Source organism: Filicampus tigris, chromosome 16, assembly GCF_054856515.1.
Source record: "Filicampus tigris isolate MCC_2025a chromosome 16, RoL_Ftig_1.0, whole genome shotgun sequence".
Classification (NCBI taxonomy): domain Eukaryota; kingdom Metazoa; phylum Chordata; class Actinopteri; order Syngnathiformes; family Syngnathidae; genus Filicampus; species Filicampus tigris.
In genome coordinates, this window is record NC_141232.1 from 14982646 (window position 1) to 15126824 (window position 144179).

Below are 144179 nucleotides of genomic sequence, written 5' to 3' on the forward strand. Positions count from 1 at the left end.
TCTGTTTTGACAGCAATCAGAAGTTGCGCCTGGCAAATTGTTGACAAGGAACATGCACAATATGATCTGACTTCGGAATTCTTTACTATGCTTATTGACATGAACTATTAATCCTTGTCTCTATATATCCTATCACCAGTAGCTACGGTATGTATCCACAATATTATGATTTTACTTGAATACTTTATTTCTTTATGCAGGACATTCACTTGTCAAAGTACTATTTTATTTTTTTTGCACATCCTGTTTCCTGAGCTACTGGATGTGATGAGCCTCAGTGGGGCCTGCTGCTTCTTGGCTCCTGACCTTTCGATTGAAGATCCAGTTAGTGCATGCAGAGGCGTGTACTGTGTTAAAGAGGGCAGCTCTTTCCGCTCTGCAACCTACATGCAGCTAAAGAGGCTTAGCCATTGTGCTGCCCTCATTTGGGACCAGACAACTAGGTAAAAAAAAATAAAAAACGTCATTAATACTACCTAGCTATCGAACATCATAGTTGCCCTAATAGACCAGTTGTCTATGACCATTGAAAGCATGAATTGTATGTCCAAATTTAGTAAATGTGTCACACACATTTCTTTGAACAGCAATGCTCTGCTTCTCTTCTTACTTATTGACGTGGCTGCAGATAATACAGGGTGTGTTACTAATTCCTTTTACTATTTGTCAAATTGTCCATTCTAGGTATAAATATTGACATTTTACTTTTAAACAATTTATTCGAGTGTTCACACAAAACCGAAATGAACTTCTCTTCTTGCATTAATGACAGACATTGTTATTTAACAATACTATAGTTGCTAAATCGTGTTTGTTGTATTATTAACATTTAGCCACATGAGAGTCAAAATATCAGAAACACCACCTCAAACTATGGAAAGCTGCAACCAAAATGATAGGTAAAACTATTATTTAGAAAATTAACAATTTGTCTATTTCAAACAAATACTTTACTTATTAATATATAATTATGTCACATTTAGCTCATTTGTGTTTTTAGATATATGTTGTTGTCATCAACAGCTCTCTAACAGTGTCGATCAAAACCGAGCATTATTATCATTGTAAAGAGTCTTTGATCCAGCTCTTGCATTCGATCAGCACTAAATGATGTTCCAGTTTAAGTCATTTTCTCAAGAGTTATTAGTTTTGCACAAATTTTGTACAAATTCATAAAATATTGATGAGGTTTTTTTTTTTTTAAATATTCCCATTGACTGGATATACTGTATACCATATGAACACATGAATATACATGATTATAGCTTACAACTAACGAAACTACAAAATTCTACACTACAATATGACAAAATTATTTTACTTATGTACATTGTAAGTGACCTGCTGACAAGAATTTAGTGTTTTAATGAATCTGTATAATATAACACATACCGGTATTTACAGTCTGGTGAGGTTGTGTGTGATTTAAATTGTACATAACATAATAAAAGGCAGCGTTTTGATACAGCTCCTCTTTGAATCTCATTAGATTATTGTTACTGTTGTTGTCTTTTGAGTGTAAGACAAAAACATTTCTTCTTATGTAGAAGGTGAGAAAACTGCCTGTGGTGACATTAGTGAACAACAAGAAGCACATGGTAGCTGAGCCGAGCACATGGACCAGAAACGCGACCAGAAGCCTCTCCTCCTACTCTCTGCAAATCTCACGTCAGGCGAACTGAGGTTTTAGAGGGATAAACCTGATCAAATCCTTACAGATTGACCTCTGACTTTGGTTCACACAGCGAGGCCTGAGGGAGTGCTGCAGGAGTTTAGATGACCTTTGGTGACCACGTGACTGGAAAGAGGTGTCTGAAGGGATTAGAGATGAAGATATAAAAGCACGGCGTGGACAGCAAATGGCACAGACAGAAGGAGGAGGAGGACGAGCGATCAGTGGCGGCCTTTTGGGAGATCTCCAACAGGTGAGAATTAACAATGGCATGCGCTATTGCAGTGCTTTTGAATTTGCTGCTCAACCCAGATACTATTACTTACTATTACTAGTTACTATTTGTCTTCATTCGTAGCAGAGGACACAAACGTTGAATCCAATATGACACTCATGATGCAGGTGGTTTTCGATTAATCATTGCGAGCAATGAAAAGCTGTGACACAGGACACACATGAGTCTTAACGGCATTAAAAAAAAGGAATGAGTTGAAGTAAAAAAAACAAACAAAGAATAGGTTGTGACAGGTGTAAAGAGGATTGACCTGAGCGTGAGTTGTCGTGGCAACAGATGGCTCTTAAATCACTCCATCTTATCTAGATACGGATCTCAGGCAGCAACTCTGTGTGTGCTACGTTACCTAACCAGTAAGAGGCTATTTAACATTAGCATGTGTCAGATATGACATGATAGTGGGATAAGAGTTCAAATAAGGTCAGTTAGGTTTTTGACTGCGTCTCCATGCATTGAACCCAACTGAAAATCATATAGAGTGTGCAGGACTGTTTCCAATTAATCCAGTGGTATAGCATCACTCAGTTATCAAAATATATCTGTATGACGCTCTATCGTTCCATACCACGGATACTATACTACAATAATAAATGAATGAATGAAATTCATCTTTATGATCTATTAAAGTGTCATTTTTGCATGGGATCTCTGTAGATTGTGCATGCAGGCGTACATAACGTAGCGGATGGTCGGCATCCTTGTTGTCGAGGAAGGGCAATTAGTTCTCAGTGGATCAAAGAGGGATTAGAGCTAATCTGGTTGTTTAAACCCATCTGCATAATCTGCGCGGATTAGCGCAGAGATGCTAACAGCATTATTAACAGGGCATGGCGCAGAAAGAGAAGCCATGAAAAGTTGTTGTGATCTTTGAGTGTTTGAATTTCTTTTTTTTTTTTTAGAGAGAACAATGAACGCCAGCCCACCGGCAGGAAGTGCCCTGGCGCCTGGTGGCAACACCGGCCCAACTACACCCAAGAAGGGCCCACCCAAATTCAAGCAGAGGCAGACTCGCACATTCAAGAGCAAGGCCCCCAAACCAGGCCAGAAAGGGTAAAAAAAAAAAAAAAAAAAAATCCCAAAATAGATTAGTTGTCCTCAAGCTTTTTACAATAAGTACCAAGACAACAATACGCAAAGTACTACCATTGAAACATTGTGCAGTTTCAACGTTAATGTTGTGCTTGAATATTGGAAAATACTGTACTTTCGTCATGATTCATAATGAATTGCACATAAAATGTAAAGACGATTGAAATAAACTAAATTCTATTTGAAAGCATTAAATTGCAAATGTATAAAGTTAAATACAACAGAATTGTACTTAACAAATGTACAGTACTGGATTGGGGAAAAAAGATGAAGACACTGTAACACTATACCAAATTTGAACATTGAATTCAGAGATTGTTTTGCAAACTTTGAGAACCATGTAGACGTAAGGCATTCCTAAACCGGGAGCATTCCCTCCAACGCGATTGTGTCTCTCATTTGCAGCTTTGGTGACGACATCCCCGGCATGGAGGGTCTTGGCACAGACATCACAGTCGTGTGCCCATGGGAAGCCTTCGGCGACATGGAGCTCAGCGACTTGGCCAAGTACGGCATCATTTAAAGCTGCTCTCCTCTCTCCATCCCTGCTCGGCTCGTCGGGATAAGGCGACCGGCGCCCCCTTAATGCCCCTCTCGTCATCTACCTCCAGCCTCGCTCTACTAAGTAGAGGGAGCGCTTAATCACGCTCTTATTTTTTATATTATTATACATATCATACTGTTATATACAGTATATAACGCAGTTGAAAGATCGACGAGAAAACTTCACGCCCCCTTTCCTACCTAATCCTCCATCTATTAGAGTGCCACCACCCCAACCCACGCCAAAGGACGCGAGAAAAACTGGTCGAAACTAGTTTGATTTGCTTCTAGCTGTTGATCAGAGTGTAAATACTTTGTACCTTATTTCCTGTTGCACCCTTTTGTATTCCTATCTCGTTATGCTGCATTGTATTACTTCACAAGGTCACCGTAAAGATCATGGGGTGCAAGGAATACGAGTATGCGGGACGCTGTACTGGTGAACATTGCAATGCACTTTCAGCCCCTTTAAGATGCTCTCTTCTCCTTCCTTAGAGACGATCGATACTGCAAATGTGTATGTGTTGCAAGCACAAACAGAGCAAACGTACTGTGAACTGACGTGTCCTAATAGTTGCAGTAAATGGTTTTGTTTTAAGAACTCACTGTGTCTCTTTCTTGTTCGAAGACTTATACAGTATATTGTGTGTCCGTGTATTCTAGGTGTATTTAAGAAACTGCTACATCACAGCTGTCTGTTGAAGGTTATAAGGCAAATATTTCAGGATTTTGGGGTGGTCAGGTGCCCTGTATCCCACTAAAATAGATCTGCCCCGCCCTGCACTCAACAGCGGGTGAATCCTATCTCAACATGCAAAACCAAAACAGGAATAAATTGTAGTAAGAAGCCATTTTTATAGCAGTTACTCGAGGATCATTCGTGTGACGTGTTCACAAATTAATGACCTAGCTTTTAAACACAAATTAGCTTTGTTTTGATGAATTAGTTAATTTATGAAAAGAGATCAAAGAAAACAAATATTTATCTGACTCTTTGCATATCCAGAAATGCTCCACAGAATATAAAACCAATTTCCGAGTAGTTTTAGTAGTTTCTTCAGCATGGGATTTATAATCAATATACATTGTTTTGGGGGCCAATTTGTAAGTGAATATACAGTGTACAGGGTTCTTTTCTTTGCTTTATTTTTGGAGTCTCTAAACAAACCTGATGTGACTTGTCCAAAAAGCTCCCTTTTTGTCTCATCTAACCAAATGAGCTTTTTGTCTTGTCGGTATATAATTAGGTCAATTCTAGTCTTGGCAGTTTCAAGTTATTTTAGTGACCATTGTGGCTTTTTGTTTCTTAAACAGAAAGGCATCAACAATGTATTCCTTGGGTGCGCAGGATAAATATACTGTATAAACAGTATAAAAATATATCCATGTACACAACCATACAGCACTTAGTGGAATGTGATTTTTGTGTCGCACACATTTGCCTAAGAAACCATTATACTTTATAGACGCACAGTATACCATACGTTATGTAAATTGAACAGGATGGCATTCAGATGCCCACTAATGAAGTGACTCCAAAACCAGCATCATAAGGATTACGAAACAAGCTATACACTACATGTTATTTTTTGCAATTGCATCACTGCTGTGTAATCTAAATAAATATAAACATAAACCATAAATGCCCCCAAACCCCAAAGCCTCAGTCTGCGTCATGTCTTCTTTTCAAGGTCTCTGGGATTAACTGTAATTAATCACTAAAACAACATCACAACTTCTGTCCAAATGAGTAATCATCACCAAAGTTTCCCACACTTGGGTTGCTATGGTTGCTTTTGCTTTTCAAAATAAAGCTCTGCCATCTGCATCAATGAACTCAATGTTGGAAGACTTCACAAGGACAGCAACACAATGAAGGATCATAAAAATAGAAGTCGTAAATTGTTTGTTCTGCTTTTAGTATTTCAAAACATCCCCAAAAGATATTTACAGCATTACGCAGAACAACTATACGCTTGTTCTGTATATGATTTAAACTGCTCCAACAAGTTTGGTTGAATTTAGAGCTGGGATTGAAGCAAACACGGTAACATCCCGACTTGTCCTGGCATGAGTTAAAGGCTTACGTATGGGCTTGCTTAAGAGAACAGCTCTCTCATTTATTGACACAACATACCCTGAGGCGAATTTCATCAACTGTCAGCTATTGTTACTGTCATGACCGGGTAACCGTGGCGACGGTTGCGTACCCCGGCTCAGACCCCTGTCCCCGCTCTCAGGGCAGGTTCAGAGCGGATCATGCTTGTGGAATTCCACTTTCTCCAGGTAGAGGGCCCGGTTATCGGGAAGCATGGTTCAAATTCCTGTGGGGAATTAGGAAAACCGGGGAGGAGTGAACTCTTCCTTTGTGTGTGTGTTTCCTTCAGGTGTGTGAGCCCCACCTATAGACAGGGGGAGACAGGAGGAGGGAGAAAGGAAAGTATGAGAAGGGATGCGGGTTTCTCGTAGTCCTGCCCAACCTGCGGATTCCAGGTGTGAACACTCCACTCCCAGTGGCTCCGCAGCGTCCACACCTCACGTTTTTCCGATTATCTTGGAGCGGGCAGTGCTACGTGCACATGCTCCGAATAAGAGACGTCCACATGACTACACACTGAGTAGACATCAGTGCACCAACACGTTGTGTGTTGCAACAAAATCGAGACTGTATAGGATAGTGGCAGACAATAACGGTAAGTGTCACTTCTTTTTACCGATTACGTATAATGCTCGTTTACTTATTTCTGCATAACCTAGTGAGATTCGCTGCATGCAAACCTGCCTTTACAAATAGTTGGCTTTGATCAACACATCATAAAGGTGTTCATGTTTATTATTGTGGTTGTAGTTTACAGTGTCGAATTCCACTATTTTACTGTATAATGAGAATAAGGAGACACGTATTTGAAACCTTCATTGTGATCAAGTTTGATACCACCCATTATCTTTTTAAAGGCTGCTTTAATTGCATGCAGCTCTTTTTTTGGGGGGATCTTATAAGATTATACACAAGTGACTAATGTGTCCGAGACGAGACGTCACCGATTATTGTCTCTAAACAGAATGAAGGGTAATTATGCTTTCCCTTTTACAATAATTTTTTTCATTGGCGGAAAGTGCAGTGTGATAGTGGTTAGCACATCTCCCTCAATCAAGAGGTCCCAGGATTGAATGTCAGCTCAGGCCTTCCTGTGTAGTATTTGCATCTTCTCACCATGCTTCCTCACTTATTCCCAAAACATGCATGTTAGTAAAGACCCATGTGAATGGTTGTCCTGTGATCGACTGGTGGCCATTTTAGAGTATACACTCAACCAGACAGCTGAGATCGTCTTCAGCTCACCAGTGGCCTAAATGAGGTCAAGCGCTGAGGAAAATGGATGGATGGATGGATTTTTCATTCACTGCAAAAAAAAAACAAAAAAAAAAAAAACAGCACATTGGCCTGGACAACCTGGGTCATATCAATGCACTTATGCAAATAAAGACCATATTTCAATATGCCAATGAAACAAAGGCTGTCTGTCTTATGAGCCAGCAGGAAGTGATACTACTCTACTATCAGGAGTTTCACAGCCTCTTCAAACTGCACCGCAAAACAAATCTAATTGACTCACCCTGCTGTCTGAATCCTCATTTTGAGCTGAGTCATTCGCCGACACAGAGCAGTTCATTTTCCATCCTCACACGCAACGGGCATAATCTCGTTTTGTGGCCCTCGCTCAAACCTCTTTTCCTTGTTCTAACATGTTTATGTCATTATTGTCTGCCTGTTGCCGTTTCTCTCACTGTCAACTCGTCTACTGCGTCTAACGCTAGACTGAGACACACCTCTTCAAAAATAAATCAATTGGACAGGTTCTATGTGTATTGTGAGTGTGGTTGTTTGTCTCTGTGTGCCCTGCGATTGGCTGGCAACCAATTCAGGGTGTCCCCCGCCTACTGCCCGAAGACAGCTGGGATAGGCTCCAGCATGCCCCGCGACCCTTGTGAGAAGAAGCGGTATAGATAATGGATGGATGGAGGTTCTATGTATATACTGTAGTATGTCCATAGAACAGTCAAGTCACACTACATTAAGCACAACATAAACAAAGAGTACACGCAAGTCCATCCGTATGCCTTGTTCAAAAACTGATATGTCGTTGACATATCGCTGGCGTCGGGCCAAATCCTTGTATCTCCGCAACAGACACTTTTCAGAAGACCCCAAAAATGCCACATTTGTTCAATCATTAGCATTATATCGTGAAAGAGAGCAAGCCATTTTCAACACTTTACATTGGTCAGTAATGTAAAGGTCACACCCACACATGCGGACTGACCAATAGTATCGATTTTTTAAAAAAATATGAAATCGGCAGTGATATGTCGTTTTACGATTTTATATGATGTAAGGAACGAATGTCAAGTGGAAGAATCAGCAGTGTAAACATGGACACTTCACATGACACGGTCCTGTCCTCCACCGCTGTTGTTGTAGTTATAACTTAGTTGTCTCATGTCACATCTTAGCTGGAGTCTATCCCAGCTGACTTTGGGGTAGGATACACCCTGAACAGGTAGTCAGTCTCTCAATCACAAAGCACAAACAATCATTTACATTCATTCTCACACCTACAGAATTTAATCCTTACAGAAGAAGTCAACCCAAATATATATTTTTTTCAAGAATATATTCTATGCAAGCCCACTAGTTGAAACAAGGCATTCTGATAAATATTGCGTTTGTGGAATAAGAGTTAACCCACCCGTTTTTAGCCATCTCTGGGGACGGCCATTTTGTCACTTCTGTCGACTGAAAATGACATCACAATTGCTCAGGGCTCAGGTAACGACCAATCACGGCTGACATGTTTTCTGAAGCTGTGCCGTGATTGGTCGTTACCTGAGCCCTGAGCAGTTGTGATGTCATTTTCAGTCAACAGAAGTGACAAAATGGCCGCCCCCTGAGATGGCTAAAAAGGGGTGCATTTCGCTGCTTAACTCATATTCCGCAAACGCAATATTAATCAGAATCCCATGTTTCAACTACTGCACCTGCTGGGAACATACAGTATTCTTAATGTAAAATATAAAATATGTTTGGGTTGATTTCCCTCTTTAATTAACCTAACATGCATGTGGCAATGTAAGAGGAAGTCATAGTACTTGGACAAAACAAAATGTATCCACAGGGGGAGAATGCAAATTCCACACAGGAGGACCAAACCTTCAGGACAGTTGCGCTGAAGCAGCTTTTGTTTTCCAGTTTGACCGTGGCTCATTGCGCAAAGGAAGGTCAATGACATCATGCTTTAATGACTTTGATGTGGGAGAAGCCCATCAAACACCTTTGGTATGAGTAAGGAGGAGATTGTAATCCAGGCTCTCTCTCAGGTTCAACATCAATGACATCCAAATTCCCCTCAGACATGCTCCAAAATCTTGTTGAAAGTCTTCCAACATGAGAAGAAACAGCTTGTGCCTACTCCCTCATCACTGTACAGCATTACCTTGACTTACAAGTGTCCCAATCTTGAGTTTTTTGAGTTACAAGCTGTTACTTGGTCAATTCTTTGCGTTGTGTTGTGAATTTGAGTTACGGTACGTGAGACTTTCAGATATGGTTAGGAAGTGCTTGGTCCCTCTCTGTGTGGTCACTCCCAGTAGCGCTGAAGAAAGATTCTGGGTCCCCCCCCCCCCCGCTACATCATTTAAGTTTCCCATCCCTGCTGTTAAAGCGGAAGTCAACCCAAATAAATTCTTTATGTTCTATGCAACCCCACGAGCCAGAACATGGCATTCTGATTAACATTGCGTTCGTGGGCGGCCATTTTGTCACTTGCTGTCAACCGAAAATGACATCACAGTTGCTCAGTGCTCAGATAACAACCAATCATGGCTCAGCTTCGGAACACGTGAGCCGTGATTGGCAACTGTGATGTCATTTTCAGGCGACAGCAAGTGTTGCTTAACTCATATTCCACAAATGCAATATTAAACAGAATGCCATGTTACGACCAGTGGGGGTGCATAGAACATATTATTGTAAAGAAAATGTTGTAGTTGACTTCCCCAAAGTGTATTTTAACAAATTAATACAAATTCTGCATTTTATGTCCATCCCTGTGATGTGTTGCTGTACTTGTGTTATCTTAAATATATTCCAGGGCCAAAACTCTGATAGCTCCTTCTGCTCCCTGTGTCCTTTTTATATACATGAGTGCAGTGTATCATGGGAGATACTACTTTTCAAGACACATTGTAGGATACTATGCATACAAGTGCAGTTGTTTAACCTATACTCACATCACATCTTTATCTTTGAACAGCACAAAATGGCAACTCATTATATACACTAGTGGAAAGGAAGTGTTTCCATACACAGCCCAGGTGTCCCTTTGCTGTTGTCCTAATGGTGTCTGCCATTTTGTCTTTACAAAAGTGTTGCGTTTGTTTCAGGAGGGAGAATATCCAAGGACACATAAGGAGGGACCAGAATCCTGGTGTGCATTTCCAAAATGAGTCCAGCCTTTTCACCAGAAGATCACAAGTTGCCTTTTGCACTCCTCGTCCTCCTCCACGTCCCCTTCACATGTTTATCTCAGTCGGCATCAACAAGCAATATCAGTAATGGGACTTCAAGCACCTCCTCCTCAAACTCCACCTCCCATAATGCTGTTCCGGGCTGCCGGCCAGGACTAGATCCTCTCTATAGGTACCTGTGTGACCGCAGAGCCATGTGGGGCATCATCCTGGAGACCCTGGCCTCCTCCGGGTTCCTCTTCAGTATGTTCCTCCTGCTCGGCCTCCTTGTCTGGTCCCTGTGGATTTGTGTCTCCTTACGGCAGCAGCGCAGCAACATAGGAGGCACTGTGGCCTGCATGTCCATGTTCTTATTGGCCACGGGTGGCATCTTCGCCATCACCTTCTCCTTTATCATCCAACTCAGCCCTCAGACGTGCCCCACCAGGCTCTTCCTGTTCGGAGTCTTCTTCGCCTTGGCCTTCTCCTGCTTGCTGGCTCACTGCCTCGCTTTGCTGGGCTTCGCCGCTGCCCGAGGCTGGGGCGAGCCCGCCATGGCTTTGGGGCTTTTCACCGTGCAGGTGATCATCTCCACGGAGTGGCTCATACTGGTCTTGGTGCGGGATAAGAAGCCGTGCGAGTACAGCCAAGACGAGTTTGTCATGCTACAGATCTACGTCATGTGCCTGCTGGCCATCAGTTTGATACTGTCCATGCAGTTCCTGTGTCACTCCTGCTTCACGTATAGCTACAGCTACGCGGGGGCCACCCACCAGCAGAGTCGGCAACAGGCCGTGCTCCTCTTCCTCACGCTGTTGCTCTCCGCCGGCATCTGGGTGGCGTGGATTTCAATGCTCAGCAGAGGGAACGCTAAGTTCGGCCGTCGGCCGCAGTGGGACGACCCGACGCTCGCCATGGTATTGGTCGCCAACGGCTGGGTGCTGCTGATGGGACATGGCTTGTCGCAAGTTGCCTTCCTGTGCAGGGGGGAGGCCAAATCCAAGGAGGTCCCTCTCAGCTTTGCCGGCTGGACCAGCCCCAGTGCTGACATCCCAGGATTGAACAGTCCCAAGGCAGGAACAGAGAACGGAAGCTTTGAGAATGACCCAGATAACAGAAGAGGTGAGAAGTTTTCACCAGTCCCACTTAGCGTCTTGACCACAATGGAATTAAACACAGAAGGGCGAGTATCGATACCAGGTAACGGTATCGGGCAAATACTGGCCTTACTTTAAGGTATCGGATAACATCACCGATACATAAGGCGAAACAATCTGACATGGAGTCCTCACCACTAGCTGGCGCTACAATGTGGCAGTTAGACACATTGGCGAATCATTATGTGCGTCAGAAAGAAAGAAGGAAAGGTCTTAGGCCAGAATTGTAAATTAAGCAGCAAACTCCACCTGTTTTTATCCATCTCAGGGGGCATCCATTTTGTCACGTGCCGTCGACTGAAAATGACATCACAGTTGCTCAGGACTCAGGTAACAACCAATCACGGTTCAGCTTCAGAATACAGGTGAGCCATGATTGGTTGGTACCTAAGCCCTGAGTAACTGTGATGTCATTTTCAGTCGACAGCAAGTGACAAAATGGCTGCCCCCTGAGATGGATATGAATGGGTGGATTTTGCTTCCTAACTCATATTCCTCAAATGCAATTTTAATCAGAATGTCATGTTTAGACTAGCGGGGGCGCAGACAGCATATTGTCAACTTACTTTTTTTCACATTTTCTAAGGTTTTGAATGCACATGCCCAATAGTCAATCTTTCAGAATTTTTTGGGGGGCGGGGGAGGGTTGGGGGTTACATTCACAACAGATGTACATATATGATTTTTTTTTTTTTTTAATGCTTTTAAATTTGATGATTATAACTTACAGCTAATGAAAAATTCTCTCAAATTCACCTCAAGAAATAAGAACATTACAAAAGAAATAGTCAAAAATTATCTTTACTGGAGAAATTAGGTAGGGATTGGCCTACTGAAAAGTATTGTACTGTTTATGTGTTTAATGCATTGAAATATGAGTACATTAGTTCTGGAATAAATGTGTATGCTATCCTATAAATAATTATTTATTTCGGCCCCCGCCCCCTTTATTCTTTTGTAAATTCTGTTTTATCTGTCTGATTGATGTACAGTTTGTCTTGAAAGGTGCTTACAAATAAAATGTATAATTCATTTCCTTTTATTGACTAAAAGGCACAAAACCGAAAGTCAAACATTAATTAAAATATGCAATACAGTATTTCTATGTTCTCTGTTGTCAAAACGAGTAAAGAATGTATTATAGTATGTGCTAATGTGTGACATTTCTCCCTTCAGGCAGGCGATCTGATCCAACACTGCGGTCGCCCTATGAGTCCGGATTCTCTATGACCGTAAGTAATAAACTGTCAGAATTAACCATCTCGTGCGTAATTGCAGACTGTGACCTTTCCCTTGTTAAGTCCCACTGTATGCTTCATGACAGCACAGTTTATCAAGAGTGTTACCGTAATTGCACTGATGTTTCCTGTGTGTGTGTGTGTGTGTGTGTGTGTGTGTGTTGCAGGAAATTGACCCCAATAAAGATTATACCATTCCTCGCCCTCAGACCACCAACTACAGAGAACCATATGATGAATATTATGGACGATTTTAAAATCTCCCTCTTGCACGTACAAGTACAAAAAACTGTCCATGTATTGCTTAATTGTAAATACTGTGTGATTGAAAGAAAACACTGAAATATGTACAATGTACTAATTAGGGCTGGTTTTTGGAGGTATGCTAGTCTACTTCAGGAGTAACCATAAACCCTAATTGGGTAAACGCCACATGCCTCACAAGAACAATCTTGTAATTTGAACCTGTTAGCACACAAAGAAAAATAATAATACAAACATGTAATAAAATAAAATTATACAGACTGGAAGGATACTAAACCAAAACTCAAACTTCAAGGAGTGTACTACCAGTTGACTGTTGACATCTCACCTCTCGCTTGCATGCAGTGCTGTACAAAACCAAGTGTGCGTTGGTTCTGTGTAATGCATGCAACACGAATAGAGCAGTGCGTAAAGCGGAATTCTGCTCTGAGTAGAAAACCCCAAGTAAGAATATGTATAATACTGTATATAATACTGTGAATAATCCTATCGTCTCAATGGTTCTTGTCATAATTCAAGATGCTGTTGCTGAGTGTTGGATCTAGATGAAAACCTCTAAAGCCACATCACAAAAGCATGGTGCACACTTTATTCTAAGCAAGATATAAAGAGCAGCCCTGAGGTGACAGTAAAGGTGGCAAACTGGCAGTCAGCATACACGATCAAAAGGAAGGAAGGGCAGGCGAGGACAAGATTAGATTTCTCAAGACCCGTTCATGGATCAACATCGTCAAAGTTACAGTACAGTTGCTGGCCGCTGTGGGTGCGGTGTCAATGTATATTTAAAGAAATGTTGCTGTAGTCAATAAAGGTTTCTTAATATACATAGAGCTTGATCGGTGCTTTCTTTTCGTTAAACCTTACTCCCCCAAACGAACTGCGCAAACAGCCAACTGTTTTCTTCACAGAACAAGAACCACCATGCCTGTCACATAAAGCAGAATGGTAATGCAGCAGTCACACCACGAGGGGGCAATGTACGCACACCAACAAAGACTCCGAGTTGATGACAGTCACAATATCAGAAGGCTGTGATCAAACGTCCCAATGGTGGGGGAAAAAAAAACAGAAAAAGAGCTACACCATAAACTACCGGGACATTCCACGGCTTGTATTTGACCTATTTTACATAAGATAAATCTCACGGTACCACCAGACAAAAATAATAATGATCTTGTATGACTTGGTGTGAAAAGTGAGCCTAATTGAACTCAAAACTGATACACTTGCAGGAATCTGTGAATATTCTGGATAACGGTTTATTGTTCCGTATGCCATCTAACGGACGATTATGTAATTGCTCTGCCTGTCATTATGCGCCACTGTCATACAGTAGATAGATGAACAAAGATATATTTGTATTGGATGAAAAACATTTTCGTACAAATTATGTGAAAATGGATAATTCCCCACAGCACCCCTGATATAGTGTGCTACGGTATCTTGATCTGGAATCACTATCGAGGGACTGTAGTCTATTCACAAAACTCTAGCTTCCTCCTGCATTCCAAACATATGCATTAGGTTCAATGAGGAAGTTTTCCATAGGTATGAATGCAAGTGTGAATGGTTGTCTGTCTATATGTGTCCTGTGATTGACTGGTGAGCATATTAGACTTCACACAGATCTATTCGGCTGTATCGGATCGGCCGATATTTTGCATTTTCGGGGGGATAATCCTTAATGCCTTTAATTATCCGGTGCTCAGTGACATCATTGATCTGCAAAATAAAACATTACAGCTATAGTTTATCCTACATACACATTTATATATGAAGGCCACAAATGACTTTTGGCCGCTACTAAAAGATTTTGGCACTACCTGTCCATATGTAACTGTTGTAATTAACTCATCGCTGCATAGAAAGCTGCTCTGCTGCTTGGGTGGGCCTTGAGTGAGTCTGCTAAATTGATAACAGTATTAATTTCCTTTGTGGTACGATACTGCAAAACCAGTAACTCAAATATCAATGTTTAAAGTTTGGGAATCGATCTTAGTGTTATCAGCTCGAACAGTATTGATCCTCCCTCGCTTAACCAGCAAGCATAATGGCCGGCTCATCACTTTGACAGCACACTCTGTGCTCCTTTTGTTGTCTTAGAGTGTATTTTGGCTTGAAAACACCACTGCACGGATACTCATCAGGGGCTTCTGAATTTTGGACTACTCTGCGAACCCACCCCTAATTTTCAAAGAGTGTAACTCCTTTAACGGATAAATTTGACAAAAGCTCAGAGGGAACATCACGACAAAGCACGTCTTGCGTTTTAAACAATAGTCCGGTAGGCTCAACAATGTCGCATATGCCTATAGACGACGCAATGCATATTCCCTTTGGCCACAATTATAATAAAGTTGTTACAAAATATTTTCTTCATCCTGCCATGCAGGAGTTACGACTCATAAAACCACAAGTTACAATTTTCATTTAAATAATGTTGAAAAGTTTCCAACTTAAGTATTTAGTTGTGCTTTTTTCTATTGCAACTACTTTGTTACTAAAAATCAAGTTCCGCTCATTTGTTAATGAATAAATGCTTTTATATTCAAACCGCACTGGTACTTTTCTTCCTTGGGGCATTGCAGTTTGTTAAACATTGCCAAAAAAACTTGAGAATACCCATGTTGATGCTCAGTAAACAGTACACAAATTAACTTAAAGGGACGGTGGGGCTGGGATAGCCACGTTTTCACTCACAAGTTCATTTTATATACTTTTTGATCAGGAAAATGAAAAAAGTTGTCATTTTCTATTTTATCAAAAAATTTGGGAGAAATTAGGAAATAAGTGACTCTATGAATAACGCCCCTTATTAATGAGCAGAATGGCCGCACCCCCTACCGTTCTATCCTTGTTCGGCCGGAGTCACGTAAGGGACTGATTCCAAACTCTCCATTGGAAATAATTGTACTTTCATTGCTTAGAACGTCCAAAAACGGCGATCAAATGGCACTTGTACTAACTAATTCTACTAATGCCCACTTCAACATAAAAGGATTAACGTCTCCGTGGCTGTTTTATATGAGAATGAGGAAATGTGGAAGTCAGCAGAGCTACATAGGCTGGAACCAGCGCACACTGCTTCTTTGCTTGAAAAAAAAAAAAAAAACTGCTTCTTTGCTGATCACGGTTGGGATGGGCAAGGCATTAAACACCAGTCAGGATATTTACAGAGACTGAAGTGGAAATGAGATGTCCACATTTATTTGGATGAGGAGTGCCCCAGATTTTCGGCTTACAACGCGCCGTACAATTTGGAAGGTAACAGCCGAAATGGCACGTTCCAATGCGGCCACACTCTCGGCTGTGCAGTCAGCCTCGCGGGAACTTTTCGTTCGCTGTTCGATGAGGGCTTTTGTCACTCTCAAGCCGCTTCACTCGGGCAAAAGGGGGCTGCAAGAAAAAAGCAGAGACACCGCGCACGACTGCTTGCGAGGCAAAATGAAGACATGAAGGAGCTAATGTTGTTGTGCTAACATCTTTTGTTTTAACGGCCTGAAGCTAGTTGGTAAACTTCCGCTGTCCCAATCCTACCTTTAACCGAGGAGGGAAGTGGGGGGCTTCCAATCTGCCTGCTGCTGCAAGCCGCATCTCTCTCCCTCCTGAGACATGAGTTTAGCGTCGCTAAATGTCCGAAATATAACCAGTTCGGGTTTGTGTGCGCATTCATGCTCTTGTCCGCTTCAGCTTGTGAAAGTGGAGGAGGAATCGCCACGGTATTTTTGATTTTGTGGAGGTGATCATGATAAGATCACGTTTTATGTAAAAAAATCCAAACTATTGTGCAGAACACTTTTATATTTTCACAGTTTGAAGTGGACAAGAGTAGTAATGTGCATTTGCATTTTGGTGGGGATCGGTCACAGTTTTAGACAACAGAACTGACAAAGCGAGCAATATTACCAAGCATGCCTTCCTCGCGTGACGTAGACCGCTGAGACCGAAAACATAACATAAGCCACGAACCTCTATGGGGCGTGGAAATTTGTCGTAAACCTAATCACAAAAAAAGACCTTAAATCACTACAGAGGCTTTTGAGGTGGGTATTTTAGTACTAATGTCATTTTTACATGCAAACCTATGATATAAGTGCTAATGTTAAGCTCACCCAAGTGTCCCTTTAAATGTTACAACCTGCCGAGGGACAACATATAATAAGCACAGCTCCAGGATTTTTTTTTCCTCTCCTGGGGCTAAAGGGAGACTTAACCAATACATAAGGGGCGGGAAAATAATTTAGAGATACATTTGAGAACATCAAATTAAATGCTGAAGGGACTTAACTGAGGCTCCGTAGATTTCTGCTATAGCACCCCCTAGCCCCGGTGTTGTGTCATCCCTGATAGACAGATACTAGCTAACAGCTATAATCTGGAATATTTAGCCTTGATCCATTTTGTGATAGTATCGGCGATCGGTTATCGTGTTATTGTACTGGCTGATCGACGATCGGACCCAAAAATCCTGATCGTGTAAGGCTTACAGGATATAACCAGATTCTCGCTCAGTGAAGTCAGTTGAGAAAAGCTTCAGCTCAACGGTGACCCTGAACAGGATAAGCAGCAGAAAATGAATGGATGGAAGACTGATGACAATCTCGTCTTCATTTCTTCCTGGAATGCGCAAAGGTCAATTCATTGCTTCACAAATCCCCTCCTATCAGACACATTCAGTCATCCCTTCCTATCAGTCAGGAAGAATTCCCATCAAACTGGCAATTGTCCCCTTGCGCATCAGTGCAATTAGCAGGCATACAAGACTTGCCGCCACAGCCGACCCATTTACAGCCATTAGCAGCACATTTACAATTAAAGATGCTTTCCAGATTGCGCCCCCATACACACACATACTCTCTGCCTTAGCAGAAATTAGAAAGGATGAGATGGAGGAAGAGCTGATGGGCGCAGTAGATTTGGTGCAGAGCGAAAGTCAAGCAGCAGCATTAATGGTGCACAATGGTTGCCTCCATCTATCATCCGAGTCACATGAGCTAATGTGCTGCGAAGAACGCGATTCACGTGTGTAATCAGAAGACTGCGGCATTCCTCTTTTCTCTCACAGCAGTGAATAGAAACGGCCTCCCTTTCTCTTTTGTGTGATGCCAAATAGCCTCTCTCCCAATTGGATAACGCCATTCAAGCGAAGCTAATAAAAATAGCATGAGTGAGCGACATATCGGAAAACGCGTTCATCATCTCCAAGTAAAATAGATCAACACACCCTGACCCAGGGGAATAAAGAGCAGGAAGCAATCACTCATATCCACAAAGCAGTATAAAAACCAAACAGTTTATTATATACATTCAATAATAATGGAGAATAAACGGAAGGCAGATACAAGGGTGGCAAAATAAAACATTGTGAGAAAATACATAGTGAAATGAAAAGTCACTTTGTCAACTGCAACTTTAAACAGCATGTGATACAGAAAAGAGGCCACATGCAATTCACACGCATTTCCTTCATCCCTGGCCACAATGTTCCAACATCGAGTTTGATGTGAGCACAGTGCAAGGACTCAGGGGTCAGAGTTGAGGACCAGCTGTGTGTATAGTTGGCTTCCGTCATTCAAATTGTAAAATTCCCCCCTCCCCACAGCTGTTCAAATAACATCCCCAACCAAAGAAAAAGCACTGAATACTTTGTGCACCCAACATCTATTTTTCTTTTTTCTTTTTTTTTCACTGACAGGCAACATTTTGAAGTGCCCCACAGTGGGCCTGCCTCAGCACTGTTATCACTTATCACAAAAGGAAACCCACAAGGGGGAATGCAGGGGCGGTGGACATCCCAAATTAAACTTTCAACATATCTGATATGACTGCTGATTACCGTGACGACCTCAGAGGCATTTGGCCGAGATCAGACGGATTATTAAAGCAGACTGAAATCGGCTTTGGGCTCGGATACTTTTACCTTTTCTTACTTTCCTCGCTCAACTTCTATCATAGAACACCCCAAAGTTGTTCCCTCGTGGCCTCGTCCCTCTACGTCATAAAATAAACACATCGCTCGCGCATCTCCACCTTGTCATCCTCCAGCACTAAGATTTGAATTCATGCACAAAGCAAAAAAGTTCTCTGTCCTCTCCCAGGAAAGCATGCATAGCAACACTTGTGGTAATACTTGTAAGGAGTAATAAGACAAAAAATAAAAAATAAAATACAAAATAAGAGTGCACCAAAAATACTCACTACAGCACACAGTGTCACAATCATACAAAACATCCTCACAGGGTTCTGCTCCACGAGCAACTCCGAAATGAAAAAAGGTGTCCTGTCAGCTATAGATTAATGATCTCCACCTCAATATTACTCCGTTTACCATCCACACAATGTTCCATTGCTCGAAAGTGGAAACACAGTCCTGTCCCTTTGCCTCTAGTTTTGGCAATTCCAAACACACCATCATCTCCCAAATGTCCCTCATGACTCCAACCTCTATCATTTTTGGATTTGCAGCAAAACTGTTTGAATGTAGAGGAGACAAAAAAAAAAAAAGTCGATTAACATCATGTGTAGAAATATTCCGTGACTGGTATTAATTGCAGGTTCCCAAAAGTGCTGCAATTCTTTGAAATGTGTCTTGCGGAAAGCACTGGACTGTTTCAAACTTGAAAAACATATCTTAAACCCAGAGATTAAAAATATATATAATAGTCAAGTACAAGCAAAACAACCACAAAAAAAGAGAAATATATCAAGTCTAAAAATGTGCTTTTTTCAACAACAAAAAATCTTTGGAACCAAAAAAGGCAAATAATAACAATAACATAGTGCGAGTATATGGAGGTGGATTACATGGAGCAAACTTGGCCAGGCATCCTACAAAAATTAGAGACAGGATGATGGGAGTAAACTGAAAAAAGAATCCAGCCAAAATCATTATTTGTTGAGTCCAGAAATGGACAAAAACATCAAAATTGCTTCTTTCATGAGACCAGCAGCATGAGGAGGGACTCACTTTATAGGCCAAAATGCATGTGTTTGTTTTCCGTAGGTCTTTTCTATTAATTGTCATAAGGTGGTGGTGGGAGGAGGGGGCGGGGGGGTTCTCTTCCTCTTCATGCGTCTGCTGGTTCAGTCACTGTATTACTGCTGGAGCTACAAAATCTGACAACGGGGAAATGAAAGGAGTCCTTTTGGGGAGGATGCGGAAGAGCTGGCTTCCTCCTCCAGGTGTTGGTAGTTCAACACTCAAACGATTTTAACTGGCTCATTTTCTTAATGAAATGATGTGGGAACCAGAAATAAAGGCATGTTAAATAAGTATGGCAGCAAAACTCGTGAGATCAAATATTGAGGTAACACAGACAAAGAAAAAACGTTTTTCTTTTCTTTTTTTTTTCTCCCAACATTATTGTAACCCTGGGTGAATTGAGATTTTAGGGGATTCCGGCCCAATTTTTTTTTAAGCCATGTTCCTGATGGTTTGGGCGTTTTTTGGACAGTAGTGATTCCTGTCAGTCAGACGCTCCCGTGCTCGTCGCGCTCGACGAATGCGCCACAGTGCCAAGGCAGAGGGATGTCACTTTTCTTCAACGTAGTGTTTCAGTGTCTGTTTTACAGGTACTAGCAATGCGGTTCTTGTGGCAGCTCAATCACTGAAGGACACTGTGGGAGTGGGTGCGTAGAGACTTGAGAGTGGGCTTTTAAAGAGGATTTTGAGAAAACGGTGTAGTGTTGTGTGGCGGATCAAGCAGGAGCAGTCTCTTTCCAACAGATCCAATAGTGTTTTTAAAAAGTTAGCGGTCATAAATTGTGCCAAGAGCTTTTTCATTAGATCCTTGTCAGACAGACAGAAAAGAGAATTGATGATGTGGCAACGACCTCTCTTGCCAATAGAAAAAAAAGGGATGGAAAAAAAGGGGGGTGTCACTCTAGTCCACCAGCATAAAGTTGGAAGGGTGCGTCTGCCAAACAAAGAGCTTAAAAAAAGGCTTCTGGAGAGACAAGAAATTCCTTGGGTGTAATTTGTGGCTTTAGTAAGGAGCGAACCTACTGTATCCCGCCCTGTATAAACTGGCCTGAAACACACAAGAGAGACAACAGTCACGTTGCAGCTATTATTATATATTATCGTTGCTGTGGACTCACAGAAATTCAGTAGATAACTGCACTTTGAGTTCATCATAGTACTGTATAGTGGAAGGTTGAACACTAAACGCCCGTAAGCTAGTACAATTCAGATAATTGTGTGGGCAAAATGTACACAAGTAAAGAGGTCAAATTGCTGTCATGGATAAATATAAATAACATCAAGAAGTCCTGATGAATTAAGAGATTAATAATGGATCTGTCTGAAGTAATCAGACTCACATTCAAAGCAGCAAAACAACCTTTTGTTTTTATGTTTTACATTTGTGCTCAAAGTAAAAATGTTAAAACATACATTACGGTGAAGACCAATCACCATAAAAGCCATGTTATTTTTACACTGTATGATAACTAATGTTACTTATAAATGTATTGAATTTTCATTTAAAATTGTTCACCCATCTATTGTTTTCATGTTGTTTACAGTTGTTTGGTATTTATTTTGTGTGGCTACAACAACACTGGTTTCCTGTCAGTCAGTTGTATTCAGAAAACATGTATTGCTTATACATATCTTTAAAGTAACCCCAAAACAATTGAGTTTTCTACTAGATGTGCAAAATCCAGGGATAAGTTCTGACATAACTGGTTCATATTTAATTATCCACAATACAGCAAATACAGTATAAACACAAAAAAAACCCATTCACACTTTATTTTTTTCCCTACAAAATAGAGTAAATGATATTTAGTGTAACCTGCCAGAAAATGCATCAGCATAAATCAAAATGCAGATTGTGTTTGCATGGGTTCTCTCACCATGGCTCCCACTCCGTAGGCAGCAGCAGCAGGGGCTAAAGCGTGGTATGGATCTGTCGTGTAAACGCGGCCGTAACTAGAAGCACAAACACATCAATTGTGAGTTGGGCAATTGTAGAAGAAACCCACCAAACATATGCTCTGTTGTGTTTTTAATTCCTGTAATTAGACCAGGCAGTTCTCCTTCCCCATTACCAAATTCTTTGAGCATTCGTAACCTCAGTACTAGAACGACCCGATGTCCCGCGACCGTGTGAAAGGGCTGCATCTCAAGCGCCTCTGCAGTACAGTGAGCTGTGTGTTTGCTGGTGTTTGTCCTCACCTGTCACTATATGCGGCAGCTGCTGCGGTTGCTCCGGTTACAGCCGCGGGCTGAGTGTAGCGATAAGCAGCAGCGGCGGCGGCGGCGGCAGCAGGATAGCCTCCCTGGAGACACAAGTAAAACACAACTGACTAAGGGGACTCCCAGAAGAAGGACTATTGGGCTATGGTGGGTAAAATACTGTACATAACAGAGTATATTTTGTTATATGTCCAGTACTGTGCCAAGGTCATTAGCCACCATGAGATGTGTTGTTTTTAAGAATGTGCCAATAGCCATTATTTCTCAATTTTCACAATTTAGACAATAAAATGACTACATAACACAAATCCTAATTAAGTTGCGACTTTATGTAAAATGTAAATACAATACAATACAATTTTGACAGTTGAATACTGTGATCTGCAAATCATTTTCAACCTATATTCTACGACTATACTACAAAGACAAAATATTGAATATTCAAACTGATGAACAGTATAGTTTTTAAAAATGTTTTCCAAATATTTACTCATTTTGAATTTGATGCCTGCAACACACTCCAAAAAGCTGCGACCAGGGCAGCAAATGACTGGGAAAGTGGAAGAATATTCAAAAAAATACCTTTGGAACATTCAACGGGTGAACCAGTTAATCGGACACAGGCGAGTGTCATGATTGGGTGTAAAAGGAGCATGCCCAAAAGACTGAATTGTTCACAAGCAAGAATGGGGTGAGATTCACCACTTTGGGAACAACTGTGTGAGCAAATAGTCCAACAGTTTAAGAGCAACGTTTCTCAACGTACAATTGCAAAGCATTGAGGGATTTCATCATCTACTGTCTATAATATCGTCAAAACGCTCAAAGAATCTGGAGTAATCTCTACCCATTGGCGGCAAGGCCAAAAACCCACATTGAGTGCTCGTGACCTTTGATCCCTCTGGCAGCACTGCATTAAAAACCAGCATCGTTGTGAAAAGGATATTGCCATGTGGGCTCAGGGACACTTCTTTGTCAGAAAATCATCGTCAGTTAGCACAGCTCGTCACTACATCTACAAATGCAAGTTAAAACTCAACCATGCAAAGCAAGCGCTGTATTTCAACCACCCGCAGAAACGCTGGGCCCGACCGAGCTCATCTGAGATGGACTGGCTCGAAAGTGTGTTTTGGTCTGACGAGCCCACATTTCAAATAATTGTTTTTGGAAATCATGGACAGCGTGTCCTCCAGGCCAAAGAGGAAAAGGACCATCCGGATTGTTATCAGGGCAAGGTTGAACTTTGACAGCATTTGTGATGGTATGGGGGTTTGGTTGTGCCCTTGGTGTGGGTCACTTGCACATCTGTGAAGGCACAATTAATATTGAAAAGGTACATACAGGAGCAACATGTGCTGCCATCCAAAGAATGTCTTTTACAGGGACATTCCTTTCTTATTTCAGCAAAACAATGCCAAAGCCACATTCTGCACGTGCTACAACAGTGTGGCTTCGTCCTAAAAGAATGCGAGTGCTAGATTGCCGCGGTAGCAGTCCACACCTGTATCCCATTGAAACTGTTCAGCAATTTAAGTTGTATATCACAAGAATGGGAAAGAATTCCAGCTACAAAGCTTCAACAATTAGCGTCCTTAGTTCCCAAACACTTACTGAGCATTGTTAAAAGGGAAGGTGATGTAACACAGAGGGAAACATGCCTCTGTCCCAGCTTTTTTGGAACACAAACAGGCATCACAGTTCAAATGAGTGAATAGGCCTATTTGCAAAAAAAATAAAAATAAAAAAGTTTAGCATCTTGTCTTTGTTGTGTATTCCCTATTGTTTTTGTTCCATCCAACATAGGTTTTGCCAATTCTTACAGACGTCCATAACATGTAACACTGAATCCCAGCTACTGTGCAGTTCATGCCCCCGCTAAACTGCAGATTTGTTTGTTATGAGTTTATAGTAGAGTACGCCAGGCAGCACTGAGGTCTACTGGAAGAGATGAAGTGTAATTAAGAAAAAGTTGAGGAGGACCCCCTTCATGGTAATCCAGTACCACAGTCTGCTGTTTTATTTGTTGTTCCCGTACTGTGGAGAGACAATGTGCCTGTGAGCATTGTTGTATGCTGGTTGGATGTGTTTCTGCTTCGTGTGTGTTGAAATAGCAGTTGTTTGAAGGTGCATATTAACTGTAAAATCGATGCTCATTTCCATAAGCCCTTATATGGTGTTTCAGATATGTGAGCGTTAAACCAGCGGACCTTTGCAAAGTGAAATTACATGGTTTGGGTGAACTTTTGGTATTAATTCTAACTTATGTGTCACTTTTACAGTAAACATCAACTAGGAATGTCAAACAGCTTCAAGCAAACATTCTTGGGAACTTATTTTGAGAACAGCCACTAAGGAATACTTTCAGAAGTACTTAAAGTGTGTTTTAATACATCCAAATGTGTTTAATTAAAGCACATGGCAGGGGTAAACCAATTTTTAAGTAATTTTCACCAATTGTGAGTAGTTTTTCACAATATACTGGATTCACTGTATTAATATGACACACACATATGACACACAAAACGGTCTCCACTGCGCGAGGCGACAAATGAGGAAAACACAGCAGGTCGCATAAAAGTCAGAGTGTCTGCTCCAAAAGGCACATGATGCAAATAATGAACAGTTTTTGTATGGAGAGTATGAATAATAACTCTTTCAATCTTTTCAAATGTGTACCATTTCCATGTGGATTCAGTGGACAGGGCAAAGAAAACAGAGTGGTAAACTTGGAAAAAGGATCTCACACACACACTCGCAGACAAATCCACTTACACAAGCCTATGTTGAACATGAAAATCATCTAACACTGACCGCACGTGTGACCAAAATTCCGATTCCAACCGAAATGAAACACACAACACACTCCTGTGTGACCTGATCAGAGTACAGCACAGCAAAGTAGAAAAAGCACCCCTCTGCAACACAACACACTCAACACTGAGGCGAGGTGTACGGATGAGGGGTGGAGAAGATTTGGGGTTATTCATGAGAAAGCAAGGCCTTGTGGGTAAGTGCAAGAGTGAAGGTTGTTAGCAGAAACACAGCTCGTCTGCATGCGGCGCACATGCTTGAATAACCATCAGGAAGAGACCATGTTCTCCATTTTAACTTGAGGTCATCAGAGCGTCTCACCGCAGGCCACCACACCTTGCTGTGAATGGAACCTCTAATTTCAAAGGGAGGACATTGCAACTTAAAGTTTATCTTCAAACCATCTTGGTGTCATTATTTCTTTTTACATTTTGTACTCAGAAGAAATAAGAGTGGTAGTCAATTCCTCAAAAACTAGTCAACCAGATGAGATCAGGCTCTCTACTGAAATTGGAAATACATTTTTTTTAGTGTTTTAGTAAGGACCCCACAACCCCAAAAGTGCACATTTCAGTGAGTTAGTAAAAACAAAACAAAAAACTAAGCACAATTTAAAGCAGTAGAACATCTACTAAAAGACAATGTGTTCCAGACCAGATCAGAAGATGACTGTAAGGTCAGAGTAGGGAGTACAGAAAGCAATGCACACTGTGGGATTGGTGTTCAGTTGACCCTACCTGAGGCAATCTGGGACTAAGGACTGAGTCCTGAAACACTAGTCTATAGAGAAAACAGAAACAACCGTTGTCAACCTGGATACACACCACTTTGTCCATACACCTGCAATGCCGCTTCATCCACCCACAGAGCAGCTTGTAGTGGTATGCGGACACTCCGATTCTTTTATTACATTCTCAAATTAGTTCAGTTATGTTTGACCTGAGCCAGACTCAAATTTCAGGATTTGCCCCTGCTAACGAAAATATAAACAGTCAATTCCAAAAGAGTTTGGAGTGTGAGCGCGCTGGGCTTAGCACAAGTTCACCATAGCCTTGTCCACCGGGTAAGCTGGCAGCTCTGTGTTGCGAATGACAGGACGGACATGCTGAATCGCACCCAGAGGAGGAGAGCAGGACCAAGCTGTGAGAAGAGGGGAACGAGCCTGTGCTGGTGGGCGGTGAGTTTACTTACGTATAAGTCTGCAGCGCCGTAAAACCCATCCTGATACACCACGCTAAGAGAGAGAGAGAAAGCGAGAGAGAGAGAGAGGAAGAGCACGAAGAGACAGAGAGGAGGCATGTGGAGAAAGGCGGAGAGGCAGTAGGTGGAGTGGGGCCAGGAGTGCAAAAACAGAATGGTGCACAGTCCCAAAAACCATGGTGGGTGAGAGCGAGAGCAAAGGAGAGAGAGAGAGAGAGAGGGAGAGGGAGAGAGAGAGAGAGGAAGAGACAGAGAGAGAGAGAGAGAGAGGGAGAGAAAAAGAGAGAGAGAAAGAGAAAGAGAGAATTATTTCACACCCATGCAGCATGCTGAAGAAATAAAACTCCATTTCACTCGAAAAACAACAATCTGTAAACAACCTGAACAAGCCGTTTAATACACCACATCAAAAGTGCGACGGGAACGTAACGAACTTCATCTAATCGGTCTGAAAATTATTTACTCATTAAAGCTTTGTTTATCCATCTATGGCAGCAACCTATAGTGACAGGCAGAACAATTGAAATGCTCTTCCACTAGATGGCAGAAGTTAAGTCTTGGCTTCAGCATTAAACAGGCCCACATTTAACATTAAGTAATTTTGTGAGTAATTTCAGATGACATCATGTATATTTCAGTATGCAGTATATGCTTTTTATAACCCTTTTGTTTTGTTCCACTGGATTATTCTAAAATTAAATGTGTATATAAATTTAAATACTGTTCTAATGCTCACTTGCACTGCACAAAATTTGAGCAGCGACTGAATCATAGAATTGTGGATACAAGCGCCGAACATAACATTTCCTGTTGCCTAATGGGCATGCTCATGCAGAAAACTATAGACATGTCAACAGCATCAAAATATTTGTGCTTCAGTGATTTGAGGTGAAGCGATGTTGTTGTGCGGCAGATGGCTAGCTTGTTCAGATGCTTACAAATTGTCCTGAGAAGCTCCAACCAAAACATTCAACACTACAATGCATGACTACTTATTGAACTCAGTGACTCATAGGTGATGTTTACCAACTAGAAATGATTTTTTTTTGGTACATTTTATAGTAATTTTATTGTTGAAGGAAAAACAGAACTCTCAAGAGAATTTTTGGATGAAAGCTGGTGATACAAACACGGATAGGGTATTTTCATCTCGTTTTCTGAACGAGATCTTAAGCGGCCACAATGACATGAAGATGACAGTTGTGCTTTGATTGGAATATTTGAGCAGTCGCATGCCCACAGCACAGCAACATGCAGTGTCTATAACTCTGGGGACGAGTTAAATGTGAATAATTAGTAGCAAATTGGTGTGCAAGGTGTCTGCTTAAGCATAATTAGTGCAGGTGGATGGTTTGTGTTTGTGCAAATCCACTGATGGCTGCTTCTGAATTAATGCAAATCCCTAGATGGCTGTATCTGTGTTTATTCAAATCAGCCTTCAGTGCTGCAGTCCAAATGGTTGACGAGTTGCTGTCCAATTGACCCAGATTTCTGAGTGGAGTGTGAATATTGTTTGAGCTTCTGCATGAGCACAGCTGTGTTAAACAACCACCTGCTCAAACAGTGGGGAAAATGAATCTCAAAATAAAAAAGACAAGATGTTCCTCGATAGGTGTAACTGATGTTGAGTAACCCCCCAAAATGTTCTCAAATTTAGCGCCATTTCTCCCCTGTTTTTCGTGGAAAGCACTTATTGACTGTTTATTAGCGTTTTCAAAGAATTACTTGGGTTTAACAAATTTATTTTTTCTCCAATGCATTTCAATGGGTGTCAATCATTCACATATTTTCGCTATTCGTAGTCCCAACAGTCTATTGCCATTTCATAGCATTTCTCTTGGCTGCACTGCTTCCAGCACTGTATGTAGATGTTAAAAAAAGTTTTTGCCCAATCACATTTCAGTTTCTCTGTTACAATGTCAATATAATGTGGACAACGCTTTCAGAATCAGCAATAATAATCAGTTGAGCTAGCCAATGTAAATTAACTACCGTTATATTAGCAATGGAACATTTTCTTGAGCCAATCAGATTTTAAATTTGTCATCCAAAGGCCACCAAGCTGGCCCATGAAGCCTTTTTCAGTCCTCTGATTAGTCAGTCGGAGCAAGCCAAGTTGCACTCTAGTGATCTGCACACATTACTACATTAAATAATCAGCACTTCTGAATAGGATGCATTTCTAAATTTAATTTTTGTCATAGTAGATCTATATTTTACACCGGAACTTCTCCAGATGACTTTTGGGGCACAGTTGCATGCAGTCATATTGTATTTTTTGCATCAACTTTAATATTGATGGTTTCTATAATTAGATCGTGGTGGTGAGTTAAGACAAATAAGTCCCCACTGAAGGCTCAGGCACCAAATGCACCGCCCGCCACTATGCATATCATGTGATGTCTGCAACTCTTGCATCTACTGTAAGGGTTATTAGATTCTTACCCGGGGTATGCGGGGATAGCAGGCTGAGGCACAGCTGCCCGCACCGCACTGTAGACAGGCCGCCCCCTTCCACGAAGGTGAGCGCCACGGAATGCAGCTGCTGCGGCTGCTGTCGTGGCTGCCGCGGCTGCTGAAGGGTAGGGGAACCCTGGGACTGGAGAGGGTGGAGGACATGGGAACAGAAGAGGAAGATTTAAAGGTACTTTACAGGGGTGTGGGGTGTATATATTGCACAGAGAGGAATCAAATTAAACATGTTGGAAGCCCGGGGTGAAGAAAGCAATGGAACAAAGCAAACAGAGAAGGGAAGAGTTATACTATAGCCTTCGGGGTTTGATTTTAATAAGAGGCGGCAGGGACAAGTGCTAAGCAAGCAGTGCATTAATACAGAGTAAAGACAAGAAGGTGGGTATGAATGTGAATAAGGAATGAGGAAGGAAGTCTTCAGTAGGTCTTACCTGCATAGAGCTCTGGTCCGTACACAGCCCCGACCATTGGGCTCAATTTCCACCCTGCTGAAAGTCATAACGGAGAAGCGTTGGGCAAAAGATGAGAAGTTGCAGTTTATGAAGAGCATAGACACAAAAAGACCAAATCTTTGAGGATTTTTGTAACGCCGACCAACTAATTTGTTTGGATTATCGTGCTAACTCGGCGCCTCATCGTTAGTGGGTCAGTGTGGTTGTTACCGTAAGGCAGCGTGCTCAGAGCCTCTCCATTAGGGTAAGGGCTGACCATTTTCTTGTTAGTCATCACCCTGGCAGTAGCGTTATTCACCTGGCAATGGAAGGACACACAGTCAAAGCCACAAAGACAACAACTGGACAGAGGAAACTCAAGTAGACGTCAATGTGGATTACTTCATTATAAGGCCAGTGCGATGCTGTGTAGTATTTTGAGAGAATAGTTACACTGGTATGCCTGTGATTATGTGCTGCAAGTATGCGTGCCTAGTCAATCTTTGTGCATCCGTGAAATGAATGCTATTGCAGCGTTAGTTGCAACGCACTCTTGATCATGACTGCGTACAAAAGTGGGCGGGAACAGTTGTGGTTATTTCGAGTCATCATGCAATCAAGAGCGAGATGTCTGGTAAAGATCTGATGGTGCATTGTGTGATACGACGGCTGCCACAGGCTAAACTGGTTATATTGCTGCAGAGACTCCATACAGAGGAGGACATTTTTGGCATGGCCAAATGCATGGTGGTAGATTTTTCAGTCTAATAAGGAGGCTGTCCAATCCAAGATGGCTGATTATGAGTCCTCGTCTCGGCGCTTCAAACGATCACGCCACGCTTCCATAATTTATCCTCATCTGTCTTTGATGAGCTTTAAGAAAAAAAGAGATTCTAGCCCTCTGCCCAAGCTCCTAAATCTGGCTGTGCCGCAATCCTAGGATTTATGACCTTTACGCAAGATGAGGGGAGAGTGTGTGCCTGACAAAGAAGGAGCAAGACTGAGGAATGAGAGTATTTGTGTGCTCATAGACGCTGTGCTCCCATTTAGAGACCATTAATGGCTAAGACCGCCATCCATATTGCCTCGCTAACTGAGTCATGTTCTTTATCTGCTCAGCTTCATTCACATGGAAATGAGGTTTGCCTTCTTTTCCCCTCATTGCAAAAGACAAGGTCAGTGGCCAATGATTCAATTAGCTTAGCTTGGCTAGATGTCTAATGCAAGTGCCGTAGGCGTCTGAGCGAAGTAAATACATTAATGTGAAACATTCGTATCAAAGCAAACCTGCATACATGTTGTGAGATGTTTATCGTTGGCTAATTTATGGGAATAATGGCTGTAATACTCATTGCGTGTTCAATATGTAGCTGTATTTGTGTAATGTGCGATCAATGGAATAGCGTAACCTGACAGGAAGACATGCAAATCAACAGAGACGCAAATGGAAGGTAAATCTGAAAATGTTAAAAGGTTAATAAAACACTCACACGTTCCTGTCCCTTATGCCCACCCAGTCCATTCTGGCCAACAGACCCAGACAAAATAAAATCACATTTCCATATGAAACCAAATCTGTGGGGTTTACACACCTAAAAACAAATACAAACAATACGAGGGAGAGTAAAAGGGGGTGCAAAAACATTTGTTTTACAAAATCAATAATCATATCACACAGAAATTACAGGCAGCCAAATATGGGCGCATCACATGAGCAAGAGTGAGTTAAGAAACCAAAAAACGAGAAAGAAAAATCAGCCAATCAGCAAGCGTCAGATGCAGCATAGAGACCAATCAAAACAATCTCAGCACTCCCACATCAAACACATGAGACAAAAATGGCAAAAACAGGTGTGTTAAGAGGAAAGGATGCAGGTGGTAAGTACAGAGACAGAGCCAGTCCATATACAAAAATAAAGACAAAATAAGAAACAAGGGATCATATTTACATGAATAACACAAAAACATCTAAATCCAAAAATATATACATAAGTATATGAAGGTGCATCATTCAATTAGATCTGGTGACCATTCTCCTGAAGATCTCATGTGGTGGGTTGAGAAACAGAGGACCAAAGGATGGATGGAACCGAGAGGGAGAGATGGTAGAACAAGAGAGAGAGAGAGAGAATTAGAGGAGAGAGGGAGAAAGAGAGAGAGAGAGCAATTCTCATTCCCAAAAAGGAGAGAAATAAAATGGACATGAGACACTGTGCCAGGCAGAGAACTGTGTGTCACAAACTAAGACCAGAACACTATGACTATCACTACAACTACTAATACACAGACAATCCACTACAAGAATACCAAACCAAAAGAACAAAACAAAACGGCAGCAAAATAGAGCCCCAAAAAATAGCAAAGGTAAACCCCGCAACGGTTTAGAGATGCATATGGTTACAACACTGTCTGATTAGTGAGCTGGAAGATCATGGCTTCTTATGTGATTTGTAACAAAACAGGAGTAAACCGTTTTAGAGAGAGGGAGAGAAAAAAAAAAGCGAGTCGTTTTGGTCTTATTTTTATATTTGTATTATAAAGGGGGAAGTTAACCCAAACATTCTTTTTCAAGAATGTGTTAGTATGCAGGCTCACTAGTTGAAACAAGGCATTCTGATCGATATTGCGTATGTGGAATATGAGTTAAGCAGCAAAATCTAGCCATCATAAGGGGCAGCCATTTTGTCACTTCTGCCGACTGAAAATGACATCACAGTTGCTCAGGGCTCAGAAAATGACCAATCATGGCTCAGCTTCAGAAAACAGGTGAGCTGTGATTGGTCGCTACCTGAGCCCTGAGCAACTGGATGTCATTTTCAGTCGACAGAAGTGAAAAAATGGCCGCCCCACGAGATGGCTAAAAACGGGTGGATTTTGCTGCTTAAGTCATATTCCACAAACACATTATTAATCAGAATGCCTTGTTTACTAGTTACTAGTGGGCCTGCATGGAACATGTTCTTGAGAACAACTATCTTTGAATTGACTTCCAGTTTAATAATCAATAAAAAAATAATAATAAAAGATTGGTTGCTTATAAACATATACTCATTCCTAATTTTGGAAAAAATAACCAAAAGATTGTAAATGTCGGGGGGTTGTTAAGGAGTTCCGTATTTTTACGTCTATGGTGTTCAAGTTGCTTTAAGAGACTCCCAAAATAGTGTTGGAATCTGGGAACCAATTATTGTGCTATAAGGAATTCCCTCATGAATATAAATGCTCTAAATGTATTATATAGCCAATGTCAACATTTTAAACGTGCCAAACCTACTAGAATGTAAAATGCTGGCAGGTCAAAAAGAAGAAATTAGCGTTCTGCATTCACTGAAAGAAAATTGTTTTATTTTTATTAATCAATAGGATGAATACTTCATACACTGATGGATAAGCGGAAAGACTGTGGAAAGCTGTGTCATTGCATAGAGGAGGGTGATTACATTCGATCATTCCCAGTGAGGTGTTAATGGCATGGTGCGGGGGGGATGGGTGCAGAAAGTATTACTGTTACACAATCCAGACTATTGCATACTCTGTGTGTGCCATGTTGTGACTGTAAAATGATATGTACAACAGCTGTCTAGCTTGGTAAATAAAATGTGTGGGCCTGGATTTAAGCTCCCCAGTATCATGATAGAATAACAGTGGCAATTTCTCTATCTGTACATGTTGATTAAAAAAAGGCCCATTTAAGGGGTGAGGTGGAAAGGGGATCAGTTCAGTGATGGTTTGTACACAACTTACCATTGCAGCAGAAACAGCGAGCGGTTACCGTGGAGACTGACAACAACACACAGAAGTCGTCAGGGAAACAGAAAAAAAATATAATAAATAAAGGAACAAATAATCCAGGCAACAAAAGAAAGCTAGCTGTCATCCCCTCACCATCCATGTCAAATTAAACCCAGATAGCAGCAGTGTTTCAGCTCAGAAGAGAACGAGAGAGAAAGAAGACAGAGGAGGGAAAGGGAATGGTAGCCCTCAAATGCTTAAACAGATATCTGGGTATCATTACAACAATCAGACCTGTGAACGGAATGGATATGTGTTCAAGAGAACAATTTGTTAATTTGAATGTAGTGTTGGGCCAACATTGCTTTAACCCAACCACTGGAGAAGGGGTAAAATGTAGTTAATAGAAATACTTCTTTTCTCCATTATATGACGACATTAAGGTAAAGGTTCGCACCAGTTAGATGAGGAAGAGTTGTGAAGAGGAGCTGATTTGATGTGGTAAAGTAAATCCACAAGAGAACAGTACTGTACTTGAAAAATTGATTTGGGTGAAGGAGCAAAAATGTTCAGTTTTTACCTACCAGTCACCAAAAAAAAGAACATTATAAAGAATGTAAAGTCAACCAATAAAGGAGACATAAAAGGACAATACAATTGTAACAAAGTAGGGCAATTGGCTGCAACGAAAAGTGAAATGATGAAAATGTCAAAAAGACAAAGTGACTGGCAATGAAAGAGTTAGGACTTTACGAAGGCAGGGCTTAACATGTGACAGCAAGAAGGACAAGGATGGAAAGGCCGAAGTGCAAACTTTCTCTCGCCTTTTCTTTCAAGTTAAATCTATAAATTCTTACACATGAAAAACGTTGCCACACTAATTTGTGCCATCCATTTATCCATTTTAAAGCAAATTGTGTTGAAACAGTATTTTCCCATCAAAATGGAGCTGGTCAAATCCACAGTTTATGTGCTGGGGTCATTAATGAACATGATAATTATTCTAATATCTGATATGCTACAATAATGTTGAAGTTACCTATGGTCTATGTCTGCCCAAATGAACAGTGTGTGGCACCATGGAGAGATAGGGGCCAAGAAGGTTACTCCACACATACCCATGCAGTGATGACCAAACTCTCAGATGAGCCCCATTTGGATGATATTACGCATGCAGAACTCCACCGTTTGTGACACACGCTAGTGCTTGTGTTCAAATGCCCGATTAAAACTCTGCGCTGCGGAGGAGCTCACACTTCCTCTTAAGACTTCATCTCACAGAAGGAGGACCAATACGCAACTTAAAGCATGTGAAAGGGAATGGGAGCGTAATGCGATGAGTGGTTCTGCTTTCGCCTGTTGACCATGGGTAGGCTGTGGTGTTAAGGCCCTGATACACCAAAACAACGTTCACCAACAGTGAAAGACGCTCACCCCGTGGCGTCCGGCCGGCAGTCGGCACATCACGCTGGCAAAACACAGCGCAACGACAGACAGCGACGCTGACCATTAAAGTACCTTCTGCGCATGCACAAGGTGCAATACCCATCCATACCATTCTCATTGTTAGAAAAATCCAACCGGAAAGCTGTTGACCAGGGGCGGATTATAATAACGTAAACAATGCATTCGGCTATATTCTTGCCTAACGATTAACTCCCACGCGAAGTAAACCCTCACGTTCTTGACACGGTATTGTGAAATACTTACATTGTCAACCCTCGCTCTAGTGTTTGTAAGAAGATTAAAGGCCAGTGAAGGCGTGCTCACTGTTTATCCGCATTTGTCACATCCCGTTTGGTGTTCCAAGCGCTCATTTGCTAGCTAACAGCCAATCAGAGTTACCAAATGTCACAACTGGCGACGGCGATTCAACATGCGTAAACGCCCCCCAGACGCTTAGGTTGTATTGTACATGCCGGGCACACTACACTACAGATCTATTTTTGCCCGATTTATTAACTCAACTCTCACTTGCCTGAGCAAATGCAAACGCGGATGTTGTCGTTTCGGACTGAGCGCTCGTGGGGGGAAGCGGAAATGCAGAAGAAACTACGGTGGCTTAGATACACCAAAAATAACAAAATCAAACGTGCCGATTTGAACGTTTTTAAGATTGTTTTATCCAGAAAATTCGGTTACGGTTCAAAATCGCTTAATCGAGCAGCCCTAGGTTGTACCATATGCAAACTGCCGAGAGAGGATGGGAAAAAAATATATACTTTACTCTAAAGCCTCACTCAACAGATGTGCATCTCATGGGCTCAGGCAATCAGAGATAGTGAGGGGCGGGCCCCTCCTCTGATTGGCCACAGTCCAGATATTCTTGTAATTTTTTTTTAAACTTTGTTGAACACTCAACATGGCTGGCTACTCACTCGCGTGGTTAAATATGTAGAGTTGCTCCTCTACGTCACGCAGCAAACATCACAAGCAGACAGACACATACAGTGTGGTGAAATAACAACAATGCGGGACAATATCATTGCGGTCTGTGGCGCCAAAGAGATGCCAGCTTCCAATAGCAGCCAGAAAGGAGCGACAAGGAAGTATTTGTGTGGTAAGTGTACTAACCATATAGATCGCTCCTAAGAACGTTACTGCCTTTGTAGCGGCGAATAAGCTACAAGCCATGCTAATTGCTAAATTAATCTAAGATTGACACGACTCGCGCATTTAACACTACAATTAATTCATTGGATCATACAAGTCCACTTTTCACAGACGCCTGGGTGGAACCACGTTAAATTGGAGCATATCCAACTTTGCACGACAAAACAGCAGGACAATTAATAAATGTCTTGACTCTGGAAAGAAAACCGGCTCGCTAAACTGAACTGGAAACCGGAAAAGCATTACTGTACCCCATGGGTGTCAAACTCATTTTTGTCGCGGGCCAAATTATTGTTATGGTGTCCATCGGAGGGCCGTTACGTCTGTGAGCCCGTAGAAATGTATGAACGCCTTATATTATCACATATGTACAACATATCAATGGATAACTAGTTGTGAAATCAGAAGCCAATAAATTGTTTAACTCTTTTCAATTTATTTCAAAGGAGGGATTGGGAACAAATGTTGGCAATATCTCATATGTAGTGTTAAAAGTGAAGACAAATTGAAAGAAACATGTCAAGTCAACACACGTGATTTGCCTTCGCGGGCCACATAAAATGATGTCGCAGGACGGATCCAGCCCCAGGGCCTTGAGTTTGACACATGTGCTGTACCCTAGGCCCTACTTCAGCCAGAAGGAGTAGCCTATAAGGTTATGTTAATCTAACTAATAAGATCTTATAAAATATTAAGAGTATATAAATATAGAATAAAATATGTATTATATGTTATTGATTTGTTTTCACAATAGAGTCCTGAGTTTTGACTTTTAATGTCTGCACAATGTTCTCAAAATTACATTACAATGAGTTGATCTTTTTTTTCTTTTAATCAATTTAGCTTGGCTCCAAAATAGTTTGATACTATATACAATTTGAATTTAAGAAATAAAAAACAGTTGATTATACATAAAAAAATGAAAAACAATTGCTCATTCGTTAGTTGTGTGATATTTTCATTGTTTAACCCATTAAGGACGGGAGCGCATAACCGCGTTTCTACCACTAAAGCCGGGAGCGCTGTTGTGTGTTTCTCCCTTTGAGGACCGGTCTTGGGCACGCCTGGTCTAGAGCCAAAAAAAGTCTAAAACATAGCTTAATGGATATAAACTCGTAGGAATATGGATGCCATGTTACTCTCTGTGCATTAACTACAAAAAAGTGAGTAAAAATAAATAACTATACTATATGATGCTTCTTGAGAATACCACACGTTTATAATATGAACTTGTGACAGGACAACTGATTTGAAACTTTACTATACCATCACTTACTTTTCTTTATTCAACGTTCCACACTTTGGTATCAGCTGGGAGCGCAGCTGTCTCGGCCGGAACCAAGCAATGCGGGCTTGAGCCCATGATGGGGCTCAAATCTCAGTATGTGCAGGGCGGCTCACGGGGTTGGCTGCGTCCGCCATCGCTCGAGCAGAGCATAAAAGCATAAAAGTGTTGTCACTTGTGTTTACATAAAATTTATCCTCAAGACTATCATAGCTTCTGCCCGGATGGTATATGGCAGGCTTGCGAAGTGGTATCTGCCTATAGGATCGATGCATTTTTAAGTGTGACTACTGTAAAGAGATACAGTATTCAGCACCGATACTGGTATCGGTGCATCCCTTCTAGGCTAACAATGTAATTGCATACTAGTCAAAACACAATTGAAAGAAAAATAAGCAGAAATCAATCACAGCTATAATCAAGTTCAAATTCTGAAAACGTTAGGATTTGCTCATTACAAGCAACGCCCAACTGAGAGTCGAACATAGCTAGATAATGTTACCTGACTTCAATTATTTGTGTCAAGTTTGGAGTATTATTATACAGTCGCATAGATTCTACAAATAATAGGATCAATGATGATATCAGAGCCAGCTCAGTGAAGAGTAAAGTCAGTTGTAATTGGGCCACTTGTGTGGATGTGTTAGAGGTCTAAAGTGACTTCTTCGGAGCGCAGAGTTTTATTGCAGAAAAAAAGTACAACAGAACTTAAATAATTCTCCACCTATCAAAATTAGGCCACATACATGCTTGGTTAGTCACAGTGGCATGTACCAACAATTAGTCAGCAGTTATACTGACCAAAGAAAACATAGATTTTTTTTTAATACTGTATATAGATAAACATTCCAAATAAGAACGTAGTTATTTAGTCCAACTGCAATGAAAAGACAATGACTTTGACCTGCCCAGGTGCAACATTCCATGCTAACAAAACAACCCCATCACCAAACTAATACGTATAACAAACAGCTTGAAAATTAACATGCAAGGGAAGAATCTGCACACCCTGATCGGATCTCGGTTAGACTATATATTTCCAGAGGAAAATACTGGTCATGCACAATTAGGCTTCATCAACTTAACTCATGCCAGTGTAAAATAGTAAGCCTCCTTGACACACACTAAAAATTTAAGTAAAACCATTGCAAACAGTGGGCCTATATATCAGAGTTTGTGAACTATCATGCTTATTATTATGAATGTTGTTTTGTTGCCGACTTTATTATTGAAAACACAGTTCACCAAACTCTGAAATGACCAATTAAAGGAAATGTTTACAAGAGCAACACCTGCAAGATAGGAGACCTTCCAGACAGCACTGTCGCAAATAGAAGTGCTTGGCCTTTTCTCCAAAGAAGGAAGAATGTGTAAACCAAACCCAAGATGTGCCCTGTGCCAGCCCTTTGTTTCTTCAAGCCCATGCACCATAAACAAACACTGTACCGACTACTGCTTCATCACTCACCACAGCCCAACACGACTACTTGACTACTTGGAACAAAAGTACAACAGGGCATGCAACAAACTTCTCTCTGAGGCATAATTGCTGTCATGCATTAATTGGGTTGAGAGACACAATCAGCTTAAAGCAATGCAAGGGACAAGACAGGCTGTCACTTCGAGTTACTCCATCCATATCCATTCAGCTTGCTGATTGACTGAAAATGGAGCTGGCAGAGGATGTACCAGTGGATGCAGGCTGCTATCAAAACGCAACAGAAGAACACAATACAGGACTGAAAGGGAAAAAGGTCCAGCCTTCATCCGTCATGCAGGTCCTGTCAACACTCGCTCTGTCTCTCGCTCTCGCTCTCTCTCACACACGCGCATACACACAAATTGAAGTCAGCACAGTTAGCCCATGCAGAGCTCTTGTCCTGCAGTGACCTGGGTCAAGAGATCCAAAACAGATATCGGATACAAAAATCAGAATGCAATACTACTTAAAGGGGAAGTCAACCCCAACATTTTCTTTGCAAGAATATATTATACGCAGGCCCACGAGTGGAAACATGGCATTCTGATTTATATTGCATTTGTTGAATATGCGTTAAAGCAGCAAAATCCACACGTTTTTAGCTATCGCAGGGGGCGGCCATTTTGTCACTTCTGTCGACCGAAAATGACCTCACAGTTGCTCAGGGCTCAGATAATGACCAATCATGGCTCAGCTTCAGAAAACAGCCGATCATGGCTCAGCTTCAGAAAACAGGTGATCTGTGACTGGTCATTATCAGAGCCCTGAACATCTGTGATGTCATTTTCAGTTTACAGAAGTGACAAAATGGCCGGCCCCTGAGATAGCTAAAATTGTGTGGATTTTGCTGCTAAACTCATTTACCACAAACACAATATCAATCGGAATGCCTCACTTCAACTAGTGGGCCTGCATAGAACATATTCTTGAAAAAAAATGTTTGGGTTGACTTCCCCTTTAACAAAAAATGTGTAATGCACTTTATAGGTCTTTAGTACTCATTTAGACATACTGTACATAAAGTGAACATGCGCCAATGCTGCTGTGAATCCCAGCATGCTGCTTTTGTACCAGGTGCCACAATCATCACTTAGCCACAATGTCAGGAGAGGGGAACACTGGATTTATTGTACACCGGGGAAGAAATTAAGAGAGCATCCAATAGCAATCTGCCATGCATTATCCTTCCACTGCATTCCTCTCGTGCCCTCCAGTGCCAACCACAGAGACATCATTCCAATTGTTGGTGAAAACATGTTGTATCAATGTGGCTATAAGTTGCACGTCAAAAAGCAGAAGAGAGAACAGCTTCAAGAGGGGAAAAAAATGCTGCAGAGGAAAAGTACCCCAGCATGCCTTAAATATGTGTTCTTGCACCCCCAATCAGTCTCACCACAAAATAAAAAAAATTAAAAAAAATGGAAAAACAAATATTACAGCGGACCAGGCAGTGGGACATGAATGCGCTGCATCAGAGCGTTATCAATGCTAGCTAGCTAGCAATCAGGGGTTTTACAGAGTTAGAATGGCAGTAGAGACAGGGCAGAAAGTGCAGTGGACACAGATTGGAAAATTACCTCAATCTTACGACCTTCCACCAATGTGCCATGGAGCTTTTCGCGGGCTTTCTCTGCATCAGCGCTGGTCTCAAATGTCACAAAGCCAAAACCCTGTGGTGCAAAGCACGGGTCGAGAAAGACGGCAGAGGCTGATTCGTCATGGGGGAATGTGCAGTACACATTTTTCACAGTGGGATAAAGCCTGTCAATGGTTAATATTTAACTGCAGTTTCAGAAAAATGACTGCCAATACTACATCATACTTTATTGCATTTACAGAGCAAAATATACTGTACATTTTGGAAGTACAGCACATTGTCGGGACGGGTTAGGGATCAGAATTGGGAGGATTTGCTTACCTTTGAGCCCCTCTCATTGAAAATAATTTCTACGTCCAGAATCTTCCCGTATTGCTGCAAAAATAACATAATATTTACTAAAAAAGGTTTTAAAACTAACTCAACAAAAATATGTTTAATCGAGTTTGTTTGAAATTCAGAAGGTTCTGACTTGTCAAGTACAACTCTTTGCACTAGAGGTCACTATTGCACATAGGACACATTGCTGGCATTTTCTTTGTTTCACCTTCCTCCTTTCCCCTCCACTGGTTTATCACACTGACACACATATTCACTGCCCAATAAAGTATCAAGAGGCCAACCATGAACCTCTCATTCCACTGCCTTGCCAACAAATTCCTAGCGTGTCTTGACTGACCTACTGATACTCTTGCATGTAAGGTAACATGTTAGATTCTTACCCCAAACATCTGCCTGAGATCTGGGTCACGGAAGCGGAACGGGATGTTTGAAACATGGAGACGTTTGGGGGTTCCTTTGGCCTCTGGCGAGTCTCCTCCAGATCCCCCTGCTGCGTTCCCTCCAGTACCACACTGTACAGCTGCCTCCCCTTGGGTGGTGTCCTCAGTCTTAATCTGGGATAGAAATAGATGGTGGGAAAAGGATTGGGGGAATTATTCGAAGGCAAGGAGGCCGACAACCGATATTTGGAGCCGATATTCATTTTCAGTAAAAAGGAAAATATTGGCATCAAAATCTCAAAAAAATTCAAACTCTTAACTTTGTTGAAACGTTTTTGAGCATATTTTTATTGAACTTTTTTTTTTTTTAGATCTGCATAATCTCATTTTAAAAATCATTATTACCGTATTTTCCGGACTATACGTCGCTCCGGAGTACAAGTCGTACCAGCCATAAAATTCATTGTAAAGAAGAAAAAAAATATATAAGTCGCACTGGAGTATAAGTCGCTCCACCCCTTCTCAGAATCCAAGTTGTCTCTGTCCCGTAACGCAAATAAATGTGTCCATATAAATCAAATTAACAAAATTGTGCGCTTAGTACACATAATTTCCACCGAGCTACGATGTAGCTAACATCCACACATGTAGCAACAAGAAAGTTACAGTAAGATAACTTTAAACTCACCAAAACAGTCGTAGATCGATTAAATAAGTCTTTTATTTATCGGCAACCATGAAGAATGTTTCCAAGTCTCCAAAAGTATTTTTGTATTCGGTCGTAATTTTCCTCCTTTTTTTCCCCTCCTCTTCTTTTTCTTCCCTCCTCCTCCACCCCGTGCGTCTGTGTGTATGTGGGTGTGTGTGTGTGTGTGGGTGGGTGTGTGTGTGTGTGTGTGTGCGTGCGTGCGTGCGTGCGTGACTGGCTGATGATGCAAGACCACAGGCAAACGTGGCGCATTTAAAGGAACAGTACACCATTTTGTATAGATGGATTGATAGACAGTCAAATTGTCTTTTTATCATACCATTTTAATTACTTATTTAACAAAAATATTAGATTTTAACCGTTTGAATTATTCATGCATTTTAATAGCTTTTAGGATTTATCTTATGTTTCTTTATGTGGGTTATAATAACATGTGAAATTAATATAGAGGTAATTGTCATGGCTTGTTAGTGCTTACTTGTATTTATGATGTTTTGTCTCCCTCTGCATCTTGACCAAGCTGTAAAATGGCTGTAAACACGTCAAGATAACATGTCGCTTAGCAGACTACGTGAACTATGAACTGGTAATAAGAAGACAAGTTAGAAATATTGGGGACAGATTCAATTACGCTAAAGCGGAAAACAAATCATAAATACAAGTCATCTCTAACAAGCCATGGCAGTAATAATGTGTTAATAATTTCACACATAAATCGCTCCAGAGTATAAATCGCACCCTTGGCCAAAATATGAAAAAAAAAAACTGCGACTTATAGTCCAGAAAATACAGTACTCTACATTTTTGACAATATACATCTTTGTTATACAATTTTAACAAAAATTTCAGGGAGCACCCGCGGTCGTCAACAAGTCTTCAAAAGTTGAATGAAAACATAAAATAGCTCAATATAGCTTTTGACAGTAAATGAAGGCCTCCAAAATTTCAAAAATTGCAGAAATAAGATAAACTTTAACATGTCTTTGTTTTGATTTCAGCACAGTTTTAGATTGATTCATTATCAGCCATCAGATCTTTTAAAAAATCTGATGCTGACTAGGGCTGTGCAATTAATCGAAATTCAATTACGATTTCAATTATTACACTCCACGATTACAAAATTGGCATAATCGTAAAAAAACGATTATTAATACTAATTTTGAGTTGTTTTGAGGCATGCGCACACGAGTTACTCCGCCGCGCCGCCCTTTCCAAGATAGCTAGCTAGCTTAGCTAGGCAGCCAGCCAGCCCGCCCGCACCCCGCAAGTTACACTGCACATGCTCCTACTCAATGTTTTAACAGAGTAACAGACCTAAAAATGGCACAAGACCCGCCACAGGAATGACTTGTAAACAAGCAAGGCAAGTCGAAATCGCTTATTTGGTTACATTATGGGCTTGCCGTGGAAGACGGCGAGCAAAGACGTATAAAGTGCATCCGTCAACACAACGAATCTATTCAACCATCGTTTGGTTTACGATGATGTTATGATACACCAAAGCAAGAAAACACCGAGTTAGATTTGGCGTCATCCGCAACGCAAATCTCAGTAGTTGAAACACTGTAAGTAGTAACCCCCACCCATCAACATTAGAGGGACACAAAAAGATAACAGAATCTATTGCCTGGACAAGGCTTCCAAATGTTTAGGGCACAGACTCCACTTCGCAATCGGCACGAGGGATTTATTTTAAATAACATATCTTATGTAAATATACACTACTTTCACTAGCACAAAAATAGAAACCATGCTAATCAACATTACTGTGACTTAAGTTAAATTTCTTGTGTAGTCTATAGTATGAAATCAAATTTTTTGTGTTCATTTTTGTTTCAAATAGCTTCAAATGCAATTTGCAAACATATTATCGGTCATTATATTGTAATACAGTTTATATATGGCCTACTGTAATTTAGAAGTATTGTATAGATTACGTACTACCGGTAGTATGGAACAGTCAACATTTAAATTAGTTTGGCACAATCAGCATATTAAATGTATAATTTATCAGAAGCAAATTACTTTTAACTTTGTTTACTATGTGTAAATATTACTTTAAAAACAGAACAAAAAACGCTCCAGACAAAGGTATAAATGTATAGATGAATAGCATGTCTGTTATTCTGTCAAAATTGGCATTTTAGTCCAAGCAGTTTGCTACTTTGGCAATTTATAAGTGCATAGCAAGCTAACTCTTTAGTTTATACAAGGAAACCATACTTTAATTGATACATTTTCACTTTAATTAAAAAAAATAATACTTTAATGAATGTTTTTGGGTCCAAAACGAACTTAAATTTCTATAGTGTTTCAAAAAATGTTGTCTTAATATTTTTTACATGTTTAAACCTGTTCTTGTTTTGTAGCAAAAAATAAATAATCGTTTGAATAATCGTGTTTTGAATTATTACAAAAATAGTCGTGATTAATATTTTTTTCATAATTGAGCAGCCCTAATGCTGACATCCATCAAAATCAATCAAAATGCCAAACATCGGGGCCGATAATTGGCCAGGCCAATAATCAGTCTATCCCTAGTATTAACAAAGGTAAAAAATGTTCCTCATGCATTATAGTTCTTATATTCCCACACCAACCTTCACCATGCTCTTTTCAAGTTTTCTTTTTATCCTATAGCCCATTTACCAAACTATCCAACCAACAATTTTCTGTACTGCTTGGCCTCACCAAGCAGTATAAAAATGGTTGCGGGTGAGTGTTTTGGGGCGAGAGGTGGAGTACACCCTGGACTGGATACCAGTAAATAGGCAGCCAATTACAGAATGTTGAGCCTGTTGATTCAACTGGTGACGAATGATCACATTTTCACAAATCAAATTCATATCCAACCAATTTTGACATTTGAAAATGTCATGTTAGGAAAACGTACTGTAATTAAGAGGTTTGTGTTATTGTGTGGATTCCAAAATTCTTTTCCACACAGGCTGACAAATATAAAGTTAGGCCTGAGAGTGACCCTAACTACCAGCCAACCCTTTGACACCACACAATGCTTACATTGTTGTTGATGGTGGTACTGGTGGTGTCCCCATGAGCACCAGCGCCTACCTCAGCTGTACCTTGACCCCCTGCACCAAACATGGCCCCAGGGCCAAATTCTGTCCCAGCTATCCCATTCTGGGGAGGGGGTGGAGGAGGGAATGTTGTGAAGGCTGGTGCCACCAAACCGTCCTGTGCTCCTGTTGAATCCTGAGACCCCTGCAGGAGAACAGGGAAAAAAAGCTGGTTAACACAAATTCAACATATTTTTCCTCTTTAACCTAGTCAGTCATGAGCAGCGAAATGGTGGAATGATACACATTTCTCATTTCCATTAATACATTACTGTACTCCAATCCAATCTATTCCCCCTCCTTCTACCTGCATATCCCTAGCAGGTGCGCTTTCAGTCAAACCAGCCTTGAAATATTAAAAGCACGCTTGCATTATTAAGAGTTTGACAATTCAATACGCGTTTTGAAATGCAGACATTTTAATGATGGACGCAAAAAAATAAATACAAGACAAATTGACATACATGGCATATTTAAAGCCAATGATGTTAAAGGTGATAATATTAGAGTATGGTAGTCAATAAATACTAATGGATGTGTCTCTGCTCAGCTTTGTTGACTCTTGATAGTATTCCCTTTATTTCCGCTACTGCTATAGTACCGCCGACAAGACAGTCTAGAGAATCTTTATAGCTGAGCTGCTGCGGGGGCAGATCAACTGCATCTTGGATGTGTTTGTGTGTGGTGACAGCAATATTGCTTGCTCATATTATTTTGAAATACATCTCCCCATTATGGCAAAGATAAGAAACATGGTCTGTGAACACACAGAAAGTGAAAGAGAAAAGTCAAGGCTCGAATTAAGCAGATTCAATTTTTGTGCCTGATACAAAAACAATGAATAGCAAAACTGCGAACGGGTGTTTATGCGGTGCAACGTGCTTTACTTCAACCACGTGGGGCGAAGTAAGAGGCCGAAGCGAAGCTATTTGGATTGACGCAGCCGGAAGATGGCAAAAATGCCAAAGAAAAAAAAAGGCAAAAGCGTGAGAGCTTTTCAGACTAAAATGCAAAGCGAGCAGTGTGACGTGCAATTGTTGTAACACGGACCTTTCTGTCCGCCGAAGGTGCCCAGTATCAAGCCGCATTATAGGACCCAAGACGTGGTGAAACTAAAGTACTGCAAATCAGTCAGATTAATATTAATGTACTGTACTTCTGTGGTAAAATTCATTTTCTTAATCTTGGGCAGCTGGCTAAACTAAAGCCGCCTCTTTCACTTTGAAACAGTAATCCATGTCTTGGTTACACCGGCTGGATTACTGTATTGCACTTTATTTTGGCACAAATGCTGCTGCTCGCCTCCGAAATGGAGCACGTAAGAGGGAGCACATAACTCCAATTTTGACCTCCCTTCACTGGCTTCCTGTGTAGTTTAGCGTCCACTTTAAGCCGCTGGTCAGCCAACCAGACGCTTCTTTAGGTACTGAGGACTAAGCGGAAGCTCCAGGGGGATAGACATTTTTTCCGTTGGCGGTCGCCCTACTTGCAATAACCTCCTAACTAACAGTGAGGCAAGCCCCCCTCACTGTCTGTTTTGAAAACTCGTCTTAAACCCCATTTGTATTGTCTAGCTGTCAACACAGCATGACACTGCACTCTTTTAGTTTTGTTGTGTTTGTTTCATTATTGTTGTGGTTTTATCTTGTTATTGATTTAATTGCCTCTTATTTAGCAGTTTTTATGTTTGATTTTTACTTCATGTGCCACACTTCGTGTCTAGTTGTAGCTGTTTTTACAAAGGAAGTGCTGTACAAAGTAAGTTGACTTCCCTACTAACAATGTTAGGCCTGCTGCCGCTTAATTAGGACTACAATCGAATTTGGCCTGATTTTTAGCATGGTAACAAGTACTCTACATGTCTGCAACCATAATTAACATCATAGAGGGAGCTTGTTTCCTCTATAGGTGTCTTCATTTTAATTTGAACACTTCCAAAACTTCTAGTAGTATTATGAATGTCATATTCCTAGTCTGCTGGTCTATGCCATGAACCTACTATATTATATTGCATGCTCAAATGGTAGCTTCCCAAGTAAAATAAAAATGCTCCTCAAAATTTGAAAGTTGCCCGGCAAATTAAATGATGCAAAACTGCCCAGTTATTTCCAGCCTAGAAAGTGGATATGAGGTTAAGAGGGCTGCTCCAATCATAGTGTATGAAGCAGCACTGGCGACTGGTCTGCTCAGCGCAGTGTCCTGGGTGACGCCAAGAAACACTTGATCTCCAGACAGGCTTTTTAATTACAATAACGAAAATGCTTTGCCACAAAGCAAATGAGCTCTGTCCCTCTCTCTCTTTCCCGAATCCAATAGCCTGATTGCTCACTGTTTTGCCGCAGTGACAGCCATACTGGCCGTTGACAGCCAGCTGAGGCTTTCGACCCATCTGCACCACAGACTGTTACGGTGGGCAATACTCAAAAGATTGAGTTGTAGTGTGCGACCAAGCAGCAGTCCAAAGAGAAGCCTCTACTCTTACCGACGTGGGGCTGATCACATGCTCGGAAAAGGTTGAATGCTGATGTGTTTTGCAGCTCTTACTCTATGTCACCTTGAGAAGAGGATCAGCAAACTGTGGTCAGTGCTGGTTTCCCCTAGCGACAAGTTGACATTAAATTTCATTCACTTCATTCTACCTACTCAGGTCACCACAGCTGTGATTGGATCCATCCACCTCATTTTGGGGTGGTTGATTTCCCACTACAAAAGATGGATGGCTTCAGTCGTGATGGAAAACTGCTGACTTTACTCGTGTGACTACTAAATGCATCAGTTTGATATATGCTAATAAGCACCGACAAAGGAGACAATGAGGGTATCTTTCAAATGTATGTTTTAAACTTTGAATTTAAAAGTTAAACATCACAATCACATGATTCTAATGAACAAAAAGCTTGACTACAAGGTACTCACTGTCGCAGATACCACCAAGTTAAAAAAAAAAAGCACCATTTTAAACCTTGAACAGCAGGTAAGGTACAAAGAGGAATGATATCTTGGGAGTGGATCGATAACAGCATTGAGAACAACAGAAAGACAAAAAACATGCATTCCCGCTAGCTGTGAGACAGCACCATATAGTTTAAAGGTGACAAGGAGGAAATCACGGAAAAAAAGAAAAAATAGGAAGGTTAAGTTGAGGAAAGTTAAGGAAAATGTCAAATGGGGAAAAACTAACACACTCTAATGGAGGTATGCTTGGTCTTATCACAAGCTTTGCTAAAAGAATTTAAACTATGTGACTAACAGGTCAATTTTAAATGAAAGAAAAAGTGATAAGTATAGCAAATACAGTGCATAACACACCCGCAGACATTTTAAGAATCTGATATTCCAAATCATACACTGCTTTGTAGCAATAACTCGTGATTAGCTTTTCCTTCCCACCTCATGTACACACAGTTGTTTTACCTGCGACACCATATGTTTTTCCATACACAGAGCAGATGAGGGATGGAAAAGCGGCCGTTTCAAGGGAAACCTTTCAAGCGTGAGTCTTATGGCCATCTGCTGACTTGTCTGCTGGGCCACATTGAAGTACACACCAGGTAAAGTCACTCACTACATGTGTCAGCGATTGACACCAACTCATCAATCAAACAATTCCCATACGTCTCATCTAACTGTGACCCAAGTTGCATGGATGGCAGAGGCTGGAATACTTTTAAACACGGCTTTTCCTGCACTTCTACACTCATATCTTATCCGGCGATTGGAGAAGAAAAGCCCAACCCTTACCCTACCTTTCAAAGTATTGACATCCACTTCCAAGTCACTCAAAACTCCTTCACTGTAATGTCCATCAAGTAAAGGCTACGGCCCATCTCCTTATAGGGCCGATTTAGAGAAGAATCCCTCGGCTCCTTCACTGTGGGCCAATCATAAAATGTTCCTTAGAAGTACATCAGCAGTTCACCGGCTCACATTTGGAAATGACAAGAGATCTTTACTTAACAAGAAAAATACTAAGTAGAGAATAATTTATTAAAGACAGGGCATATGAGTGTGAAAACGCTGGGACTCTAAAAGCTAGGATTTTCACAAGCTAACACACACAGCAATTAGAAGATAACACAATATCAATATCACTGCTGTATCAGATCATTACACAATTATTAGTGTTTTACGCATCACACTACAGTCACCGCCCTCTCAAAAACAAGCCGATTGCCTTTTTCTCTACAACAGAGTATTATGTAAAGAATGAATTAAACAAAATTTAAAAAAGAAAAAAAAAGGAAAATGTACGGATTCCAGAAGCAACTCTACGAAAATTCAAGTGCATATTTGTGAAATTAAGTTTAGGGGCATCGGGTAATGAATGAAAATTACTGCACACACAAAGACTGAAATATATGAACTGACAAAATGCTGACAACATTTCGACAAACAGTTTAGATGTCAAGCTTACAGTACTACTTTTTCCAACAAAAAATAGTTCAGAAGCAACTCTTTTCTATTTATCAACAGTATACCCTGAACAGTTTGTGAGTGAACTGCCGGTGCAAAGTGGGGATTACGATTGAGTGCAAACTAAAACATTCTTAATCAATTCACTTTATTGAAACATGGAAGGCCGACTATCTGTCAACAAATGAGTTTTTCTTGTTCTTCTAACTGTACTGATGCTTAGCCTGACTGAGGGTCTACTAAAAAGTAGAATGGACAATTAACAAAGGACATGCAATAAAATATGGACTTTCTAACCCAACTGCTTGCTGGAAATGAAGCTTAAGGTGGGTATGGACATTAAAGGCCGAAGTGGACAGGTGTCAACTCGGTCATTAGGATGACTGTACTTTGGTGCAGCTATGAATCTGATCTGGAATAACAGCTTTGATCATGTTTGCGTTTTCAATAACCGCGTGTTAGTCTTGTATTCTTCAGTATATAACAATGACAGTAGCACACCAGGGTGAGGATCCCATTCAAATTCCAAAGTTGCATGTGACTAGCAAGTCTTGTGTAATTACATGGGAGATGGAAAAAAAAAATATTTCCATACAGCAGGCATCACAGAATCTATTTGTCTGACAGTCATGTTGATCAACCTAACTCAATCTAGAAAAAAATCATTTATTCAGTCTTTACCTCTTTAGTTATGCCAATCAGATTAAATGTGACATTAACAGGAGTCGATTGAAGGCACTAAAAGACTTACAAATCATGCACAAGTGACCACTAACTTGATGACTAGCAAAACCACTCATTTGTTGATACTAATGACTTAATAGTAACTCTTTCCCAAAGTATACATAATAATAATCGGGTGTCTGCTAAAATCAGCAACGGTATAGTCAGAATAAGGTGTGTTTTGTGACGTGTGAACAGAATCATTCCCTCGTGGGACATTTGAAGGGCATAAAGTGTTTAGCCTTCAGCTGCAAATGCCTATGGGGAAGAAAAATAGTGGAGTGTCCGAGGAAACAACAGACAATATAGGACAAGGTCTGAGACAAGATGCAAAAACATGGATAAAGAGACAAACGGAAGCAGTGACAATGAGGTGAGGTTTCAAAGAAACACATGACAGTAATTTCTAAATAAAAAGAGGGTGACTGAAACACGTTTTTACAACCTACAATTGCAGAGGAAAGATGTTGCAAACCATCAGATGAGTATTCTCTCTGCAACTGAAATGAGTGTGACAAGAACACGGCCTTGGCACCTGTCAGCGCCAATCCAAGGAGTTTAAACTGCATAGAAGACTTTGTTGACGATGTTGGATTGCTGAACAAGAATGTAAGCACAATCCAACACATGACACACACACTACAGTATACTGTACATGACACGGTGCGCACTCATACCAATAGTGCATGCTTGTCAACACGGGTCAGTAAAGCAACTTTAGCTGGCTCATTTAACCCTACACAGGGCCTGTAGAAGAAGTTCAAACCAAAGAAGAGGACATGTTAGAACAGAGCCATGAAACAGCTCGAATCCCCGGGCTTCTATCTGCTAAGGAGCACAGACACGCAGACTTTTACGGCAGTCAGGCGTGCAACTGCAACCAACTGTATAAACATTGAATGCAACAATGTTGCGTATGAAAATAGAGCAGTGCTCTACTGTAATTCTTAGTTTGGTTTAGATTTATTTATCAAGAGACACAGAGCAACACCAGCAACAACTGAGAACAGATATCACATGCAAGTCATAGTGTTTGTACTGTAGCAAATGCTAATTCCCAACATCCGTCCCTAGAAGGGCTTGCATAAGAATAACAAGCTAAAACAGTTGATTAAAAAAGCTAAATATAAACAAATGGGTGCGATTTAAATAAAGCCACATCCGGCGGTGACAATTTTACAGAAAATCAACATGAGAGCAGCTCCTTAAGCAACATGTGACTTTGCACAGCAGACAACTCACCATAATATAATTTCCATTGTGTAGCCAGCCACATGAAGACACAAAACTAACGAAGACTATTTTTGTCTTTCTTTCCAGTGACAACACCAAGCACCAAGTTGCTAGGCTGTGTTGAAGAACTTACCAGCAGTGCGGTTGGGTAGTACAGCCCCATCATTGTCTGACCTGGAACAACAACTCTTGACCAGCTCTCCACTTTGACCGTCCCTCTCATCTCCCCTTGCTGGTGCATCCCTACCTCCCCCCCTGCTCCTCCGCTCCTCGGCCTGGGCTCCAGGACCATGAGCTAGCAACGGCTTCAGTCCACGTCCGTCTTCACATTCAAATTCGCCCTCGTCCACTCCTCCTTCCCTTCGCTGTGTCGCTTCTTCCAAACTCAAGCCTTGAATGCCTGTCACTGTCTTCCTCTTTTTCTTCGTCTCACCAGCCGGCGCCGCTGCTCGGATCCCCCCAGGCCTTAGCGTCTCTCCCCGCCTGACAGCCAGAGACGCTTCTCTCCTTCTATTGCTCCCTTCCCTCTTTGCTTTGTCTGTCTATCATTCACTTGCTCATGTTACACGTCCTGCTCTTCCCCCAGCGTACTCTTGTTCCCGCCTCTCTTTTTAAACTTCACCTCCTTCCCAGCCTCAGTCTCTCCGAGCGATCAGAGCATCCATGTAGCCAGCTAAATCTTCACTGGGTTGGAATCAGAAAGGATTCACTGCAGCCTCCTAAATCCCCTGGTGAGGAGAAAACGGGAGGGAAGAAAAGGCTTTCTTCAATTCACACTGGCAGTGCGAGAGTACAGAAGGCAACCCCCACTGCATTGCAGCTTTTTTAGATGATTTATTTATTGCATGACAGCTCGTCGGCTCCAAAAAGCAGCAGTAGCTAGCTACTGGGGCAGACTGAAAAGACCTCGCTGTGTGGGTAGATTCCAAGCTCACCATCCTCTGCAGCAGCTGCCTTCATAACGCAGATGGGAGTCTCGCAAAAATGAGGGAATACCAAAACTCTAAACCCCCACCTAACATTAATTTTCTAGCATACTGCAATGCATCGTTATTCTAGATGCGGCTCCACATGTCCAAACACTACATTGTTGCAGAGATGAGAGAGCAGTTTTCCGCACCGCACTTCCATATGCAAGGGATGGAGCACTGCGGAAAGAGGCTCTGATGCCAAGCTTTCAGACATCTGCTGAGTCTGGCTGGAACTGAGTCCAGAGGGATGGAGGAAGGGCGAGATCAGAGTAGGAGGCGGTGAGGAAAAGGAGTATCGGGAGGGAGTTGTCCGGAGTGGGGGCAAGGACAATGGGGCAGTGGATGCGAGTGACAGATAACAGGATGAAGAGATAAATGGATAAAGGGCTGAGTGAAAAGAAAGAGCAAGGGATGACAGGATTAAGGCTGTAAGTGAGGAGGATGAGAGGATGACTGAGGGATGATCTGAAGATTAAGCACACAGACTGACGTTTGCGATAAACGCACGCAAACACATGCACAGTATGCGCACACTGATGTGCTGCTGCGACCGTATGCTGCTCAACACTTGGTTGGCGTACAGAATCAAATGAAAGTCATCAGCTAACTCACACAAATGCTTTCCTCCGCAAACACCATCCATAGATAATCAACAGACTTCATTTGCAAATAAGCCTAAACCAGCAAATATTTATGAAGTTCATGACCATGATAGTATAACATATACATATGGTGGGGAATGCAACATATTGGCATCCTGCATATAGCTTGCGATGAACTAGCTCAGTCAGTCACTCCCACTCAATGAGCTGTGGCATATACATGTTTCCATGAGGGCTCATCAGGAGTGCCATTGGAATGTATCCAATTTCACTTCATCCCAAAATATATTTTTGTTCATGTATCAATGCCAGTGACGATTAGTGACAGGCAAAAGAATTTGGTGTCTCCCCACGAGATGGCAAAAGGTACAATAGACCTGTGGATCCACCTGTTGTGAGTAAATTAAAGAATGGAGATGATAATTTTTGCAGTCTTCATACTCTTTCTGACATTTTTCTACTGTTAACTCATTCACTGCTAGACATTTTACCCTAACGTGGGAAAAAAATTTGAAAAAAATATAAATTCCTGGGATTGAATGGCTGGACTGTGAAAAGACAAATAAATTCGTCAATGGCAGTGAATGAGTTAATATGGTGCCGTGGCTCAATAAAGGTTGGGAAACACTCAATTTGCTAATCCAGCAAGGCAGTCCTTGTTTTACTATATTTGCATTGTAACCAGGAGTTTGTGTACAGGAGTGCGCAGATTAAGTGAGCAGGAATAATCTAAATACTGTACTACCTAATAATTTGCAGCCATCCAAATGTTCACACCTCATCTGTTTTATTTCCCGCCCTTTGCGACAGATCAGCAAACGCATTTACTTGCATTTATTTGACAAAAATTTGTTTTGTTTTTGTATTTTAAATGAAGCTCTCTTTCGTACTTCTTACTTTCATATGAGCTTCTTTCACCTTGCTGGCTAAGGTAAAGCCCCACCTTTCCCATCTGCACTTAGAAACAGTCATCCATGCCTTTGTTACATCTCGGCTAGATTACTGCAATGCACTTTATTTTGGAGTCAGCCAGTCCTCCCTCAAACGTTTCCAGTTGGTCCACAATGCTGCTACCCGCCTACTAACTCGAGCTCGGAAGATCGAGCACATAACACCAGTTCTGGCCTCCCTTCACTGGCTCCCAGTGCATTTCAGGGTCCAATTTAAGATTCTCCTATTTGTCTTTAAATCATTAAATGGCCTCGCCCCGGCATACCTCTTCAAGCTCCTCCACTCCAATGCACCTTCCCGCAGCCTCAGGTCTGCGGACCAGGCGCTGCTCGTGGTGCCGAGGACCAAGCGGAGCCTCAGAGGGGATTGAGCATTTTCTGTCGCTGGTCCTTCCCTCTCGAAAGACCTCCCATTGGTTGTTAGGCAAGCGCCCTCTCTGTCCATTTTTAAAACCCGGTTGAAGACCCATTTCTTTTCGCTGGCTTTTAATCAGACCTGAAATTTTTGTCTCTTTTCCAGTGTCAATTGTGTATATATTTATTTATACTTTTATGTATATTTTTATATTATTTATATCTATATTTATTAATACACGTATCGCGCGCTATATAAATCAAATTGTATTGTATTGTATTGTACTACCAGACATGACAGAATCAAAGCCTATAAGATATTTCACTAGCCATATTTTCTTACTGATTGGCCCTAAACTTTCAATAGTAAACAACAATAAAAAAAAGCTATTATGATTCAATACAGTACGTGTTTAAAACGTCCCAATATGAAAGAATTCAATTGTTGTGGGATGCAGAAGTGCTCGTGAGGACAGCTGCAATGACTAAAATGAGAATACTGCATGAGATGAGCAAGCAAAACAAACAAACAAACAAAACAAAAAACCCAGCTGACGCCCTTGCCTGAACATCATTTGCATGATGGCTTGCCTCCCAGCGGGGAAGCCATTTTAAAGAAGTTTCATCTGTTTCTTCTTTACCTCCTTACTTCCTCCCACACTTGCCTTTCATCATTCCCATAATCAACTTTTGTTGACCTGATACAACACAAACTGTAAAGAATACTTGGTAGAAGGGAAATGAAGAACGAGGGATGAAATACATAAAGCTGACTTTGAACTTGACAGTTAAAAGTCTTCCAGGCGTGCCCTCTTTAAGCTCCTGTCATGGAAGCTAAGAGAGCTGTATTCCCAAGAAAGGAGATGCCAAGTGCAGAGAAGGATGAGGAGGGGACGAGCAGAAAAACAAGCATATATGGGAGAAAGACATTTCCCCAAGTTGGGCTGTCAGGAGTCTGCGGGGGAGAAGTGACTCACAGACCAACACTTCCCTCCTGTGGCACCGCCAGAAAGCTACAGCCCAAACACACTGGAGAAAACAAGCGTGCGTGTGCAGGCACAACTAAAGGTGAGGACACGCAAGCTCTTTGTCATTAGCGCACCAAAATAGAAGTTGCAAATGCATACACACAAATTCATCCCCCACACTGAGCTGGTCTGAGCCACTGAAAGTGCATTGCTGCACAGAAGAAGATAAGAAAATTGTCAGCCAGTCTTCCATAACGCTGCACATAAAGGCACTCATTACCGCGGGCAATATTCGTGGGGGAAATGCTTCAAATGAGTTGGGAGAGTGGAATAGAAACAATACGAAAAGCCGATTGCAGAACTGCGTTGCGATCTGCTGTCTGAGGGTCGGGCCTTTGAAAGAGGAGCTCAATCGCAACCAGGTTTTTTCATCCTGTCCTCCAAGAAGCTTCAATTAGGAGCTACCAATAGATGATGCAAGAGTTACGCAGCAAATGCTGCTATACAACTACCGTGAATGGATGAACTTCAACAAAAATTATTCAAGAACATTTACATGTATTAGTTACAGCTACACTTTAAGAAAAGAGCTGCATATTATTTAATTGTGTAATAGATCTCAAATTAGAAGGATATGCCGGGTGGATGAAGCATTTTGAGGTCATGTGTATGTCATTGAAAAAATTGAAAATTGCCATAAAACTTTGCAAGAAGTGACTAGCATCTTACCTGATTGTGAGGTGTGTATCCATGGAAACCAGGATTTAATGGCTCATTGTTCTGGAAGAGACAAAAGGAGGGGGAAGAGTGCAAGTGGTACGTAAGTGGCTGTATGATGACACACAACTTTTAAATTACAACTGTTCTCTACAAAAGGGGGGATTGTTTATTCATTTATTTTTTTATCTGCGCTTACGTAGATGGAGACACATTTGGGATAGGCTCCAGCACGCTCCGCGACCCTTGTGAGGATAAGCGGTATCGATAATGGATGGATGGATGATTTGCAGATGAATGCATCCAAGAGTTAGTTGATTGTTGCAAAGAAATGTAATCATTTTTTAAAACATTATTCAGATATTATCAGGGTTATTTTTGTCAATACCAAGAAACGCACATAAAATGAAATAGTTTTAACAGCTTTGACAGCCTGTGGACTCGTAAAGATGAGCGTGGCTTACAAACAAACATTTTATATCCCTCAACCAATCACGCGCTACTCTCAAAACAGAGAGGCACTTTACTCCTCTCACACAGTGAGAACCTGCCCCAGAAACCAGTGCTGAGGTTTTTTGTTCAGTAATTAATTTTAATTAGATTATTCTTGTCCCTCATCCCCTCTTTCCTCTTTTCTGGTGTTATTTTGTCCTGGTTAGAGAAACTATTGTTTGCTGCCGAGCGAGGTGAGGAGGAGGCAAAGTGGAACAAAAGAGGGGGGCAGTAGAGCAGGACTGGAACAATGGGTGAAAGTTAACCAAAGGCTGATATTTTGACAGCAGACAGGGAGAAGACACGAGCGCAATACTGCCTGCTGACATGCCTTGCAGAGAAAACATGACCTCCTACTGAGACCCATGCCACGACTCTCCTAGAGGAGATGAGGAGGACAGAGTGGGAAAAACATGAGAATGTGGTTGAGGGAATGGGGCCGGAGGTGAAATACAGCTTTATGAATGGGGGATGGTGCAGTCGGTGGTCTTTAGAAAGGCAAATATGCTGGGTTCAAAGCTACAGGAGTAAGGAGCACACAAAATGTTTTACCATGTGTTTGAGACGAATAATTCCACAGCACTTAGAAGGGCAGACGTGACTTCTGAGGAGAGTCAAAAGACTTATAACCTCCTGGCCTTAACCTCCAGCTGTCTGCTAAAGGAATCATTTCCTGGTGACATTCACTCAAACAATCAAGTGCAAGTGTCTGAGAAGGTGACCGTACATTTGACCAGAAAATACCAAGAGCTAGAATGCTGATCGAGGAAGGAAAGTTAATGCAGTTGAATTGTGGCTTCAAAATATGCAAGCTAAGACTGTTGTGATGAGATACAAATGAGTCCTAGACTGAGCCAGGGGTTAGCCAAGTTATTTGCAAAGAGACTACGATGAGGTAAGACAACATTAGCTCACACACATACAAAATTGACAGTGGATATAAAATGTCGGCACACCCCTGTTCAACATGTCAAATTGTTGTCACATATAAAAATGGGACCAAAAGGGGAACTCATAAGCAGTACTCTTTTGCATCAGAGTACTATTGACATGGAAGAAATGGATGCCTGAGACGTTCTCGGTGCCGTATCGTCAAACACGGCAAAAAGATGTATGGATATGACTATCAGACAAACGCTATAAACTTGTCTTTGGAACCAGCCTCTTCACAGTGCCACAGTTCCATAGCAGGGAGCATATCGTCGCTGTCCTGTGAAAAACACATGTCTCCAATTTTGGAACCTTTTTTAATTTTCACTTTAATGCAATGTCTATAACGCAGAAACATGACTCATGTAAAAATAAGAAAATGAAAAAAAAAAATGGAGATAAGTGTTTTTCACCTGACAGCGACGATATGCAGTCTTATCAAATTGGATAAGGTAATTGAAACTGATATACTTACAGTACATTGCTCTGAAGTATTACATTTAGCCAGTCTCATTGACTGCTGATGTAGCACACAAAGGAAATAGAAATTATGACCTTGCTCTTCCTCTGAGAACTTTTAATGGACTTCTGTGGGCATTAGCTGCTTAACAGGATGTGGCCTGCTTCTGTGAGGACATTTTTCACTGAATTGACTATGGCAAGGGTGGCCAAGTCTGGTCCTCAAGAGCCACAATCCAGCCTGTTTTAGGTTTATCCCTACGGCAACACACCTGTTTCAAATCATCAGCTCATCAGTAAGATTTGCAAAAGCCTGATAATGAGCCTGATGATTTGAATCAGGTGTGTTGCCATAGGGATAAACCTAAAACAGGTTGGATTGTGGCTCTTGAGGACCGGACCTGGCCACCCCTGGAGTTTTATATGTTGTAGTTGACATCTAGGACTACAATTCTTTGTAGTTGTGTCATTGAGGTTGGGTATGTCTCTTATTGTAAATTCCAAGGACAAAATATAGATCAAAAGGTAACATGTCAAAAGTCGTTGTGAAACTGTGATCTCGGGAACCGTCGATCCGATCAAGCTGCAATTTGAAATTTTGGCTTTCCTGAATTCAACATGCCATTTTTTCTGGGTGATCTGCAATGACCCTAAGTTGTGTAAGTTTATTTGCTACCATGGAGGCGATGATTATTGATTTGGGGGTGACAACGCAACATTTAGCTGCACCAGCAGCCAGCTGAAGCTCATTGCTAGCTAGCTAGCTAGTGTGACACAAGTAGCACGGGCGCGTAAGTGACGTAAGCGCCTTGCGTCACATTACCGTGCGTCTGTCCACCGAAGCGAAGCTTTTTAGGACAGTCTCCACAGTTCAAGTTACTGTAAAAACTCAGAAACCTGTGATTCTCATTTCCGCTATTCAATGTGTTTTAACGACGTGCAAAATACAGATTTTGAATCGCAAACGGCAATGCGAAGCTGCCTATTTCAAGCCTTGAATTAGTCATCACATTTGTTTTATAGGAAGCACATACACTTTGTGCGTTCTGTCGATAAGAATAAGCAATATTGGCAAAAAGAACAAAGAAAGAAAATGGGAACACCTGGCTTTTTCACCTATGGGGAGGCACCTTTATTGACTGGGGTACAGTAATGCTTGAACAGAAAATAGCCTTCCAAAAACCTTTCCCATAAAGCTGGAAGTAGGGCTGTTCGATTAAGCGATGTGGAACTGAAAACGAATTTTCTGGATCGAACGATGTTAAAAACGTTCAAATCGGCACGTTCGATTTTTTTATTTTTGGTGTATCTAAGCCACCGTAGTTTCCTCTGCATTTCCGCTTCCTCCCATGAGCGCGCATACCGGAAAAACTACAATACCATCCATGGCTACCGGCGATTCTGCTATTTGCTCAGGCAAGTGAACGTTTAGTTAATAAATCGGGCAAATATAGATCTGTAGTGTAGTGTGTGCCCCGCATGTACAATACAACGCGCGAGCAAGTAACTCAACATCTGAAAAGCGGCCCTTTTTTTCATTATGTTTAAGTAAGACCAAGGAGAAAGGTGAAAGGCTAGTCACTAGCTGGTTGGCAAAATGACTTGCTGACAGACTGTTTGGTTTACAGACTTGACTGTCTACCTTCTCTCATGTTGATGATTTCGTTTCAGATGGTATATGCACTTTCTTCTTTCATTATTGGTTTAATTAAGAACAGATCTGAAATCTATGGTGTAAATAAAATGCTGTTAATCCCAATGGATTGTTCTGTGTGTATTAAGTGAAATTAACTGGCATTTTGAGTTCAAAGAAAGAAAAATTTAGTTTAAATAAAAGACATTCAAAATACTTCATTTTTCATTATTTTATTTATTCTACAAAGAAATTGTGATCGTAAAATCGGGTTTGAGAGAAAATAATCGGGATTTTCTTGTTAGGCAAAATCAAACAGCCCTAGCTGGAAGCATAGACTTGTTCATAATATCTTGGTAAGATGAAGAATTATGATTTAGGGAAGCTTAGGGGTTCATGCCAACCACTGCCTTAAGTGTGTCCCAGATGGTTGGTCCACTGAGTGAAGGTCGGTCTGAGAAAAGAGTGGGGAAAAGATTCTGTATTTTCAACCGTCCTCTCTCACTCATATGAAACAGCCTTTTCTTTGTTACTCTCTCTCTCTCACCACTTCCTGTTTCATCTGGAACCAATTCCCCCCCCCTCACGCCTTGTCCCCAGGGGGAACACTCTCCTTGGTGCGCCACATTTAGAGGGGAATGGGCCGGCTCATATTGGACGACACAGTGACTTTGTAAAAACAGCTGGTGGTTAAAGACAGGCATTTTGCGTGCTGCTAACATTACTGGGTCTAGCTGAACTACACTTAACACCATGAGAGTATGTAGACACCAGTTCATATACAAACATGTCTATGTATTTATGTGGACTACCTCAATTCTGGCACACAGTTCAATACATGATTGGATATTGTTTAATGAATAAATATAAAAAATATAAAAAAAATATAATAAGCATTTAATCAGAGTTATTGAAAGCGCAATAACTTGTTTAAACTGTTGCCTGTCATTTGCAAAGTTTTTTTTAAATCATTTTCAGCAATTTGTCTGGGTCTTGTAGACTAAGCACAGAAGCCGAAATGCTGCCACACTGCTCTTAAGCGTGTATGTGTTTAACTACCAACAAAAAAATGGAGTAAAACCGCAATACCAATTAAATCTGAAACAAAATTATACCCGGCCATCAAATTACAGAGCTTCGGTTCTGCAGTGGACAGAGAAGAGTGGAAAGAAGAAAGGGAGGGACACAAAAAGGTGGGAGGAGGGTTAGAGCAACATCTGGAATCCATCAGTTGAGAATGGAGGGAGGCAGCAGGGTGGATGGAGGGATGGGGTGGATTGAGTGAACAAAACAAAAAAAAAAAAGAATAAGCGGATCAAAATAAGAAGAGAGGAACAGAGGAGAATGGTGAGGAATGCAGGGACACGGTCAAGAAAAAGAAGGAAGAACTATAAAGCAATGAGACTGGAGAAATGGAGACAATGAGTCATGGGAGAAGAATGCTGCGTTGCGTGATTTATATTTTCTTGAGGGGTTGGGGGAGGCTTTGTGGAATGGTGGCTGAATTTGAAACCTGGTGCTCAAAAATACAGTACGTACATGCTTTTGCCATATGCTACTGCTTGAGAACATTCTGGCAGTTATCTAATCAATCTATGCTTTTTTTTCCATGAAAATGGAGGGATAGAACCTAAAACTAGACTTTTACTCAATCAGCTTCAAAAATGTAGTTTGTGGAGGAGGGGCTTTGGAAGATTTACAATCAGAGCTGAAGGCCGTGCTAACATGGATCAACAACACACGCTCTGGGGGAAAAACTTAAGGGCATCACTCTTGTTTATTTTCTCTCTCACCAACATGTTATTTTAGGAGAAGGAAAGAAGTTAAGGAGTTACTGGAGCAAACAAATGGAAGGAAAATAAAAAGCAGCAATGGTGGCGGAAGGTAAAATGACATGAGGTCAACAGATGGTGAAGGGGGTGATGGGTAATGGTGACAGATGGAGGAGGGGTGCAGAGTAAATTAGAGGGGGAGTTACAGGCATCTTATGAAGCTGCTTTACAAAATCCACCCAAAAAAAGAACAAAAAGAATCAAATCCAGACAGCTTTAAAGTAAGAGAACAGGTCACTGGTAGGTAGGCCACATGGTAGAGAGTAAAGCAGCGACAAAAGTGGAGTCTTCGATGCATGGTGATGTATCGCTGGTCACGGACTGAAACCTCCAATGTCCAAATTAGGTGTGTGCTATTTTTGCAAATTATTGACCAGTCCTAAAGTGGAAGTCAGTCTTTCCCATAATATGTTCTATACACACCCACTGGTGATAATACAGTATTCTGATTAAAACTGCCTATGTGAAATATGAATAAAGCAAAAATCCACCCGTTTTTAGCCATCTTGTCGGTGGTCATTTTACATTTGTCAACTTCATTTCCCAGCTAAAAAAATAACCAGTTTATAATTATATTACAGTACTTATTAATAAAGATCATAAAGATTATTAGCTTTCTTGTTGCCTTGCTGTCCGGTACAGTTTTTACTCAAGTGGTATTGGTTTTCTTGAACGTGTGAGGAGCATACTCCAAATGCAAAGTACCTTGATAAAACATCTGCTGTTTTGTCACACTATACAGTATAACTAAAACTTGCACTGCATTGGTTTGGATCACATGGTTTAGCAAACCCTATTAGGAGTTCATATCCCACAAAAGCCAATGCATGTTCTCTTGTTTATAAAGAAAAATGCATCGAGCAGCAGTGCAGCGCAAGTGTACTTTGTATAATTTTACTTCGTAGGCTCACACCCAAGACAAGTCCGCCAATGTTATTCTGTCGTGACGTATGCGAGCATGTAGACCAAACACACTTGACATGTAAATGGAAATAAAAGTAGTGCTTTAAAAAGCGTTCACTTGGAGATTGGTTTTCTGGATCCAAAATGCTGTTCTCATGGAAAGAAAAACAGCTAAAAGTAAATTATTTTAGATTGCAGTTTCCAGTGTCGCTGGTCGTTACTGTAGAACTGTAACTATGAGTTGCTACACTTTTCCATGACATTTTGATTTTAAAAGCATCTGCTTAAATTACTTGTGCTGATATTTGCTCATAACACATTTCTGCAGTTATTTTCCCACTTGATCAAAAATAGACCAAAAGAAACAGCAAATTGAATGAGAAAAAAATACTTTCAAGTCCTATTTATGAAACTATAGCAGTCCATTCGCGATGGCCTCGTGTGAGAAAAACACTGAATTGACATTTTGCTGTGTGTGGGTGGAGATGGGATCACATATGACAGTTTGGGGGCAGCCGTGGGGAGGAGGCGTGGAGGGTGGGAGGGTTTGTGTGAGGTGGACTTACCATAAAGGGAGAGACTTAACATGTGAGTGTCATGTTAAGGGGGTGAAAATTGTACAACAAGTACAAATGAGAAGGGGACAATAGTTCCTTTTTTTTTTTTTTTTTAAATAGTAAATCAGGCTTGCCTGTTCATGACAACTGACAGAAAAACTCGACGAATAAAACAAGCATGCATGCATGGACACACACAAACGGTTGTTTTTAGCTTATCGCTGCCTGTTCAAAAGTCAAGTGTGACGCTGCCTGAGTTACAGCTCAAAGTTTAACAGTAATCTTTAAACAGCGGGAGAGATCAGGTAACAGAAGGCAGTGCTGGCAGCACACACATACAGAAAGCATGCGGGTATACCGCTTTAAGTAATTAGCAGGGGAAGATTTTATTCTCATTATATTGGGCTGTATGACTCATTAAGGGTCAATGAAAGAACAACAAAAAATAAACTAAGCCTTCCAGTGACACACCTGCAATGTAATTTTGTTTGTTATGCTACTAATAAACCATTGTTATTTTTAGATTTTCTTTATAAACTGCGGTACGAAGCACCCCGTGAGAACTAGGGCCGTGCAATTAGGGAAAAAATATGAATCACGATTATTTTTGATTGATAATGGAATCACCACTAATAAACACGATTATTCATTATATTTAAAATTTTGCATTTGCTTAATTTCCAAAACTCAACTTTAAATATAATTTGAAAGGACAACATAAAACTAAATGAGTAAGTTATATTAACTCCATTTAGTTATATTAACTCATTTATTACAGATTTGTGCCTTTGAGTAGTGTTATCATACCTGTGTTTCCACAACGCTTGTGTGTGAATATTGGTTATTTCAAGGACTATCACTCCTGAAGTTTATGCTACTTTCCCGTTAGGATTTGAAAAGGATCCTCCATTGACTTCGGCATTAGCGCGAGCAATGTTTTAAAAAGGAAGATGTTTTTAATTTAAATTTACAATGTGTGTAATTATTTTTGTTGTATGTTTAGTTATACAGTAAACTACAACTGGGTGTCAACTTAAAGCACACTCAGGGACGGCAGAATCACATACAGGCTTGCTACGCAAGCAACATGTTGCATTCAGGGTACTTTCACAACATAGGGAACTTGTAAACACACCGTGCCATCCTTGACATGAATTGTTCTTCTTCAATTACAACTCTTTAAAGAACGAGAGAAGCAAAAATCACGTTTACATTTTGATTAGTCTTCTAGCCCTAGTTCAAATGAGCATTAAATTCAACTGATAAGCAGTCAGTCAATAAAGCCCAGCTAGGCAGTCTCACCACCTTTGTTTATTCGCTGTTGGCCTCTCATGTCACCCTAGCAAGGGAGACGGAATACAAAAATACCAAAGTTAGCTTAGCGCTACCTAGCTGATGGTACAATGCAAGCAGATGGATCCAAAATCGGTCCAAAAGACAACCTTAGGTTCTGCTATTGGCCAGTATATGGTGAGGGATCTTGGAGATTAAATAAGTTATTTTAAACTAAAAAGGAAAACCTCTTCATAGGGCGACGCAGCTGCGTTACTGCGTCGGTGTACACTAGGATATGTTTTAAAAAAATGTCAACATGAGGTTTAGCAAAGCACTTTGGACAAAAGATGGTGCAGATAACGCGCTATATAAGTGCACTTTATTTACTATTATGATCAAACTGGATTTTTCTTTTTTTTTGGACCATGACATGTTTTCGACAAAAGTAAAATTTTAACCCATTTGAGTGGATGCGGTACTTGCTGCCTAAACGGTAAATGAACATCAATTTGGGGTGGGAGTCCAAGCTCTAGTAATAACATAATTAAACAGAATATATAGAATTAAATAGTTTGTGCATCATGATTAAGTTATTGTGGCGCCGTCGGGCATGCGTGACTTAGCTACCAGAGGACATATAAAACAGTCAAGCAGGCACAAACAAAGACAAGTTCAACAACTACTGTAAGTAATTTAAACAGTAACATTAGGCATTTTCCGTAGAAGATAAAGAATATATATCTCAGTATTGTTATAGTGTCTGTCTATGTTTTGATGTACCATTTGTGGTAAAATATCCATAGCTTTTTTTTTTTTTAAACAAAAACTCGGTTATCTTTACACAAAATATACGCATCTGAACACAAGATGTTTCAATTTATAAAATTACTATGGGGGATAATCACATTTTTTTGGTGTGGATACCAGCTAATTGGAGTGTATACTAGACGAGCACAAAGAAAAAAATGCTTTTTAATCGGCATCTGCCTTTTTTACAAATCTGAAGGCCGATAAAGCTGTTATCTCACTGAGCGGCAAACGTTTTTTAACAAAGTGAATTTGGGGTCTTTGCCAAGGGTTCGTTGAAGGTTGCAAAGATGTTCACAGATGGTTTTTACTTGTTGCAAACCGTTTTTTTTGTGGGGGGGGGGTTGTCGCAAAGACATGTTCAGACAGTTTTTCACTGTCTGTGAACATAGTTGCCACATTTTGTAACCTTTTATCAACCATGACGAAAAAAATATAATTCGCTACGTTCGCAAGCATTCCCCGCTCAATGAGATACCGCTTAAGAGTATTTAATTTAAAACAGGGTTTACTTCAGAGTACTTTTTATTTATGTATTTATTTAAATGTTCACCTTAACATTATAATATATCCTGCTGATACAGGCAACTCCCTGCACTTTTGTCAGAATGTAAAACAAAAATAAGTGAAAGTTTAACATTTCAATTATTTTGAAATTTTGGAAAACCATTAACTGTTGAAAACCTTTTGTTAGAATTTTAAATCAAAGGTGTTTATTTTTCATATGTTTAAAATTAAAGTAAAACCTTCAACATGTTGAAAATTTGAAAAGTGTTTTAAACATGTTAAATGGCATTTGAACAAAGTTACGTTTTTAAAATTTTGACGCCAATATTTTCACTTTTACAGCAAATGAATATCGGCTCCAAATATCGATGACCTGCACTCTTCACTACTAATAATCGGTATCGGTATTAGCCCTAAAAAAGACATATCAGTTCATCATATGTCTCTATCATTGGTCTATAGTGCGTATAATATATGAGTGTTATTATGGAGTATGTAAAATATAAGTAGCATAAGAAGATCTGTATATATGCATATCAAGCACACACTCTGGCTTTGCTGCGCCCGTTAGAGCGATCAGTCTACTTAATGCCCTCCCCTAAATGAGCTTTGATCTTGTTAGTATGACACAAAGCCTCTTTACTGCCAACGATAGGACAAATCAGCTCTCCAAAACAGAGACAGAGGCACAGAGTTAGAACTGTACTGCCAGTTGACTGTAGCTTTGCCTTGAGGGGAGGCGTCAATACTAACCACAAGAGATGACACAGAAAAGGGCTGTCCTGAAAGGCGCATAATCATAAAAAAATGAAATAAAACCGACAGGAGTGAATAAACAAGTGAGATTCTCCAATTTCAGCGAACGCACACACTATAAGAAGGTAAGGATAATCACAAAGTGTAACGGGACATGGAGGAGAGTGTGGGGGAGGGGTGGTAGGGGTGCCTGTGAACCAGGAGTCAATTAGCAATCTGGAAATATGCCTGGGGGAGACTACGTTGGGGGGTAATCAGAGGACAGCTAAAGGGGAGTAGGATATGTAAGGGGGCTATATGGAGGCGTTTGTATGAGTCAAAGTGGGGGGAGGAGAGCAAATCAACAAAAGAGAAGAAGCAGCCTGCAGCACTCTCATTTATTATTACAGTGTTGATTAGCAGCCAGGAAGGTCAGTGTTTCTTGTACCTCACACCCTCAGTGGGAACACTATAGTAATGACTAGCTGCATCTAGGAGCATCCTCTTCACTTATCCTGAGCACACACTCTGCTTCAGTGGTGACCTTTCCGCGGTCTGTATTGTGCTATGCTATTGTGTAGCAAATGCACTGATATCCAGCAGTAAGTCAGTATAATTGTAGGGCAGGCAGGCATAAAGACCCATGTGCGAATCAGGGATGGCAAGAATGCTGATACGCTCAATACGATAAGTTATACATTTTTGATGGCACAGCATCAAGTTTATTTGGTTTCGTGTGGAAAAAGTAAACGTTTTACTCTGAGATTTACTCCTACCCTGTCATTTATGACAATTAATGTTATTTGTTGCATTATTTTATAATATTCAGACTGAAAATTACGAGTGGCCCAATGCAACTTTTTCACTTCGGAGACAATACCGATATTGCAGCCGAAAGTCTAATACCGATAACGATCCGGTACGATATCAGCAGGAATGATACATGCTTTTATGTATTTTTTAGTATTAAATGTTAGAAGAGACTTAATCAAGCGATATTACTCAAACAAAGAACAATAGTCAGTAGGCATAAAAAAATATGACCCATTTATTCCAAACATTTGGGTTACATAAATCCAACCTCAAACATGAGCATGTACTCCACTTGATCATGTGGGCTCTTCATGCTCGATCCAGACACTGCTGGATAGAAGAGCAGAAGCAGAGTTTGGAATGGACTGCTACTTGCATATGAGTGCTAATATCTGAGATTTTGGATATAGACCGATATAATCCGATACTGCTTTTTGGGCTGATATTGGACCAACTGAAAAACGGCTGTGGTGCATTTTATCTTGATGTAATGCACTTTTAAACGCTTGTCGTCGTTATATTTTGAAAGAACATGTTTTGTTGAAAAAAACATCACTGGTCTTATTGTATTTCTCAATAGAACAAATAAATTTAAGTTGGTTAATTATTGATTCTAATATAAAGATTTACAATTTCAAACATCTGTACCTAATTCAATAGCATTGAAAGAATTTCAAGCCGCCATGTGGGCCCCTGCATTGTACTCTCAAGTAACTCGTAAGTACACTCTTTTTACTACACTACTTTTTAAACAAGTCTCTGCAATCCATCACTTCCCTTTAGTTCTTCATCATGATCACAGGTGGTGGAAAACATAACGGAGCTGATCTCCTTTCTTTGTGCAGTTCTTTATTTTCCAATAAATCTATCCTGACAACATCCATACAACTCTTCTTTTTCCTGCTAAATATCATCTCTCTTTGTCAACGACTATGGCCCTCCCAACCACTGCACACACACGCGCCCTCACACAACTGGTTGGAAATCAATACAAGTGATGGTCAGGGAAAGTCCACCCCATGCCATGCTGCTTGTTCCCATATCAACTTTAACGGCTTCTAACCTTCTGTTGCGAAGCATGCCCACCATAACTGCACGATACGGGACCTCTTTGTCATCCCAATTGATCTGCTGTACGAGTTGAATTCAAACATTTTACCAGTGCTGCACATTCAATTACCTGCAGATGACCTCAAATCTCATTCACCTACCCTGCAGCTGCTGCTGCTAATACAGTTTTGCTGCCCGAATATGCTAGTTGCAGCCAAAATGTGAGATTCTGTCATTGGAACCATGGACCAATCAAAGCAAATGGGAGTAGGAATGATAGTGCTGAATGTGTGAGTGAGATTCAGTGCATCATATACAGATTTATTTCATTTAAGAGGAGGTCATGATTAGGTACAGATGCACTGCAGTCTCAGCAGCTGGGTTATGAAAACAGGGGAAGACTAGCATAGAGGCCCCCCTGAGCTCCTCTCTCCTTTAGCTAAAAGCAAAAGGCTCTGTTCTTTGTCTTTCACAGTGGTGACCCCTCCCCCAATCCGCTGTCTGCCTCCCTTTTAACACCTAGCGACAATCAAGGGGAGGAGGTTGAAGGGTTTGGGGGGGGGGGGGCACGGCGCGATTACTAGCACATGTGCATCAGTTCTTGATGTGGTGACTCACTGTAAATTGCCAACAGCCTCTGTAATTGTGGCCTATGTGAATAAAATATTCCATTAAGCGTGCCTCGCAATGTGAGCCCCACAAGACACGTAGGGCGAATGGTTCTGATCACTGCCGTCTGTCACAGCAGCGGAGCCAGGATCATGTTACCTTTGTCTGGCTCGCTCATGCTCCACACTTGAAAAGCAAGGCAAAATGTACGGTTTTTGCATTGGTGCGCGGTTATGTTGTTCGGGAAAGAAAAGCGGGCCTGTGAAATCATGAGCAAACAAAAGAGTGTAGAGGTGACAAACGAATGTTTACCTGTCCAATGTCGCCAATAACACTCCCAGTGCCGTCTATCCTTGGTCTTTTGCACTCCGCCCCGGTCAGGTCAGTCAGGGTAGCGGCTGCAAGAGCGTCGGGCTCCGGGTCTCCCCGCTTCATCCCCCGGACCACCGCCGGACCTCCAGCAGCGCTTGTATGCGGCACCGCTGATGTATCGATGTCTCTTTCTCGGTCCATTATCCCCCGACTAACGGGTAGCATTATAGATGCAACGTCGGTCGACATTAACATTGGACGGCAGAGAGTCTTCGTTCAGAAAAAAAAAATGTTGGGCTGTGTTTTCCCCTTTCCTTCTCTTCTTGGCGTTGTCCTCAACGAAGGATTCGGATGAAAAAAAACGAAATTGACTCTAGTAACTCATCTATTCAGGCAATTATTTTGTGTCTTACTGGCGTAAGCTACTCAAGGCAGAACATAATGGCCGTGTCAGGATAATGGATAAAGCACAGCGAGTACGGCTTTTTCCATCAAGTCAAACGCCGCCAAATAAGTGACCTAATTTAGTGAAGACCACACGTCCGACTCTTGTCTGTCTGACAAGCTAATTAGCTAGCTAACCTTAGCTAGCTCACTAGCAATACATTCCGCTAGCTCTCTGAATAAACGTGGCTCGGATAGAGCACTCTCCCAACCAGTAGGAACAGAAACTAAATGTGGCAAATTATCCACAGCTAATGCGTGGACAACGTGTCTTAAAGTCTGCCGCGTCTAATGGTGTTTTTTCAGTAAACCTTTGTGTTGCTCCTACCAGGATTCCACTTGATACCGTCCGTCCCTTTTCACGCCGTGGGCTGCTGTGGAGTGTGGCTGTGGCTCCAGCACGATTTCCTCCGGTCTGAATCCCACTTGGCGTAACTCCTAGTAAGGAGGGAGTCTGCTTGGGCTGGTCCACGGTCAGATTGTCATCCATTATTGGCCATCATTTGGTTGGGATAACTGGTCTAGGATCTGTACTTCATCTCGACTTCAGCTCCTGGACTCCCCCCACCCTTCTTATTCCATCATTTTATTTTAGTGCCGGAACATCATTTGATTATTTATATTTTTTATATTATATTACTGCTCTTCCACTCGTTGCTTCTACCTCATCAAATTAACACTTAGAGTGGTGAAAGAGGGTTAATAAATAAAACAATAACAAATACGTCAAATACACTTCAATTAAGATGGAATCACATATATATATATATATGTATATACTTTTATGTAAATTGTCTGATTGATCTTAACGTTTGTACGTGAAGATTAAAAATGATGACGTTTGAATCTCGGCAGCGCATTCCTAGGGGGTCCTCGCTTTACGACGGAGTTCCGTTCAAGTGGCGGCGATGAAACCCAATTACGCACAGACAAGCTAAAGCAGTTTTAAAGTCATAATTACAGTACATATTTGCATGAAAAACGTCTTGTCCATAAACATAAAACAATCAAATTATAGTAGGCCTAAAAGTATGGCATGAGTCTGAGTGTGCCTATACATTCAGGCGACGGTTGTTCGTAACAGTGATCATTAATAAATAAATAAATAAGTCATAATGGCTGTGACAAAAAAATTACATCATTAAAAAAAAAAGCCAAGCGAGAACATTTTCACATCGTTCCAAGAGGCCCGCAAAATGAAGCCATACGATGCCCGCTGCACCATCATATTTGTAATGTTTGTGCGCCTCCTGGTGGATTTTAAGCTGCGGTTTTTTGAATGTCTGGGAGTCAAACTATATTATTTGACGTGGATCCTGAAATGCAGACATTTTGGAATACACACAGAAATTAAGGAAGGGGGGGGGTCATGAATTGTATGTCTTTTCTATAACACTTTTTTTTTTTAATAAAACGTGCCAAGATCCTTCACCTCAGTCGCCTGCCACCTAGCAGATGATGATTGCTGTTCCATAGGCCAACAACCAATGTGTAAATGTGTGTGTGGTATTTGGCAGTGTTTCATATCGTGTGACTCACTCAATCAAGTGCTGCATCTCCCATGCTACCTATCCCACTGCCACCCACGGAACCTACCATGATGGATGGCATGAGGTAGGTTTCACTGCCGGTTTCACTGACAGAAGCACAAGAGGACCATTATTGTCTTCATGCAGCCATACACACAATCGGTAGATTGACATGCTTTGACCTTGACCTGCTGTCTATTTTAAAGAAAGATAATTTCCTCAAAAGCTGGGGCGTCATTAGCAGTGTAGTGGTTCATTTGGCACTGCAAGTTGCAAAAGAAAACTCCATGGTGGCACCCCTGAGAAGAAAACACAGCCCCGAGGAGCACCACTGTTGGCTATCAGTGTGGATGAGGGGATTTCCTCCAGCTGTGTTGTTCCCTGTAAGCCTGTATTGACAGGTGACAGAAAAACATTGAGCATTTGGCACTTCGAGGGGAGGCCAACTAGAATTGTGTGGTGGAATGAAGAGTAAAGAATTCAAGGCACAATGTCATTGAAGTTACCTTTCCTGTGATTAACCATTATAAGGAGTAACAATAGTGGTAATTTATTGGACTCCAATGTAGGTATTGGTGCCAAGGCCTAAGATATAGATATGCACACCATCCAGCCATCTATCCATTTTTTTTTTATAGCATTAGCCCTTATTAGGGTCACCGGTGAACTGAGGCTATCCTAGATTAATTTAGGCGAGAGGCAGGTACACCCTACACTGGTTGCCAGCCAAGGTTCAGAGCTTTTGGGGTGCTGAGCACCCAGAGTGTCTGGCTGGTTCAATTTTTTTTTTTCATTTCACTTAAAGTGATTTAGGATCATTCAACACTGTGTCACTTCCCATTTGTGAACAGCACATTACACTTTGTGTTTAGCAGAAACGCTTTTACTACGCCATTCCCAGTTTTTACTCATTTATTTCTGATAGAGTACACACACACATACACACACAGAAGAACAAGCATGGAACTTATTAGACAATGATGCATTCTATTCAACGCTTTATAATTTCACCCTACACTTTACGGATTAAGATGTGTCGCCTGACCTTGAGGGTTGCAAACCTGTCAATAACTTTTTGGTGTTGCACTTGTTCATGCACATCTTTTTCAATTGCCATCACAGCCAGGTGCTGGAGTCTGTTTTGACCAGTGGTCCTTCGAAGCCAGGCTGATTCTCTCCCTGAGCTCCAACTGTCCCTCCCTGTTCTCCTTTAACAGTAAAAAACTAAATGGAAAAGCACATAAGGACAATGTAATGAGGATGTGATGCCTAAAACAAAGTCCACAAGTCAGTTCATTGTCTTACCTGACTCTTCCTGTTCTTGCACCATCATCTCTTCTCCCTTTTCTTTATCTCTCTCCTTTTCCGCTGACAACCACATACAAACATCTTTCACTCATTAAAAATATTCATTCAGTCATTTAAATAAGTAGTACATAATAAAATAATAAATAAATAATCTACCTCTGTGTTATCAAACACAAGCTGTTTTATTACCAAGAAGATAAAAATTCAACATCATAAAAATCTGTATCAATTCATAACTTTTTTAATAGTAAATGGTTTATAGATGGCGGCGCGGTGGTCGACTGGTTAGCACGTCCGCCTCACAGTTCAGAGGTTGTGGGTTCGATCCCGGCTCCGGCCTCCCTGTGTGGAGTTTGCATGTTTTCCCCGTGCCTGCGTGGGTTTCCTCCGGGTACTCCGGTTTCCTCCCACATTCCAAAAACATGCATGGTAAGTTGATTGGACTGTCTAAATTGCCCCTAGGTGTGATTGTGAGTGCGGATGTTTGTCTCCGTGTGCCCTGCGATTGGCTGGCAACCAATTCAGGGTGTCCCCCGCCTACTGCCCAAAGACAGCTGGGATAGGCTCCAGCATGCCCGCGACCCTTGTGAGGATAAGCGGTATGGATAATGAATGAATGAATGAATGGTTTATAGATAATCCATCAAAATGTGATGATAATGTGGTCAACCGATGAGGAGAAAATACATAATTATCAGCATACATCTTAAATTTTATTCTGGATGGGATGTTTTTAACTTCAGCCGCTGTTCATATTTTGCTTCTCCGTGAGTGTGTTACCTTTGTTCTCCGGGGCTCCAGGTTCCCTCTCCTCCCTTTCTACCCTTCTCACCACACACCATATTATCCAGAAATATGATGCCGATCTTGAGTTTATTTGATGTCTTTGAAATAATTTTTTGCCGCAGTCCTTAAAGTGGAAGTCAACCCCAGCATATTTTTATCCAGAATATGTCATATGCAGGTCCACTAGTCTAAACAGCATTCTGATTATATTGCGTTTGTGGAATATGAGAAATCCACCCGTTTTGGGCTATTTCAGGGGGCGGCCATTTTGTCACTTCTGTTGACTGAAGATGACATCGAAGTTGCTCGGGGCCCTCTCTATATCTGATGTTAAAGTTGGTGAGGCATGTCAGAGTACAAACCAAACAGGAAGTCAAAGGAATTTTCTGTAGACCTCAGACCTGGTGAAGGTTACAGGATGATGTTTGCTACAATAAAGGTTCCACTGGGCACAGTGGCCTCCATCATCTGTAAATTAATGAAGATTTGAACCACCAGGACTTAACCTTGAGCTAGCAGCCCCTCTAAACTGAGCGTTGGGGTAGAAGGGCCTTAGGTAGGGAAGTGACCAAGAACGTGATGGTCACTCTGTCAGAGGCAGGTGGAAGCCACTTCTTAGTAACAGGACCCCTGAAGGACTTTCAGACCCCGAGAGACAATGTTCTGTCAGATGGAATAAAGATTGCACATTCGGGCATGAATCCCGAAAGTGAAGGATGGTAGTGGCAATGTACAGTCATCCTGGATAAAAAAAAAAAAATCTTTGGGCAGGATGACTGTAAGCACAGAACCAAGATAGTAGTGTCTTCTTCAAGATAACTCAGTGAATGTCCTTTAATAACATGACCCGTGTTAGAAATATGAATCCTCCTCAGGAGTTAAACCTGCAAAAGTATAATTATTGCAGTAACTTAAACACATAAATTAATGAGAACGATCACAACAACAAAAACTTATCCAAGACAAAATTGTACACCTGTTGAAGACATTGAAAACATTTCACTTAGATAATTGTTGACAATATGGGAAAGGCTCCCTTTGTAATGCAGTTGCAGAGTCAAGTCAGTGTCACTAGCTGCAACATTAGTTGTTCAAAAGACCTCATGACAATCGACGCCAGCACAGCAATCCTGGAGCCGTTCAGTCTTGTAATGACAAGCTTCTTGGCAAATGACATGATGACGTGGGACTCTAAGAGTAACTTGAGGAGTTGAGGATCTGTGTGAAGACTGGAACCAGATGTTTTGCACAGATTTTGGGACTGATCGAATCTTGTGTCTCCGAAAAATCATCCCCCGAGATGTATAAGCGACTGTTGGATTTGGGGTGGAGTGATTGAGAGGCATGAATATCTTCTTTTCAACCCCGCAGTGGAACATATTCACGTTTTCAGCCAGAACTTTGTTTCCTCCAGTACAAGGGGCTCCTCTACAGGAGTTGATGATGTCTCTCTGTTCTGACTGCTATCCTTTGGAGGGTCATGCAGAGCTGGTGCCTATCCCAACTGACTTTGGTCGAAAGGCAGACTACACACTGCACCGGTTGCCTGTCAAACACAGGGCACATAAATTGACAACCGTTCACAATCATACACATACGTACACACACACACACACGGCCAATGAGTGGGTACAGAACAAATGCTGCCTGCGTTGAAGTCAGGCAAGTGACCACTTCACTCCACCATCCACTTAATAATACATCCGATTTGTAAAGCGCTTTTCTCGACACTCAAAGACGCTTCAGAGTGGATCCATTATTCATGCACTCGCACATTCACACGGGTGATGCTAAAAAACATTCTGTAGCCACAGCTGGCCTGGGGCAGCTTGACGGAAGCGTGGCTACCAGTGTGAGCCTACGTCCCCTGTGACCGCCACCAAACTTTCACACCCAGATGTACACCAATGTGAATGTACTGAAGGCAAAATGGGTGAAGTGTCTTGCCTAAGGACATAGTGATACATGACTCAGATAGAACGGGATTCAAACAGCAGACCCTTCGGTTATTTGATGACTCGCTCTACCTCGAGCCACGGCTGTGCCATAATTGATTTTATACTATTCTTTGTATGTATTTCATGTTGTAAAACATTACAAAACAAAAACATCTGAGCAAGAGGGAAATATATATAGTAACCAACTAATATATATAGTAACTTAAAAATAACTATTAATCAAATTATAAATTTAATAGAATTCCAACAGCCACCTGAAAGATTTGACTAAATCCATTTATTACCACTTGTTGAACCAGGCAGCTTTTGTCAAGACAAGACACCAAAAAGCTGCAGAGTGCACTCATTTCCTTTAGATTGGATAATTGTAACTGGGGTTTTACTGATTTGAAGAAAAGAAAACAAAAAAGCAATCCAACAGCTGCAATGGGTAATGATGCTGCAAGTTATTATTTTTGGTCTACACCATGGAGGGCTCCAGGATTTTTTTCTCTCCCGCAGCTAAAGTGGGGCTTGAACCATAAATAGGGGGGCTGAGGAAATAATTTATCAATATATTTTGGCATATGAAATAAAACGCTGCCGGTCCTAACTGGGGCTAAACAAACCAGGTAAGAATACAAAAGTAGAGACGATACTCAAAACTTGAGAAAATCGTCTGAAGGGGCTGTGGAGTGTCAACCCAGGTAGCACTGAATGACCTCGGACTTAACTGTAAAGACCTTTCACCTTTATTTGATTTATTATTTTGATAATCTGTGCGACATTTCGCTGTTTTCATTTATCCTGCTTTTTAATGTTTGTATTTTAACTTGATTTTCATCATTTAATTTATTCTAGTTTGAGTCATATTATTCACTCATATGTGCAAAGCATGAAAGCACCCATTATTCAAACTTTCCTAGGTCAGTATAATACATACATTATTGTGCTATCGGCACAAACATTTTAAATACAGACTACGCAACAAAAAAAAAACACTTTCGAGTCTTGCTCTGTTAAGTTCCGTTTCTGCTGTTGGATCCTCCCCATGCGCATCCGTCCCACATAATCTTTCATCTATTGGTTTTGTTTCGTGTCGGTCAGGTCGCTTAGCCAATCACATCATTGAACACACCCTAAAAGGTGGGGATTGTGTTACAGTTATTTAGTTTTTTTATACATAATTCACTACAGTTTACTGAATTTTGTGGTGAGTACTGGAGCTGTACGCCGTTCCCCTCAAATAGGTACGTATGTGGAGGAAACATTGATATTATTACAATCAGCAGATCGTGCGCGGTAAATATTGACATCCGTTTAGTGCCGTTTATACGTCTTGGTAACACTGCGTGCGGATATGCCAAGTGTGTTCATGTGACGAGATGCAAGCATGCGTATGTATATTGAATGTGTGAATCGTTAGAAATGATGCGCTAACCGCGGCTTACATTACAACACCTTACAGACTCGTCATATCGTGACTTAATCATGGCTTTGGACGGATGTGGCCTCGTTTGCAAGTATATCCTCCTCATCTTCAACCTGATTTTTGCGGTAAGTCTGGACTCTGAACATATGTGGCTGTGTTTGGAAAATGATAATCTTTCCATGGTTGTTTTTGTAATATGGCATCTAAAGCCAATTTACGTTTGTACAGAAGTGAACCTATCAGACTTTATTTCTATGATTATCGAACGCTGGATCAGTAATCTGGCCTGAAAATAATCGAATGATGGACTATGTTTAGAGAAAGTTTACACAAGAGTGGCGGATGAACTGAGCGCGCCTGACTGCTCAGTTTAGTTTCGTTTCTCTGGAAAAGCAAACTCACCGTTGTCTAGTTTTCGTCCCCTCTTTTTAGGGCTACTGACTGAGAGACAAAATGAAAGCCATTAAAGACAACGCGTTCATATACTTAGACTTATAATATTTAGGTGCCAAAAGTACTCACACCCATTTAGTAAAAGTGATGCAAATGGTTGTATCAAAAGACCGATGAAAGACTGATTTAACGCCTTGAGTGGAATAAAAGTTTAAGGACAGCTGACTCTGAAATGTACGTACACGTTTTGTTAACTTGGCACAACAACAACAAAAACCTTCTCTTTTATTAACTTGTATGGTACCTGAAAGAGGGAAAGAAAATGTTACCAAATGAATTTCGCTTTGATAATATTCTAAACTGATTAACAACACAACAACAAAAAGGTCAATTATCTAATAATGGATTTTTTAAACACACAAGCAGGTGGTTTGACTGGCTGACAAGACACCAATATCCCCACGAATTATTTTGACAACGTCAAACAATTCTGTTGAATTAGGCCATGCTTGGGAATATCGTGCTTCTCTGAATCTGTAGTTTTAATTTTAAGTTTAGTTTTTTGGTGTTTATCAAGTGCCACTGCACAAAACAGCTGGTGAGGTTCATTCAGTCAAAGACTTTTATTTGTGTGGCATGTCTCGACAGCTGGCCAAACAAAAGTATGCAAAAAATGTATGAAGCCAATGGACTTCTTTGTGTACCCCACAGAAACATGTTTTTTTCTGCTTTTGCTCTGCAGGTGCTGGGTTTCGCCTTGTTGGGCCTGGGCCTGTGGCTGAGATTCAGTGACAATACCAGACCAATCTTTGAAATAGACGGCCTCAGCTCCAGCACATTTGTGTGTGGTGAGTTTGGTGATTGTCCTTTGACCTGATGCCAATAAAATACAATTTGATACATATCGTGATACGATTCATTGTTGACACATTTTTAAGTGGAATGATTCGATTTGATTCAATTCAGTGGGATTTCAATTGTATAAAGTACGACTCAGCTCGAGAGGGTATGATGCAATGAGTTTCTTGTTAGTGTGTTTCTTGTTAGTGTGTTGAGAATAAATGTACAATATGATGAACTTGTCAGTACAGTAAATGTGGCTAACACTTCAAAGAGATTTGTCAAGGACTACAGAAGATGTGTAAGATTTTTAGCTTTTGTTATGTTTATTAACACATAAAACCTCTCCAAAACCCAAACTGTTCAAGTGAATAAAAGTCAAAGAAACAAACCAATCACCAGCAACATCAAACTGATTTATAATGTTTTGATCGGTTTTCGACCGGTTCAAGCTATGCACTCGCATCTTATAAATGAAAGCCAATTTTCTGATTCAAATCATTTTTCGTTACACCCCTAGTGTTTTTGTTTAATGAACTTCTTTTTTTTTTTTTTTTTAAAGGTGTGATTTTACTGATAGCGCTTGGCACAGTGATGCTGGTCATGGTTACAGTTGGAGACTACGGGGCATGCAGCGAGAAGAAATGTGCTTTACAAGTGGTGAGATACTTGAAAATAACCCTTTTATTGGTTTCATTTTTCCATTCACCCTTAAAACAGCTGGGTTAAAAATAACCTTGTGTGGTTTTTTAACCAATTATTTCTCAACCTTGTGTGGTTACTTTTAACCAGTTATTTTAACCCAGCAGTTTTATGAATGTGAAAGTGCACACACGTTGCCTGGTTCTTAGCGGGATTTAACTCACAAGTTACCTTTATTAAAAATGTGGTCAGAAAAGTGTATGTACCAACAAAATCCCCAAGTTGCCGTCACTGACTGCTTTTGGAATCTAGCTCCTGTCTGTCCGTAAATTTGTGATTAACGTGCAAATGGTGCATGTCAGTGAGGACACGCTTCGAACTATGACAGCCACTTAAAAAAGTCCTGACAAAAATACGTTTGAATTCATAGAATATATTATATGTTGTTTTTCACAATTCCACACAGATACCAGGTCTTTGACATTCTCTAATCCGAATACAGATATAACAATTACAGCACATTGTGGATCTGTTTACATTACATGATGCAGTGACAACACTAAAGAAACTGATGAAGAAAAAAATTCCAGCTTTGCTGTACTATGATTTCCTTAAACATGTTAATATCTCGGGGAATTCTCAATGATTTGGGAGGTTTTCATACAGAGAATGGTTATCTTGTTTTCAAGGCCACATTCTCTGTTATCAAGCCTTGGGAGGTACAGCTGGTCAAACTGACACATTTGAGTGAGAAAGTTGTATTCTTGATCACTTTATCACAAACCTTTTCTCTCCCCACACTCTTGTTAAACCTTTAACATGTTGAGGTATCAGTAGGCTGGTCCACTAATCTCAAGAGAATCTTTCTATCTTTCTATCTATCTATCTATCTATCTATCTATTATATTAGTTCTGTCAAGCGATTACATTTTTTAAACAAATGAATCGCAAAATTTTCCAAAATTGATGACGATGAATCGCATTTTTCAACAACATTTTTTTACGAAACTTGAAACCGATATTTACTTATATATGTTAGGGCTGTCAATTTAGCGCGTTATTTTCGAAGTTAATCCGACCCCCTTTAGACGCCGTCAATTTTTTGAATCGCGTGATTAAAGTTTCCATAGCAACCTGCATTGATAAAGGCTGCTGGTCACCATGATCTATACATGTATCTTGAAAAAAAAAAAAGCTTTAGAGTAGAGGAGGCGTTACATCTGCTTCACAAATATTGACAATGAGGATGATTTTTTGTGCGCTATGAAATTTAAATTAATCTCCATAGTTTAAGCTTTAATTTTGACAACCCTAATATATATATATATATATATATATATATATATATACATACATATATATATATATATATATATATATATATATATATATATATATATATATATATATATATATATATATATATATATATATCGGTACTTGCCCATCCCTTGTTTTAATCATGTGGGATTACAGATTTTCACATATTGCGGTTGGATCTGTGACATGTCCCTCACTTTTTCCTACTTTACTGTTAAAGTATACAGTAATTAAAAAAAAAAAATCTCTCGCTATGACGTGGTGGTATTCTACGCCACTGAACTATAACCGCAATAATAGCATGGTTAAATTAATAACATGCATTTCCTAATTGGATTTATTAGAATGCTGTGGAGCCATCCTCAACAGACAGTGATGATAAATCTCAACTTACTCTTTCAGTTCTCTGTTCTGTTGTTCATCCTGGCGGTTGCGGAGGTTGCTGTTGGAGTGCTTGCTTACTCCAGGAGGGAACAGGTAGGGGACGGCGGATTCACCAATAGAAATTGGGTAATGCCGTTAACCTTTACAAACCCAACATTTTCCCTGTGTTTTGAAGGTTGGGATGAAGGTTGCAGAATTCTACAATAGCCTCTATACTCTGTTTGCAGCCACAGGAGATGCTGGCCTTGGTGTCACATTAATGTTCATTCATGAGATGGTGAGAAAAAACTGTCCTCTTAAGTACTGCTTCATTTCTGTCATCTTCTTTTCTGTACTGTTACTGTTAGTAATTTTTGAATTATTCATAATCCAATTCACTTACACCGATACCTTCACTTAAAAAGTGTCACAATTAATTGATGAATCGATCATGAAAGACATTCGATAAACATCTGCTTTTGTGTTGGAAAACATTGATCAACATTTTACGCTATTTTCTGGCATTTTACAGACCAAAAGAGTAACAGAATCATAAACAATCTATCAAAAAACAAAAGTTAGCGTAATCTATTATGTAAATACTAGTTATTTGCAGCCGTAGTATGAATTATCTGAAAGTGACATGTAGTTGAACCTGAAGCAGCCTCAGAATTGTATATCAAGCCTTTCGCATTAATGAGTACCCAAGACGTAGCTTTCAGTTTAAAAAATGTTGGTGAGCTCAAGGTTACTCCCAGTCGTGTGATATTGGTTATTTTTTATTGGATTTCGTTTAATCATTAAACAATACCACAAAAAAAAACAATAATTGGTTAATAGTAATAAAAACGATTTTGCGGTAAACTTCAATACAAACTAAATTTATATCCAGTGGAATAATCCCCCCAAAAATTCTAAAAATGTTCAGTAGTGACAGTCCTATTTTCACGTTATGATACTTCGATTGGTCTATTATTATTATTTTGCTTTTGTTTTGAGAGCCAAATTTTGACTTAAAAGCCAATTTCAGCTCACCTGTTTTCTGAAGCCGTTGGTCGTTACCTGCTCCCTGAGACACTGTGATGTCATTTTCAGTCGACAGAAGTGACAAAATGGCCGCCCCTTGAGATGGCTAAAAACGGATAGATTTTGCTGCTTAACTCATATTCCACAAATGCAATATTAATCAGAATGCCGTGTTTCAACTAGTGGGCCTGCATAGAACATATTTTTGAAAAAAGTATGTTTGGGTAGACTTACTACCCAAACCCCCACGCTTTAAACCCGTTTTCCAGGAAAACGGGGGGGAAATGGGGGAGAAGCCCCCATTAACTCCGTCAAAATAGAAAAAAAAAATCCTTGGCTACTGAGTTGTATGTGGGGGTCTGTTGTAGTGTGTGTGTGTGTATTTCAATTTAATTACTTTATTAGTTTGATGTTAATCATTTCATAAAACCGTATTTTACATTCTCATTTATCAGGGTTTAATATTCAAATTTAAAACACAGTGCTTATTTTCTGGGGAGTGGCTGGATGGATTAATGGAATTTCAGTTCATGTCAAAGTGAAAAATTGACAAGCAAATTCAGTTTGGTCACAGATCAACTCAATCTTGTTTGTCAAGGTACTGTTAATTTAGCACCGATCACACAATAAAATTTACCCCAAGCACACAATATTGATCGACGACCAGCTGTCACATTGTAGTGCGGGTCAACACCACTTCTACTACAACCACAATACATATGGATGAACGAGATGATTGCTGCTTGTTAATTAGAGTGGACTTCATACCGCTTACCTGTATGCAGAGAAATTATTTGGAACAAGCTGCTCAAATTGTCTCACTTGGCAGTGATTCGAGATCATATGCTTTAACTTCATCTTCCTCCATTTTATAGCTTCATTGCTGTGGTGTGACAGGGATCACGTTGTTGGAGGCTGTTCAAAAGACCTGCCCTATGCCAAAAGGGTTCTTGGAGCACATCATCATGCCTGTAAGATGCCACCTTCAGAGATTTTGGAGGTCATGGTTGTCCAAAATCTTTAGTCCAGGTGTGCTTAGTTTCTGCTATTTGCTTTCAGACATGTCCGGGGGTTATCACAGATTTCTTCAACAATAACGCACCAATGGTGATGGCCATCTTCATTGGAACAGGAGCTCTGTTGGTAAGAAAAAAGTTTAAAAAAAAAAAAAAAATCAAGCAAATCTAGTCTTGGCTTGTTTGAATTAACCTTGGATACAAAGTAAGAAAAAGATAGTTGGCGAGGGATAAGGACTGGGCCGGCCCGCAGATATCAAAATTGCATACAGTGGTACCTCTACTTACGAAATTAATTGGTTCTGGAAGAAATTTCTTAAGTAAACAATTTTGTAAATAGAGATGTGTTTTCCATGTAAATTGCCCTAATCCGTTCCAAGCCCCACAATATTCAGACATAAATGTTTTATAAAGCATAAAAATGCATCAAAACATGTAACAAATACATGTTACAATTAGATTATTGCGCAATAAATGAGAGTTGTGCATAATGTAAAAAACAAAGAACAAAGAATAGAGTAAAGAATGAAAATGATGGTGGTTTACCTTTTAATTTCCGTCCTCATCGCTTTTTGCCCTCTTTGGTTCATGTTCTCTCGCAGAAGTGGATTTTGCCTGGCGTTTTGTAAAGAACTGATTTAATAACGTGGCGACTGTCGATACATTGCGCTCATATTCTTTGGCGAGATCAACCAAACACATCCCCTTTTCATACTTTTCTATTATCTCATGCTTTGTTTTGTATGGACAAAAAAAACCGATTTTCTCCTTTTTTTTCTTTTCCTTGTTTCTAATTCACGTAAAACTATCGCAACACCTCATGGCCCGGGGGGCGAACGACGAGGACGCTGCATAGACATATTTATCACATATATATCTATCTACCTGTCTATCTACACACATAGACACATACGGTAGAGGTCCCTCTTAGCAAATGGGATGCCAGGAAGATGCTAGGTCAGGGGTGTCAAACTCCCTTTGGTCTGCGGGCCGAATACAGCTTAATTTGAGATCAAGCGGGCCGGACCAGTAAACTCATTGCAAAATTACATAGAACTAACAATAAGCCCACTTTTTTCCTTTGTATTAGTCACTAATACTAATAATTAGTGCAAAGAATGAGTAAATTATCAAAATGTTTATTAACAGAATTTTCCTTTTACATTATGAACAATATATTATGAACAAGAGAATAACATAAGAACATAAATAAAGTATGTGCAATTTTAACAACACTTTTACACAGTTAAACATATATTTAAGTGTGTTGTACATAAAACTGATCACAGAAATAGTAACAATGTTCCAAAAACATTTAGTACCAGCCTTGTGGAACTTAAAAACACTGTTTTTCAACATCTGGAAAGCAATTTGAACAAATGAATAACTTTCACAGCAATTATTCGTCTTGCTTGGAATTTGCACTTGAAACTTGACATCGTTTATCCTGCACAAGTGCATCAATATGAGGCATCATGTCCTGAGAAGCAGCCAATTTCAGAATCTCATTCAAATGCTTATGTGTGAGCTTTGAGCGCAGCTTTGTTTTATTAATGTTCATTAGTGAGAAAACTTGCTCACAAAGGTAGGTTGTCCCACACATGGACAATGTTTTAGCAGCTAGTGCTGTCAATGCGGGATAGCCTGGTAGGAGGTAAAATGTGTCCAAGCTTACTGAGGCAAATCTGTCCTTCAGTTCTACATCACACTGCAAATCAATGATTTCAAGTTGCATGGCAACGGGCAAATCAGAAGCTTTGACTGTGAATGGTGAGCGAAAAACTGCAAAATCTGTTTCGAGTTCGCTAAAAACCTGAAATCTTTTCTCAAACTCCTTCAACAGCCCTGAAATCTTCTCTTTGTACCGTTTCACGTCAGAATTAACGCTTGCTGCGCACATATCTTTTAAACAGGGAAAATGAGCAGGGTCACCGCTTGCCACCTGCGTCTCCCATAACCCGAGCTTTAACTTGAATGCACGTATGCTGTCATAATACTGTGTTATGATTTTTTTGCGTCCCTGCAACATTTTGTTAAGAATATTCAAGTGCTCAGTGATGTCAACCATAAACGCAAGGTCCTGCAGCCACAGATGGCACTGTAATTCCTGAACAGGTTTACCTTTTTTCTCCATGAATTGTCCGATTTCATCACGTAAATCAAAGAAGCGCTTTAGCACAGCACCTCTGCTTAACCATCGTACGTTCGTGTGATAAGGCACACCATGGATAATGTTACAGTCACTGAGAAAGCTGTCAAATTGACGATGATTGAGACCTCTGGCTCGGATGAAATTCACAGTTCGGACAACCACCTCCATGACGTGATCCATTCTTAGCGATTTCCTGCATAATGCCTCCTGATGCAAAATGCAATGAAATGTCCAAAAATTACCTCCCCCATTTGCGGCTTGCACTTTATCTCTGAACTTTGTCACAACACCTGCCTTTTTACCGATCATTGACGGCGCACCATCAGTAGCCAGGCTTACGGCGCGTGACCAGTCCGCTCCGACTCTGTCCAGCGCTCCAACGACGGAGCTGAAAATGTCTTCAGCTGTTGTGGTGTCGATCATCGGCACCAGCTCGAGAAACTCCTCTGTGACATTCAAAGTCTTGTCAACTCCACAAATGAATATGGCCAGTTGAGCGACGTCCGTGATATCAGTACTCTCATCAATCGCAACAGAAAATGCCACAAATGACCCCCCTTTGCGTTTTAGTTGATGGTCCAAATCTGCAGAGAGTTCCGAAATCCTGTCTGCCACGGTATTTCTTGTCAAGCTTATATTGGCGAAAGCATGTCGCTTCTCAGGACACACAATTTCAGCAGCCGTCAGCAAGCAGTTTTTGATGAACTCTCCTTCACTGTACGGCTTTGATGCCATTGCTATTTGCCTCGCAATTAGGTAGCTGGCTTTCACCGCAGCATCACTGGCTTCTCGGCTCCGGGTGAAAACAGATTGCTGTTTCTTCAGACGCGCCATCATTTCATTTACCTTCTGTTTTCTCAATTCTCCATGCAAACTGTTGTATTTTTCACCATGCTGAGTTTCGTAATGGCGCCGAATATTGTATTCTTTAAGCACCGAAACTTGCTGCTGGCACACCAGGCACACGGGTTTCCCATTCACCTCCGTGAACATATAAGAACATGTCCATTTTTCTTGAAAAGTCCGACACTCTGTGTCTACTTTTCTCCTTTTTGACAAAGACATTTTGCTGATGAGGGTGCGAGGCAAACGGAAAAGTAGATAATGCAATTGTCGCCAATAGACGCTGTACAGACGTTCAATTTTACCAGGTCAAGGTGGTCCTAGTTCCGCCGCAGTGTTGCTTTCATGTTGTCTGCACGTACTAAAACACTGCGCCCCCTAGCGGATAATACAAGAACTACAAATTTTAAAGAAAATTCATATTTTTTTTATACAATGCAGCTTTCTTCCCCGGGCCGTACCAAACCACCAGACGGGCCGGATCCGGCCCGCGGGCCGTATGTTTGACACCCCTGTGCTAGGTAATAGCCAATGGCAGAGCAGCTATGAGTATGTTGCGTTCACGAAACTCTGGAGTTGCGAGTAGCGGCCCATACTACTAGTAGCAGCCCATACTTTTACCTTTCGTATCCTGAAATTTCTTTCGTAACAAGAGGCAATATTTTCCTGTTGAGGCGTTTCATAACTTGAAAATTTCGTATGAAGAGACGTTCCGTAAGTAGAGGTACCACTGTATATATATTGCCACCCATTGAAATGCATTCAGAAAGAAAAAACAAATTTCTTAAAAAAAAAAAAAAAAGGATAAAAGAACTGAGCTGTATGTGGAATTTTTATCTGACCCATCAAATTTTATGCGCCCCAAGATATTTGCATTCATTTAGCAGTTTTTCCTTCAAAATTGGTCAATTAAAATGTTTTATTTTTCATTCATTTAGCTCATTAAATAATTGGTTATTTTACTGTAGAGAAAATGAAACGGTATTAGTGCAATTGGTTAATTAGAAAGTATTATATATGACATTTTCAAAAATATATTTAAACATATTTTTCAACCACATGTGAATTTGTTTTATTTCATTACCTCATCTACAAATGGCATGGCCAACTATCTCTTTTAAAGATCAAATGTGGCCCTTGAGCGCAAAAGTAAAATCCGATTTTGTCAGTTACGAGCTGAAAAAAAAATGCTTGTTCCACATTTGACTAGTTCAAATGTGGCACATTTCTACAAATCGCCAGAGCTGGGCACTTGACCATTTTTTGACCCTCCGCCCTTGACTTGGTTACCCTTCCGGCTGCGACCCCCCGGCCATATTCATCGGCCCCCGCCTCATTCCGCCCTCCGACCAAAAAAAAAAAAAAAAGCATCTATGATTGACATCAGGAGAAATAACGCCAGAGGCTTTTTAAAGATCATTAGCTGGCTAATTTACAATTTGAACCCGCTGTGGACACGCTTCAAAGCGCCAGCAGTACTTACCCAACTGCGTGTGCTTACTTCGGTTGCAAGCCCGGGGTTGGACTTGTGGCATTGTATAATTATTTGGGTCCAACAGACAGCCAGAAGTTGTAGTCAAGTTACTTATTTATTTTCCACACTTCCCCTCCTTGCCGGCCTTCAAAATAAAAACATACCAGCAAACCATTATACACAGCTGGTTTGAAATACGGCGTATTTCCGGAAATAGGGAAGACGCCAGAGAAGTGCATGAACTCCACCTTGATGTGGCTGCGTCATCCTTGAGTCAGTGCTGTGCGCAGCTTGAATATACTCCCCCCAAAAAATAAAATAAAATAATAATGATAATATATATACTCGTGGACACAAGTTGTTTTGAAACAAGTCGGGGGGCGTCGCTTCAAAAAGACAGCGACCACAATGGATATCGTGCCTGCTACAACCATAAAGGGACCGAGATGACTAGACGATGCATTTAATTTTATTGCGAAAACGATCAATACCGCAATCCCGATAACATCAGTTGTCGCGCGCGCCGACGCGGGAGTAGAAAGAAGCCTAAAAAGAAGCCTTTCACCGAGTAGGCTGAGATTACATTTTGCCACCTTGCGAGCACGTCACACGCATGAGGGCCGATTAGTGGGCCGGACTAAAATCGACTTCCGGCCATGCTTAGTCCAGCCATTTTTTTTTTAAACATTTGTCAGCCTCACCCCGCCCCGCCCCAAATATGGACATCCGGCCGGGCAAATCGCACATACAAGAGCTAACCAGGTTAAAAAAATAAGTATCACTTTCATTTGTATTTGCGGCTGAGCAGGGAGGGGAGGGGTGAGCACTTGCAGGCAGGAGGAGGGACGAAAACCGGAGTGTACACGGATGCCATTTTACTGTCGATTAATGTGCGTTGTCCTAGAAAAAAAAAAAATTGGTGCCAGCGGGTACTCATTAGCCCAAGGATAGCATGAGCAGCCTAGGTATCTGTTCTAAAAATAGCTCACTAGTGATTGGACACTGTGCCCAAGGACTAAAACAGAAGAAAAATGTAAATTTGTTAAATGCCTTTCTAGAGAATCTTAGTTACAAAATGTGCAATCCATAAATGTAAATCCATAAATGTAAATCCAGATGAGATTTGATCAAATAAAATTCTGAACCTAATCAAATGTAAACCCCAAAAAATGTTACGATTTCAATATGTTGTGTAGGTTGTACCCAAAATATAATGAAAAAATAAATCCTTTAGAAAACTGTGACAAACATGTTATAATGAAATTGTTGGTGGATCTTAGTCATGTTCGAAAGTCTAACCACTTGAAACTCTGTCCCCCTCTATTCCTTCATCCATTTCAATCACATTTTCTTTCCTTTAATCACTTTCCTCCCTCCCCTTACAAAGATCATCGCTCTGATATGCAACATAATCCTCAATCAGCAGCTTCGTGTGCCCAGCTCATCTTCTCCTCAGTACATTATCTTGACCAACGCTTCTCCATCCCTGCCAAACGTGTCCCAGCATGAACTGGTCTCCAGCTCAAACTCTGACCAAGAACCAATCATTTTCACCCCTCTCACAGAAACCAACAGGACTGTGGTCCAGACCTAGTCCGCTCACATTACGTTTTGTTTTTTTTGGGGAAAAAAAACATTCCATAATTGAATAGGATACTTTTTACTCATCGCGCATTAACAATTGTTTGGTACGGACAACAAGCTATGACAATGACAATACAAGTTACATCAGTGTCATCAACAAAGCTACACAATAACGGAATGATGAAAATGGTCAATTTTAGTTTTTCTTGTTTGGAGTTTACCGTAGTCATACTACAGCTGTAAGTAGGAATCTTGGGATTTCGATATCAAAAATAAATGGAGGGTTGACCTGGCCTTGATAAGTCAAGATCATCTAAAACACTAGGCCCTGCACATTTTGAACTTAACTTTCAAATTTCCATTCAAATGTTAACAATTGTCCTTCCTTTCCATCATCTTCTGTCACTACACTCTGTTCCTGGTCAGTGCCCCGAAGTTAAAAAAAAAAATGTATACCCAAGGGCAAACTCAATATTATTTTCACGCTTTGTCTGGCAAATTTCATCCACCCTTTCTTTATTTCCCCCTTACTTTCTGTTTCTACACGACAGATCATTGCCCTGGTGTGCACAATTATCCTTTTGAAACAGATCAAGAAAGACCTGATGGCCGCCGCTGCCCACTACTCCGCTGTTTACTAGGTGTTGATTTCATGCAAGTGACTCACCATTTATGCTAACATGGGATTGACATTTCAGATTACATAGTATATATATATTACATTTTCCATACACAGTGTTTAACTGGTTAAACAGCTAATTGGGTCAGCTGTCAGTGTAGCTTTCCTTATGTAATATATATATATATATATATATATATATATATATATATATAATTTAAAAAACAGTGTAATACCATACCAGATACCCTCCATTGAAACTCATGTTTATTAACAAGTATGTCAGTTTAATAACTCGTGTCACCAATGTCACTGAAAATTACTCTATCAGATGTGTCCAAAAATCTTCCACCTGCTATTTCTAGTAGTTAAATAACGCGTTTTATTTTGTGTAACCTGTTATTTGTTAAGTACAAAGTGTTTGATTTTTGTAAAGGTCAAATTGGACACAGAGCCATAAAACCTTGCTAGCACATAAGTTAACTTTTGTTCTTCTGGGGAGCTTTTCCTGTAAAAGACTTGCTGCTGTTCAATACCTTTGACTAGTGTTGTTTTTGTTTTAGAAACTTTGTGTTGCACTTTTTCTTTTTTTCGTTAAGACCTTGCTTTTAAAAAATAAACTGCTACTTTGTTATACTATGGTAGTGATTTGTGTCTTTAATTCAACAATCATTTTGAAAATGTGGGCCTAACGTACACGAAAAATGGCAATGTTTTACATCACGTTCCGTCTTAAGATAAAGTTGAGCACTAAATGTCATTATCTTCTTGGTTAGTTATCAAGTACCAGTTTGAAGCACACATCGCACATCTTGTGCTACTTAAAACAGAATAGAGTTGGGATAAATAAACGCTAACATTACAATTGCGATTTGTTTTTTGTTTTTTTGCACTTGCCCAATTGGAGTCATGCAATATGAAATAAGCCCAATGTGGACTGTGAATATAGCCATGCACAGAAAAACATTTACTATTTATTGATTTTTAATTATTCTTTTAAACTTTTGTCAGGCATGCATCGGAATTTTGAAATTCACTGCCGAGCTAGCCTACAATGCAGTCAACCTCTGCTGCAGAGCACACTTCTGCCACACAGACAACGTAAATCAAAGGACAAGGAGAGAAGGGAAAACATGATTATTTATAATTGTGGTCATCTGAAAACCATTTACAAGATTATACCGCCATCTGTAGTTTAAAATAGTATATTGAATGTTGTCTGATAAATGTTCTGGGTAAGGTACCTCTGTCATTCACCTCTGTGAGACAGATTAAGATTTCCATTAAACAGAAATTACATTTTTGAAAACAAATTGAAAGGTCTAAAATAGTGCTTTCTGCCCAGTATTAATTCAAAGCACTGTTACCAGTTTGATCTTGATCGGTTTGTTTTCAAGTTATAAGAACCAATACAAGAGAAGCGTTTATAACCATGAGTCGACCTCACGTCAACAGACATTTGGAAGATCATTTGATCACATTGATGAAACTTGGTCAGACACTGTCACCACATAAGGCTTGATAATTGCTAGAATGTTAATATCTAAAAAGACTGAACACAAAACCACAAAAGTGTCTCAAAAAGCAAACTGTAGTATGCAAAACCTGGGCAAGAATTTCATCATTCGTGCACAACATGCCCATTACAGATAAGCATGTTGTTGCTATATGGAGTTTGAGTGCAAGCCAAGCAGCAGTGAACCAGCAGCACCAGGTTAGGTGCCTGGAAGTCCAGCAGTCTCATTTCCAAATATGTGTCTTCCTTGGAGGAAGTCGAGAGGCAGGTGGGCCTCAGGATGGTAGCTGATAAAAGATTTGTCTCAGAGAAAAAAAGTGGTAATGTCACATTTACATTTAGACATGGGCAAAAGGTAACCAAGTAAGATACCAGCTGCTCTAAAATCAACAGGCATCATTTCAAAATCTGAAAATGTCGAAGGGGAGATAAAACACCAGTGCCAATTCTCAGCTGCACAGTGGCAGTGTCCACTGTGTCCTGGGATGGTGCAGGCAAATACATATCCATTCAAGGTAGACTCGAACCCCCCAGGGAAGCTGACGATCCACAGTCTATTATCAACTTGTGAATAAAGTCACGTTTTGAATGAGGTCAACAAAACAGTAAGTCCTGTAGCAAAGAGAAGTGAATATTTGAGTGCAGTGTGAAACGTTAACATGTCTGACTTGAGTGACAACTTGACGTACCTGATGTACATGTTACCACGCTCGTAATGACTCCAGGACCATCTGACCCGAATCCTAACAAGGATGGTGGGAACTCACTTCATATTAAAAAGGGAAAATCCTCAGTGTCTGCACATGCCTTACACGGTTTCTTGCATCACAACCATCCAAGGACCACCGTGTAAATGTCAGGGTCAGATGTCATCTGCAGCGAGCAGGACACATTGACCTCTCAGGGAGGAGCAGACTGGGGTGCACAAAAATCTGGGTAAATCAGAGGTAACCGCTCCAAGATGCACATCCAGGTTTAAGGCACTAGGAGTCAAGAGTGTTCTGCCATCTAGTGGAGATCTGATATAGAGAGCCAGCCACTTCTACAAATTAGACAAAATGAGTATCCGGAGTCATACAAATATAAACAATATAGTGTTGGAAGATGAATAAGATATAGAACAAGAAGACAAAAAGATAAGTCTAAACAAGAAAGCAAGAAGGACTTGAATCTCCAGTCATGATTTACACAACCACTGGTGGAATGCTGGTTTACCAATCCTTTCATCAAGCTTTTCCTCTTCCGAATCAGCATGCTCAAAAAGTTGGATGTTGCTGACCAATAAAATTTGGATAGACGTATAGAGGCGGAGATTTTGATGAGGCAGTTTCTCTTTCAGAATTCATATTTTCTTGGATAGAGAAGAGGCCATGCATTTGATTCGCTCCAAGCAGTATGTGGGAAATAGTAGTAATAGTGTTGTGGAGCCAAAAGGCCTGGATCAGAATATTTGGGTGGGTCAGATTGAGGGATTTTTTCAGGTGATGGTAGTAGTGGTCGTATGGATTGAAAGAATTGCTTGGGGGTTGAATAGTAGGATCTTGAACTGGGGAGCCAGCAGTAATGGACTGCTCGGACACCAATTGTAAACGTGAAAAAAAGTTTTGACTCACCAGTAACCTGTAGTTTTCCTAATGATGTGCCAAAGTTCAGTGATTCCCAAGCAGGGGCCATGGCAGCCTAGTGTGCCTGCATGAGAGATCATCTGGGGGCGTTGCAGCAAATTACCCATTTCACGTAATTTGTCCAAAAATGATTTATTCATCAGAAAGTGATGTATAGTGACGGGCTGAACATCCATCCATCCATTATCTGTACCGCTTCTCCTCACAAGGGTCGCGGGGCGTGCTGGAGCCTATCCCAGCTGTCTTTGGGCAGTAGGCGGGGGACACCCCGAATTGGTTGCCAGCCAATCGCAGGGCACACAGAGACAAACATCCACACTCACAATCACACCTAGGGGCAATTTAGAGTATCCAATCAACTTACCATGCATGTTTTTGGAATGTGGGAGGAAACCGGAGTGCCCGGAGAAAACCCACGCAGGCACGGGGAGAACATGCAAACTCCACACAGGGAGGCCGGAGCCGGGATCGAACCCGCGACCTCTGAACTGTGAGGCGGACGTGCTAACCAGTCGACCACCGTGCCGCCACGGGCTGAACAATTACTGTAAATTCTATACATCCATTATCCAATTCGTTCTAATATTTTCAGGCTATGACTAGGATATTTATACATGTGCGCATAAATTTGGGGTTTTTTTTTGTACATTAAGTTACGCAATGGTTTTTTCTCTCTATGTAGGAAACTAAGGCAAACTTACGTGCATAGAATAAAAATACTGTTTCATTCTAATATTTTCAAAATACACTCTAAAAACAATCAAAAAATAAAAAATAATTTGTGGTCAAAAATGAACTGATCCAGTGCTTGGGTCAATTTGAACCAAGTTTCTGGGTTGTTTTTTGCAAAAACAACCCCCAAAATTTGACTGTTTTGTACAAGACAACACAAGAACGTGGGTCAAATTGACCCAATTAGTGGATCGGTCCATTTTTGACCCAAAATTGTGTTATTTCTAACCCGACTGTTTTAGAGTGTATGATTAGCACATGCCTAGATATGTCCAAATAGGCCAGTCACTCCTGCAATAAATGTCCCTTTTCTCTCCCTTCTTTCTCAAAGGAAGAATATGAAACCTGAGACAATCAGAAGTGCCATCTAAATTATGGCAATACTTGGAAACAATAATCCTAACCCGAAGAATTTCAGAAGAATCAAAGCTATTAAATTTTGCATAAAAACGCACACGCGCAGGCAGAGCTCTTTTCTTTGTCCATCCCTGGAACATCTGAATGAGACTGGTGATGGGGAACGTTTGCTTCAAGTTGACCAGGGATGAAAAACTTCCCATAGACCACATGCTGGATTTGACCCGAACTGAAGTTGTCATTTGAGAGCTTCACAGAAACAGTCTCCTTCCTTGTAGGGAAGTGTTTTGAGGTCAAAGTTTTTATGACCTCTTGGCAGCACACCTGCTCGCCAATTGGCACTTAATTGACCACGTGACCAGAAGCAAACGCAATATGTTAAAGTTAACACTGTTGTTTAAACGCTCCTGTAAGTTGGAAAATGAACACAATACCGACATTTGAATGTCTTGACAATAAGTTATTTAAAAAAAGCTTTATTTAAAAGAAAAATTGTGATGTGAAAAAATATATTTTTTTAAATTGTGAATATTTACATTATGATCATGTAAGTAATTATTTCCTAAAATAAAATAAAAATATTTCATTTCTTTATTTACAGTAAATTAATTAATTAATTATTTAATAATATAAATGAATGAAAGCAACTGAATTGGAATGGATGAATACATAATCAACCATTTTGAAGGGAAAAAAGCAATACCCCTGCAAAATTATCAGCATCCATCCATTTTCTTCTAGCAGGGAAGCCCAGACTCTAAATTAATTCAGCAAATATGAAAGGACCCTTGATCATATAAATGCATGGGGGGACAAGTTAAAAGAAACAGACGCAGGCAGACTGCCCCTGAATGGTGGCATTATGCTCCTAAAATGTGTCACAGCGCAACAACAATTTTCATCCATTCACCTGTGCGACCAGTACATTCGCTGTTTTCTTGTTTTTTTTTAGTTACTATTATTGAATATTTTCTTGTTGCTGACAAATTTCTGCTCCACACTTCAGCCAGTTTATTTAAAATATAGTGAAAATTAGTTAACTGAATATTTACTTTGCAAGTCGACTGTCAGAGTCCCTTGCACTCCAAAAATTTCAGGTTAAGGGACCACTGTGCTCGGGAAAAAAAAAGTTGATCTGGAGCCCTGGGATGGTATATGGCCCGAGGGCACTTTGCAAATCCTGCATGCAGTGTAAACTGATGGCACGCGTGCATTGAGATTCAAAGCACCTTTCCGACCACTAGAGGACGTCCTATTGCATTCTATCCCGGGGCAGCATGGCTCAATGGTAGAGTGGTTGTCGCCCAACCCGAAGGTTGTGGGTTCAACCCTTGTGACTATGTCAAGTTGTCCTTGAGCAAGATACGGTAATCCCCAGTTGCTTCTGATGCTGCTGAGGCAACAGTATCACAGAGCTTTGAGTAAGAAAAGCACCATAAAACTTAAACTCCATTTACTATCGATCTATCGATATTGAGCCATCTTCTAGGTATAGGGTTAATTTAGCAGTGTTGGGGGGAATGCAGTTGTTTTTACACAGGGGGGATTAAACTCACATGAACCATGAAGTGGAAATAATTACTGTATTGAACTTGATATGATCATACTGCTGTCTGACAATCAGACACAGCCAAATTAGCCAAGCCTTGATCATGCTGTTGTCATCATGTGGTCAAACTTACTCCAATATGTCATTTTATACCCTGCCAGTTTGTTGGGATTGAGAACTACAACCATATTTCTGGGGGTTTTGCTAGATTTGAAGACTTTGTGTGTTTCAAATTTATGAGTGTGTTTGTTTGTGTGTGGGGGGCGTGGGGGGGGCGTGTGTGGGTGTGTGTGTGTGTGTGTGTGTGTGTGTGTGTGTGTGTGTGTTGCAGGAAGGGGGGTTGATCAGTAGACGATGGGTGCGGCAGTTGGATGACTCACTTTAGAGTTGCCTAGCTACAGCCTGGAGTTGTTTTCTTTCGAAGTGAAGTGAGAATACAGTGTGCATGTCTGCGTTTCATTGAGAGAGAGAGAGAGAGAGAGAGAGAGAGAGAGAGAGAGAGAGAGAGAGAGAGAGAGAGAAGAAGAGAGAGAGAGAGAGAGAGAGAGAGAGAGAGAGAGAGAGACAGAGAGAGGGAGAGAGACAGAGAGAGACTTTGTGGGCGCAGCCTAAACACATGGGTGGCTCTCAGCCGGAAACAGGCGGAGCAGAAATGTTCCCAAAAAGGACTAAAATCACGTGAGGAGAAACTGGAGTTGAATGAAGTTGTGTGGGGTGAGGTATGAAAAACCGCTGGGCAGTAACCATGGAAACAGTCCAGCCTACGGCAGATATGAGTTTGTTTGTTTTTTAAACTGAATGTAAACAGTGGCTTGGACACCTCACATTTGCCCGACTGAGCACAAGTGCCTCATGTCAGCTTGATTTAATGAATTCCCGAATTTTCTCATTTTCTTGGCAAGAAGCCAACAGGAAACATGCAAATGATTAGAGGAGGGCCTAATTTGTGTTGCTTAATGTTTGATGTTTTAATTTGATTTTTATTGCTATTTCTGTGAAGCTTTTCCTCACTTTGTAAAGCCTCGGAAATATTTGTTTTCCATATTTAAGAACATCAATTTATAAGCATGAAATTGAGCTACTCACAACTGTGGCGTACCCCAGTCCAGTGATCAGTAATTTGTCAATCAGTTACGTAACTCCATCTTTGTCATTTGCGGAAGAGTCGGCGGAGGTTTTTCTGCAAGAAAATCTGGAGGATTTATTTCACTATCTGACATTGATTTCTCCTTCTGGATTTTTTTTCACCAGATATTTTGGTACCTCACATTTTAGTTATAAATCCATTTGTCAAATCTATCAATATGTCATGATTAAAAATAACATTCACTTACACTAACATTCAGTTGCACTGAGACCCAAGCTAAAGCTCTGCTTACTTGCTGAGTCTTGAAGGGAACTTTCTGGGATATTTGTTGCAGGAGGCAAAGCCTGTTTTCATGGGTGCGGCCATCTTGGAAATGGGAATTGGCCCAGTTGTTGCACTGATGAATCAGGAAACGGGTTGAATGCCATCATTTTAAAATTGAAATCAAACCTTGAGTTACACTGGTGTTCATCTGAAATATATGCCGTCTCTCTCGTCATTTCTGCATTTGAGGTAAAAAAGAGGAAAAAAATGGAGTGAGTCCACTTTAGTCCTCAGTGACTCGAGTCACTTGCGTTTTCTGTCTATTATTAATGTCAAGGACAAATATACTTGATATAAAGCACGGCGTGGCTTTTAACAGAGTTGAACCCAGAACCTTTGACTGTGTGACACACGTGCTAGCCACATGTCGCACCGTGCCGCACAAATTTTACAAGCGTGACCTCAACTTTTCCTACGATAGTAAATTTTCATGAAGTAACGGGCAACATAAACAAACAAGGCGTGGATACAGAGAAAGAAAAGCGATGACCAATCTTGTGAAACATACTGTAGTAAAGGGAAAAAAGATTTCTGTGTCACTCCCTTGGTCAATGAGTAAGTGTTTGTCTTGGTTTGTCTCGGGAGCCGATGTGTCACGAGCCAGATGTGTATTCCGCATGTGGGTTTAAGATCGTGGCAACGAGTATATGTGTGCCTCGGGAGCGTGCCCGAATCATCATCCAAAGTAAGCTCGCCCACACCGGAAGCAAGGCCAGCAGCGCCGCTCGACTCCAAACTGAACCCGAGAGGTAAGCCGGAGCTCGCCCTTCTAATTCAGAACCTCCCACCTCAAAGTCTAAAAATATTTCAAACGACCACCACTTTTACCTCAAAGTCCAAAATATTTCAAACGACTACTACAACTTTTGATAGACACGTTGCTGTTTGCTTTTTTTACAACGAGAATTCATGTCTTTTGGCAGGGTGTGACACGCAAGGCAGCGGAGGAATGAGTGGATCGAAGAAGGAACCACAGGCGAGGAGTTGTACGATTGTGTAACGCTGCCGTCTTATTGGTCGTGGTCAGGCTCACTCGTCTGGCATGCGCACACTGCTTTACTTCCCACAGACATGTTGAAAGGCTCCCTCCCTTCACAAACACCTTCGTCAAAGAATTATCATCCAGCAAACATTTGTCACATGCCCCGCTTACAGACCTTGCATATCAATGAAATTAGACTCGAGTTGATGCTTGTGTCAAAGAGGCGACGATCGCACGTAAGTGATTCAAATGCCACCGTTTGAAAAGAGAAGCTGTGGCATTCTGGCTCTAATAAGGGCGCATTTCATTGTTCAAAGCTACTGGAATTTCTTATCGTGACGGGGCACGTAACTCATTCTTGGGAAATATAAAAATGTCAAAGAGTTGCAAAGCTCCATTCTGTGCGCTGAATAGCAGATTGTGGTCCCATAAGGTCCCACAGTAAATTCCAAACAGGAAGTGGATAGAAGCACCCTCATGCAGGCATGCTCGAGAGCACTTCATTTCATGGATTCATCATTTTTACGTGTGCACACGGCATTTGGTATCTCACGCACACAATATCACACTGTTCAAACTATGCTTTATGCTTCTGGTTTTTCCAGTACCCATTTTGGCATTGCAGCATGACAAAGAGCTGTTTGTTGAGCAAGCTACCCCATTGGTCTACTCAATAGTTACCCAGGCATGTGATTAGTTGACTTGGTTCAAAACAGCGTTTTGTTGGCCAAGACTCTGCCCCACCCCCCTTAGACATGTAAGGCAATGGTAGCAGACCACTTCTTGCATCATCCAAGTGCCCGTAAAAATGAGCATGCCCACTGGTTTTATTCAGTGAAAAGACGTCAGGGAGTGATCTATCACAACCGTACGTACGGTACACAGCAAACCTTGGTTTACCTCACCTAAAGGTGGGGTCGACACACCCAGGACGCAATCGGGTTCGACCGCATTCTCGCCTCTCGATCCTGTCTCTTTCTTGTCCTACTCTTTCCTCTGCTTCGCACTCCACATATTCACTTGTGTCTCACAAGGCATTTCTAATCACAGATTTATCAGCATGTCATTTATTTCATCTCAAGGTTGGGATTCAAGCATGGCCCCAGCGGAGCTCTGAGTTGATGAAACTCTTTCTATTTTCATGATAACGTGACTGAAGAGATATGCATCTATGCTGTAGTATGATTAGAGAACAACATTGTAACTTGAGAAGTCAAAGAAATGAGTGATAAAAGAGCTTTGTTTACAAGTTGCAGATTTATGTGAGGGAAGTGATTGTGTTTGCGTTCATCCATGGGATTGTATGTTTGTGTGACTGATAACAGCGCAACAATGCAGTAGGCACATCCATATTTGGTTACACTTTAAATTCTCAATGCCCTTCAGCAATGTTCATTTGATTATTTTTTTTGAGTAAAAACATGAACTCATTCACTGCTAAACATTTTCAGACCCTCTTTTACCCTAACGTTCGAAAAAATTTGAAAAAAATATAAATAAATTCCTGGGATTGAATGGGTGGTCGACTGGTTAGCACGTCCGCCTCACAGTTCAGAGGTCGTGGGTTCGATCCCGGCTCCGGCCTCCCTGTGTGGGGATTGCATGTTCTCCCCGTGCCTGCGTGGGTTTTCTCCGGGTACTCCGGTTTCCTCCCACATTCCAAAAACATGCATGGTAGGTTGATTGGACTCTCTAAATTGCCACTAGGTGTGATTGTGAGTGCGGATGTTTGTTTGCCCCTGCGATTGGCTGGCAACCAATTCAGGGTGACCCCCGCCCACTGCCCAAAGACAGCCGGGATAGGCTCCAGCATGCCCCCTCGACCCTTCTGAGGAGAAGCGGTATCGATAATGGATGGATGGATGGATGGATGGATTGAATGGCTGGAAAAGACAAATAAATACGTCAATGTCAGTGAATGAATTAAAACATATTTATATACTATATCAGTGCAAATTAAATGTAATGACGTAGAAACCGGGATCTCTGGCATGCTAGCCAGATTGTTTAAACAAGCTAGCAAGGCCTAAATAGACACTATCAGTAGGGCTGACCTACGTTTGCAACAATAGTTCTCATATTTATTTGATGAAATTGTATTAATTTGGTCCCAACAGTCTATTTGTTTCCTTTCATATCATTTCTCTTGGTTGCTCTGCTTTCAGTATGTACATGTGTAGTTTTTTTCCTTTCGTTTTTTTGGTTCAATTAGATTTTAGCCTCTCTGTGCTGCCATGTCAAACTAATCAACCCAGGGCCATCAGAATCATTAGTTCTGTCTGATGTAACTTCCAACACAACTTCCAACTCAAATCAGATTTCAGCTTCAATCCCCCAGCCAGCTGGCCTTCGATGACATCGCCATTTTTCCATCCTCTGAGTGATCAGAACAAAACTTTTTACAGCCAACTTTGAGTAGCAAAACTGTCTGTCTGTAGCGATCACACATTAATCTATTTTTAATAATCAACATTTCTGGTGAGTATTATTTTTTTGTACAGTATGGATGGTTTCTGTAATTATGACGTGATAGCGGATATTAAAAGGTGGAGGTGAATGCCCAGGCATCAAATGCTATATAACAAATAACGGTGGTGGCAGTTATTCAACTGTAAGGAGCTGTGCTATTAAACTGCAGGGTTGTGGTTCAAGTCCCACTATGGACAAAATGCTAGTAATTCTTCCAGAGCGCTGTCGAAATGCCCTTGAGCAAGTCACAAACCCCACCCGCGCCAGCTCTGAGGTGGAGCACTGTTTGCACACTTCTTTCACGCATGCATGCATGTGTGTGATCTGGTTCTGCATCTGGTGTGCAACACAAATATAAAGCAAAGCAAAAGTTGAGCGCCCTCTTAAAGAGGAAATCAACCCCCCCAAAAAATCTTTACAATAATACGTTCTATACAGCACTACAGGTTGAAACATGGCATTCTAGTTAATATTGCGTTTATGGAATATGACCTGTTTTTAGCCATCTCAGGGGCGGCCATTTTGTCACTTCTGTCTGAAGCCGAGCCATGATTGGTCGTTAACCAATCCCTGAGCAACTGTTTTGTCATTTTCACTCGACAGAAGTGACAAAATGGCCGCCCCTTGAGATGGCTAAAACAGGTGGATTTTGCTGCTTAACTCATATTCCACAAATGCAATATTAATCAGAATGCCGTGTTTAGACTAGTGAAGGTGTATAGAACATATTATTGCAAAGAGTTTTGGGGGGTTAACTTCCCTTTCAAGGGAATTGTAGTAAGTACAGTAAATTAGAAAAAAAAATCTTTCAGGAGGGTTCCATACCCCCCTCTTGTGTATCAGTTAAATAGTCAGTCATGGAACATCAGCTGATAAAGACCCGTCAACAACCACACCAGTGACACTCTGATGAAGGCGGAAGTACGCGCCGAAACACGTCAGGTAATTAAATGACCTAAATCTGGATTGTCTGAATCAACCAAAATGAACTTAACAAAATGAACTTAATACAACTATCACCTAAATAGTGTTTCAGTGATACTGCATATTTGTTGGGTCCTTATCACATAGATGCTTTTGTAAATGTTATTTTCGTTTTCTGCTTTTATCTTATGTTATTATTTTCTCCTCGAACATCTCTCCAATGCCTCCACCTAGCCTTGAACTCCTCCCTTTTAGATTCCTTCCGTCCCAACTTTCCAAACTCTACCAGTTAACCTGCCCATTCCCCAGATAACAGCTCCCTGCACCCCAATCTTTGACAATTCTTACTACCTCCGCTCCACTGTCCATGCAGTCATTGGCCTGTGGTCCTTGCATTCCTTCCTCACGTGACCTGCAGCTGAATCCTCTGATGCCAATTGCCCTTCCGAAAATTCTGCCTCATCCTCAGCTCTGGTCTTATCACGTCCCCTACCTACTCTTAGACTAGGATCCTGTCCTCATTCTCCAGAATGAATGCACTCGTTTGACCTGCCTTCAGATTATCCACCAGTGACTCTTAAAGTCACTTTCCTGGCTGTTAAATAACTTGGCTCATGATTAGCATCTTGCTAGCTTATACATGAGACCAAGGCTCAGTGAATAGTGAACTCTATCAGTCTTGTACTGGCAATTATTCTAAGTAGTTCCATGTATCCAAAGTGCACAAGCAGGTCCAACTAGTGTTTTTTTTTCTTTTTTGAATTAAACACATACCTAATCACATTTACCTGTTTATAGCTGGCTAAAATAATTTGTCAGCGGTGTAAACTGTTTACCAAATTCGATTCTCTGGGTTGTTTTATTAAAAATCAGTTTTTCTGAAATCATGCTTTCCTATTTCATGGTTGGTATTTTCTGCTGTGAGGACTTGACATTCATACCGCAATGAAAGCCACATTAATACTTATGATTTACCTCTTGAAATTGACTACAGTTGGAAAGCATAGACGAAGAAACATGTTATGTGTTCTTGCAACATGATATGATTTCAGAGTCTTTGGCCGTTAAAGTTTCCCTTTTACTAAAAGAATGTGGTGCCGCTCCACGTGGTTGAGCGGCATATGACTTTGACTTACTGGAAACATTCAAACCATATACCACAAGCTATAAATGAGCAATGTGGAATAATAATTGATTAATAGTGTGAATCAGCCTCCTTCAGTTCTCACTACCTTTGCTTCCATATCTTCACTCCACCCGTCTCTTCCCCACCCTTCTTTTTTCTCTCCTTCTTTCTCACTCAAGCTGCGACATGCACTCAATTGCCCCCCACCTCTTTCTCGATTGCAACCAACAACATTCTTTCTTCCTGAAACTCCTTCCTCTGAAACAAAAGCAGGAAAAGAAGGGTGTTGATCGGGAAGAAATGCTACTGGAACCTTATGTTTCTCTGCGCTAGTGTTTACATCTACAGCAACTATACACTACAATTAAAAAATGAAATGTAAATAAATGAAAAAATAAATAAATAAATAAAATAAAAAAGACCGGCCGGCGGCCACAACAGTACAACACACACACACACAATTTGTAGTAGTTTTTATTAGCCTCTGACCTTCTGGATTGATGGTCAAAAAAATTCCCCAAAACACACCCCACTATTTTGTAGTAATACGTTTTCCAGTATATAATGTATTTAAAATGCAAACGTGGAGAACTTCTGTAGGCGTGATGATGGATTCTTCTGATACTTTTGTCCGTACAGTTTGTGATTATGATTTGACCAGTCTGTCACCATGGTAACCTGTGAACATACATCAACGTCCACTGTTAGGGAGTTCCCGCAGCAAACCTCAGTGAGTCATCTGCTGCCCTCCCAGAACAAACTCAACATCAGCTGAGTGACAAAGTCAGGAGACACCAAAGTACGTTGTATAAGAGTCCCCGTGTGTGTGCGTGTGCGTGTGTGTGTGTGTGTGTGTGTGTGTTGGGGGCAGAAAGAAGAGGGGCTGGGCCAGCAGCGGGGAGTAGTGGGGGTGCGAGCTGGACGGGTAGAAACTTGGGGTGGGTTGGAGACAGCGAAATAGTGTTGCTTTTTGAGTCATTGGAGGCAAGAGGGGTGTGGACTTGAAAAAGGAAGGTGGGGCAAAAGTAGGCGGACTGGTAGTCTCTCATGTTTGTACTTTGCCAGGCTGAGTCTGAAATTAGAGTTCGAGACGGACAGCCATCAAACAGTAAGTTAAAGATTCCTATTTACTAACTCTGTGAACAATTATTAAAACTTTGATTCATTGTTGCTTGTTGTAATGAGTACTTGAGAGTGTGATTGTTTTCACCAAGTTGTTCTTTATCAGCTATGTCTTTTAAATAATGTCAATTTAGGATGTTTTATAAAACTGTTCAATAAAATAGCCAGTTAGGGTTTTGGATATGTTTGGTTTAATGCAATGGTTTAATGTAATGTAATATAACGTATTTTTGTTGGAAGTGTAGAAGAAATATGAGTGTGTGTGCGCGTGTGCTTTACCATATCAAGTTTCCAACTTCTTGGCGTTGCTCGTGTTTTATATCCTTTTCCAGTAGTTCATTCAAATATTACCCTCGGAGAAAAAAAGAACCGAAGCACGTCTTGCATTTGTACTCCTATCACCTCCGGCAGAGATTATACAACACAAATATTTGGGAACTCAATCTTTCACTTCACTGTACTGTAGCAGTGCAAGGCAGATAAAAGCTGGGAAAACATTTATGTCGGGCGTGACCACGTGTTTCGGCATCTACGTGAGCGCTCTTGGCTGTGTGTGCGTGCGTGCGTGCGTGTGTGCGTGCGTGCGTGAGGCAGAGGGACTTGGCCCAACCCTTGACCACTCCTTTTTACTGTGGAGAGAAGCGGCACATTCCAGATGTGACTCTTAGTTCACACCCAGTCCGGCCACTGTCAAAAATATAACCGTCATATGAATTTATGGGGAAAAAAAAACTAAATGCAAATTGAATATTTAATTAAAGTACTCGCTCAGGGAGTGGCCACATCTTTACACTGAGAGCCATTACAATACACCGTGAATGTATTTGAACTGTTCCAGTGTGGTTTTGCGCTTTGGAAGTGCATATTTATGTGCCAAAATTCAAACTAGAGGAGGGATAAGTTTAGGCCCAGTCACGCGGGGGAATATTCCTTACAGTTATTTTAAGGAGTGGCAGGTTTCTTGCAGGCGTCAGCAGGCAAGTCCAAACTCATCTTCCCGCCATGAGCTTCCCTCCTTCACACACGCAAAGTTTCCCCAAGCATAGTCAAGATTTCGTTTGTTGTATTCGGTCCTCACAAATAAATGGCAACACTCATGCTTTGGCAATAACTCAAAGTAATTAGAAGTTAGCAAAACCAAACAGATGAGTGTGAGCCAGACACTTGGCCTTGCTCGCCTCTCATGTGTGTTTATGAAGATGGGTGTGTGTGTTTGTGTCCTGGAGCTGACATCCAGCAGCCAAATTTGACTTTGAAAGTTTTCATGTTTGGTTGCATATTCATTTTAAAAAGTATGCCCTGTCACATGAACGAAAAGCAGCACAGCAACTTTTCACCAGCTTCTCTGTCCTTGACTCACACAGCACCGCCATCATGCTGATTCTCCTCGCCGCCATCTTTGCCCTGCACATTATCGGCATCATCCTACTCCTGGTGGCTACCATCGACAATGTAAGTGTTCCGGCGGCTTCCTCATAGCCGTAAGACGTAAAGGCATGCCATACCACAGCAGACTTGAAAATAACTGAGCTGCATGTCTGCAGTGGTATGTTTTGGTGACAGCAAAAAGACGCCCTGACGAGTGATTGATTGGCAACGCTTTCATGACTCCAAGTCTTCATTTTCGCTCAAGCTGCAGCCCATTGTCTTACTCTTTAGCGGCGCTTGAGGAGGGGGTGGGAGTGTAGTTGACATATCGCGATGAGAGATGGATGAAGCACGTGGATGTCTTCCTCTGTTATTGCTTCTAAATTGCAGCCGACGCTTGAGGGAGACTGTGTGCCTGCACATACTCGTCATTCACGCACAACAATGTGACGTTGTAGTGAGCGCTGCATGCCACAGGGAGACTTGTGGAATGCCACACCGAGCGACACATCCCGCACTCTGATTTTTGATTCCAAACATGTCAGAACATGAGGAGGAAACGCTTCATCATGCACATTTTTGACATGAAGAATGAAATTCAACACTGTATGCATGAATTTGTTCATTTGACTAGAAGCGCTACCTCGACTTACCAGTGTCCCATCTTACGAGTTTTTCAAGTTACGAGACATAGCTTGCTGTTTTTTTTTTTTGTTTGTTGTTGTTTTGTGTTGCGGTTAGAGCGAGGCATAACTGTTAGCCAACATTTTAGTTACAAGTGAGCTTCGGATACACTGCCTCTCAAGTGAAGTGAAAAGATGGAAGGCCACAGGTGCCAATTGGCTGTTGGAATCAGAATCATCTTAATTGGCAAAGTAGATAATTTGTCTCCACTAATTTGAGCTACACTAGTATTACAGCAACAAGCAACTGTGACAGAAAGAACAGACGTTTACTAAAATGGACAATAAGTCAAAGACGCACATACAAAATTAAAACGCCAGCAAAGAGCTATTGAAGGCCAAAACCACACCCAGAAACTCACGCAGACTAACCGGCCAAGTTCCTGACATCACTCACCAGGCCAAGTGACTTAAAGGGAAAGTCAACCCCTAAAATTATTTGCAATAATAGGTTCTATGTGCCTTAACTAGTCTAAATGGAGCATTCTGGTTAATATTGTGTTTTGGAATATGAGTTAAGCAGCAAATTCCACCCGTTTTCAGCCATTTCAGGGGGCGGCCATTTTGTCACTTTGGTCGACTGAAAATGACATCACAACTGCTCAGTGCTCAGGTAAGACCAATCACGGTTCACCTGTTGTCTGAAACTGAGCTATGATTGGTCGTCACATGAGCCCTGAGCAACTGTGATGTCATTTTTCAGTTGACGGAAGTGACAAAATGTGATGGGAAAAAAAATGGGTGGATTGTGCTGCTTATTGCATATTCCACAAACGCAATATTAACCAGAATGACGTGTTTCAACTAGAGGGCCTGTATAGAACATATTCTTGAAAAAAAAAACGTGGGGGGTTGACTTCCCATTTAAAGGCACACATATCATACTACGATTGACAAAAAACAAACCAAGAAAAAACTGAGAAGTTACAGATTAAATTCTACAATAGAACACAAAATTAACAAAAAAAATATTACAATGAATAAACACTTGATACAGTGCATTTTTCTTATTTCCTTGACCAAACACACATCCAAACACACAAGATGTTTTTCTTTAGTGCAGGCTGAAACGGATTAACGCCATTTCAATTCATTTCAATGGGGAATATTGATTTGAGCAGTAAATTGAGTCACAACTCGGTCACGGAGCGAATAAAAGTGACTTTTACATTTGACTTTTTTAGCGCTACTTTTATATGAGACAAACAATCAAATAATCTCTACAATCTTCCTCAGGCTTGGTGGGTGACTGAAACCCTATCCACTGATGTGTGGGCGCGGTGGATATACATGAATGGACAGTGGAACTACACTGACCTTCCAACAGGCTCACACTACCCACAGGGTAAGACACACACACGCATACACACACACACACACATCACCATTAGTCAGTGGGAAAACCTGTTCGTATGCACACACCGCACGCTACTTCTGAGTCCTGGCTCAGCCCATGTGTGCAAATCAGCTCGCAGGTCTGTTAAAAGTACGCGGCGGCGGCGTCAAATGTTTCGACCTCATTTGATTTCAGCAGATATTTTGTCAGATGAATTTCATTTCCATCCAAATCAGACATTTGCCCTGCGTTTGTAGTTTGACTGATATTTGTAATATTTAAGCCCACTGCTGTACATATTTATTCTTACGTCATCTTTCGACATGGATTCAACACGATTTGGGATTTATTGTGGCAATGCTACTGTTTAGTATCCTAATGCTGGGAGTAGTGTTGTTCTACCTAAGCAGTATGTTGCACCTTTTCATGGCATTGCCCTTTGACTCCCCCTGCAGACTACCTCCAGGCAGTGCAAGCCAGCTCAGTGCTTGCATGTATATTCTCCATCCTGGGAATCTTTGTGTTTGTAGCTCAGCTCTTCACTTTGAACAAAGGACAGAGGTTCACCATCTCTGGGATTTTCCAAGCCCTCGCCTGTAAGTCGGAGTCTGTTCTCTGATCGCTACCTTTTTTGTCGCGCAAGAGCACCTTTTCGCCAACAACTGAATCGCTTGTCCGTCACCTCCTCCCCCTCAGGTCTCAGCATCATGATCGCAGCCTCCATCTACACAGACCGCTTCCATCTCGATGAGAGTGTCGGGTCTTATGGTCACTGCTACATCCTTGCATGGATCTCCTTTGCGCTCACATTTATCTCTGCCATCACTTACTTTGTGCTACGCAAGAAGACTGCTTGAGAATAATACTAGAAATAACACCATCCAACCAAAACTGTTCGTCTGGGTTTATTCTTTTAGCAAAAAACTGATCTTTAGTTACTGAGCAAAAGCAGATGGTAACATTCCACAATGGCAGTAAAATAGAGGCACAACCAATTTGAGTTGTTTTGGAGTGGAATATTATGTTTGGCCTAAATATGCATATGATGCTAAAAGAGAGTAAGATCCATCATTATTTTCAGCAACAAAAAAGGTTTTGAAAAGTAAAATCTGTGATCTTCTTTGTACGTACTTTTAAACTAAAGAAAAGGGGTGAGTCTATTATTTTTTAAGTTTTTTTTCCCCCCATTATTTTATTGTAAGTTTATCAACTTCAATTGATATATTTTCTATGGTCTTGCTTTGTGTCAAGTGTTACTAAAGATAATTCTGGTGCTGCCGACATGATGGCATCAGTCCAAAATGGCATGTTGTAGATTTAAGGATAACTCAATGACAGGACTATGCAATGCCAATATGTTTTAAACAATGCGTGAGGATAAGCGCTTCTGCAAACGGATGGATGGATGTCTGAACCTTGTGCTTGTTTAGGAATTATTTAATATTAGAAAGAGTGTAACAGTCATATTTTTTAAGATACCAACCTTTCAATCATATAAGTCCCTTCAAACTGAAATTTTTTGATTTAGTGCTCGAAGAAACTATCAAATGTTAGCATTTTGCTACGGTAATAACATTTGAATCAATGTTCTTAAAATGTAGACCTTCACTGACTTCCAAATGTCATTGCTGACATAGGAATTGACACATAAAACTGCCATTACATAGCCAATGTAAATATGTTTCCTGTTATGCTTTGTATATCTAATGCTGTTCTGTTTTGTTGTTTCTCACCATGGATGCCAATGACAATTATTTTTACTATAATAAAAATAGATTTCCAACCAATTATTGTAATTTGAGGGTTTTGTTCTAATAGGCAATTATCCCGCACAACATTATGGTACCAAACTTTCTTGAGTCATCTTTTGGGTAGCTGCATCCTGTCATCAACAGTACTTCCATTGCACCCAAGTGGATATGAAATGCTTTCACAGCTGTGTGTTTTCGGTTAATGGGCTTGTAAACTCGGTCAATTTCCCATCTGGTTAGGCCGCCTTTCATTAAAAAAATTTTTTTTTAAATCCAAAATGAGTCAATTTGCATTAAAGATAAGGCTTAAGCAGAGAATCCCAAAAAAATTAAAAAAAAAAAAAACATGGATCAACTTGTCTTTAATTTGATAGTAGTCTGACAATGGGTCATTGATAGTGTAGTAGTACACTTGGTGCACGCACCACGGGTCCCGTTCCAGCTCAATGATGCTGCGAATGTTAGTGTGAATGATTGACTGCCGACCAGTGTTATAATAGTTTGGTATTTTTCACTTTTCTTAGTTTTATTAAAAAAAAAACGTTTTTAGTTTTAAATAGTTTTAGTATTAGTTTTAGTATTTTATTCAATACATGGCGTATTTGAGGAATGCAAGATTAAAAAAAAAAAAAGTCACCAGGTATCCTGTAATAAAGTAAACTACAATTCCCAAGTAACTGTTCAACCTTCTTTCTTCTGTACAGCATATTATTCCAAAATAAATAAACCCCATAAGCTCATGTATGAAATTAACTGACAAAGATGAAAAGGCAGGACATTTTTTATATAATTATAGTTAATTATAAAAACATAAAATGTTTCAATTAGTTTTTTTTTTTTAATTAGCACTCTCGTTTTGACTATTTCTGGAGTATTCGTTAAAGCAGGTGAGTGAGTAAGTTCTGCAGTAGAATGGAATGGTGGAGCATTACAACAAGCGAACTGTCATGTCATCTTCCAAACCGCTTATCCTATATAGGGTCGCGGGGAGTTGCTGGAGCCTATCCCAGCCGTCAATGGGCGAAGGCAGACTACACCCCGAACTGGTCGCCAGCCAGTCACAGGGCACACATAGACACTGTCACTGAGCGGGAATCGATCCCACGCTGCCCGCACACAACTCAGGCGTGTGTACCACTACACTATCAGCGGACATACAAGCGAACTGTTGCTTCAATATGACAAGCCCATTCCGAGACCCCCCTCCAGCCACTCCGCCAAGTGTGATTCAACAACATCGTACTGTACAACAATCAGTGAGGAAAAAGATGGAGTCTTCCGAAGAGGTCATTATTGTTTATTTTCTGCGACAGAAAAGCAAAATAATTTGTTAAGCATTCATAATGGGAGACAATGGGCCTGCTAATTTGTAGGCGAGTAGTAATTACTATAACCATTGTACGTATATCACTATAACAGTCACACTCATTACAGAAAATAGGAGAGTGCTTGTGTATGTAGTGGATAGACACCAAATACAAACGATAAAATACTGAAGCTTAATCAGCAATGGTGTCATCTTCAAAAAAAGTTCCATACACCATGAAACTGTTTTTTTTTCAATTTTAGTTTTACTTATTTTGTTAGTTTACTTTAACTTTAATAACCTGCCAACCAGTCCAGGGTGTGTTCTGCCTATATCCCCCAAAGTCAGTTGGGATAGACTCTAGCTTACAGTGACCCTCAACAGTATAAACAGTATTAAAAAATGAATGGATGGATAGTCTAACAAGCTACAGTACAGTGCAGTGCAGAGATTGGTTGGATCACGACAAGTGAAGCGCACCAAAGTTTGTCTGGAACCAAAATAGGACCACTGGTTGATTTGGTCCGCACATGAGTTCTATGACTGTGTTCACACCTGACCAAATGAACTGCACATTAAGAGTTCAAAGAGGGCTGTAATATTCCCGTGGCGTGTAAAGGGGGACCATGTTCTCCTGGCGACCTTTCAGGAGTTCATGGACAACAGCGGGCGATCTTAGTGAGTGAGATGGAGATGGGAGGGACAAGCGGTGCAAAGGGGACGCGGACGCAAGGTGGGAGGATGGAGGAGGGAAGGACACCGAGTGGGGTAGAGGAATGGAGCGGGGCGACTTAGTTGATGGCTGCTCGTAGTAAGGGGACAAATGGGAGATTGGCGCGTGGGATTGGTGAAAAGCGTGGGCGACGCCAGAGTTCGGTGCAGAGAAATAAGGTGCCGGGGGCAGAAGCCCCACAAAGTTGAAGGGGTTGAGGCTGGAGTTAAGTCGGGCTCCCACCATCAGGACCTTCTTCGTGTAATTGTTCAGGGTGGAGACGCCAGCTGCCATGCAGACGGTGAAGGCAATCCAGGCCACACTGAAGGGCAGACATACAGGGAAGATGTTAACGAGTGAAAACATCCAGCACTTTCAGTTGAGGTCAAAGGTGTCATGGAAAGTCAATATTTTACCTAGCAGTTATGAATCTTGAGTGCTTACAGTATGAATGGGCAGCAATTATTACTGTGATTCTAACTATATTGAGTCATAACTTCACAGAAAGACATTTTTTGGCCAAGGGTGGAATCTTATTTTTATCAGCACGCACAATTTTGAGTGTGATACAAAATAAAACTGTGATCTGTGTTCTGGTTTGACAAGAACTCATTTGTACTGCACACTGTTTGGCAACCTTCTGTTTGAATATCAACAATAGTGAAATGCTTGTTGGAGTGGAGCAAGAAAGTTTGCAGTCTTGATTCACTCGACACAAGAATGGGTTGGAAAACAAATGCCTTTGCCTCTAAATCTTATTTTCCTCTTGTAATAAACAGCCACATGGACGCATACTTGTCATACCATTCCATTATGAGTGATATATCAAGGGAAGGCTGCCAAAAAGTGGTATGATCTATGATACAGTACTTCTCACAATGTTTGTAAAGTATACAGTGCAAAATACAACTGTATTTGTGTTTTTTTTGTTGTTTTTTTTTAATAAGGAAAGAACATAATATTGAACAGATAGAGAGAAATAACAATTAAATTGAATTCCAAAAATTACACGGTTTGTGTGTCATTTAACGCTGCAATACAATTTATTTTGCCGTGCCTTCAGGTGTGCCTGCCTTAGCCACCAGGAGGCAGTATAAAACCTTAAGTCGTGCTAACACAAAAGAAGAATAGACTTCTTTTTCTACCAATACTGAAAGTGACTGAATAAGATACTGTAATGTTTATCATGGTAGATGATAAACAATACATGCCTGTAAGTATTGTTATATGAACGGTCTAAATGTGTTGCTCCACCATTTGTGCTGTGAACCATCAGTATGTGAATGGTCTTTTGTCTTTTGGTCTTTTGTTTGTTAGCATTAAGTTAAACAGACTTTCCCTAAGGCAAACCAATGTTGTTTTCAAAATACACAACTCGTGGTAGTGGCATTGAATAGCTTGAAGCCTCTTTTTGAAGAATTTGTCACTATTTGCCAAAGTGCTGCTATCAAAAGTGAGTTGAGATGAGGTCACAGCCACCATTCAGCGCTCGTATCTGAAGTAGGAGTAAAAACATTATTATTATTTTTTTTTTTTTTAAATCTGTCGAATGTGTAGGGTCTCTCCTATTTAAAAAATCTGTTGAAATGTTGAAAATCGGTTTACAGTATGTGGGGGCCCATGATAGTTGTTGTTGGACAATGTTGGGTACATAAGTTGATAACATCCATGCTCCTCACCCATGTATATAATTTTTTAAATGATTATTTTAGTGCAATAATTTTCAACATCTTTTATGCGCAAGTATGACAGTATTTAATCAGTGGCTAACTAAATAAGATTTGTTAAGTTAATTAAGACGCTTGAGACAGCTACGGGGTCCTTTTGACCCGGAAGTCAGTAGACAGAGTGCAGCTCATTGCGTCACGTCTCGCTGTAACTGTCGCTGATGTGCTGTGTGTTGCAGAAGTAAAGAGACATTTTTTCCAAAACGCCCCCCCCATGCTTGGAATTATTCGTGCCCATGCGTGCCAAAAGTATGTGTAACTACTTTGAGCGGTTTGCCATCCTTGTGAGTTATTTGTGTGCGCAGCATGTGTAATGGACTCACTAAAATGCCCAAGAATAGCCATAACTGTGAGGCTTGAAGTCCTCTGGGCCCATGGACACTGTAGTCTGAAACACCTGCATGAACATCATGTGACCCACCATTCCAAGCAGACCTGGCGAGGGCCAAGCAGAGAGAGAGAAAAAAAAAAAAAAAATCAAAATGCCACAGAATATCGCAGGCTTTGGTGCATAAAGCGATTCTGCACCTGCCAAGACTGTGAAGACAGAAGCAAAGGCGTTGAGCAGCTGGCCCCAGCGCTGTGTGGAGGGGAACCAGGCCCTGATGCACAACTGCACAGACAGCAGGATGCAGCTGATGAACAGCAGACCCACGTACATGACCTCCAAGGACAGCGAAAGCCACATCATGGCTGAGAGGCAAGACACAACATGAGAGAATGACAAAGCATCAGAAAGAATTTACCAGAGGAAGTGATGCAAGTCACCTTTTTCAGAACTTGGAGTCAAAGTGTAGAACACTCGACATTTCTCCTCTGGAACAGAAATGATAAACGTTTCACAGTACAGTGGCAACCCGTGAAGTCATACAATTTGGAAGTTGAAATAAATTATTTTGGAAAATATGCTCCTGAAGTTTTTTTTATTTGGTACGGGTTATTCCCGTTAGTCTCTTGTTTTTGCAGGCAAAATGCATGCTTCTGCAGCAACATCAAAAGAACCGGCCTCAATCATCCAATAATAATAATAATAATAATAATAATAATAATAATAATAATAATAATGATAATGAGATGATATTCAGCCCGTGTTTGTGTATTCTATGGACTTTTTGCCATCCGGATTTCTGATCCATGATTGAGCCATACAGCTGAAGACTAAATCTCCACAAGCAGAGCACACATTTACGATAATCCCCTTTAGGATGAGCACACACACATGCTGACGCACAGAGACATTGACCCACACAAATTCCAACTAACACAGAGCGGCAGCTCAGTCCTTATTATCACCTTGGATTTCCACTCCCTCTATGACCCAATTTGTTGTCTTCACTTCCTCTTTGCTCTCACATTAATTCCAGTGTAAATCCCACGACTATGGCGCAGATTGCTAACTATAACAGTTTTGTGTAATATGTAAAGGTCACTCGTTTGAATTCCAGATGCATATGCTCAATTCAATGCAAAAGTTGTATCTGAAATTCTGCCTTTACAAAATAATAATGCAGACTTTTTTATTGAATTATTCATTGAAAATATGTTTTGATTATCTAATCAATCGATGGATAATCCATAAACAAAAATACATCACAACTCATGTGCTCAGATCACTACAGATGGAATGTTGCGATTCAAACCTGGCTGTAACAAGTTTTGCCCTGACTAAGCAATCAGATGACAGACTGCTGCCATTTATTGTGGGCCAGCTAGCAAATCTGAAAATTGATTGCTTAAATGAACAGTCCCATTGTGAATACAGTGTAATTGAATTTACATCAGCTAGCACTACTGACTTTGAATGACCTGGGCAGGTGAGATTGACATGGGCTCTCATATAGGGACTGAAATCTAATTGGACAAAAAAAGAAAAAACGAATGCCCACATACTTGAAGCAGTACAGCCAAGATAAATTCTACAAATGGATAGAATAGACCTTTGGGAATAAATTAAATATAATTTCATTAAAATAATTTCTTCTTCTTTTTTTTTTTCAAATATTGATGAATGAAGGGGGAAAAATGGGCTTCGGGCAGGGGTGTCCAAACCGTTTGAGGGCCACACACAGGAAAATGGAAGAACGCAAGGGCCAACTTCAAATTCGTCAATTTAATTTATTAAACATGCTAAAATCAATCATTCACTCAATCAATCATATATTGTTTATGACTGAATAAAGTTCATTTTGTCTCTTAATTATAATTAAAATCATTGGTTCTTTTCTCTCAGACAATTTTTTAGGTGGTCATTTACCTGACATGTTTCAGCGGCGGTCTTTCTCCGTCTTCTCTCGGAACGATTTCTTTCATATATTATTTATTTTCAGGTTAACTTGATAAAATGCAACATATCATAATTTCTGTTAAAGGTTATAATCCCACTAGGCTAGATCCAACCCTGCACTGAACAGCAGCCGAATCTCATCTTGACGCCCAGAACCGAAACAAGAGCAAACTGTAGTAAGCTGACCATTTTAAAAACAGGGACGCTGAAAAATGGATGGCGGCCCGCAAATGTCCCCCAGGCCATAGTTTGGACACAGGTGGCTTGGAAAAAAAGGAGCAAAATGGCTGGTGTTGGAGCACTATTAGCACTGATTAAAATTCGATTACGTAAGCGTTCCTAATGTTGTGACTGTGTCTTCATTTAAATGTTCTCGCCATCTTTCATTGTTTGAGTCGTGCGTTGTGTTTTGAGCACTCACCCCACGCATCCGTGTAGATGTTCTCCTCGCAAGTGACAAACAGGCCCGTGTGAAAGATGGGGAAGACGAAGCGGTCGTCCCCCGTCTCCCAGGAGAACTGGATGCTGGACGAGTTGGACAAGCCGGGAACTGGGATACATTTGCTATGCTTGGTGGGTGAACACAGAGGCTTGGGTACCTTCTGTTTACCCACACACCAATAGGAGGACGTGAGCGCCATGGCAGCCAGGCAGAGAGACACGACAGTCTGGATGAAGGAGAGCGTGGGGGTGCGCATTTGCTGAAGGAATGCCATCATGCCTGGGTGAAGGAGACACTGGTGATTAGACGTGGAGACAAGAGTTCGGCAGTAAAAAGATGAAAATCAAGGCCTGAAAATCGGCCTCAATTCAAAGTCAAGTCAGCCACCACAACGATTGCTTCAGAGGGCCAACTTCAAAATTAAAGTTAAGTAAGGCATTGATTACCTAGTATTACTTGTTTACAGTGGTGTTACCAGCAAAAAAGTGCTACAATGCTCAAGTAGGTCGAAATCCAGCGTAGGGCTACTGCACCTTAAAATGTGTTATGTTTTCTCCTTAAAGCGGAAGTCAATCCAAACATATTTTGTTCAAGAATATGTTCCCAACAGGCCCACTACTTGAAACACAGCATTCTGATTAATTTTGCGTTTGTGGAATATAAATTAAGCAGCAAAATGCACTCATTTTTAGCCATCTCGGAGGGCGGCCATTTTGTCTTCTGCCGACTGAAAATGACATCACAACTGCTCACAACGACCAATCACGGCTGACCTCTTTTCTGGATCCAAGCCGTGATTGGTCGGTGTGAGCAGTTGTGATGTCATTTTCGGTCGACAGAAGACAAAATGGCCGCCCCGGAGATGGCTAAAATCTTGTGGATTAACACTTATTCCACAAACGCAATATTTATCAGAATGCCCTGTTTCAACTAGTGGGCTTGCATAGAACATATTCTTGAAGAAAAAAATGTTTGCGTTGACTTCCACTTTAATTGAGATTACTGTTGTTATGATTTCAGCTACACCAAAATAAAAGTTGATTTGATTTAGATTTTTTATTTCCCATTCATCAGAACTACATCCAGTTTTCTTTGGGTGGGCAGAGTGTACCCATGGGTGGGCACGGACCCCCCTACCCCCCTCTGGTAACGCCCCTGCTTGTTTGGTTTTTATTTTCTTATTTAAGTTAACCCTCACGGCACGTTTGCAAAGTAGCCTATGGACAACTGTTGTGCCGGCCGGCCTGATTAAACTGACTCTTCTTAACGCTACATTCGCCGTGAGACGGACCACAGACGTTTATCTCTGTGTCGCTGCGACAGACCGTCAAAGTATGACTTCACATAAAAGCGGGACATGGTGCAAAAAAAGAGTGGACATAGGACGGCTACCCATACTGCAATAAATTTTTCAAACGGCCCATATAACTCAATTGTGTTAAATATGAATTTCATGTCTTTTACAAAACAGTAAATTGTATTGTTTTAATAAACTGCCCTGGTATTTGTTGTTGTAATTAGGAAAGTCGTCAAGTTCATCCATGCAGTTGTTGGGGGGGAAGTGAGCACCAAAAAAACACCTCTGGTGCTCAAGAACCACGCCAACATTTTTATGTGTATGCCTGGTTATATTATTTTTCCGCATGTGTTGCTCCACCTTTTTTGTTCAAATATCAGTTGCTTAAAGGTTTCAAACACTGCAACACAGATGCTATTGCTTAGCCTATACATGGCATTTTGCATAGTTTGAAAGCATTATGCTAAAAGTTATTGCATTATCTAAAGCAAAGCTATGCGATTGTTTTGAATAACCAACTTGTAATTCTCTTCCATTGGTTAGTTTGACAGTAAACTTCATTACTCCGGAGAGCAGCAGCTGAATGTGTGAAAGATGATAATTTGTCAATGAAATACCCCCTTTTTGAAACAATCAATACCTTCCCTTCAGTTATGTGTTTGGACTTTTGAGAAAGGCCCTTTCTGTTATAGCATGACTTTCACAGAGTACAAAAGCAAGGTCCAATTTAGGTGAGTTTGGTGTGGCATTAAAAATATAGTGTACGGTTCGTTTCCAAGTTATAAAAAAACAAAAAAGCTCCATACTTACAATAACTAATTTGATTTTCCGCAAAAGGCACAGGCTTTTACACAATTTAAAGGCTTTCACAAAGTGGAAAAAGTACAACAGAAAAATAGCAAACCTATTGTAATTAGGGATCATTTAGAAGTAAAGCAGAAGAGAAAATGCCCAGTACTCACCCGGTTTTAATTTGACATAACGTACATAAACAAACAAGTTTCAAAAATAAGAAAAACGCACTCACCTCCTGCAGCATCGCCAGGGGTTAGTTTGTCATCCCTACTCCACTTCCAGTCTGCTCTCCCTCTTCATCACATAGGAGGAGGAGTGCCAAATGAGGAAGCCAGCAGTCAGACACAACTGTGTGCATATTACATACACACACTCCTCTTCTTTAATCCATATTAATCCAAAACACACAACTCCTTTCCATCTGTTTTCATTTTGGCTCCGCAACTCATTTTCCATTCATCTTCTCTCCCCTCCATCACTGCCGCCACCTCCTGTCCCCTGCGTGGTCTCCTTCCCCTGTTTTGATCTGAACATCAGCATGACCTTGACATGATGAAAACATGTTAAATACAGAGTATTATATGAACATTGCTTTTCACTGCCATCATCTCCCCTGATTACTACTGTGTTAAGAGTCTGAGAGGTGGTGACACCAAGGGAAAGCCCCAAGGACGACTTATTTGACAACTGCACTCATTCCACCCAAAAGATTGATGTTGTTTTTAAGCACATGATTGCGCATCAGTCACTTTGAAAAGCAACTTATAACCACAGTGGCCTCACGTAGTAGTAGCTTGCATTCTTATATACATTCTTTCATTGTAGAGGATATGACTATGACACATTCTCAAACTCAGTGTTTTTAAGTAAAGGCAGAAAAAAGAAAGAAAATTCCATTCAGTTCCTAAATATCGCTTTAAAATGCCAGTTTGACTTCACTAGCCACGGTGCGTGCTAGAGGCTGAGCTTCGCTGTATTTGTTTACAAGTGGCAAGAGCGTTAGGCTAAGTACTGTACTGTGTTCCGCCGCTATTTGCAGGAAACAGTGTGCTACAAAAGGTTTACAATCACCATAGATACCGCAAGATGGTGGCAAAGCGCAACATGAGGATCCTCAACTCACTTGGAAATACTTGTAGTTCCAAAGCAGCAAGAGAAGAAAGAAAGGCAATACTCTTAGAGTCAAACAGCGAATAGGAGTTTTCAGCAACTTTTTTTTAACCCATTCTAAAAACAAAACAGGGGATGTTCCCTTTTTTTTTTTATCTGTGAATAGCTGAATCACAAATGTTTAGGGAACCATGTACACTTCATGTCCCTTACTGAACACGCACGATATGGAAATTCTGTATGCCTCTGTGCCACAACATAAAATGCAAATACATGCAATTTTTTGCTAGAAGTCCAACGGCCCACCCATAATGAGTGCATGACCCTCTTTTGATTTGCAGAACCGGCAGTTGAAAATGACTGTACTTAACCATCAGCAGCCAAAAAGAATGCCTTAATTATACAATTTTCAATCATTTGAGTAAGCACTACACTGTCAAAAACCCAGCCCCCCCCAAAAAATAAAGATAAACTGATGGGGGACCTGGCTTGTCTATTGATTTACTTGATTGTTTAGAATTGTATTTAATCTAACTATCTTTTTAAGTTAAGGCAACTCTAGCTGTAAATATAAAAATGTGCATGTCATATTATAATGTGAGGTGAAAAGGCATGAGCTAAAGCTGATGAGTGAAAGTGAACAGGAGAATAAACCAAAGGAAAAAAAAGGAAACAAATAATTTTTGTAAGGGGTGGTATAATCTATTTATTAGTTTATTAATCATTAGGAATTGCCTGTTGATTCATTGTGTTTTGAAGCAATTGAAGCAAAATGGCGTGCACTACTCAGCTGCAACCTGCAGGGGCGCTGTTGAATCAGTGACAATGACTTAGTGTTTTGATGAACAAAGCTATGGGAAGTTAAGATACAACCACGAAGACCGGCGGGCATTGTTCGGCTAAATACAACACTGGCACGGAAACAGAAGCTCAGGACATTCAGAGATTCTTCCACCCCTTTAGAAATATTTAAAAATAACAATTAATCAATTGTGCATGGATATTCCCCAGAGTAGAATAAAATATGTTCCAGGAAAAAGAGCATAGTTGAAGCATTTAAGTGTATTCATAATTCATATACATATTGACAACTTTTGTGATACAACATGGTTCTGATAGTGTTACTGCTGTCTTTCAGCTTGATTCTTCTTTTTTTGTACAAGAATAACAATAAAAAATGAAGACAACACCATGTACGACTTACAGTTTAAAATCGGATGGCAATGCCTCTTTTTGAATGGACTCTCAATCTCCCGTGCTACCGCTGGAAAACGACTTGGTGAAGCTTGGTCCCCATTGGCCTATGCAGCCAACTGGCCAATCACAACTGTCCATGACATCCTCATCCTCCTGTTGTCTTCTTCCCAAAGTGTTACTGTTGGCGTGACTGAGGCCTGCCAGTCACAATTCCTACGTAGAACAGAAGCGTCCAGCACACAGTTCCACAATGCTGGACACTGCTCACTGTCCTTCATGTTAGTCCGCTCCGCACGAGCAAAGATGGCCTGGACATTGGTCCATCGTTTTACCTTCTCCGTGCACATTAGGAACATTTGAACTCCAAAAATAAGACTGTGTCCATCTGATTTTTCTCAGAATACTTGATGTACCGTAAAAAGCTCATGATGAAAAATAAGAACACTTTTCAAAAAGGACCAGAATGGTGTAGCACTTTCTTTCTCTTACTCATTCACTCGCACACTCACTCACACACACATGCGCGCACACACACACCCACACACATACACACTTATACTCCGCTGAAAGGCAACAAATGTCCGTTCTCCAAGGCAATAAATGTCTTTGTGGCAAACTCGACCCTGACATTCCAGGACATCAATTTGGCTCCTCCCTCTCCGGGAATGAAACAAAAGAAGGGAGGAAAAAGCAGCCAATTAACGTTTTGACTGAATATAAAGTGAGATACATCCATTTTATCATTATGGGTAAATACTGATGAGGATACAAAAATAACAATGACAGCTAAAATATGAAGTCTTCATCTTGATATCATGAGATAAAATACTATTTGCAAGAGAAAATCCTAATCTCTCTTTTCTCAGTTTGACACCCTGTTTTCTCCAACAGGCCTCCTTAACACAATCCAAAGAATATCCAGACAAAAAAGGTAAATGGTAAAATAGGTGATGATAAACAAGAATTTAACACTAACAGGGTACCTCAACAAAATCAAAGTAAGCCCAGAGAAGAAATTTGCTTCTTTTGTTCTTGACTCAAACGTTCCTTTGTTCCACTGTCATTCTATTCCACTTCGATCTCAGTTAGTGTTTTCTTTTTTTAAAGTCTTTTTCCATCTAAGCTGCATGATTTTGTCTTTTTCTGCTTTGAAGTAAAAAAGCAATAATAGCGGCCTCTTTTCTGTGATGTCTTGAATGGAAATGATACATATTCCTGTTGAAATTGTACATTCCCCTTTTGTTGCTCGGCCCTGCGCAAGTCGTCTTCACAACAAGTCTCATCTCTTAGCCGACTTTTGTCCAAACCTACACACAAAGAGAAAACACATTGAGATACAAATATCACACGCAGTGCAGTGTGAAAAATATCCATTGTGTTACAAACTCCAATTCCAATGAAGATGAAGTTGAATAACAATAGGGATGGGGTGTTGGTTTGGAGGTCCGGCGGGGTCACTGGCCGAAACGTCATCATATCAAATTCAAAATTGGTCAATACGGAATATTTGCAAAACAAAACAATGAAGTTTATCATTTTAAACATTAAATAGCTTGTCTTTGCAGTGTATTAAATTGAAAATGTCAAAAAGAATTTCCAAGTCATTGTATTTTGTCATTATTTACATTTGAACATTTTACACAACACACCATACCATCTTGGAAGTGGGGTTTGTATTTCAAATGGAGGTGATCATGTGGAAAAAAAACCCACAACTGATCATTCACTTCGGATGAAAATGAAGATACCGGCAAAGAATATTCAGTACAGTGGAACCTTGACTAACAAATTACGGTTCTGGATAAGGCATGGACAAGAATGAGATAAAGAAAACAGTGAAAAGGTGCTGGTTGCCTGGGCAACGGGTATTTCATAGCCTCACACCTTTCAGGTGCTGTAACACTGACAACCTTGAGACCGTATTAATCACACTCTTGTTTGTTTTGAACACAGTGCGTGACGATGGGTGTGGACCACGACTAGGTGGCTCAAAACGAACACGCTGAGGTTAGAGTGTGGTGCGAAAGCGATCTAAAGCCAATACAACCGACGGATAAAATAATCAGGTCAGACCCTGAAAGGCAAAATGACGACATAATGACAGGTAGACAAATGACACTAGTGACCAAGTCTTTCGCTTAGCATGCCTTTCAGCGTATGGAGGAGGACCATTTTTCTGAAGACGTCCTGTGCATACCTATTTTATTTTTAATCATAGAACCAGCCCTTGCTGGGTAATAAGTCACTGACCGGGAACCCAAGCCATCTGGGTGAACGACAGCAGCACGAATCACTAATACATTCATTATATCCAATTTTCATCAGTGCTGTGAGGAAAAGAAAGTAAACTAGAGGGAAAAACAGACAAATTCATCAACTGATTTGGACCACACAAAGCAAAGAGGTGTGAAAACACATCAAACTACTACTGTGTACTGGATGTTTTGAATTCTTACGAACCTGAGATGCAAACACCACAGCCAGTTGAACACAATAGCCATCTAACATTACATGTAGCCCAACCAACGCAGACCAGCCAGATAAGAGTGACCAATTCAATTAAATGAAGTGGAAATGTGCAAATTTACTCAGCATGAATTACATATTGGTAGGGCTGTAACGATTTATCGAAAATCGATTTGATATCGATATAAATGCTTAAAATATGCATCGATGTTAAAAAGTAAAAGAATCGATTCGTAACACCGTGTTAACCATGGCCGCTCTCTCATGTCTCTGCTGTAAACAAACTGCATACACACATTGGGTGAATTTCTAATTGACACTGGAAATGATTAGAATTTAAGAATTAATTACTAGAACTGCCAAGATTAGATTACTAGCACAACAACTTCAACGATCAAAATCGTCGACAGTTAAGTTTAATAGCGGACGAGTTGTTCATTTATATATCTAATTGTGTGCCGCTGTTTTTCTCTCGAAAAAGCCTCGTACGCCCCGGCCTGTATACTTCGCTGCATCGCATACGCGCAGTAGTGGTGATCCGGGTCATCCGTGATATAAAAAGAAGCATTGTGGGTAACAGTGTCGTGGCTCCCGAGTTAGCGCTAGCAACCGAGTCTGGGCGTATTTCATACAATGTAAATTTCCCTTTCATAGATAATAATGTGGTGATAAATGAGCATCTAAAAAAGAAAGACGTTGTGGCTCATGCCCGATTTTAATTTCTCACATATGGACAGTCGTTTCTGAAAGCTAGCTTTAGTTAGCACACACAGGCTACTGTGCATGTCCTGTTGCGGTACGCTAACATATTGTAGCGTCTACACACCCGTGTTGCGTTTAAGAATCGGAAATTTCAGCACTCCAAGTTTACACAACATGACCTATTTTCCACAAACCCATAATAGCGAGACAATAAAAGACAAAATACTAGGGGTGTAACGGTACACATGGGTGTATTAATAACTTATTAGTGTATTAATAATTATTAGTGTATTTTTTATTCTGGTGTAATTTCTTAGAATATCACCCGAATGGAAAAAAAGTACAGTTTACTTGTCATCTTTTCAAAATAAACATATATTTTTTTAAAAATCTGTTTTTTTGTACCGAAAATATACCGGACCGAAGTTTCCAAAAAAACGAACTGAAACGTGATTTAGCGTACAGTTACACCCCTACAAAATACAGACTTGTTAGAATGTACTAATTCAGATTGCTAAAAAAAACTATTAAATTATGCATATTAGAGAACCAAAACAAAACGTTTTGGATTAAGGTCAAATAAAAAAGTGTTTAGTTTAGTTTTATTTAGCACAGTGCTTCTCCCTAATTTTTACTCATTTGATTTCACTGTCCTCTACATTAAAAAAAAGGATTGGTGCCCCAAAAAGTGAAATATGATTAGTTGACAAGCAAAATAATAGTTTGTGGCAGCCCTACTGTACATGCTTGCGCCAAACATCATCGTGTATTGCGTTTGCAAATGGCTGCAGCACCACACTAGTGCACAGACACAAGCAGGGTATTGTTTTAAATAAATAAATAAATAAATAAATAAATAATCGAATCGAATCCAAAATCGGGAACTGAAAATCTAAATCTAATCGGTTACTTCCCCACATACTGCATATACAGTAGTATTAGAATAAGGAATCTTAAGTAAACTTACTGCTTCCAGACTGAATAAGTCTCACCCTCTCTCAGACTGCTCCAGGTACATCGACTTGGTGGGCCGGAGGTTCTGGGTAACCTGTAGGGGGACCAGTAGAACAAAACATGTCAATCAGTAGTAGCAAGAAATAATGCTGTGTGATATAAAAATCTCATCTGTAAGATATAAGGTACACATTTTTATTATTTGAATGTTTTTGGCGTATTGGGTTACAACCTCCGTTGCTACAATAATGCTGCATCCGAGGTGTTAATGCAACCATTTTGTAGAAGCATTTTTAACAACACCCGCAAAAACTCCTTAACGGTACTGCGAGAAGACCATGAATTTAAACGAAGATGCCAGACGCAGAGACCTTAGCAGAACACAAAGTGATTACAGTCCAAAGAGGAGTTGGTGCTGTTAAGAAGGAACCACAATTCCATGGTCTGGCTTTAAAAGTCAGACACCAACCAGAAAAGGGTAAGATACACATCACACTACCTTCAAGTTGTTACTTGCGACTCAAAACCGCTAACTGTTTTAAGAAGCAATATGAAGAAGAGTGCAGGGAGTGCAGTAAAGTTGCCGCAATGCACTAACGTGACATCACTTCAACATGTAAAGGATCATGTCTCAAGCCTGAAAGAGTGGACCAGCTTGTCTTCTCATCTCAACCCAAAAGCTAAAAAGTTATTTAAAAGGTTTCATTTCATGTCAGAACACACTAACAAACTCAACATCTGAAAAAGTTAATTTATTTATTACACTTTTACTGGTGAAATGGTAGGCACACAGTACTTGAACAATACAAAGTACTTCACTGTATTTATTCTAATTCTTTGCACTATTGCATCGCTTTAAAATTGATTGTACTTCCAAATATTAAGAACGGTAATGTCCACGGGATATGTGTGCTTTATCTTTTATTTCATGTTGTTTAGTGTTATATAAATAAAGAAAGAAAAGATTAGAACATTTCTAATAATTTCATGTTATTTTAAAAGGGAAGTCAACCCCAACATTTTTTGATTAATATTGCGTTTGTGTAACAGGAATTAAGCAGCAAAATCCAGTTTTTATCCATCTCAGGGGGCAGCCATTTATTTGGTCACTTGCTGTCGACTGAGAATGACATCACAGTTGCTCAGGGTTCAGGAAACAACCAATCACGACTCACCTGTTTTATGAAGCTGAGTCCTGATTGGTTGTTACCTGAGCAACTGTGATGTCGTTTTCAGTCGACAGCAAATGACAAAATGGCCGCCCTTTGAAATGAACAAAAACGGGGTGGACAAAAGAAATGGGTAAAATTTCACTAAATATGAAAATTGCCTTTGCTATTTTACCTTGTGCTTCGGACACCGCAGTGAAAAGTTATCTTCATTGAGAGAACAATCTGGAAGGAAGAGGACAAATGTCAATCCATAACAGGGCTGCCATACAAATCTAATTTAGTATGAAGACCAGGTGTGTCCCTTGAAAGTGACACGGTTATCAAAAAGAATAACTAATAACATTGTAACCGTTCGGAACATCATTCCTTCATTATTTGTGTTTTTTTCTGTGTCAGTCTTGAAGGCTTTTGCTCACCTGTTTCAATGGCACAAAGATAGTGATAGCGCCGTATACAGCCTTTACTGTAGCAGCCCAGGGTGGAGCCAACCATCTCACAGTATGAACAGCTCTAGGACACAAAAACAGAAATGCACATGGGCGATTATGAGATGACACGGGAACCACTTAACTGAGCAGCTTCCTTAGAAACTAATACCAAAAAAAAAATATGTGACATTCACTGGAAAATGAAACAGATTTCAACAGATCACATGGATTTACTTACTGTTTCTCTGGCACCATCTAGTGCCTCCTGCAGGCCATACAGTCTCCCATTGACAAGATATACTCCACTGGTCCACACGATGCATCCTTCATGTACCCACAATTCCTCTGGGTCCAGGGGCATCTGAGGCAACTGGGCAAGTTGTGCCAATGGTCCCAGGGAGTCCAAAGCTGGCGGCGGCGGTTGGAAGGGCAGAGAAGCCTTACTGTTGGATGGCACCATTCTAGGGGAGTCCTCGCTAGATTTGTGCCTCCGTTTAAAGCGTGGATGTGAGGTCAGCTTTCTGTGTTGTGGTCGTTGTTGGGCCTCCTCTGCTGGTTGCTCTTGTTGCTGTTTTGGCAAATGCTGCTGCTCGTTGTCAAAGTCTGGCTCTCTTTTTAGCTCTGGAATAGGTATGATATCAAGGTTCATGTCCCAGGATAAAGACGGCGTTTTACTGGCCGTGTAAGAAGAGGCAATGGTACTGGACCCGTCAATCATATCCTCTCTAAAAGCTAAGGGAGGAGCTCTCACCGTGGCAGAAAGAGATTTAATATTCAAATCCAAGCTTACGGTGCAGTTACTTGTGGCCACGGGTCTGGGTAAGGGAACATGTTGTTTTTGTAAGTTCTGCAAAGTTTCTAAAGCATTTGAGCCAATTTGTGAGTTTGGTCCAGTTTTGGTTGCACCTGTGGTTGTGTGACATTGTCTTAGCTGGGGCTGGTTTTTGGGGAGCTTTGCAGCATATTCTGCAGGATAGTATGGCCCATAAAGATCTCCAAGGTGTTTGTAATTGGCCCATTTTTGACACAGACAGCAAAGCTGGCGGCCAGAGTGTTTCGTTTCCGTAACAGCAGGTCCAGAAACAACATAGCCAGATGAAGGAAGAGCTTTTCCTGACTGAAGTGCAGTTTCAACCTGGTCTGTCTCCCTCATCTCTGATTCTCTCTTTGATAACTGTGAGTAAAGAGTTGAGGTTGGTAGAGAATCGATTCCACTCACACTTGTTTTCCCTCCAATCGCACCACGCTCTCCTTTCAACTTGTCATCCTCAGCATTTACAATGGTGCACACTGACCCAATCTCTGGTATTTTGTTCTCCACGTGAATATGTGGCACAAACAAGCCTTTTAAATTTGGATCCAGGAATGCTCTATTGACGCTGTTAGCCCCTTTCGCCCCCAGCAGTGTTTCTGGGTTATCTCTCGCCGCTGATTGCGATGGTGGTGTCCCTCCTCTTCTCATTCTTTGACGGCCTCTTCTTTCAGGTGAGCCATCTTCATCTTTCAAACCTTTGCGCCGCCGTCTCACAGGTTTAACTTCAATCTCTGGTTGAATCATTTCACTCTCAACATCTACTTTTACCACCTCCGTTAGAATGGGTGGTGTCAGGGGAGGAGTGCTTTTGTTTTCCGAGATGCAGGTGGCTGTGCTGCTTGTAGTTTGAACTGGGTCAGGTATTGTAAGGGCAGGTGTAATGGGAGTTGGTGGCAGTTGAGAAGCATTCTGATTCATGGGTTGAGCTTGGGCTTGAGACTGAATCGGTGTTTGGGCTTGGTTTTGGGCACGTTTTTGTTTATTCACACTTCCGACTGGTCTGCCCTTCTTTTTGCCAGATGGAAAATAGCCTTTAGGCACAGAGTTATCTGGAGTCTTACAATCTTGTGTCGACAGATTCGGCCGAGGAGAGGACATCTGATGTCTGCTCAGAACGTGTCCTTGAGACTGACTATGATGGGGTGAGGTAGCTCTATAATAGTCACTGCCAGCATAATCATCAAATCCCATGCCGGATTCTTGAAGTTTCTGTCGAAGAAGGTTGGCGGCAGACTGCTCTCCTCTTCTTGTCTCAAGCTGCTGGTAAGTATTAGTGAAATGTTGAATGTCTGACAGGGCAGATGATGATGGAGGTGGAGAACCATGAACCGGGCGAGGGAGTGGGGGAGGAGGGGGTAAAGGTCCGAGCAGTGCAAAGTCCTCTTTGTCACCAGACGCTGACACCACAGCAGCTCCTAACCCAAAGTCAAAGTCTTTTTGTTTCCGAGTTTGTGTTTGTGGATCACATGTGTAGCCAGACAGTGGCATTGGGCCAGTCTCATCTACGCCTCTGAAGGGCATCATGTCATTTAATGAGTGAGTGTCTTCAATATAACCATCATCCCTGCCAGCAACTCTAGGAAAATGGGTGTCTTGGTCCTGTGAAGCACTGAACGGTGGGATTGTTGCATTAGGAAAGACTGGGTAATGATTTGTTCCATCATCAACATTGCCTGTAGGTTTTGCAACACTTGGTGATATTTTCTGAACTATTGCCTCTAGTTTCAAACCACGTCCTTTCTTTGGAGGCAAGGCCCTTCCACTTGATGGAGACAGAGATTTAGGAAAGGTATTATCGCCAGGCATAGGGGAAGAGAGACGTGGAATATCAGAAGAGGATGACTCATCTTCATTGCGATGGTTTGATTCTGAGTGCGGCCCAGGAGCGTGTGAATTTGTGGCAGCCCTCTGTTGAGACGCATCCTGCAGTAGCCTTTTGGCAGGAATAGGAGAGATAAAAGAACGCACTCGCCTTCTCAATATAAGAGGATTTGTCTCCCCAGGACCACCAGACTTAGTTTGACGCTGCACCGGTGGTTGAATAGAAGTTATGTCAGTTTGAGGTTTATTAGAGTTGCATGAAGGAGGAAGGCAGGAACGTTTAGTTTCCTCAAGTTCTGCTGTATTTGGGCCATGAGACTTAGGAGGCAAAATGCCCTGTGAACCTGATGATGCTGGAGGAATTGCCTGTGTCCTGTAGCAAGGATCACCGTCAATCAGTCGAACGGCATCCCTGCCTGGGGGAGTCGTCTCCCACATTTTCATATCATAATATCCGCTTTGTTGACGCAGCAGTGTTTTGGTTGCATGTTGATCACTGTGAATATCTGTTTGAGGGATCATTCTCTGTCTGTGCTCTGATTGGCTAACTTTATGTCTTCCTGGGGAAGAAACTGGAATCATCATCATATCCTTAGCAGACCTGTTCATTGCTTTCACCCAATCATTCATTTCATGAGAATGCTGGAAAGGCCCACGAGGGTGAGGATACATTTGAAGCTTATTTGTAGCTTGAGCCTGTGGTGATAAAGTGTGGTATGGATGGTGGGAGGGAAAATGAGAGTGGCCATGAGGCATATTGCTTTCTCTGGTGTCACCAAACCGATAACCAGGGAAGCTGTTGGCATTGCTTGTTGCTAAATCCACACCATGAAGATATGACTGATGTCTTGATGGTGATGCTAAAGGATTTGCGCTCAGAGAATGGGGCGGCAGGTGCCTATAGGGGTCAGAATTTAGCACAATGGATGAATGTGCAGATTTTGAAGAATACTCCATATCACTCTCACTAGTTCCACCACTGCCATGAAAATCTGGATTTGGACCAATCTCTTGGGATGCCGTTTCAATTTTGACCACTTTTTTCTCTAAAATGTCCTTTTTACTAATATCATTGGCTGATGCTGGGGAGGAAAATGGCTGCTGAATTACAGAGGCTGCACTCTGATTTTTCTCTCGCTCTCTGTTACTTTCCCTGTCCGTCTCTGGTGTGCTACGTCTATTTGGTGACACATCACAGATGACAGAGCGACGTTCTGTTTTCTGTGATTCTCCTTGACCGGTACACCCTTTCAGTGGCTCAGGCTCTTGCAAAAGGAGCTCCTGTACAGCAGATGATGAATTGGACATATTGGGCAATGCTTTTCTTTGTGGAAGAGAATAGTCAGCTAAATTTATATGTTTTGGTTGGATTGGTTGTGCATCTGATGCTTGTGGTAAATGATCCTCAGAGAAATCCACTTCTTTTTTTTCAGTATTTTGCACTATCTTGGGATTGGAAACATCTGTCTTAATTGAGGATTGAAGACCTGTGGCAAAATTGGTTTTACTTCCAAGTCGGTGATTCGGATGTTGGGGCTTTCCAGTCGTGCCCATTAGGGCCAAACTGTCACTGGCTCCACCTTCCATCATCCTCATATTTTCTGTCATACCATATGGGTATCTTGTTTGAAACGGCTGTTGAACTTGGAGATGTGCAGGAAATGCCTGTTCTGGTCTTCCATAACGTCTATCTAAATTATAGCCCTGGAGAACCTCTTGTAAAAGACTAGGGAATTGTTGGATTTGAGAAATGTCCTCTTGGCCTTTTGTTCCGATTGCTTGGCCTCTCTTCCCGAAGGCCTCTGTTAGAGAAGTCAATTCTTTTGAATGCTCAGAACCGTAACCGGGGTGCGGTTGCTGATAGTTTCTGGAACTTGATTCCACCACACCTGATGGCCCAGTCCGTCCTTTCTTCATCATAGATAAATCGGAGCCATATGTTGATTCTACAAAACCATACTTGTGCGATCCAAATTGGTTGAGATTGTGGGCCTGTTCAATATTTGATTTTGGGTGCTGAGATGAATATCTACTTAAGTCAATACCTTCCTCTCCATTATTACTCGACGACTCTTTCAAATAGAATTGTGACGGTTTCTCTTTCAAACAGAGGTCTTGCGGTTGCTTGCTTTTTTCAACCTGACTTCCCTCAGAACGAGCTGAAACAATCACGCCAACACTTAGCTGTTCCTCAGATGTGGGTTTTTGTTCACTCTCGTCATGTGCTGTAGTAGCAGTGTGCAACATGTTTTCTTTGTCCTGTCCACGCTTTGTGCTGATTTCTCCATCTCGAAGCATTTGGCTATTGCCTTTCTCCATTTTCTCAACCCGATCTTCATATTCTATTTTTATCTGTTCATTTTTTATTTCGGCACTCTTTTTATGGCCACCTTTTGAGTTATTCAATAAACTAGAATGTGAGACACGGTTTGGTTGCGGGGGAGTAATAATACAGGAGGTGGATGAGGAAACTGGAGGTTTTGAATGTGAATTTGGGTCAGCATCTGACGACTGACATTCAGATGGAGATGCTAATGTAGAAGCAGTGCGAACGTTTGCTTTTGAGACCACTTCTTTTGGTGGTGACTTGTAAGTGAATGTTTTGGCATTTAATGCTTGTCCGGGTTGTGGCTGGGTTTGACTGTGGGGAGGATGATAAAAAATTGGTTCAGAACCACTGCTTGCACCACTCATCTGCCTCACTCTTGTATGGCCGCCCTCTATTAAATGATCCTCTTGCTCCATCTTGGTCTCAGCTGACATATAGGAGGAGTCTTCATCTGCAACAGTTTCTAAACAGGCACCTTCAGCAACTCCTACAACAGGTCCATCTTTAACTGTGCCGGTGCTTGAGGCTGCACTTGCATTTCTACTCCTTGGCTGCAATGGTGGAACGCTGTGTATTGCTTGTTGCACCTGTCCACCATCTTTGCTCTTCTTCTGCGACAGCACATTGTCAGTGCGGAGCATGTGTTGAATGGTGTTTGGTAAATTAGCTACCTGGGAGCTCAAGGCATTAAGACTACTTAGTCCTGTATCCTGCATTTTCCCAACTGGGGGAGATGAATAAACAGAGGGAGCTTCCTCTCGGGGCACAGGCCCTGAACCTACACCAGTTTTGTTGCAGCTTGTTGGCGGCACGCTGTTTACTTTAACATTGCTGATGTTATGACCTTTGTGACTGCCACTGCTACCACAACTACTGATGCTACTGTTTGAGTTGGGTGTTGGACTTAATTGTGACACAGCCTGTATTAATCTCTGACCATGACTGCTGCTATGGACAGTAGACGAAGGGTGGGAAAGACCAGAGGGATTGACATAGGTTTCTGAAACACCCATCAAAGGGGAAGGAGTGGAGCTGCAGCTGGGGGAATGTACTGCAGAGGCAGCTGGGGACGGGTTGGAAATCGGGCTGAGGTTTTGGTTCATCTGACTTTGTTGAGGATGCAATGGGGATTTGGCTATTTCTTGAGAAGTTGCATGAGGTATAGTGGAGATGGAGGCCTGGTGATGTTTACCATATGCCGAGCCTGGAGTTGGGCCTTGGTGCTGCATCTTAAGAGGGTTGTCAAAGCCCACACCTAAATTGTGCTGTGTGTTGCAGTGCTGCAGTGTGCCCTCCTTGTTTAGTGTTTGCGTCTGCGGGATATATCCAGAATAGTTTGATGCATGGTAACGCTGCTGAACACTCTCCACTGGCCCCATATTGTTAGCAGCAGCTGAACCAGAGGCAGAGTTTGCACTTGAGTTGACACTGTGAGAACTGTTGACTTTGGGATCAAAACCGGTGTTAGCAGTCCCATCAACGTATCTCTGTGGAGGGGGGCTGTACATTCCCGATGACCCTGTGGACGCTCCAGCCTGTGGAGAGTATTGTGGGTATTGAGGGGTTATTCTGTGCCCAGTGCTTGGATAACTCCGATGCTGCTGCCCATGGTGGACTGGAGAGAATGCTTGTCCATGTTGGCGGCTCTGAGAAGCTGGCATGACCTGCATTGCAGCGTTCTGACTCATATTGTACTGATGAGGAGAGAATGCTCCAGATCCTCCACCTGATCCAGTGCTGGGCCCATAATCTACTGAATATTGTGACATGATGCCAGATGATAATACAGATCCAGCGCCAGAATGTCTGTACTGGGGAGGTATGTGTCCATCAATATTGGGGTAACCGAATCCTGTTCCATAGACCAGACCTGCTCTTCTGGTTTTGTCCTTCCCGCCCAATGAAAAATAATAATCCATTGTGTCCTTCCTGTAAGGGTTGTTACTGCTGCTGTGAAGGTTACCCTGTGTGGGCGGTGGCTCTACAATGCCTCTGTTTCGAGCACTGTAAGCAAGCATGGGGCTGGCCTGATTGGGGTGGGGATGGCCTCTGTGTAGGCTCTGCTGTTGCATCGCTGCATAATCTTCTGTCATCCTTGGGGAGACCTGGGGGTCTGCAGTTTGAGGGGGATATGGAGGTGCACCTCCACCCCTCATGCTAAAGCCGGGAGGGAGAGAATGGGGGGTGGGGCTATTTGAAAAATTCTGCATGTTTTTCCTTTTGACTTAAAGAAAGACAACACTGATTAATGTCAGTGGGAAATGGCACCCATGTATAAATGAAGGGCTGATAAAAGGAATCATGGATGCAGAAGAGAGCAGAATCTTTTTTTTTTTTTTTTTTTAAATGAAATGCTTTGTTAAACTAATTAAAACACTGAAGCACTGGGAATATATAGCTGAATGCTCTAAGTACCCAACAGATGATGGTTGTATCAAAGAGTAAAAATGTTCTCACTTCAATGTGGCATTGGTATATGGTTGATTCCACATAAAAAGGCTCACATGACAGTGGGTTTCACATTTGTAGTCATTCCTCTGCCGTTTGGCATCAAGAATATGATATCATGGATGACTAACACATCACTATGTAAGGCAACTTCAAAAGTCTCACTTGCAGATGCTGTACCACAACAGCTCCTGTAAACAGAGCTGTTTTAGGAGAAAGATTATGGAAAGACACAATTGCAATTGTGCAAAAAATATTTGTTCCATTGAGACTGAATTTTGACAAGATGCTTTTTTCTTCTGCTAATATGTGTTAGTTTGCCAGGACGTGAACCAAAAGGGTTTTGGAGGATTTGAGTCAAAAAGGTCTGAAAACAGACTTTTACAAAACACTTCCCAGAACTCCATTGATATTCTCACCCACTCTTGGATGCAGTGTGAGACTTTAGCTCTTGTCTTTCTTGCTCATTCTCATTTCATATCATTGTTTTCTGTTTTGTTTCTTTTCTCTGTCACTGCATGCATTCATCTGGGCGATAACAGTCTTTGGTCCCTCTTATTTCGTTATGTTTGGGCATAGATTCCTCTTGACGCTCTCCTGGTACTTCAGCATTTAGCCGTCTTACCTTTGTTACTGTCTGTCAACCATCATTTAATTCTACCCAGCTCCATGGCAACTTATTTCCCAAAAGGAAGGTAATCCATTTATTCCACTTCAAGTTCAGTCCTTTCAAACTCCAGTTCTCATTTTTCCCCTCAGTAACTCCATGCAGATAAATTCATTTTCCAGCTGACCAGGGTTTTAGAAGTCTGTAGATACAAAAGACAAATGTATTAGTCAGCATGTTTGGGACAAAACATAATACCATAAAATTATTACTACGGTCAACTGAACTAATGCATGTAGACATACAATGAACATTATAAACTTGAATACCCTACAGCAGGTGTCACAAAACATGGTGCCTGCGGGCACCAGGTAGCCCCCAATGACCACGAGTAGCCGGTGGAGCCGTTTTGAAAATAACTCACCACTGATGGTACATTAAGATTTCTTCATAAAGTTGTAGAATTTATCATTTGAAAATGGAAAGAAGTGCAGAGATTTCTAGAGATAAAGTGTTGTATATTGAAATGTATGTTTCCTACCTTGTTAAATCATTAATATGGTCAGTGTATTAACAGAGATGAATATAATTAATTATTAATAGTAACATGATTAAAGGTCATTTGAGCAGATTTCTTATTTCAGAAGTGTGTATCAAATTGGTCTCTGTTCGCATTAACCAGTACCCAAAAAGTAGCTCTCATTTTGAAAAGTTGGCGACCCTTGCCTTACAGTTATACTTTGATGTCAAGTTTATAATTTATCAAGACTGTTGCATTTATCAATTCAAATTTTTATTAAAGATGACAAATCATGCTCTAAATGTATTTATATGGATATCTTCAGTATATATACACTTTGTTTAAAATATAAACATTATTAAAACAATTTTGCTTATTAGTGAAAAAAACCACATACAAGCACAACTACAGCATACTCTATAACCAACATTATTTTACAGCCACACATTATTACTACTTGCACAATGATCACTGCAAGAGCTGTATCAAATGGTCCTTCGTTACAAAAAGTAATAATGCTGAGTTGTGATTGACTCCATCAGAGAATTAATAATCAATCAATGTTTATTATTGTGGCTGAAGTTCGCAGTGATGAAGCACTCTGTCTAATATTTTGGCCACATTTAGTCGCTCGACAGTCAAAAACATTAGGAAAAGCTCACGGACGATGAATGTATTTTTTTTTTAAATGATTACCCCTCTTTTGGTGTCAACCAAAATGGAACATTAATATCTTTATAAAAGGATGAATATTTGATACAGCCGTAGCATTAGACATTATATTGTGCAAGTGTGGCTGATTAGTCTATGGTTTTATGGTGGTGCCTGGCACAGTAGGTATATATTTGTCCACTCATAGGGAATTGTTGTTGTAATGTGTTTATTTTAAACTTCTAAATGTGTATGCATCATAAACATAAGAATAGATACAATACATTTTACATAGATTATGAAACAAATCAATAAACATAAGAAAATATATATAACATGTTCACCCTTTCTATACATTTATGAAAACTGTGATGTCTTTATGGACTTTAACACAGTTTTTACAGGGGCTGGAACATAAAGAAGGCATGCCTAAGTGTTCCCTCTCAACTGATTAACAGGTTTGGTGGACACAAAAGTGGGGTAGTGGGAGCAAGCAACTCTGGAGATGAAGTAACATTCATAGTCACATAATACTTCTACCACTGCAACTGCTTAAATGAAACTACTTCATGAAGCTAATCCTCATTATAGTGGCACTAAATGTAAACTTTATTGTGTGTTAACTTCTTTTAATTATAATGGCTCCCAATTTGAGGGATTGCTCCCTTTTTTATGGGGTCAGGGCCCATAATTGCCTTGAGTGTCAAGCTTGCTTTCTCTTTTTCTTAACCAACAGAATGGTTAATTGCCCTTCAACACATTTAGGCAATTGTGTTTTGCAAGGTATACCATAAAGAAAGTCATTATAATTAAACTAGTAATGTAACTGAGACCATTTCACTGTCTGTCACTTTCTTAACAATATATTGCACATGGGTGAACACAAATAAACCAGTGATGAGCAGTGACACAAAAGCAAACAGAGCGTGTATTAGGCAGTTGTGTCTTCAAGCATGCCACTGGAGTCTTGGAGGCTGATTGAGAAAAAAATCTGTACAGTTTGAGGTATCCTATTGATCTCCACCCTTGTTTCTTGATTACTAATTAATGAATCACAGTAGCTAAGCACGACCAACACACACAGATACAAAACAGCCTGTGTAATTTCATCAAGACATTACTATCATGTCAGTAACAGCATACGCAATTATATTGTTGCACCATTTTTATACCAAACAATGTGGTGCTGTTTTTTTTAGTAGCTGCAACGGTCAATAGCAGGCTTTACGCATTCCAATTAGCTTAGTCGTGCTGCCTTTTTAGCTTTGTAAGGTTGGCGTTAGCTCATATACTGCCAAATGGGAGCTAGCAACAATACAAGCTGTGGTTAGCATTTTAGCAAGACAGCTAATTAGGGTTTATTACAAGCTTGCACGTTATTTGAGAGCGTACACACAACGACAGCCACGGCAGGCTAAAAGCTGCGTTTAGCTAGAAAACTGGCGTGATTAGGTGCAGATGTTTCTCCCCTCACAAGTCAGCGGAGCTGCAAAAACTGGTTTAGCTAGTCTATATGAAAAAACGAGCGAGAGACGTGATGTGAGATAATTAGCATCACTCTCCTTGGCGTTTTTCAAGAGCTAATGTTGGTCGGGGCACGTTAGCTAACACCTTCAACACATACATACCTGAAAACGTAGCAATACAAGGCCCTGTTTGGAGTGAATGGCTCCTTTTGACGATCCCGCTGTTGTGGCAGGAAACCCCAGTCTCAGTCTTGAATCGAATGCTACGCTGCTTTTTCCCTCCGCCGTTTTGGGTCCAGGAAACCCCGACCATCGGCGACCAATTTCGGAGGGGAGCCGTCACGACAGTCGGATCCCGGGCCTCTTTTCTGATTCCTCCTCTCTTTTTCCCCTTTTGTCCTCACCTCCAGAAAAGATGAGAGCAGGGCACAATCAGGCTGCCTGTGGGTCCCGTCAACGGTAAGGTCCACACACCCCCGCCCCCCTCGCTCCCTCTTTTCACACACCGCTGAGGTGACTGCACCTTTCTTCAACTAAAAATGAAACACAGAAGCCCCGGTGCGATCTTACGAAGCGCCCAAACGTCACTTTCCGTCCCTGAAGTGCATTTACATACCTTCATCACATGCCCTCCAAGACTATTTTTTTTCTTGCAACAGAAAGACCGCCTTGACACACAGGCACACACACGCAAAACGCACACATTTCCCTGCACTCCCTCCCCTCATCTTCCACATCACATCCCTCCATCTCTTTTGTTATTACTCAGATTTTCATCTCTTTCTACCATTTAAAAAATATAAATAGGAATAATACAAGATGCGTCTTGTTCTTATCTATGATGATGATGTTATTTTTCCACACCACAGCTCCTTTGTTCTTGTTCCAGCTTCAGTGAAAGTGAATTAGTCACCAGTGTGCAATGGCAGATACAACAGACTTGCATAGAATATGTAAGACTGCAGAGTGTTTTTTTTCATATAACTGGGTTTTAGTGATGCCGAAACCCAGATCTTGCACTGACAGCTGCACTGTACTTATTTAATACCTTAACTTTTGCTACATTTTGATATAAGCATGTGCATATTAACCCATATATTGATAGTAACTGTACTGGTATTCAGTACAATATGCAACACATTTTTTTTCGTCCAATTGAAATAAGGCCTACTTGACGTTACATTATTGATTGATTGATTGATTGATTGATTGATTGATTGATTGATTGATTGACATTTGTCAAATTCTTTTCCTGGGTGACATAGCAACTTGGGAAGAAAAACAATTTGGGGATTTTTGATATATCATGCACATTCATTATCTGAACTGCTTATCCTCAACTGGTTACCAGCCAATCGCACGGCACACATAGACAAACAACCATTCACACTCACAGTCACATCTAGGGACAATTTAGAGTGTTCAATTATGCATGTTCGTGCATGTTTTTGCAATGTGCGAGGAAACCAGAGTACCTGGAGAAAACCCACACAGACATGGGGAGAATAACTCCACACAGGAAGGCTGGAGCCCATATTTGAACCCATGACATCTGCACTGTGAGGTGGACGTGCTAAACAATCGACCACCAAATGAAATGAATGAAAACAATATTTCACTCATTACAATTAATTATTTGTTAATTTTTCAAAAGAGTCAATTTAGTAAAATGCCCTTTTTAAAAAAACAAAAAAACAAAATTGTAGTTGTAGACTTGCGTAGAATATAATGCAAGACTGCAGTGTATATTTGTATAGTACAGTGCTATATTTGTACTGGAACACAGATCTATTGTGCTGCCGTTAAGATAAGGGTTAAGGGTTAAAATGGCAATTTTTGTATGGCAAAGGAATGGGTATATTAAATATTTAGTTAATCGCAACAATTTGGGGGATCAATCTATTTTAAGACAGACTTTTCTGTCCATTTAAAAATAATCTGTTCATTCATCCTCATTAGGGTCTTGGGTGAGCCAGACTCTTACAGCTGACTTGGGGCAAGAGGCAGCAAACACCCTGGACTGGTCACTAGCAAATCACAAAACACACATGGACCCCCCCAAAAAACTAGTCACACTTACAATCACTTGGTGACAAATTTTTTGTCAAACTAACATATGTTTTTGGAATATGGGATGAAGCTGGTGAAAACCCAAACAAGCAAGACCTCAGATTTGAACCCCAAACCTCATAACAGAGAGGCAGATATGCTTACCACTCAATCACTGTACCACTATTTAAAAATAATATTTCACAAAATACAACTGTAATAATATTTTTAAGTTACATTTGGAAAATTGTTGTTTTACAATTATAAATAAACAGCACTGTTAAAGGCATTTTAGTTTATCTGAGGGGGCTCCTGCTATCTGACACTTTGAAAACTTGCTACACACTGCACCATGAAACATAAACTACATTCACATGCACCTGTTAAGACACATACAAATACAACAATCAAGCAGGTCGTTAAAACAATTAACCTTCAGTAGGTCACTTAACCCATCAATCAAGGCTGAATTCTCCCTTCTTAACAACACTTCAATGCATTTCTTTCCCTTGCAGACACACGTCTATTTCTATCATAGTTGCCATAGCAACTGCAGCACAGAGCTTTAACTGTGGATAATTTTTAGACTACCGACATTTGCAGCTCACATGCACATTTGAATACGCATCCACTATTCAGGTAGAATTCTGCAAGCAAACGAATTGCGTGCAACATGCGGTTGTGCACTTGTTGTCGAGCGAGCTAAAAGAGAAAGAGCTAAGCGGCGAGATGCGCTGTGCATTCATACGCTGAACCAGTAAGTCAGCCAGCCAGGCCTATCCAATCAACAGAAATGCCTACTGGGATACACACAGTCGTTCCATCACAGACAAGGTCACAAAATCATCGATTAAGCAGCCACAAAGCACACAGTGGAGAATGCAACTAGTTGAGGTGTTCATTATGGTAGATGTAAACAAACAAACAAACAAACAAACAAACAGTTCTGTGTTGTCTCCTCCAATGCAGACACAACATTGCAGACGGTTACTGTTTGTAGCACCATTTACACAACACTTGTCTCTCTTTCAGTTGTATCCAATTCTTTACTTGCATTGTGTATGCTGTTTTGGGCAAGACCATTAATACCAGAATTTTAAAATACAGTACTTACTAGCTGTAAAAATGACCTTAAAGAGGGGATGTCAACGCAAACGTATTTTGTTCAAGAATATGCTCTATGCAAGCCCACTAGTTGGAACAAGGCATTCTGATGAATATTGCGTTTGTGGAATAAGAGTTAATCTACCTGTTTATATCCACCTCAGGAGACGGCCATTTTGTCACTTCTGTCAACTGAAAATGACATCACAACTGCTCAGGGCTCAGGTAACGAACAGTCACGGCTCAGTTTCAAAAAATAGGTCAGCTGTGATAGGTCGTTACCTGAGCCCTGGGCTGAAAAGGGGTGGATTTAGCTGCTTTACTAGCTAGCAACAATCTTGTTGGATTTGTTCTCTAAATGATCAATAAAAGGGCCTCTCTCTGGGTGTTTTGTTTTTAATAGGTGACACAAATTATGTTTAGGTCAGTCCATGTTTCTCTTTGTCCTTTTGCTGAATGTCATAGAATATTTACTTTCATAAATTTGACAAATAAACACAGTGTCACTCTGGAATGAAAGCATGTGGGAGCGGTCATAGCTCAGACAGTCTTGATATTTATTTTGACACCAACAACAAATATATGTAAGGCGGGGATAGGCAACTGTTTGAGTACTATGATCTTTGAGTCAGTTGATTTTTGTGAAAATGTGCACAAAATGAGTTTTTGCACTAAATGTTGGTTTGCTGTTCAGCAGTTTTATGCTATCTTTGAAAGGGATTTTTTTTTTTTATACAAAAGAGCCCTTTCACACGGGGGAAAATATCAGTATGTGGTTCTTTTTTGTTTGCTTCAAATACCTTGTGGTCGAAGAATGCATCTTTTCTATACGCATTTGAGCATTAAAATATGATGTTGTTCTGAACATTGGTTCAATAAAGAAAACCAGATACATGTACATGTTTTGTCCCTATTCAAAATTGCTTTTTTGTCATACATCTGGTTAGAAAGTATGACCCCCGCCATCTTCTTTTTGGGGGACCATTATGCCACGCCCATCAAAGATACATTTAAATACAGGTACTTATATTTTGCTCCCATGCAATGAGAATAGCAAGCATTTAATATGCTTTATGGAAAAAAAACAGAACTTTATCTGTGTCCTTTTAATAGAAACGCTGCAACTCATACCTTTCTATATAATTTTATATGATTAGAACGAACAACTTGCCACCAAGCAGATGTTCGAACAGTTTCCTTGACTACCACATGGAATTAAGTGAGTGAGCTACGAATACACCGACTAGCCACAAAATCATGATCACGTGCACTATCTACTGCTATCCAATACAGAAACTGTATCAAAGATTCTGCCTCTACAAAGATTATGATGTTCATTTGGGATTGGCCCTTACCAGAGACGTATTAGTTTAACAATATGCTCATTACTGTGGTCATAGTTTGACTTTGCAGGGGTGTATAACAGCATGGCATCATCTGAGCACTGTTAATACTATAATTAAAGTGTCACTATGAGGGTTTAACTGTCATGAGGTTATCAAAATCAAAATACAGATATGTTACCTTTGTAAAGGAAGGATAATTGCTCCATGTGTAGTGCATCTTAGGTTAGCTGATTGCTATAAATGATCCATTTGAGTGATTCTTAGTGGAAATGGTTACTTGTGGGTGGGGTCACCAATCTTTTTGAAATTGAGAGATACTTCTTGGGCATTGATTAATGTGAAGGGCTACCAGCATGACACACACTTCTGAAATAACAAGTTTGCTCAATTAACTTTAATTACATGTTATTATTTGGTATTAATTATATTCATCAATGTGATGATACTCATCATATTTATGATCAGAAATGATTTAACAAGCTACGGAACTGATAAATATTAATACAAAACAATTTATATCTACAAACCTCAACAAGTTTTAACATTTTGAAATGATAATTTCTACAATAGTCCTAGGAAATCCAAATTTCCCATCTCTGATGAGCTATTTTTAGAACCGGCTTTTGGACTAGGCTCCTCATGTTGCCCTAGGTGACTATATATGGTGTCTGGTGGGTGACCCCTTGTCTGTACTGTAATTTTCTATAGCGACCAGTTCTGAGTGTAGTCCGCCTATCAATCAAAGTCAACAGGGATAGGCAGCAGCTCACCCGTGACCACAATGAGCATAAGCAGGCCTGTACAGAAAATCTTTGGATGGATATACACATTTATATATATTGTCATGTTAAAGCAGGCTGTAAAGAAAATGTTTGGATGGATATACACATTTATATATATTGTCATGTTAAAAGTTTCTGGGTATTGGGGTATTGATTGGAAATTGAACCTACACTGTCTGCATGAAAGGCAGCAGCATGTACATAACCGTGAGTTCAGTTCAGCACCACTACATTGCCAGTGCTTACTATTATAATATGTACATATAATTGATATAAATTATATATCGTTTACTAATATGCAAAAATAATGGAAGTTGTAGTTTGTACAAAATATATAACTACAAATACAAATCAATTAATTAGATTCATTTAAGAAAAAAGTAATAATAAAAATTAGCTAATTTATATAGAAATTGTACATAAAAAACATAAAAAAGTATATAACTTATAAAAAAAATTAAAATAATTCAAATTAAATTAAAAAATATATATTTATTAGAAATTATAAGGGCGGCTCGGTGGTCGACTGGTTAGCACGTCCGCCTCACAGTTGAGCGTTTGTGGGTTCGATCGCACCCCGGCCTCCCTGTGTGCAGTTTGCATGTTCTCCCCGTGCCTGCGTGGGTTTTCTCCAGATACTCCGGTTTCCTACCACATTCCAAAAACATGTTTGGTAGGTTAAGTGGACATTCTAAATCGCCCCTATGTGTGATTGTGAGTGCGGATGTATGTTTGTCTCTGTGTGCCCTGCGATTGGCTGGCAACCTATTCAGGGTGTCTCCCGCCAACTGCCCGAACTGCCCGAAGACTGCTGGGATAGGCTCAAGCACTGCCCACGACCCATGTGAGGATAAGCGGTATTGATAATGGATGGATGGATGGATTGAAATTATAGTGTCAATAAAATGCTATTCTTTTCGTCGCCGGAGACTCGGAGGCAAATTCCAGTGAATGCAGTTTTAACATCAGTAAACACCAGGGGGCGCTCTCACCCATGTCCCTCATTGTGACGAGCGGCTCGCCAACACTCCTTTAGATTTTGCCGGTGGACGTTAGTGACCAGCAGGGGGAGGTCTCGCCTAATGTTGCCTTTCTTTCTCAACTCTTATCACACCAAGGCTGCCTCTCTGCCACACTCGTCTCGTATCCTGGCAACCACAGAACCCTGCCTCCAATCACTACGGATACCGGGAAGGATGGAGGGAGGGTGGAGAGTGTGAAAGAGTCAAAGGAGGAGGGGGAGGAGGAGGAGAAGAGGCTGGTGAGGTATCAGCATCCAATGCAGCAAACCTGAAAAGATGATTGCCAGGTAACCATTAAAACGGGTGGCTTGTTACGGTGGCTTGTGGGAGGGTTGATCCAGGGAACACATTGAAATCATATTTCAAATCTGTCATGTGATAGAATGGAAAGAAAAAGTGAGTGATTGCCCTGTTCAAATGGTTTATCTTGTGGGCTCTACAGCTCATTGCCCAACCTTCTTGGTGGCCACCCATCCTGTCTTTTACAACAATCCCATTCAATTCAATTATGATCGTTATTCTTGTGACTCTAAAAGCGTTCTTCCATTACAGGTTCCAGAACGGCCTGGCCGAGCTCTACACCAGTCTCGCTTGTTCTTAGTTGTTTCTCCATTACAACAGGCACCAAATCAATGGGGCAGAATTGGGGCAGAATCAACTGTGTAGTGCGAGCCTCCCCCGTACCCCTGCATACCCTGCCTGCGGAGTTCTGCGGACCAACATAATATAAGGACGGAAGCGCTTTAAAAGGATGAGGACGGACGGGATCAGAGGACGATCATTTTTATGAATAAGGACGGAGGTATGAGGATGGAAGGGTACCCAGGTCGTGGACGGAGGACACAGGACCGACCGGCAAAAAAGGGTCAAGTGCCCAGCTCTGACTGGCACAATAGAAAAGGGGCTGAAAGAGGAAGTCAACTCAAAAATGTGCTTTACAGTGTAATGTTTTGATCACTCCTTGATATCGACATTACATGCAAAGCATGATGACACATCACTTCTGTCACAGACGAGCAGTCTGCACACCACACGTTCTAACACCACACGTTTACACTTTATGCTGTTTTAAGTGGGATGAAAATAAAATCAAATATGAACAATGTACACCTTGATGACGGGATGATTGTTTGTGATTGTCCTTCCAGACCTGCACATAATGCATAAAGGGCATATTTGGAGGAATGTGAAAATAGTGTACAATATGCATAAAGTGTTGATGTGTTCTTATGTATTACGTTGAATAAAAAAAAAAGTGTTAAACCCTCAAATCATTTTTATCATCAATCATTTTCTTCATGGGGCCAAATGTATTTGAGATATAATATCCATGATTTATTTATTTTATTTTTTTTTAACTTTGTGACAGGCCACACCAAAAGGCAAATAACCTTGTGACACAAAATTTTTCATTTTTCGGTATGTTTGACCTCAATTAAAAAACACACCAAAATGAAGGTATTGATTGCCATGGACCTTTGAAACATGTATGTGCCAAAACCATAAACGTGTTTTCCTCCAAATGAGTGTTTTCAGCATAGCAACATTGAAATTGCTGTAACTTTGTTCATTTTTGAGGTACTTCCATGTGTTATGCACTATTTTAACGGGAATTAGGTGTAGAATTAGAATATAGGAATATCTCAATTTTCATTTTTGGTTATATAAGCCTGATTTTGTGAGAACATCACATATATATTTTTCCTTCTGACCACCGCAAGTACACTTTCAATTCTGAAACAGTTTTCCATACCACCCCCTTTGAACATATAGTGAGGATATCATGCAAATTAATGCAAGCCCCCGCACACTCACAGTTCAAGCACACTAGCTTTGACACAATTCTCGTGTGATGCGGCACTGACCTCAGACACGGGATGCCCTCCTCCACTCTCCTCCTCCCCCAGTCCCCATGGGGGCTGTCATGTGAGGATACACAACAGTGATACACGAGTGACAGAGTTTTGTAAGAAGACTGAGCTGCCATCAATGTCAGGTGGATTCACTGCAGTAGCCACCCGAGTGAAAGCTGACAGCAGCTAACGAGACGTTCATTATGATACGTCCACTTAAAGCAGTTGTGTTGAATCTTACATGTAACCTTTGATGGCCTCTGAGATTTGTGCATACTCTATGTGATGGTGCAACATCATTACATACAGTATACCTTATGTGGCCTACTAAAGAAAATAAAGTCTATCTAAAGTGACAGTGTGTACAATGTTTTGATTTTTCAAAGTTTATTCATGAAAACCCAGTATTCATTTCAGTAATATGCATATCGATGTATTTTTTTAAAAATATATATAATCGTAAGGTGAAGTAATATCTAATTATATTACATAGGGCACGCCTCCCCTACAGGAGGCTGCTGTGATTCGCCGCCATCTTGCTGCTATGGGAAACCGAAGGAGACAAACTTAGCGAACGTAGTTCTTCTACATCATGATTACAGCATGTGTAACAAATGTAAAGCACTTTCTTTGTCAATACTAGAAGTCGTTTGTGATGACATTTTGCTTGTACCTCTGCTGAAGAAGTTGGTGGTATAGGATTGCGACATATGGTCTCTCTGAGGCACCGTAGTGCACGCGCTTCAAAATGCATGCACATCAAGATTAGGTTGTTGCATTCTTTTAGTTTACCACTAGATGGCACTGAAATCTACACATTGGATCTTTAATGTTTCTTGCTAAACAGATGTGTGCCTCTCTGTTTGGTAGAAAACCTGTGCCAAAAATGCAATTTCATCTTCACTTTCACAAACATTTATTTTCACCAAATCCCTTCTTAATACAAATTGGACAATAGTTGTGTACAAAGTTATTTACTTGCAGCTATTTTCAATGAATTCTGATTTCAAATTCCGTTTTGAAAACCCAAAAACTAACCCAGATAAATGCAGAATTTGGTTAATAATGGTATGCAAAATGTTAAGATTGCTGCTACTGAATTGAGGCCTAGTTACAGCCAGTGGGCTGTGGTGGAAATTATTGGGTATTGTATATGTAATTTATTCTATAGTACCGGTATTTATTATTATTATTGTACTTAGCAGATATTCTGGAGAAACTGCATATGAATCCTGGAATGCTGAATGAAAAAATATGGAATAATATGGACTGATATTGAACGTTATTGAATGATATGGAATGATGTGTGTTGGTGAAAAATGTGCAACATCTTGGTGAAAACTGTGGAATGATATTTACTGAAATGGAAGGATATCAAAAGACATGGAATGATGTGGAATAATATTGAATTATTAACATGAAATTGAATGCTCTTAAATGAAATGGAGGTGGAGATATTAAAAGACATTGAATGATATTGAAAAATATAGAATGGGGTAAAATGATATTGAATGACATGGAATGCATGGAATGACACTGGTGTAAAATGTGCAGTATGGTGGTGAAAAATTCGGCATGATATTGAATGTTATTGAAAGATAGAGAATGGTGTGGAATGATATTGAATGTGGTGGATTGATCTTGAATGATTTTGGCGAAAAATGTGAAATGATACTGAAATATATGGAATGACTGTGGAATGATATTGAATGATATGTAATATATCGAATGATAATGATAAAAAAAATGTAATTTTTTGGTATGTGGGAATTGTGGCAATGCTGAAAAAAATGTTTCCAAGGTGAATTGAATGAGCTGGACATTTTGACTTTCTAATGGTAAAGATGTGAATGTGTTATGTTGAATGCGTCATTGGGAATGGGGATTTTTTTTGTGTGTGTGAAAAATATGGAATTGAGGAGGAAATAGAATTGATTTAATGACAAATCTAATAGCCTGCATGCATTAATTTTTGCAATTTGTTAAAGTTGCAATGGTGAGAATTGGTCAAAGAATGTGGAAAGAGAAGTACTTCAAAAAAGTTCTGAAAATAAAATTGAATAAAGTTAAATGGTTCAGAATAACATACTCATGAAAGTTTCCAGCATTCACACAATAAATCATTTACGCAGCCGTAACCTTGGCCCCTTCTCCTTATATTTAACAAATGAATGA

At 40.8% G+C, this 144179-nt stretch overlaps 7 protein-coding genes across 15 annotated transcripts; 4 read left to right on the forward strand and 3 right to left on the reverse strand.

Annotated features, from left to right (window-relative positions):
- Positions 1 to 1756: 1756 nt before the first annotated feature.
- Positions 1757 to 4200, forward strand: pde6hb (phosphodiesterase 6H, cGMP-specific, cone, gamma, paralog b). The gene is made up of 3 exons (XM_086056311.1): positions 1757 to 1925; positions 2867 to 3017; positions 3462 to 4200. The coding sequence occupies exons 2-3, from the start codon at positions 2875 to 2877 to the stop codon at positions 3577 to 3579; spliced, it is 261 nt and encodes an 86-aa protein (XP_085912437.1). The 5' UTR covers positions 1757 to 1925; positions 2867 to 2874; the 3' UTR covers positions 3580 to 4200.
- Positions 4201 to 5822: 1622 nt separating this feature from the next.
- On the forward strand, positions 5823 to 13589 carry LOC147134922 (G protein-coupled receptor family C group 5 member D). The gene is made up of 5 exons (XM_086055959.1): positions 5823 to 5885; positions 5987 to 6292; positions 10044 to 11228; positions 12440 to 12495; positions 12669 to 13589. The coding sequence occupies exons 3-5, from the start codon at positions 10103 to 10105 to the stop codon at positions 12756 to 12758; spliced, it is 1272 nt and encodes a 423-aa protein (XP_085912085.1). The 5' UTR covers positions 5823 to 5885; positions 5987 to 6292; positions 10044 to 10102; the 3' UTR covers positions 12759 to 13589.
- Positions 13590 to 18039: 4450 nt separating this feature from the next.
- Positions 18040 to 68888, reverse strand: LOC147134923 (RNA binding protein fox-1 homolog 2-like). Of its 6 annotated transcripts, none has more exons than XM_086055003.1 (13): positions 67942 to 68887; positions 55040 to 55090; positions 44041 to 44241; positions 40311 to 40484; positions 39910 to 39963; positions 39569 to 39661; positions 29113 to 29200; positions 28882 to 28938; positions 28424 to 28577; positions 25516 to 25558; positions 21947 to 22050; positions 21625 to 21700; positions 18040 to 20795 (listed from the first exon to the last, which is right to left on the reverse strand). In XM_086055003.1, exons 1-13 carry the CDS (start codon positions 68194 to 68196, stop codon positions 20751 to 20753), a joined length of 1395 nt encoding a protein of 464 aa, XP_085911129.1. In that variant the 5' UTR covers positions 68197 to 68887; the 3' UTR covers positions 18040 to 20750. The 6 variants fall into 6 exon arrangements, 5 of the variants coding, with proteins under 5 accessions (XP_085911129.1, XP_085911130.1, XP_085911131.1 ...); XM_086055004.1 differs by lacking the exon at positions 25516 to 25558 and adding an exon at positions 25970 to 26012 and having other exon boundaries at positions 28882 to 28935; positions 67942 to 68884; XM_086055005.1 differs by lacking the exon at positions 25516 to 25558 and adding an exon at positions 25970 to 26012 and having other exon boundaries at positions 44092 to 44241; positions 67942 to 68883.
- A 6157-nt stretch (positions 68889 to 75045) lies between these two features.
- Positions 75046 to 88285, forward strand: cd9r (CD9 molecule related). Of its 2 annotated transcripts, none has more exons than XM_086056170.1 (9): positions 75046 to 75195; positions 75414 to 75502; positions 76513 to 76618; positions 77173 to 77270; positions 78975 to 79049; positions 79132 to 79233; positions 80837 to 80932; positions 81021 to 81104; positions 86834 to 88285. In XM_086056170.1, the coding sequence occupies exons 2-9, from the start codon at positions 75437 to 75439 to the stop codon at positions 87038 to 87040; spliced, it is 834 nt and encodes a 277-aa protein (XP_085912296.1). In that variant the 5' UTR covers positions 75046 to 75195; positions 75414 to 75436; the 3' UTR covers positions 87041 to 88285. The 2 variants fall into 2 exon arrangements, with proteins under 2 accessions (XP_085912296.1, XP_085912297.1); XM_086056171.1 differs by having other exon boundaries at positions 87582 to 88285.
- A 13023-nt stretch (positions 88286 to 101308) lies between these two features.
- Positions 101309 to 106636, forward strand: emp1b (epithelial membrane protein 1b). Of its 2 annotated transcripts, none has more exons than XM_086055033.1 (5): positions 101309 to 101448; positions 102827 to 102914; positions 104750 to 104858; positions 105305 to 105445; positions 105546 to 106636. In XM_086055033.1, exons 2-5 carry the CDS (start codon positions 102837 to 102839, stop codon positions 105704 to 105706), a joined length of 489 nt encoding a protein of 162 aa, XP_085911159.1. In that variant the 5' UTR covers positions 101309 to 101448; positions 102827 to 102836; the 3' UTR covers positions 105707 to 106636. The 2 variants fall into 2 exon arrangements, with proteins under 2 accessions (XP_085911159.1, XP_085911160.1); XM_086055034.1 differs by having other exon boundaries at positions 101373 to 101452.
- Positions 106637 to 107871: 1235 nt separating this feature from the next.
- Positions 107872 to 117161, reverse strand: gsg1 (germ cell associated 1). Of its 2 annotated transcripts, XM_086055030.1 has the most exons (6): positions 115396 to 117161; positions 113051 to 113350; positions 111114 to 111161; positions 110874 to 111038; positions 110669 to 110780; positions 107872 to 108940 (listed from the first exon to the last, which is right to left on the reverse strand). In XM_086055030.1, exons 2-6 carry the CDS (start codon positions 113346 to 113348, stop codon positions 108490 to 108492), a joined length of 1074 nt encoding a protein of 357 aa, XP_085911156.1. In that variant the 5' UTR covers positions 113349 to 113350; positions 115396 to 117161; the 3' UTR covers positions 107872 to 108489. The 2 variants fall into 2 exon arrangements, with proteins under 2 accessions (XP_085911156.1, XP_085911157.1); XM_086055031.1 differs by lacking the exon at positions 111114 to 111161.
- A 154-nt stretch (positions 117162 to 117315) lies between these two features.
- On the reverse strand, positions 117316 to 134523 carry tcf20 (transcription factor 20). Its single transcript, XM_086055029.1, has 6 exons — positions 134011 to 134523; positions 123431 to 131413; positions 123181 to 123274; positions 122937 to 122986; positions 121606 to 121686; positions 117316 to 118777 (listed from the first exon to the last, which is right to left on the reverse strand). Exons 2-5 carry the CDS (start codon positions 130364 to 130366, stop codon positions 121627 to 121629), a joined length of 7140 nt encoding a protein of 2379 aa, XP_085911155.1. The 5' UTR covers positions 130367 to 131413; positions 134011 to 134523; the 3' UTR covers positions 117316 to 118777; positions 121606 to 121626.
- Positions 134524 to 144179: the final 9656 nt, after the last annotated feature.

Bases quoted from the DNA above. Each gene is read 5' to 3' on its own strand.
- LOC147134922 (XM_086055959.1), top strand. From the start codon at position 10,103: ATGAGTCCAGCCTTTTCACCAGAAGATCACAAGTTGCCTTTTGCACTC. The intron at 11,229-12,439 runs GTGAGAAGTTTT...TTCTCCCTTCAG, and splicing joins TGACCCAGATAACAGAAGAG to GCAGGCGATCTGATCCAACA. The intron at 12,496-12,668 runs GTAAGTAATAAA...TGTGTGTTGCAG, and splicing joins AGTCCGGATTCTCTATGACC to GAAATTGACCCCAATAAAGA.
- LOC147134923 (XM_086055003.1), bottom strand. From the start codon at position 68,196: ATGTTAATGTCGACCGACGTTGCATCTATAATGCTACCCGTTAGTCGG. The intron at 39,964-40,310 runs GTAAGAATCTAA...TTATTTTTGCAG, and splicing joins ATCTCAGGCAGATGTTTGGG to CAATACGGGAAGATTCTGGA. The intron at 22,051-25,515 runs GTAGGGTCAACT...TTGTGTCTCCAG, and splicing joins TTAGTCCCAGATTGCCTCAG to GGAGGCTATCCTGCTGCCGC.
- gsg1 (XM_086055030.1), bottom strand. From the start codon at position 113,348: ATGATGGCATTCCTTCAGCAAATGCGCACCCCCACGCTCTCCTTCATC. The intron at 111,162-113,050 runs GTGAGTGCTCAA...TTTCTGTTCCAG, and splicing joins CATCTACACGGATGCGTGGG to AGGAGAAATGTCGAGTGTTC. The intron at 111,039-111,113 runs GTGACTTGCATC...CTTGCCTCTCAG, and splicing joins GACTCCAAGTTCTGAAAAAG to CCATGATGTGGCTTTCGCTG.
- pde6hb (XM_086056311.1), top strand. From the start codon at position 2,875: ATGAACGCCAGCCCACCGGCAGGAAGTGCCCTGGCGCCTGGTGGCAAC. The intron at 3,018-3,461 runs GTAAAAAAAAAA...TCTCATTTGCAG, and splicing joins CCCAAACCAGGCCAGAAAGG to CTTTGGTGACGACATCCCCG.
- tcf20 (XM_086055029.1), bottom strand. From the start codon at position 130,366: ATGCAGAATTTTTCAAATAGCCCCACCCCCCATTCTCTCCCTCCCGGC. The intron at 123,275-123,430 runs GTAAGTAAATCC...TTTGTGTCCTAG, and splicing joins TAGATGGTGCCAGAGAAACA to AGCTGTTCATACTGTGAGAT. The intron at 121,687-122,936 runs GTAAAATAGCAA...GTCCCCCTACAG, and splicing joins TGCGGTGTCCGAAGCACAAG to GTTACCCAGAACCTCCGGCC.
- emp1b (XM_086055034.1), top strand. From the start codon at position 101,388: ATGTTTGTACTTTGCCAGGCTGAGTCTGAAATTAGAGTTCGAGACGGA. The intron at 102,915-104,749 runs GTAAGTGTTCCG...AATCTTCCTCAG, and splicing joins TGGTGGCTACCATCGACAAT to GCTTGGTGGGTGACTGAAAC. The intron at 104,859-105,304 runs GTAAGACACACA...CTCCCCCTGCAG, and splicing joins AGGCTCACACTACCCACAGG to ACTACCTCCAGGCAGTGCAA.
- cd9r (XM_086056170.1), top strand. From the start codon at position 75,437: ATGGCTTTGGACGGATGTGGCCTCGTTTGCAAGTATATCCTCCTCATC. The intron at 79,050-79,131 runs GTAGGGGACGGC...TGTGTTTTGAAG, and splicing joins CTTACTCCAGGAGGGAACAG to GTTGGGATGAAGGTTGCAGA. The intron at 79,234-80,836 runs GTGAGAAAAAAC...TCCATTTTATAG, and splicing joins TAATGTTCATTCATGAGATG to CTTCATTGCTGTGGTGTGAC.